The sequence below is a fragment of the Salmo trutta genome, chromosome 38 (genome assembly GCF_901001165.1).
Source record: "Salmo trutta chromosome 38, fSalTru1.1, whole genome shotgun sequence".
In the NCBI taxonomy this organism is placed as follows: domain Eukaryota; kingdom Metazoa; phylum Chordata; class Actinopteri; order Salmoniformes; family Salmonidae; genus Salmo; species Salmo trutta.
In genome coordinates this window covers 21,859,806-21,988,661 of record NC_042994.1, presented here as the reverse complement: position 1 = coordinate 21,988,661, position 128,856 = coordinate 21,859,806, and the positions used below count along the sequence as shown (strand labels likewise).

General features: G+C 43.2%; 5 protein-coding genes and 2 long non-coding RNA genes across 10 annotated transcripts; 3 read left to right on the top strand and 4 right to left on the bottom strand.

Annotated features, from left to right (window-relative positions):
* Positions 1 to 14,534: 14,534 nt before the first annotated feature.
* LOC115178770 (mitochondrial dicarboxylate carrier-like) lies at positions 14,535 to 44,202 on the bottom strand. The gene is made up of 11 exons (XM_029740074.1): positions 43,924 to 44,202; positions 34,334 to 34,453; positions 30,172 to 30,286; positions 28,723 to 28,771; positions 28,160 to 28,201; positions 27,470 to 27,513; positions 27,165 to 27,235; positions 25,451 to 25,543; positions 25,144 to 25,221; positions 24,042 to 24,098; positions 14,535 to 17,432 (listed from the first exon to the last, which is right to left on the bottom strand). The coding sequence occupies exons 1-11, from the start codon at positions 44,011 to 44,013 to the stop codon at positions 17,331 to 17,333; spliced, it is 861 nt and encodes a 286-aa protein (XP_029595934.1). The 5' UTR covers positions 44,014 to 44,202; the 3' UTR covers positions 14,535 to 17,330.
* Positions 44,203 to 44,499: 297 nt separating this feature from the next.
* On the top strand, positions 44,500 to 62,333 carry LOC115178413 (uncharacterized). The gene is made up of 5 exons (XR_003872619.1): positions 44,500 to 45,035; positions 54,437 to 54,541; positions 58,452 to 58,549; positions 59,462 to 59,602; positions 60,793 to 62,333. It is a non-coding gene; the product is annotated as an uncharacterized LOC115178413 (long non-coding RNA).
* LOC115178412 (claudin-9) lies at positions 51,279 to 52,546 on the bottom strand. Its single transcript, XM_029739589.1, has one exon. The coding sequence runs from the start codon at positions 52,449 to 52,451 to the stop codon at positions 51,798 to 51,800; it is 654 nt and encodes a 217-aa protein (XP_029595449.1). The 5' UTR covers positions 52,452 to 52,546; the 3' UTR covers positions 51,279 to 51,797.
* A 13,445-nt stretch (positions 62,334 to 75,778) lies between the features above and the next one.
* On the top strand, positions 75,779 to 77,573 carry LOC115178410 (golgin subfamily A member 6-like protein 6; the record flags this gene model as incomplete). Its single annotated transcript, XM_029739588.1, has 2 exons — positions 75,779 to 75,959; positions 76,420 to 77,573. Coding segments are annotated over exons 1-2 (1,176 nt in total), but the record flags the coding sequence as incomplete, so codon positions are not given.
* Positions 77,574 to 79,794: 2,221 nt separating this feature from the next.
* Positions 79,795 to 91,876, bottom strand: LOC115178409 (uncharacterized). Of its 3 annotated transcripts, none has more exons than XR_003872618.1 (4): positions 91,524 to 91,876; positions 82,287 to 82,376; positions 81,290 to 81,363; positions 79,795 to 80,127 (listed from the first exon to the last, which is right to left on the bottom strand). It is a non-coding gene; the product is annotated as an uncharacterized LOC115178409 (long non-coding RNA). The 3 variants fall into 3 exon arrangements; XR_003872617.1 differs by lacking the exon at positions 91,524 to 91,876 and adding an exon at positions 82,591 to 82,773; XR_003872616.1 differs by lacking the exon at positions 91,524 to 91,876 and having other exon boundaries at positions 82,287 to 82,758.
* On the top strand, positions 86,434 to 100,352 carry LOC115178408 (serine/threonine-protein kinase dst4). 2 transcript variants are annotated; one of them, XM_029739587.1, is made up of 11 exons: positions 86,434 to 86,767; positions 86,969 to 87,040; positions 87,210 to 87,349; positions 92,621 to 92,784; positions 97,415 to 97,745; positions 97,942 to 98,090; positions 98,164 to 98,225; positions 98,358 to 98,513; positions 98,724 to 98,806; positions 98,982 to 99,102; positions 99,234 to 100,352. In XM_029739587.1, the coding sequence occupies exons 4-11, from the start codon at positions 92,621 to 92,623 to the stop codon at positions 100,166 to 100,168; spliced, it is 2,001 nt and encodes a 666-aa protein (XP_029595447.1). In that variant the 5' UTR covers positions 86,434 to 86,767; positions 86,969 to 87,040; positions 87,210 to 87,349; the 3' UTR covers positions 100,169 to 100,352. The 2 variants fall into 2 exon arrangements, with proteins under 2 accessions (XP_029595447.1, XP_029595446.1); XM_029739586.1 differs by lacking the exons at positions 86,434 to 86,767; positions 86,969 to 87,040; positions 87,210 to 87,349 and adding an exon at positions 90,907 to 91,302.
* A 3,666-nt stretch (positions 100,353 to 104,018) lies between these two features.
* On the bottom strand, positions 104,019 to 108,633 carry LOC115178017 (GTPase IMAP family member 4-like). Its single transcript, XM_029739025.1, has 4 exons — positions 108,495 to 108,633; positions 108,234 to 108,305; positions 106,240 to 106,932; positions 104,019 to 104,023 (listed from the first exon to the last, which is right to left on the bottom strand). Exons 1-4 carry the CDS (start codon positions 108,502 to 108,504, stop codon positions 104,019 to 104,021), a joined length of 780 nt encoding a protein of 259 aa, XP_029594885.1. The 5' UTR covers positions 108,505 to 108,633.
* Between the last annotated feature and the right edge of the window lie 20,223 nt (positions 108,634 to 128,856).

Below are 128,856 nucleotides of genomic sequence, written 5' to 3'. Positions count from 1 at the left end.
GTTGACATGTTGAACACTTATGATTGGTTTACATGTTGAATATACCCTAATGATTGAATGACATGTTGAATATACCCTAATGATTGGTTGACATGTTGGATGAACCCTAATGATTGGCTGCTGTGTTGAAAAACCCTTATGATTGGTTGACATGTTGAATAAACCCTAATGATTGGTTGACATGTTGGATGAACCCTAATGATTGGTTGACATGTTGAATAAACCCTAATGATTGGCTGCTGTGTTGAATAAACCTGTATGATTGGCTGACGTGTTAACTAAACCTGTATGATTGGCTGACGTGTAGAATAAACTCTAATGATCACGTCCTAACTGGTTAGAGAGAGAATGAATCAAACCGAGTCAAACCGATTAGATAGAGTGGGACATAGCCAGGTCATGACCGTGTTGAGTCCTCTGATTAGATAGAGTGGGACATAGCCAAGTCATGACCGTGTTGAGTCCTCTGTTTAGATAGAGTGGGACATAGCCAGGTCATGACCGTGTTGAGTCCTCTGTTTAGATAGAGTGGGACATAGCCAAGTCATGACCGTGTTGAGTCCTCTGATTAGATAGAGTGGGACATAGCCAGGTCATGACCGTGTTGAGTCCTCTGATTAGATAGAGTGGGACATAGCCAAGTCATGACCGTGTTGAGTCCTCTGTTTAGATAGAGTGGGACATAGCCAAGTCATGACCGTGTTGTGTCCTCTGGTTAGATAGAGTGGGACATAGCCAGGTCATGACCGTGTTGTGTCCTCTGGTTAGATAGAGTGGGACATAGCCAAGTCATGACCGTGTTGAGTCCTCTGATTAGATAGAGTGGGACATAGCCAGGTCATGACCGTGTTGAGTCCTCTGTTTAGATAGAGTGGGACATAGCCAAGTCATGACCGTGTTGAGTCCTCTGTTTAGATAGAGTGGGACATAGCCAAGTCATGACCGTGTTGAGTCCTCTGATTAGATAGAGTGGGACATAGCCAGGTCATGACCGTGTTGTGTCCTCTGGTTAGATAGAGTGGGACATAGCCAAGTCATGACCGTGTTGAGTCCTCTGATTAGATAGAGTGGGACATAGCCAGGTCATGACCGTGTTGAGTACTCTGTTTAGATAGAGTGGGACATAGCCAGGTCATGACCGTGTTGAGTCCTCTGTTTAGATAGAGTGGGACATAGCCAAGTCATGACCGTGTTGAGTCCTCTGATTAGATAGAGTGGGACATAGCCAAGTCATGACCGTGTTAAGTCCTCTGGTTAGATAGAGTGGGACATAGCCAGGTCATGACCGTGTTGAGTCCTCTGATTAGATAGAGTGGGACATAGCCAAGTCATGACCGTGTTGAGTCCTCTGTTTAGATAGAGTGGGACATAGCCAAGTCATGACCGTGTTGAGTCCTCTGATTAGATAGAGTGGGACATAGCCAGGTCATGACCGTGTTGTGTCCTCTGGTTAGATAGAGTGGGACATAGCCAAGTCATGACCGTGTTGAGTCCTCTGATTAGATAGAGTGGGACATAGCCAGGTCATGACCGTGTTGAGTCCTCTGATTAGATAGAGTGGGACATAGCCAGGTCATGACCGTGTTGAGTCCTCTGGTTAGATAGAGTGGGACATAGCCAAGTCATGACCGTGTTGAGTCCTCTGATTAGATAGAGTGGGACATAGCCAGGTCATGACCGTGTTGAGTCCTCTGATTAGATAGAGTGGGACATAGCCAGGTCATGACCGTGTTGAGTCCTCTGATTAGATAGAGTGGGACATAGCCAGGTCATGACCGTGTTGAGTCCTCTGTTTAGATAGAGTGGGACATAGCCAAGTCATGACCGTGTTGAGTCCTCTGATTAGATAGAGTGGGACATAGCCAGGTCATGACCGTGTTGAGTACTCTGTTTAGATAGAGTGGGACATAGCCAAGTAATGACCGTGTTGTGTCCTCTGATTAGATAGAGTGGGACATAGCCAAGTCATGACCGTGTTGAGTCCTCTGTTTAGATAGAGTGGGACATAGCCAGGTCATGACCGTGTTGAGTCCTCTGTTTAGATAGAGTGGGACATAGCCAAGTCATGACCGTGTTGAGTCCTCTGATTAGATAGAGTGGGACATAGCCAGGTCATGACCGTGTTTTTCAGGGACAAAATTATCTGTAACGTGTATTAAAACAAGTTCGGGGGTGGGGGGGGCGCACTGTTACCATCTAATAGGGAGATGTCTTCCATACCGTCCACTAGGGGGGAGTGAGCAGCTGTTAGCGTCTGATAGGGAGATGTCTTCAATACCGTCCACTAGGGGGGAAGAGCCTCTGTTAGTGTCTGATAGGGAGATGTCTTCAATACCGTCCACTAGGGGGGAAGAGCCTCTGTTAGTGTCTGATAGGGAGATGTGTTCAATACTGTCCACAAGGGGGGAAGAGCCTCTGTTAGTGTCTGATAGGGAGATGTCTTCAATACCGTCCACTTGGGGGGAAGAGCCTCTGTTAGCGTCTGATAGGCTCGCGGCTTGTTAATAACCATGTGCTCCAGCTGTGAGGATTGCTAGTTCAGTCCCAGTGCCAGGCACTCGTTTACATTTTTCCAGTTTGAACCCTACCCAGACCTTAACCAGTCTGAATGAATGCCTTACTTTAACTGACAAACTTAATGGACTAACGTCGAATACTGTTGGGATTGTTACACACAGAGACAGACAGGCGCGCACACACACTGTTAAAGCAGTGTAGCCAGTCACAGTGAGTTATAGTACAGCCTGCACCCTTCACTGCAGACATGGAATTCCACCCTGTGTGTTTACTTCCTGTTACCACAGAGAGATATCGCCACACAAACACACCGGTCGTGTGTGTAGAGTTTGGTGGGCTGATCAGTTTGTGATGGAGAGGGTTAACAGGGTGGGTGTGTGATAGAGAGGGTTAACACCGTGGGTGTGTGATAGAGAGGGTTAACAGGGTGGGTGTGTGATAGAGAGGGTTAACAGGGTGGGTGAATGATAGAGAGGGTTAACACGGTGGGTGTGTGATAGAGAGGGTTAACAGGGTGGGTGTGTGATAGAGAGGGTTAACAGGGTGGGTGTGTGATAGAGAGGGTTAACACGGTGGGTGTGTGATAGAGAGGGTTAACACGGTGGGTGTGTGATAGAGTGGGTTAACAGGGTGGGTGAATGATAGAGAGGGTTAACACGGTGGGTGTGTGATAGAGAGGGTTAACAGGGTGGGTGTGTGATAGAGAGGGTTAACAGGGTGGGTGTGTGATAGAGAGGGTTAACAGGGTGGGTGTGTGATAGAGAGGGTTAACAGGGTGGGTGTGTGATAGAGAGGGTTAACACGGTGGGTGTGTGATAGAGAAGGTTAACACCGTGGGTGTGTGATAGAGAGGGTTAACAGGGTGGGTGTGTGATAGAGAGGGTTAACAGGGTGGGTGTGTGATAGAGAGGGTTGACATGGTGGGTGTGTGATAGAGAGGGTTAACAGGGTGGGTGTGTGATAGAGAGGGTTAACAGGGTGGGTGTGTGATAGAGAGGGTTAACAGGGTGGGTGTGTGATAGAGAGGGTTAACAGGGTGGGTGTGTGATAGAGAGGGTTAACAGGGTGGGTGTGTGATAGAGAGGGTTAACAGGGTGGGTGTGTGATAGAGAGGGTTAACACGGTGGGTGTGTGATAGAGAGGGTTAACAGGGTGGGTGTGTGATAGAGAGGGTTAACACGGTGGGTGTGTGATAGAGAGGGTTAACAGGGTGGGTGTGTGATAGAGAGGGTTAACAGGGTGGTTGTGTGATAGAGAGGGCTGTCTAGCTGATACTGAGTAGCTGGGTGGCCTCTGGGATTCTCTCTCTCGCTCTCCATCTCTCTCTCTCTCCTCATTCTCTCTCTGTATAATGTTTCTGATCAGTCCCATTTCTCTCTGACACAATCCTTCTCCTTGGTGACAAATAACTCTTCTCCTCCTCGCCATCTCCTCGTCCTTGAGCTCTCCATCCCTTTCCTATTTACCCATTCATCCCCTGTTTTCTCTAACAGAACACAAGATAAATATATGGATAGATGGGTAGAAAGATGGATGGATGGGCATTGTTTGAGCCCATTCAATGACGTAGAACAACACAGTGAGTGAGAGAGACTTTTACATTTTAGTCATTTAGCAAACGCTCTTATCCAGAGTAACTGTCACAGAAGTTGTCATGGAGAGAAGACCAAGGCGCAGCGGGTATGTGGATACTCATGGTTTTAATTTCAAAAGAGTAAAGTATTCACTGACAAAACAATAAAGACGACAACAGCAACAGTTTTACAGGCTATACAAACGCAGTGCAAAAACAACTACCCACAACCCCAAAGAAAAACACACACACCTATATAGGACTCCCAATCAAAGGCAACTCAACACACCTGCCTTCAATTGGAAGTCCCAATCAACAACACAAACATTCACACACACATAACTGCCACATCCTGACCCCAAAACTAATACAATAGCTCCATCTGCTGGTCAGGATGTGACAGTAACCTAACGTAGCAGGCATTAAAGAAAGGCCTGAAACCTGATCCCCTAAATACTAGTCTTGACAAGAAGAAAATAAACTGTATATATATATATATACCTCAGGGGGAGTGTTGTCTTGTTAATGTAGTTCTATTATATATACCTCAGGGGGAGTGTTGTCTTGTTAATGTAGTTCTATTATATATACCTCAGGGGGAGTGTTGTCTTGTTAATGTAGTTCTATTATATATACCTCAGGGGGAGTGTTGTCTTGTTAATGTAGTTCTATTATATATACCTCATTGGGAGTGTTGTCTTGTTAATGTAGTTCTATTATATATACCTCAGGGGGAGTGTTGTCTTGTTAATGTAGTTCTATTATATATACCTCAGGGGGAGTGTTGTCTTGTTAATGTAGTTCTATTATATATACCTCAGGGGGAGTGTTGTCTTGTTAATGTAGTTCTATTATATATACCTCAGGGGGAGTGTTGTCTTGTTAATGTAGTTCTATTATATATACCTCAGGGGGAGTGTTGTCTTGTTAATGTAGTTCTATTATATATACCTCAGGGGGAGTGTTGTCTTGTTAATGTAGTTCTATTATATATACCTCAGGGGGAGTGTTGTCTTGTTAATGTAGTTCTATTATATATACCTCAGGGGGAGTGTTGTCTTGTTAATGTAGTTCTATTATATATACCTCAGGGGGAGTGTTGTCTTGTTAATGTAGTTCTATTATATATACCTCATTGGGAGTGTTGTCTTGTTAATGTAGTTCTATTATATATACCTCAGTGGGAGTGTTGTCTTGTTAATGTAGTTCTATTATATATACCTCAGTGGGAGTGTTGTCTTGTTAATGTAGTTCTATTATATATACCTCATTGGGAGTGTTGTCTTGTTAATGTAGTTCTATTATATATACCTCAGGGGGAGTGTTGTCTTGTTAATGTAGTTCTATTATATATACCTCAGGGGGAGTGTTGTCTTGTTAATGTAGTTCTATTATATATACCTCAGGGGGAGTGTTGTCTTGTTAATGTAGTTCTATTATATATACCTCAGGGGGAGTGTTGTCTTGTTAAAAATGGAAGTCAAATCAAAGCATCTCTTTCCATTTCCCCTGACAACCGGAACATCTGGTTGTTAGGGACTGGGCAGAGGCTTATCCAGAGCCATTTACAGTTCAACCACATGTCCTAGTCAGTACATTTTAGAATGACAAGTGCAAGTGCAAAGAAGGCAAGGATGTTTTGTTTTTGGGGGGGGGGGGGGGGTGCTGTGGGATTGATCAGGTGAGGTGAGGAGAGGGATTATTTAAGATACTCTTTAAACTGGTGGGGTTTCAGGTGTTTTCTGAAGATGGGCAGGGTCTCTGCTGTTCAAGCTTCAGGGGGAAGCTGGTTCCACCAATGGGGTGCCAGGACAGAGAAGAGCTTGGACTGGGTGGGAAACCAGCACTAATTTCCCTCTCTGACAAAAAAAACCTATGTTAAAGAGTGTTATACTGTATTGGGTCTTTTTACTAAAGAAATGACAATTTTGTAGTCTTTGACATATGGCTCGTTTTAATGAGGATATTTAGTAGTCCTGAAAGTTATTAGGAACAATCTTCTTACAATTTAATTATAACTGAGACACAAATTAGTGTTGTTTATCATTTTTGTCTCCTGGAGATGATTCATAATGTTTTGGCACAAAGATAAATTATTTATAAAAAAAAAATGATATGAAAAGATTTATATTCGATTGGCATGAGCGCAAGGTCTGTCAGTGGCCATCTGTACTGATGGAATATTTATCACAGAGAAAGGAGAGGCGATTTGAAGTCTCAGAATGTCATTACAAAAGCATTTTCCTAAGAGTTTTTTTTTATCCAGATGTTTTATGTTTGACACGCAGGCACGCACACACACACACACACACACAGACACGCACACACAGACACGCACACACACAGGCAGGCACGTCCGTACACACTCAACTTCTCAAGGACTCAGACCGAGTAAACTTATTATGGAATATCTCAGTGACTGTAAAGGGATTGATCGAGATGGGCCGCAGCCAAGGGACCTACATTATCACACAAACACACCACACAACACACACACACACCCACACTTCTAGGTAAATGCCCACTAGTTAATTTGAGCTGTAATTTCTAACAGTGGGTTTCCTCCCCTCCTTTTCACCTCTTTCCACTGGATCTCCTCTGACCTTTTCCTGAATAACACTCCTACTGCTTTCCTGTTAGGTCTAACCTTTCCCTTCTGTCTGTCTGTCTGTCTGTCTGTCTGTCTGTCTGTCTGTCTGTCTGTCTGTCTGTCTGTCTGTCTGTCTGTCTGTCTGTCTGTCTGTCTGTCTGTCTGTCTGTCTCTGTCTGTCTGTCTGTCTGTCTGTCTGTCTGTCTGTCTGTCTGTCTGTCTGTCTGTCTGTCTGTACTATACTGCTTTCCTATTAGGTTTAACCTTTAATTTATGTCTGTCTGTACTGTACTGCTTACTGCTCTGATGTTGTCCAGAAATGTAACAGTGATGTGAATTTAGTTTTATATTTCTGTGTATTGTTGTGAATTGTTAGATATTACTGCACTGTTGGAGCTAGAAACACAAGCATTTCTCTACACCCGCAATAACATCTGCTAAATATGTGTATGTGACCAATAACATCTGCTAAATATGTGCATGTGACCAATAACATTTGATTTGATATGAATGGATTCCAGGAGAATCTGACACCTACGTGCACAGTGTAGGTGTTTCATTGAAAGGACGACGTGATGGAGAGGTGGGTGAATGGAGGTATAGAGAGATGAAGGTTGTTAGGTGTCTCTTTATTGTTGACTCTGACAGTGCAGAGTGTATGTGACCCTGAACATTGTTTCTGTAGCTAGAAGTACACTCAGCTCTCAACACTCCCGTTGGTTTGTTGTCATGTCTTTATAGAAACTTGACTTTATTCTAACGTGTTGGCGTCAGAGAGAGAGAGAGAGAGAGGAAGGAACGAGAGAGGGAAAGAAAAGAGAGAGAGTGCAATAGAGAGGAAGGAGAGAGGAGAGAGAGAGAGAGAGAGAGAGGGAGAGGAGAGAGAGAGGAGATGAGAGAGAGAGCAATAGAGAGGAGAGAGAGAGAAAGAGTGTGAAAGACAAAGAAAACGAAAAGAGAAATATAGAGGAAGGAAGGCGAGATTGGTATGAGGTGGAGAGAGAGAGAGAGAGCGAAGAGAAGACAGCGAGAGGAGGGTGAGAGAGAGAAAAAGAGAGGAGGGTGAGAGAGAAGACAGCGAGAGGAGGGTGAGAGAGAAGACAGCGAGAGGAGGGTGAGAGAGAAGACAGCGAGAGGAGGGTGAGAGAGAAGACAGCGAGAGGAGGGTGAGAGAGAGAAAAAGAGAGAGAAGGTGAAAGACAGAAGTAAAGCGGAAGGAAATAGAGATGTTGATTGACACAAGCAGTCAGACCTTGTTATATGTGAGGTGTTGATAGAAAGCAAGGCATGCATCCTAAATGGTACCCTCTTAACCATAGAGAGAACTACTACTAGTGCCCTAAATGGTACCCTCTTAACCATAGAGAGAACTACTACTAGTGCCCTAAATGGTACCCTCTTCCCCATAGAGAGTACTACTACTAGTGCCCTAAATGGTACCCTCTTCCCCACAGAGAGTACTACTACTAGTGCCCTAAATGGTACCCTCTTAACCATAGAGAGAACTACTACTAGTGCCCTAAATGGTACCCTCTTCCCCACAGAGAGAACTACTACTAGTGCCCTAAATGGTACCCTCTTAACCATAGAGAGTACTACTACTAGTGCCCTAAATGGTACCCTCTTCCCCACAGAGAGAACTACTACTAGTGCCCTAAATGGTACCCTCTTAACCATAGAGAGTACTACTACTAGTGCCCTAAATGGTACCCTCTTAACCATAGAGAGAACTACTACTAGTGCCCTAAATGGTACCCTCTTAACCATAGAGAGAACTACTACTAGTGCCCTAAATGGTACCCTCTTAACCATAGAGAGTACTACTACTAGTGCCCTAAATGGTACCCTCTTAACCATAGAGAGTACTACTACTAGTGACCTAAATGGTACCCTCTTCCCCATAGAGAGAACTACTACTAGTGCCCTAAATGGTACCCTCTTAACCATAGAGAGAACTACTACTAGTGCCCTAAATGGTACCCTCTTAACCATAGAGAGTACTACTACTAGTGCCCTAAATGGTACCCTCTTAACCATAGAGAGTACTACTACTAGTGCCCTAAATGGTACCCTCTTAACCATAGAGAGTACTACTACTAGTGCCCTAAATGGTACCCTCTTCCCCACAGAGAGAACTACTACTAGTGACCTAAATGGTACCCTCTTCCCCATAGAGAGTACTACTACTAGTGCCCTAAATGGTACCCTCTTCCCCACAGAGAGAACTACTACTAGTGCCCTAAATGGTACCCTCTTAACCATAGAGAGTACTACTACTAGTGACCTAAATGGTACCCTCTTAACCATAGAGAGAACTACTACTAGTGCCCTAAATGGTACCCTCTTCCCCATAGAGAGTACTACTACTAGTGACCTAAATGGTACCCTCTTCCCCACAGAGAGAACTACTACTAGTGCCCTAAATGGTACCCTCTTCCCCATAGAGAGAACTACTACTAGTGCCCTAAATGGTACCCTCTTAACCATAGAGAGAACTACTACTAGTGCCCTAAATGGTACCCTCTTCCCCATAGAGAGAACTACTACTAGTGCCCTAAATGGTACCCTCTTAACCATAGAGAGTACTACTACTAGTGCCCTAAATGGTACCCTCTTCCCCACAGAGAGAACTACTACTAGTGACCTAAATGGTACCCTCTTCCCCATAGAGAGTACTACTACTAGTGCCCTAAATGGTACCCTCTTCCCCACAGAGAGAACTACTACTAGTGCCCTAAATGGTACCCTCTTAACCATAGAGAGTACTACTACTAGTGACCTAAATGGTACCCTCTTAACCATAGAGAGAACTACTACTAGTGCCCTAAATGGTACCCTCTTCCCCATAGAGAGTACTACTACTAGTGACCTAAATGGTACCCTCTTCCCCACAGAGAGAACTACTACTAGTGCCCTAAATGGTACCCTCTTCCCCATAGAGAGAACTACTACTAGTGCCCTAAATGGTACCCTCTTAACCATAGAGAGAACTACTACTAGTGCCCTAAATGGTACCCTCTTCCCCATAGAGAGAACTACTACTAGTGCCCTAAATGGTACCCTCTTAACCATAGAGAGAACTACTACTAGTGCCCTAAATGGTACCCTCTTCCCCATAGAGAGAACTACTACTAGTGACCTAAATGGTACCCTCTTAACCATAGAGAGTACTACTACTAGTGACCTAAATGGTACCCTCTTCCCCATAGAGAGAACTACTACTAGTGCCCTAAATGGTACCCTCTTAACCATAGAGAGTACTACTACTAGTGACCTAAATGGTACCCTCTTCCCCATAGAGAGTACTACTACTAGTGCCCTAAATGGTACCCTCTTAACCATAGAGAGAACTACTACTAGTGCCCTAAATGGTACCCTCTTAACCATAGAGAGTACTACTACTAGTGCCCTAAATGGTACCCTCTTAACCATAGAGAGAACTACTACTAGTGCCCTAAATGGTACCCTCTTAACCATAGAGAGAACTACTACTAGTGCCCTAAATGGTACCCTCTTAACCATAGAGAGTACTACTACTAGTGCCCTAAATGGTACCCTCTTAACCATAGAGAGTACTACTACTAGTGTCCTAAATGGTACCCTCTTAACCATAGAGAGAACTACTACTAGTGCCCTAAATGGTACCCTCTTAACCATAGAGAGTACTACTACTAGTGCCCTAAATGGTACCCTCTTAACCATAGAGAGAACTACTACTAGTGCCCTAAATGGTACCCTCTTAACCATAGAGAGTACTACTACTAGTGCCCTAAATGGTACCCTCTTCCCCATAGAGAGTACTACTACTAGTGACCTAAATGGTACCCTCTTAACCATAGAGAGAACTACTACTAGTGCCCTAAATGGTACCCTCTTAACCATAGAGAGATCTACTACTAGTGCCCTAAATGGTACCCTCTTAACCATAGAGAGAACTACTACTAGTGCCCTAAATGGTACCCTCTTCCCCATAGAGAGAACTACTACTAGTGCCCTAAATGGTACCCTCTTCCCCACAGAGAGAACTACTACTAGTGACCTAAATGGTACCCTCTTCCCCACAGAGAGAACTACTACTAGTGCCCTAAATGGTACCCTCTTAACCATAGAGAGAACTACTACTAGTGCCCTAAATGGTACCCTCTTCCCCATAGAGAGAACTACTACTAGTGCCCTAAATGGTACCCTCTTCCCCACAGAGAGTACTACTACTAGTGACCTAAATGGTACCCTCTTCCCCATAGAGAGAACTACTACTAGTGCCCTAAATGGTACCCTCTTAACCATAGAGAGAACTACTACTAGTGCCCTAAATGGTACCCTCTTCCCCACAGAGAGAACTACTACTAGTGACCTAAATGGTACCCTCTTAACCATAGAGAGTACTACTACTAGTGCCCTAAATGGTACCCTCTTAACCATAGAGAGTACTACTACTAGTGACCTAAATGGTACCCTCTTAACCATAGAGAGAACTACTACTAGTGCCCTAAAGAGGGAACATTGTGTGATTTAGGGTCCTCATAGAGAGTACTACTAGTGCCCTAAAGAGGGAACATTGTGTGATTTAGGGTCCTCATAGAGAGTACTACTAGTGCCCTAAAGAGGGAACATTGTGTGATTTAGCATCCACCCATATGTCCTTGATTTAGTGTGCTGACTTTCACCACAGTTCTAATGAATACAGTCCCATCAGAGAGAGGTGTGCGTAAGTGTGTGTGTGTGTGTGTGTGTGTGTGTGTGTGCCTGTGTGTGTGTCTGCCTGTGTGTGTGTGTGTGTGTAAGTGTGTAAGTGTGTGTGCGTGGGAGTGTGTGTGTATGAGTTTAAATGTGTTTGTTTGTGTGTATGAGTTTAAATGTGTTTGTTTGTGTGTGTGTGTGTGTGTGGGGGGGGGGGGGGGTGTATAAGTGTGTGTGTGTGTGTGTGTGTGTGTGTGTGTGTGTGTGTGTGTGTGTGTGTAACAGCCCACCACCACACTCTAAAGTTGCTGTGATTTGTGTGTTTCTCTAAAAGCAGTGGTATTTCACTTCCTTTCAGCTAGAGGACCATTTGTTGTTCCTGCTGAAAGATTCTGAATGGTTTCGTCTCCCTATTCAATCTTTAGAGGAGACAACATCATCAAGGCACTTAGAGGACGTCACTCAGAAGTCCAGAAGTAAATGTCCGTGACTGTGGCGGCTGTAAGTCCAGAAGTAAATGTCTGTGACTGTGGCGGCTGTAAGTCCAGAAGTAAATGTCTGTGACGGTGGCGGCTGTAAGTCCAGAAGTAAATGTCTGTGACGGTGGCGGCTGTAAGTCCAGAAGTAAATGTCTGTGACGGTGGCGGCTGTAAGTCCAGAAGTAAATGTCTGTGACTGTGGCGGCTGTAAGTCCAGAAGTAAATGTCTGTGACGGTGGCGGCTGTAAGTCCAGAAGTAAATGTCTGTGACTGTAGTGGCTGTATGTAACTTCGGTAGAAAATAGTATGTTTGAATAAGGTAAACACAGGGACAGAACAGTCATTCAACATTCTTCTTATGTCCCAACATTCACACAACGTTCACTCAACATTCCAGCAACATTGACTCAACGTTATCCCTGTTGAGAGGCAGCTTTGATGGACAGGTGTGCAGTAGTCCTCTGGGAAAGTAGGTATCAGGCGTCTCAGACTGCTGATCTACGATCAGTTTGGCCTTTTAGATCACAATATAGCAGGTTACATGGACAGGGGGGACCTGATCCTGGATCAGTACTCCTGCTCTGAGACTCCATGATACGTTCCCCTGACCTCTCACCTCCTGGGTGAGGGAGGACAGTCTGTTGCTCAAGGGCCCAATGGTAGGGGAATGTCTTGTGATCCCAGCAGCGCTTCAGTTGCCAGATCAATCTCTCCCTGTTTCAAGCATCCGTCCAATTCACTGATTTCCTCCGTCTTTCTTATTTGAGAATGGAGAGATTTACACATTATAGTCTTTTTTTGTCTTTCACTCCTTCTATTCATCACACCTCCCTCTCTTTCTCCCTCCTCTTTCCCTCTCCCTCCCTCTTTCTCCCTCCTCTTTCCCCCCTCCCTCACTCTATTTCTCTCTCTTCTTTCCCCCTCCCTCCCTCTCTCTTTTTCCCAGTCATCTCTTCACAATAGATGGGTACGGGGCTTGTAAAGACCTCTCCTCCCTAAGTCCATTCACCCTGTCACAGCTGTATGGTTTAGTGTCAACCCACACTGAGAAGGGAGATTCCTCACAGTCACTTGCATGTTCATATTCAAATCCACTACAAACACACCCACACACACTTACACACCCACACACACACCTACACACCCACACAGACTAACACACCCACACACACCCACTCACATACACACCCACACACACACCTACACACCCACTTACACACCCACACACACACCTACACACCCACACAGACTAACACACCCACACACACCCACTCACATACACACCCACACACACACACACACACACACACACCCACACTAACAGACCCACACACACACACTAACAGACCCACACATGCTAACACACACTAACAGACCCACACACACCCACACACACTAACAGACCCACACATGCTAACACACACTAACAGACCCACACACACCCACACACACTAACAGACCCACACACACCCACACACACTAGCACACCCACACACACTAACACATCCACACCCACTAACACACACTAACAGACCCACACACATTAACACACCCACACACAATAACACACCCACACACACTGTGGGACATGACCTTAGAACCTCTACCTGGACATGACCTTAGAGCCTCAGGGTCAGGACAGAGACATGTTTACCTGGACATGACCTTAGAGCCTCAGGGTCAGGACAGATACATGTTTACCTGGACATGGCCTTAGAACCTCTACCTGGACATGACCTTAGAACCTCAGGGTCAGGACAGAGACACGGTGTTCCCATCCGTCAGAACTGCTGAATCACACCTCTCAGCACTAGACTGAATCACTCCTCTCAGCACTAGACTGAATCACTCCTCTCAACACTAGACTGAATCACTCCTCTCAGCACTAGACTGAATCACTCCTCTCAGCACTAGACTGAATCACTCCTCTCAGCACTAGACTGAATCACTCCTCTCAGCACTAGACTGAATCACTCCTCTCAGCACTAGACTGAATCACACCTCTCAGCACTAGACTGAATCACTCCTCTCAGCACTAGACTGAATCACTCCTCTCAGCACTAGACTGAATCACTCCTCTCAGCACTAGACTGAATCACTCCTCTCAGCACTAGACTGAATCACTCCTCTCAGCACAATTTGGTGTTGGCAGACCAATCAAAACAGCCAGAATTCAAAAAAAGAGAGGGGACAAATGTTTTTAATTTCAGGCAAGATGGCAGTTGTTTATGTGGTGAAAAAAGCTAAACATTTAAATATTCATATTTTCTGAATGATACTAACAGTTTTAAAATGTGTTTAATGAGCTAAAAGCCAGCGAAACAGATCTTGAAAGTTTAGTTGGGTCCTGTCGTCACAAAAAAGCAAACTGCCGACGTCAAACACACATCTTCGGTTGTGAAAGCGAGGACGGCCGACATTTTAGTCAGAGTTGCTAAGTAGCCTACCTCGGCCGTCAGTTTCTCTTGTGTGTTTCTGGTTCAACGTCTTTCTGATATCTTGAAGAGAACCACATTTCATAGCTCCTCACCAGGCGATGAGTGAAGACTGAGCTTCAGATCTGAAGAGCGCTGCTCACCACGACCAATAGGGGGAGACAGAGTATCAATAATCAGACAGACCTTGGACAACAAGTCAGCAAGGAGATCCATTACGTTCACCCCCAAGCCCACACACACTCCACACTCACAGAGAGTGACAGTTACTATTTATTAGTATTTTAATTCAAAAAACAATCTACACAATACAGACCCATACATGTACAGCCGCACAGAGCTGGGTTCTACAATCTCATTTCCATTCCTAGAGGTTGTGTGTGTGTGTGTGTGTACAAGGGGTGGTTCCCAATACCACTCTTTAATAGTGGCCCATCAAATAGTCAAACAATTAACTGAAACACACACTCACACAATCTCACAAGTAGCATGTATGAATGAATCCTCTCTCATTCACACAGAGATGTGTCTGTTAATAACCAGTCACTCATTCATAATGACCAGTCTCCCAAACACACACAGTACCATGCTGCCCCCTGGAGGCTACAGGGGAAAAGGCATCCTGACTCACTGGAACGCACTGTGGGTGTCGTCCCCCCCAACCCTAACCCTAACCCTATTACATACAGACAACTGCCTAAAGTTACCTGTAGGGTTCGTCTGTTTGTGTGTGTGTGTGTGTTTAATAAAGTGTCTTAAAGCCAGCAGTTTCATCCAGGTCCCAGTAAACAGTATCTCTCTCTAACTCACAGTATCTCTAAATGATCTCCTATAGGGCCCTATGGGGCCTGGTCAAAGGTAGTGTATAACCTGTTCACTATACGTCTCTTATCTCTGTCCAGTTATATCTCGTGGTCACGTTGCCCTTAGAGGGAATTTCTACTGTTGTCCCTAACCACAGATCTAGGATCAGATGACCCAGCACCAATAATAACTTTAACTGGCAGGGGGATTCAACTAACGTCTGACCCAGAATCAGTGCCTAGGGCCAACTTCTGTTTAGTACCTCTGTCTGTAAGCATGTGATGGCTTTATAGCCATGGTTTTCTGGCATTATAACCTGTTATGCAGCATCCCTTATAGGCAGGAATAGGACCGTCATCCAATGCCACTCCCAAAATGTCTCTGAGTTGATGGAATAATAACAGTAATAACACTAACCTGTTACAGTAATAAGCATCGCTTGTGAACAGGAATAGCACTGACCTGTTACAGTAATAAGCATCCCTTATGAACAGGAATAGCACTGACCTGTTTCAGTACATGACCATTTTAGTCATTTAGTGATGCTCTTATCCAGAGCCATTAGTGTTAAGTGTCTTCCTCGCTCGAGGGCTCAACAACAGATGTATTACCTAGTCAGCTCGGAGATTCGACACGCCAACCTTTCGGGTTACTGGCCCAACGCTCTTAACCGCGAGGCTACCCCCCCCCCCCCCGATGTGACAGTGTCTGACATGGTAGAGGAGTTCCAGTTAGAACGACAATGTTGTAGTGATCCACAGTCACACCAGTAATACATTACTACAACTAGTACACTGTTAGTAATACATACTCCTACAACTAGTACACTGTTAGTAATACATACTCCTACAACTAGTACACTGCTAGTAATACATACTACTACAACTAGTACACTGCTAGTAATACATACTACTACACTGCTAGTAATACATACTACTACAACTACTACACTGCTAGTAATACATACTACTATAACTAGTACACTGCTAGTAATACATACTACTACAACTAGTACACTGCTAGTAATACATACTACTACAACTAGTACACTGCTAGTAATACATACTACTACAACTAGTACACTGCTAGTAATACATACTACTATAACTAGTACACTGCTAGTAATACATACTACTACAACTAGTACACTGCTAGTAATACATACTACTACAACTAGTACACTGCTAGTAATACATACTACTACAACTAGTACACTGCTAGTAATACATACTACTACAACTAGTACACTGCTAGTAATACATACTACTACAACTAGTACACTGCTAGTAATACATACTACTACAACTAGTACACTGCTAGTAATACATACTACAACAACTAGTACACTGCTAGTAATACATACTACTACAACTAGTACACTGCTAGTAATACACACTACTATAACTAGTACACTGTTAGTAATACATACTACTATAACTAGTACACTGCTAGTAATACATACTACTATAACTAGTACACTGCTAGTAATACATACTACTATAACTAGTACACTGCTAGTAATACATACTGCTATAACTAGTACACTGCTAGTAATACACACTACTATAACTAGTACACTGTTAGTAATACATACTACTATAACTAGTACACTGCTAGTAATACACACTACTATAACTAGTACACTGCTAGTAATACATGAGGACTGGTGTGGTGTGGAATGGAACTGATTTGGGTGATACATACATGATGATGATGATGATGATGGTGGAAGGCTACAGTATAAACACATTAACACTGTCTAGGTAGTGAACTCAGGTGACACTATGTCCCCTACATAGTGCACTACTTCTGACCAGAGCTTCATGTTAAGTGCACTACGGATTAAGGGTAGTAAGTAATGTGCTACATAGGGAATAGCGTGTGATTTGAGGCGCAGCCCCCATTGAGAATGGCACAATTGATGATGGCAGACGCATGAAGATGATGTCACAGCAGGGTTTGACTGGCGTTGCTATGACAACTCTTCCTGTGGACAAGGCTGTGATGGTGCAGGTGTAGGCAGTTCCTTCAAAGTCTTTTCCACTGGTGATTGGTTGATTTCCAGAGCAGGTGAAAGAGGGCCGGGTAGGATAGTATAGCAGACATTCCATCCCTACATCCACCTCTCTGTGTGATTGGACAGCGCAGGGCGATGGGGGGGGGTGTGGCACCGTGGCAGTGACAGGGGATTGGTTAGAGGGTAAAGGGGATGGGGGGGTTAGAGGGTAAAGGTCGTAGGTCACGGAGCGTGCTCAGGAGATGACGACGATGCCGAAGTTGTTCTTGAGCTGCTCTAGGAAGATGAAGGTGAGCACCGTGTGAGGAATCAGACGGATCCCTGCAGGAACAAGACCCTGCAACGCCATTGGACAGTTAGTTAGCATTGTGACACGTCATTGGACAGTCAGTCAAGACCTAGTCAACATTGTTACATGTGATTGAACATTGGGCACTTCGTCAAGACCCTGACACGGGATTGGACAGTTGGTCTACATGCTGACGTGATTGGACAGTAGGTTAAGACCTTGCAATGCAATTGGGCAGTTAATTAACTTTCTTGCAACTGCATTGGACAATTAGTCAAGACCTTTACACAGGGATGGACAGTTGATTACAACCTTGTAATCCCATTGGACAGGCTTGGACCATATGTTTAGGCCCTGACACTGGATTGGACAGTCAGCCAATACCCTTCCATCTGATTTGGTAAATGACTCAAGACCCTAATGTGTAAATGGCCAGAGAAGACCTTTACCCAGGATTCTCCTTAGACATGGATACAGTAATGACAGACCTTTACCCAGGCTTCACCTTAGCCTTAATATATATACGTTAAGGTAAGACCCAGCCTTAATATATATACGTTAAGGTAAGACCCAGCCTTCATATATACGTTAAGGTAAGACCCAGCCTTCATATATATACGTTAAGGTAAGACCCAGCCTTCATATATATATACGTTAAGGTAAGACCCAGCCGTCATATATATACGTTAAGGTAAGACCCAGCCTTCATATATATACGTTAAGGTAAGACCCAGCCTTCATATATATACGTTAAGGTAAGACCTAGCCTTCATATATACGTTAAGGTAAGACCCAGCCTTCATATATATACGTTAAGGTAAGACTCAGCCTTCATATATACGTTAAGGTAAGACCCAGCCTTCATATATACGTTAAGGTAAGACCCAGCCTTCATATATACGTTAAGGTAAGACCCAGCCTTCATATATACGTTAAGGTAAGACCCAGCCTTCATATATACGTTAAGGTAAGACCCAGCCTTCATACACTGCTCAAAGAAATAAAGGGAACACTTAAACAACACAATGTAACTCCAAGTCAATCACACTTCTGTGAAATCAAACTGTCCACTTAGGAAGCAACACTGATTGACAATAAATTTCACATGCTGTTGTGTAAATGGAATAGACAACAGGTGGAAATTATAGGCAATTAGCAAGACACCCGCAATAAAGGAGTGGTTCTGCAGGTGGTGACCACAGACCACTTCTCAGTTCCTATGCTTCCTGGCTGATGTTTTGGTCACATTTGAATGCTGGTGGTGCTTTCACTCTAGTGGTAGCATGAGACGGAGTCTACAACCCACACAAGTGGCTCAGGTAGTGCAGCTCATCCAGGATGGCACATCAATGCGAGCTGTGGCAAGAAGGTTTGCTGTGTCTGTCAGCGTAGTGTCCAGAGCATGGAGGCGCTACCAGGAGACAGGCCAGTACATCAGGAGACGTGGAGGAGGCCAACAACCCAGCAGCAGGACCGCTACCTCCGCCTTTGTGCAAGGAGGAGCAGGAGGAGCACTGCCAGAGCCCTGCAAAATGACCTCCAGCAGGCCAAAATGTGCATGTGTCTGCTCAAACGGTCAGAAACAGACTCCATGAGGGTGGTATGAGGACGTTTGGCATTTGCCAGAGAACACCAAGATTGGCAAATTCGCCACTGGCACCCTGTGCTCTTCACAGATGAAAGCAAGTTCACACTGAGCACGTGACAGACGTGACAGAGTCTGGAGATGCAATGGAGAACGTTCTGCTGCCTGCAACATCCTCCAGCATGACCGGTTTGGCGGTGGGTCAGTCATGGTGTGGGGTGGCCTTGTATCCTTTTCCCTCTCGCTCTCATCCAACACTTCTCACTCTGCCCCGACTCGGATGGTATTGCGCCGTCCCAACCTTCGCTCTCTCTCTCCCGCTACTCTCTCCTCTTCCATCCTATCATCTCTTCCCTCTGCTCAAACCTTCTCCAACCTATCTCCTGATTCTGCCTCCTCAACCCTCCTCTCCTCCCTTTCTGCATCCTTCGATTTTCTCTGTCCCCTATCCTCTCTGTCCTCCACTCCTGCGCCGTGGCTCGACGACTCACTGCGAGCTCACAGAACAGGGCTCCGGGCAGCCGAGCGGAAATGGAGGAAAACTCGCCTCCCTGCGGACCTGGCATCCTTTCACGCCCTCCTCTCTACATTTTCCTCTTCTGTCTCTGCTGCTAAAGCCACTTTCTACCACTCTAAATTCCAAGCATCTGCCTCTAACCCTAGGAAGCTCTTTGCTACCTTCTCCTCCCTCCTGAATCCTCCTCCCCCCCCTCTCTCTCTGCGGATGACTTCGGCAACCATTTTGAAAAGAAGGCTGATGACATCCGATCCTCGTTTGCTAAGCCAAACGACACCGCTGGTCCTGCTCACACTGCCCTACCCTGTGCTTTGACCTCTTTCTCCCCTCTCTCTCCAGATGAAATCTCGCGTCTCGTGACGGCCGGCCGCCCAACAACCTGCCCACTTGACCCTATCCCCTCCTCTCTTCTCCAGACCATTTCCGGAGACCTTCTCCCCTACCTCACCTCGCTCATCAACTCATCCTTGACCGCTGGCTACGTCCCTTCCGTCTTCAAGAGAGCGAGAGTTGCACCCCTTCTGAAAAAACCTACACTCGATCCCTCCGATATCAACAACTACAGACCAGTATCCCTTCTTTCTTTTCTCTCCAAAACTCTTGAACGTGCCGTCCTTGGCCAGCTCTCCTGCTATCTCTCTCAGAATGACCTTCTTGATCCTAATCAGTCAGGTTTCAAGACTGGGCATTCAACTGAGACTGCTCTTCTCTGTGTCACAGAGGCTCTCCGCACTGCTAAAGCTAACTCTCTCTCCTCTGCTCTCATCCTTCTAGACCTATCTGCTGCCTTTGATACTGTGAACCATCAGATCCTCCTCTCCACCCTCTCCGAGCTGGGGATCTCCGGCGCGGCCCACGCTTGGATTGCGTCCTACCTGACAGGTCGCTCCTACCAGGTGGCGTGGCGAGAATCTGTCTCCGCACCACGTGCTCTCACCACTGGTGTCCCCCAGGGCTCTGTTCTAGGCCCTCTCCTATTCTCACTATACACCAAGTCACTTGGCTCGGTCATATCCTCACATGGTCTCTCCTATCATTGCTACGCAGACGACACACAATTAATCTTCTCCTTTCCCCCTTCTGATAACCAGGTGGCGAATCGCATCTCTGCATGTCTGGCAGACATATCAGTGTGGATGACGGCTCACCACCTCAAGCTGAACCTCGGCAAGACGGAGCTGCTCTTCCTCCCGGGGAAGGACTGCCCGTTCCATGATCTCACCATCACGGTTGACAACTCCCTTGTGTCCTCCTCCCAGAGTGCTAAGAACCTTGGCGTGACCCTGGACAACACCCTGTCGTTCTCCACTAACATCAAGGCGGTGACCCGATCCTGTAGGTTCATGCTCTACAACATTCGCAGAGTACGACCCTGCCTCACACAGGAAGCGGCGCAGGTCCTAGTCCAGGCACTTGTCATCTCCCGTCTGGATTACTGCAACTCGCTGTTGGCTGGGCTCCCTGCCTGTGCCATTAAACCCCTACAACTCATCCAGAACGCCGCAGCCCGTCTGGTGTTCAACCTTCCCAAGTTCTCTCACGTCACCCCGCTCCTCCGCTCTCTCCACTGGCTTCCAGTTGAAGCTCACATCCGCTACAAGTCCATGGTGCTTGCCTACGGAGCTGTGAGGGGAACGGCACCTCCGTACCTTCAGGCTCTGATCAGGCCCTACACCCAAACAAGGGCACTGCGTTCATCCACCTCTGGCCTGCTCGCCTCCCTACCTCTGAGGAAGCACAGTTCCCGCTCAGCCCAGTCAAAACTGTTCGCTGCTCTGGCACCCCAATGGTGGAACAAGCTCCCTCACGACGCCAGGACAGCGGAGTCAATCACCACCTTCCGGAGACACCTGAAACCCCACCTCTTTAAGGAATACCTGGGATAGGATAAAGTAATCCTTCTAACCCCCCCCCCCATAAAATATTTAGATGCACTATTGTAAAGTGGTTGTTCCACTGGATATCATAAGGTGAATGCACCAATTTGTAAGTCGCTCTGGATAAGAGCGTCTGCTAAATGACTTAAATGTAAATGTAATGTGGCATTTCTTTGGGGGGCCGCACAGCCCTCCATGTGCTCGCCAGAGGTAGCCTGACTGCCATTAGGTACCGAGATGAGATCCTCAGACCCCTTATGAGACCATATGCTGGTGCGGTTGGCCCTGGGTTCCTCCTAATGCAAGACAATGCTAGACCTCATGTGGCTGGAGTGTGTCAGCAGTTCCTGCAAGAGGAAGGCATTGATGCTATGGACTGGCCCGCCCGTTCCCCAGACCTGAATCCAATTGAGCACATCTGGGACATCATGTCTCGCTCCATCCACCAACGCCACGTTGCACCACAGACTGTCCAGGAGTTGGCGGATGCTTTAGTCCAGGTCTGGGAGGAGATCCCTCAGGAGACCATCCGCCACCTCATCAGGAACATGCCCAGGTGTTGTAGGGAGGTCATACAGGCACGTGGAGGCCACACACACACACCACTGAGCCTCATTTTGACTTGTTTTAAGGACATCACATCAAAGTTGGATCAGCCTGTAATGTGGTTTTCCACTTTAATTTTGAGTGTGACTCCAAATCCAGACCTCCATGGGTTGATAAATTGGATTTCCCTTGATTATTTTTGTGTGATTTTGTTGTCAGCACATTCAACTATGTAAAGAAAAAAGTATTTAATAAGATTTTCATTCATTCAGATCTAGGATGTGTTATTTTAGTGTTCCCTTTATTTTTTTGAGCAGTGTATATACGTTAAGGTAAGACCCAGCCTTCATATATATACGTTAAGGTAAGACCCAGCCTTCATATATATACGTTAAGGTAAGACCCAGCCTTCATATATATACGTTAAGGTAAGACCCAGCCTTCATATATATACGTTAAGGTAAGAACCAGCCTTAATATATATACGTTAAGGTAAGACCCAGCCTTCATATATATACGTTAAGGTAAGACCCAGCCTTCATATATATACATTAAGGTAAGACCCAGCCTTCATATATATACGTTAAGGTAAGACCCAGCCTTCATATATATACGTTAAGGTAAGACCCAGCCTTCATATATATACGTTAAGGTAAGACCCAGACTTCATATATATACGTTAAGGTAAGACCCAGCCTTCATAAATATACGTTAAGGTAAGACCCAGCCTTCATATATACGTTAAGGTAAGACCCAGCCTTCATATATATACGTTAAGGTAAGACCCAGCCTTCATAAATATACGTTAAGGTAAGACCCAGCCTTCATAAATATACGTTAAGGTAAGACCCAGCCTTCATATATATACGTTAATGTAAGACCCAGCCGTCATATATATACGTTAAGGTAAGACCCAGCCTTCATATATACGTTAAGGTAAGACCCAGCCTTCATATATATACGTTAAGGTAAGACCCAGCCTTCATAAATATACGTTAAGGTAAGACCCAGCCTTCATATATACGTTAAGGTAAGACCCAGCCTTCATATATATACGTTAAGGTAAGACCCAGCCTTCATATATATACGTTAAGGTAAGCCCAGCCTTCATATATATACGTTAAGGTAAGACCCAGCCTTCATATATATACGTTAAGGTAAGACCCAGCCTTCATATATATACGTTAAGGTAAGACTCAGCCTTCATATATATACGTTAAGGTAAGACCCAGCCTTCATATATACGTTAAGGTAAGACCCAGCCTTCATATATATACGTTAAGGTAAGACCCAGCCTTCATATATACGTTAAGGTAAGACCCAGCCTTCATATATATACGTTAAGGTAAGACCCAGCCTTCATATATATACGTTAAGGTAAGACCCAGCCTTCATATATATACGTTAAGGTAAGACCCAGCCTTCATACATATACGTTAAGGTAAGACCCAGCCTTCATACATATACGTTAAGGTAAGACCCAGCCTTCATATATACGTTAAGGTAAGACCCAGCCTTCATATATATACGTTAAGGTAAGACCCAGCCTTCATATATATACGTTAAGGTAAGACCCAGCCTTCATAAATATACGTTAAGGTAAGACCCAGCCTTCATATATATACGTTAAGGTAAGACCCAGCCTTCATATATACGTTAAGGTAAGACCCAGCCTTCATATATATACGTTAAGGTAAGACCCAGCCTTCATATATATACGTTAAGGTAAGACCCAGCCTTCATATATATACGTTAAGGTAAGACCCAGCCTTCATATATACGTTAAGGTAAGACCCAGCCTTCATACATATACGTTAAGGTAAGACCCAGCCTTCATAAATATACGTTAAGGTAAGACCCAGCCTTCATATATACGTTAAGGTAAGACCCAGCCTTCATATATATACGTTAAGGTAAGACCCAGCCTTCATATATATACGTTAAGGTAAGACCCAGCCTTCATATATATACGTTAAGGTAAGACCCAGCCTTCATATATATACGTTAAGGTAAGACCCAGGATTGCAATATCAGATAGAAACTCTTGTCTCTGTCAGAAAGACAGTCACACAGAGTGAAGGTTATTAGGCTGGCCTGCTAGGTGGGTTTCTGGGACTGCCAGTGTGTCTCACCTTGTAGAAGGCCATGGGTCCCTCTTTAGCCGTCACTCTCAGACAGTGTATCACACCCTGAAACACACACAGTTACATGGTGAGAGTGAGTGAGTGAGTGAGTGAGTGAGTGAGTGAGTGAGTTGGATGAAGGGAAGAAAAGAGGGTTTAGAGAGGGATAGATGGAGAGATGAAAGAGAGAGGGATAGATGGAGAGATGAAAGAGAGAGGGATGGATGGAGAGATGAAAGAGAGAGGGATGGATGGAGAGATGAAAGAGAGAGGGATGGATGGAGAGATGAAAGAGAGAGGGATAGATGGAGAGATGAAAGAGAGAGGGATAGATGGAGAGATGAAAGAGAGAGGGATGGATGGAGATGAAAGAGAGAGGGATGGATGGAGAGATGAAAGAGGGATAGATGGAGAGATGAAAGAGAGGGATAGATGGAGAGATGAAAGAGAGAGGGATGGATGGATGGAGAGATGAAAGAGAGAGGGATGGATGGATGGAGAGATGAAAGAGAGAGGGATGGATGGAGAGATGAAAAAGAGAGGGATAGATGGAGAGATGAAAGAGAGAGGGATGGATGGAGATGAAAGAGAGGGATGGATGGAGAGATGAAAGAGAGAGGGATGGATGGAGAGATGAAAGAGAGAGGGATGGATGGAGAGATGAAAGAGAGAGGGATGGATGGAGAGATGAAAAAGAGAGGGATAGATGGAGAGATGAAAGAGAGAGGGATGGATGGAGATGAAAGAGAGGGATGGATGGAGAGATGAAAGAGAGAGGGATGGATGGAGAGATGAAAAAGAGAGGGATAGATGGAGAGATGAAAGAGAGAGGGATGGATGGAGAGATGAAAGAGAGAGGGATGGATGGAGAGATGAAAGAGGGATAGATGGAGAGATGAAAGAGAGAGGGATGGATGGAGAGATGAAAGAGGGATAGATGGAGAGATGAAAGAGAGAGGGATAGATGGAGAGATGAAAGAGAGGGATGGATGGAGAGATGAAAGAGAGAGGGATGGATGGAGAGATGAAAGAGAGAGGGATAGATGGAGAGATGAAAGAGAGAGGGATAGATGGAGAGATGAAAGAGAGAGAGATGGATAGAGTATCTTACTGAGTATTCTCCTTTAGAGTTCATCAACCTGGTCTTCATCACATCTAGAGGCTGACACAGGAACGTAGCACAGCCTCCCTACAGACAGACAGACAGACAGACAGACAGACAGACAGACAGACAGACAGACAGACAGACAGACAGACAGACAGACAGACAGACAGACAGACAGACAGACAGACAGACAGAATTTGTTTTCTTTGAGTTATCAACGAACAATGTCATTGTTATCATATCACATTCTTCTGGTTCCTTATCCAACCAGCACTCTGCACTATTTTAACCAATAAGAAGCCCGGTTACTCACAGCGATGAAGCTGGACAGAAAGTGTGTGAGGATGTTATCTCCCATGAAGCCTGAAGACAGCACCAGCTGTTTAGCCTGGTCATAACATGCCAACTACAGAGAGAGGAGGGGGGACAGTGAGAGAGAGAAAGATAGAGATAGACAGGGAGATGGAGAGAGAGAGGAGGGTGAGATGGAGAGAGAGAGGAGGGTGAGATGGAGAGAGAGAGGAGAGAGAGGAGGATGAAATGGAGAGAGAGAGAGGGGGGTGAGATAGAGAGAGAGAGGAGGGTGAGATAGAGAGAGAGAGGGGGGTGAGATAGAGAGAGAGAGGGGGGTGAGATAGAGAGAGGGGGGTGAGATGGAGAGAGAGAGAGAGAGGAGGGTGAGATGGAGAGAGGAAGGTGAGATGGAAAGAGGAAGGTGAGATGGAGAGAGGAAGGTGAGATGGAGAGAGAGGAGGGTGAGATGGAGAGAGGAAGGTGAGATGGAGAGAGGAAGGTGAGATGGAAAGAGGAAGGTGAGATGGAGAGAGAGAGGAGGGTGAGATGGAGAGAGGAAGGTGAGATGGAGAGAGGAAGGTGAGATGGAGAGAGGAAGGTGAGATGGAGAGAGGAAGGTGAGATGGAGAGAGAGGAAGGTGAGATGGAGAGAGGAAGGTGAGATGGAGAGAGAGGAAGGTGAGATGAGAGAGGAAGGTGAGATGGAGAGAGGAAGGTGAGATGGAGAGAGAGGAAGGTGAGATGAGAGAGGAAGGTGAGATGGAGAGAGGAAGGTGAGATGGAGAGAGGAGGGTGAGATGGAGAGAGGAAGGTGAGATGGAGAGAGGAAGGTGAGATGGAGAGAGGAAGGTGAGATGGAGAGAGGAGGGTGAGATGGAAAGAGGAAGGTGAGATGGAGAGAGGAGGGTGAGATGGAAAGAGGAGGGTGAGATGGAAAGAGGAAGGTGAGATGGAGAGAGAGAGGAGAGATGGAGAGAGAGAGAGGAGGGTGAGATGGAGAGAGAGAGGAGAGATGGAGAGAGAGAGGAGAGATGGAGAGAGGGGAGGGTGAGATGGAGATGGAGAGGAAGGTGAGATGGAGAGAGAGAGGAGAGATGGAGAGAGAGAGGAGAGATGGAGAGAGAGAGAGAGAGGAGGGTGAGATGGAGAGAGAGAGAGGAGAGATGGAGAGAGAGAGAGAGAGGAGGGTGAGATGGAGAGAGAGAGGAGAGATGGAGAGAGAGAGAGAGAGGAGGGTGAGATGGAGAGAGAGAGGAGAGATGGAGAGAGAGAGAGAGGAGGGTGAGATGGAGAGAGAGAGGAGAGATGGAGAGAGAGAGGAGAGATGGAGAGAGAGAGGAGAGATGGAGAGAGAGAGGAGGGTGAGATGGAGAGAGAGAGAGGAGAGATGGAGAGAGAGAGAGGAGGGTGAGATGGAGAGAGAGAGGAGAGATGGGTGAGATGGAGAGAGAGAGAGGAGAGAGAGAGAGAGAGAGAGGTGAGATGGAGAGAGAGAGGAGAGATGGAGAGAGAGAGAGAGGAGAGAGAGAGGTGAGATGGAGAGGAGAGAGGAGAGGAGGGAGAGATGGAGAGATGGAGAGAGAGAGAGAGGAGAGGGGGGAGGAGGGTTACACATCAATAGATAAAGAGAAGACCTAAAGACAACCAACTAGTGTCTCTCTCCTAATCTATACAATCTACTGCTATACGTAACGCTAATAAACTTCATTTCCCAGGGTGCCGTGCGGTCGTACCTGTCCCACGGTGACCAGAGCTCCTCTGCTGGAGGCCATGGTGGCTCCTGAGAACAACTTCCTCACCCCCTCTACACACAGGTCAGAGGGGAGGTGTCAGGGGTCACACAGAGAGGGGGGGGGGGGGGTAATGAGCAGGGAACAGCAGAATACAAACTGTAGCAATTTTTTTTAACAAAAGCTTTCTATCGTTCTATGTTTTATAAAATGTTTTGCATTGGAGTGACAGTGTGTGGCTTCCTCTCTAAACTCATAACTGGTCTCTTGTCATTTCATCTTTTTGAGTACAAATCACACATTCCTACCTTCTCTGAAGACCCTGAACAGACCGTCCACAGCATGTTTGTAGCTGAGAGAGAGAGAGACAGAGTTAGACAGAGAGAGAGACAGAGAGAGAGAGAGAGAGACACAGAGTTAGACAGAGAGAGAGACACAGAGAGAGAGAGTTAGACAGAGAGGTAGACAGAGAGAGAGAGAGAGAGAGAGAGAGAGAGTTAGACAGAGAGAGACACAGAGACAGAGAGTTAGACAGAGAGAGACACAGAGACAGAGAGTTAGAGAGAGACACAGAGAGTTAGACAGAGACAGAGAGACAGCGAGTTAGACAGAGAGAGAGAGAGAGAGACAGAGAGTTAGACAGAGAAAGAGACAAAGAGAGAGAGTTAGACAGAGAGAGAGACAGAGAGAGAGAGAGACACAGAGTTAGACAGAGAGAGAGAGAGAGAGAGAGACACAGAGTTAGACAGAGAGAGAGACAGAGAGAGAGAGAGACACAGAGTTAGACAGAGAGAGAGACAGAGAGAGAGAGAGACACAGAGTTAGACAGAGAGAGAGAGAGAGACACACAGAGTTAGACAGAGAGAGAGAGACACACAGAGTTAGACAGAGAGAGACACAGAGACAGAGAGTTAGACAGAGACAGAGAGAGAGACAGAGAGTTAGACATTGTCAGATCAACAACATATCATGTATTCTGAATGGTCAGAAACACTCACTTTCTCCTCAGTTCTGGAGGAAGTTTAACATCATTCTGCATCCTGAGGAGAAAAACTAGTCTATTAGTTAAAACATCACAATAATATACACCATACAACCTAACCATTAAACTAGTCTATTAGTTAAAACATCACAATAATATACACCATACAACCTAACCATTAAACTAGTCTATTAGTTAAAACATCACAATAATATACACCATACAACCTAACCATTAAACTAGTCTATTAGTTAAAACATCACAATAATATACACCATACAACCTAACCATTAAACTAGTCTATTAGTTAAAACATCACAATAATATACACCATACAACCTAACCATTAAACTAGTATATTAGTTAAAACATCACAATAATATACACCATACAACCTAACCATTAAACTAGTCTATTAGTTAAAACATCACAATAATATACACCATACAACCTAACCATTAAACTAGTCTATTAGTTAAAACATCACAATAATATACATCATACAACCAAAATATAACTATTGAATAACTATCATAAAACGCAAGAGAGTTGTGTGTGTTAACAAGGTGTGTCTCTCACCTGACGTTCACCATGTCTGCAGGAGTGCCAATGAACCCGCCAGTAAAACCTAGAAGCATGACAGAGATTAGTGTGTGTGTGTGTCTGTGTCTGTGTGTGTGTGTGTGTGTGTGTGTGTGTGTGTGTGTGTGTGTGTCTGTGTGTGTGTGTGTGTGTGTGTGTGTGTGTGTGTGTGTGGAAGTGTTTAACCAGAAGTCCAAATGAGAATAATAAAATAACAAATATTTGACCAACTGGGGACATTTTGTTAGTCCCCACAAGGTCAAATGCCATTTCTAGGAGTTTGGGGTCGAAGGTTAGAATTAGTGTTAGAATTAAGTTCGGGTTAGGAGGGTTAGTTCGGGTTAGTTAGGGTTAGTTAGGGTTAGTTAGGGTTAGTTAGGGTTAGTTCGGGTTAGGAGGGTTAGTTTTAGGGTTAAAGTTACAGGCTGACTACTCCGCTCGCGTCGTGTGCGTGAGCGTTGCAAAATAAATTTAGAAATCTAGCCTTCCCTGTAGCTCAGTTGGTAGAGCGTGGTGTTTGCAACGCCAGGGTTGTGGGTTCGATTCCCACGGGGGGCCAGCACAGAAAAAAAATGTATGAAATTGTATGAAATGTATGCATTCACTACTGTAAGTCGCTCTGGATAAGAGCGTCTGCTAAATGACTAAAATGTAAATGTATATTATTCAATTATTGCACCCATACTGCTCGCGCGCACCAACGAGCTCTGCGTCGCCAAGCGATAAAATACAAGTCAGTTCTATTGGTGATGCAGATCATGCTGCAAGTCCTGCCTCTCCCATCTCCTCATTGGTTTATAGAAGCAGGTACCCACGTGCCATCTCCTCATTGGTTTATACCCACATGGGTGACTGAAAGACGAACGAGGTCAGTGGAGGTAATGCACCTAATTTATGAAAGTTGCCAATCGCAATATAAAGTCAAGAGAAGAAAAAGCCAGGAAGGAGGAGAGATGACTAGAAACAATTCGGTTGACCGGTTTATGTGTGGATTAATTGGTGGAGTAGAGGACCTTGTGCATTTCAGGTAAAATAACAACTCTATCATTATATCCCAGGACAAATTAGCTAGCACGTGCAAGCTAGCTAGCTAAATTGCCATAAATGTTTAATGCTTTTCGACCTGTCCCCAAATTAATGTAATTGGTTCAGAGTTTGTTTTGATATTTTAACATGCGTGTTGTGATCGCGTTTGGTGTGGGGGGACAAAATAAATGTATGCACGATGGCGCCCGCGCGCAGCCGGTTTGGGTTCCGTGTTAGGGGTAAGCCTAAGGAAAATAGGATTTTGAATGGGACTGAATTGTCTGTCCCCACAAGGTTGGCTGTACAAGACCGTGTGTGTGAACATTACCCTTAGACTGTGACAGCGTGTGTGTGTGTGTGTGTTCAGCATACATGCGTGTTTGAGCAAGCCTGTGTCTGTGTGTCTGTGTGTGTCCCTACCTCCGAAGGCCCCCAGCAGCACCTTCTGGTAGAAAGGCATGGGCCCCTGGTTACTGCTGCTTAACATGTCTCTGACTGTCTCATAGATAGCAAACCTAGTTAGAGAATAGGACATCTAGAGAGAGGAGGGAGGGAGGGAGGGAGGGAGGGAGGGAGGGAGGGAGGGAGGGAGGGAGGGAGGGAGGGAGGGAGGGAGGGAGGGAGGGAGAGAGGGAATAGTAGAGGGCAGAAGAGAGAGAAAAAGTACAACAAATTGAAAAAAGAGCTGACATTCTAGTTGTGTCATAGCTTCAACCCACCACTAGCCGAAACCCATCTGTCACAAACAGGAAACAGCTCCTCTCCCGAGTGAGATGTCAATAGAGGCGTTAACAGGACGTTTCAACACCCCAACCAGGTTGCCCTAGGTACAGATCTAGGATCAGCTTCCCCTCCCTCAATTCCAACCTTAACCATTAGTGTGGAAAATGCTAAACAGACCAAAGATCAGTGTCTATGGCCAACTTCACCCTACACCAGCTTCCTCACGGTGTGTTACCATGGTAACCAACTGACATTCTTAATTCTGGTCTATCTTCATATAGAGAATTTCCTCTGATGCAATACTGCCAGAGGGGTTACTAACTTACACCAATGAAACAAACTGGATCCAGGTGAGGCATTGTGTGCATCCAAAATGGCACCCTACTCCCTATATAGGCCACTGCTTTTAACCAGAGCACCGATTATCAGACCATTTTCAACACAAACATTATCCTCTTAATGTGTGGATAAAACATGTATTTCTGCTAATACTCTTAATGTGTTGATAAAACGTGTATTTCTGCTAATACTCTTAATGTGTTGATAAAACGTGTATTTCTGCTAATACTCTTAATGTGAATGGATAAAACATGTATTTCTGCTAATACTCTTACTGTGAATGGATAAAACATGTATTTCTGCTAATACTCTTAATGTGTTGATAAAACGTGTATTTCTGCTAATACTCTTAATGTGAATGGATAAAACGTGTATTTCTGCTAATACTCTTAATGTGTTGATAAAACGTGTATTTCTGCTAATACTCTTAATGTGTTGATAAAACGTGTATTTCTGCTAATACTCTTAATGTGTTGATAAAACGTGTATTTCTGCTAATACTCTTAATGTGAATGGATAAAACATGTATTTCTGCTAATACTCTTACTGTGAATGGATAAAACATGTATTTCTGCTAATACTCTTAATGTGTTGATAAAACGTGTATTTCTGCTAATACTCTTAATGTGTTGATAAAACGTGTATTTCTGCTAATACTTGATAGGACAAAAGCCAGAGTCTAGCATTTTCAATTGCTGATGGAGAGAAAAGCCTACTGGAATAGAATACTGATCCTTCTGCCTGGAACACTCAGGTTCTATATACCTATCTCTGGAATAGAATACTGATCCTTCTGCCTGGAACACTCAGGTTCTATATACCTATCTCTGGAATAGAATACTGATCCTTCTGCCTGGAACACTCAGGTTCTATATACCTATCTCTGGAATAGAATACTGATCCTTCTGCCTGGAACACTCAGGTTCTATATACCTATCTCTGGAATAGAATACTGATCCTTCTGCCTGGAACACTCAGGTTCTATATACCTATCTCTGGAATAGAATACTGATCCTTCTGCCTGGAACACTCAGGTTCTATATACCTATCTCTGGAATAGAATACTGATCCTTCTGCCTGGAACACTCAGGTTCTATATACCTATCTCTGGAATAGAATACTGATCCTTCTGCCTGGAACACTCAGGTTCTATATACCTATCTCTGGAATAGAATACTGATCCTTCTGTCTGGAACACTCAGGTTCTATATACCTATCTCTGGAATAGAATACTGATCCTTATGCCTGGAACACTCAGGTTCTATATACCTATCTCTGGAATAGAATACTGATCCTTCTGCCTGGAACACTCAGGTTCTATATACCTATCTCTGGAATAGAATACTGATCCTTCTGCCTGGAACACTCAGGTTCTATATACCTATCTCTGGAATATAATACTGATCCTTCTGCCTGGAACACTCAGGTTCTATATACCTATCTCTGGAATAGAATACTGATCCTTCTGCCTGGAACACTCAGGTTCTATATACCTATCTCTGGAATAGAATACTGATCCTTCTGCCTGGAACACTCAGGTTCTATATACCTATCTCTGGAATATAATACTGATCCTTCTGCCTGGAACACTCAGGTTCTATATACCCATCTCTGGAATATAATACTGATCCTTCTGCCTGGAACACTCAGGTTCTATATACCTATCTCTGGAATAGAATACTGATCCTTCTGCCTGGAACACTCAGGTTCTATATACCTATCTCTGGAATAGAATACTGATCCTTCTGCCTGGAACACTCAGGTTCTATATACCCATCTCTGGAATATAATACTGATCCTTCTGCCTGGAACACTCAGGTTCTATATACCTATCTCTGGAATAGAATACTGATCCTTCTGCCTGGAACACTCAGGTTCTATATACCTATCTCTGGAATAGAATACTGATCCTTCTGCCTGGAACACTCAGGTTCTATATACCTATCTCTGGAATAGAATACTGATCCTTCTGCCTGGAACACTCAGGTTCTATATACCTATCTCTGGAATAGAATACTGATCCTTCTGCCTGGAACACTCAGGTTCTATATACCTATCTCTGGAATAGAATACTGATCCTTCTGCCTGGAACACTCAGGTTCCTTCTACCCATCTGTGGAACAGAGTCCATACAGCACTAATGGAACTATCATTACAGGATTACACTCTCTCTCCTTCTCCCCCACCCACTCTCTCTCTCTCTACCACACATCCTCTCCTTCTCCCCCACCCACTCTCTCTCTCTCTACCACACACCCTCTCCTTCTCCCCCACCCACTCTCTCTCTCTCTACCACACATCCTCTCCTTCTCCCCCACCCACCCTCTCTGTCTCTACCACACACCCTCTCCTTCTCCCCCACCCACTCTCTCCCTCTCTACCACACACCCTCTCCTTCTCCCCCACCCACTCTCCCTCTCTACCACACACCCTCTCCTTCTCCCCCACCCACTCTCCCTCTCTACCACACACCCTCTCCTTCTCCCCCACCCACTCTCTTTGTCTCTACCACACACCCTCTCCTTCTCCCCCACCCACTCTCTCCCTCTCTACCACACACCCTCTCTTTCTCCCCCACCCACTCTCTTTGTCTCTACCACACACCCTCTCCTTCTCCCCCACCCACTCTCTCTCTCTCTGTCTCTCCCACACACCCTCTCCTTCTCCCCCCCACTCTCTCTCTCTCTACCACACACCCTCTCCTTCTCCCCCACCCTCTCTTTGTCTCTACCACACACCCTCTCCTTCTCCCCCACCCACTCTCTCTGTCTCTACCGCACACCCTCTCCTTCTCCCCCACCCTCTCTGTCTCTACCACACACCCTCTCCTTCTCCCCCACCCACTCTCTCTCTCTCTACCACACACCCTCTCCTTCTCCCCCACCCACTCTCTCTCTCTCTACCACACACCCTCTCCTTCTCCCCCACCCACTCTCTCTCTCTACCACACACCCTCTCCTTCTCCCCCACCCACCCTCTCTGTCTCTACCACACACCCTCTCCTTCTCCCCCACCCTCTCTTTGTCTCTACCACACACCCTCTCCTTCTCCCCCACCCACCCTCTCTGTCTCTACCACACACCCTCTCCTTCTCCCCCACCCTCTCTGTCTCTACCACACATCCTCTCCTTCTCCCCCACCCACCCTCTCTCTCTCTCCCACACACCCTCTCCTTCTCCCCCACCCACTCTCCCTCTCTCTGTCTCTCCCACACACCCTCTCTTCCTCCCCACCCACTCTCTCTGTCTCTACCACACACCCTCTCCTTCTCCCCCCCACTCTCTCTCTCTCTACCACACACCCTCTCCTTCTCCCCCACCCACACTCTCTCTCTACCACACACCCTCTCCTTCTCCCCCACCCACTCTCTCTCTCTCTCTCTACCACACACCCTCTCCTTCTCCCCCACCCACTCTCTCTGTCTCTACCGCACACCCTCTCCTTCTCCCCCTCCCCCCCACACACCCTCTCCTTCTCCCCCCCTCCACCACACACCCTCTCCTTCTCTCCATCCTCCTACCTGTCTGCAGAGTGATGCGCTGAGTCCGTTGTACAGAGCCAGAGCTCCATCGTTCTTCACTACCTGCATGGCCATGCTCACCATCCCCATCTTCCCCTTCTGCTGGGTCTGCAGGTGGACCTACACACACACACACACACACACACACACACACACACACAATTTCATCATCATCATCATCATTACAAATACGATCAATATACTGTATCTTCATCATCATTACCATTATCACAGTCAGTCATCAGTGTGTATACTTTTTAGTGACTATGGAACTCTCTCTCAGACAGACAGACAGACAGACAGACAGACAGACAGACAGACAGACAGACAGACAGACAGACAGACAGACAGACAGACAGACAGACAGACACTAGCGTGACAGACAGACGCACGCTGAGTGTTTATAGCTCAGCTGACCTGGTTGTAACTGTGGCGATCTGTGAGATGGTACACGATGGCAGGAACGGGCGTGTCACTGTGACTTATGGTAGAGATAAATCTAGACACACACCGCCGTGCACACACACACACACACACACACACACACACACACACACACACAGAGGAGCTGTCCTTGAGGTCTATTATAGTTACTGTCTATAGAGATAGTTTTACCATGTAGTAGTTACTGTCTACAGAGATAGTAGTTACTGTCTACAGAGATAGTAGTTTCATATAATAGTTACTGTCTATAGAGATGGTAGTATAATGTAATAGTTACTGTCTATAGAGATAGTAGTATAATGTAATAGTTACTGTCTATAGAGATAGTAGTATAATGTAATAGTTACTGTCTATAGAGGTAGTAGTTGTGAGTCAGTGGAGATAGTAGTATAATGTAGTAGTTGTGAGTCAGTGGAGATAGTAGTATAATGTAGTAGTTGTGAGTCAGTGGAGATAGTAGTATAATGTAGTAGTTGTGAGTCAGTGGAGATAGTAGTATAATGTAGTATAATGTAGTAGTTGTGAGTCAGTGGAGATAGTAGTATAATGTAGTAGTTGTGAGTCAGTGGAGATAGTAGTATAATGTAGTAGTTGTGAGTCAGTGGAGATAGTAGTATAATGTAGTAGTTGTGAGTCAGTGGAGATAGTAGTATAATGTAGTAGTTGTGAGTCAGTGGAGATAGTAGTATAATGTAGTAGTTGTGAGTCAGTGGAGATAGTAGTATAATGTAGTAGTTGTGAGTCAGTGGAGATAGTAGTATAATGTAGTAGTTGTGAGTCAGTGGAGATAGTAGTATAATGTAGTAGTTGTGAGTCAGTGGAGATAGTAGTATAATGTAGTAGTTGTGAGTCAGTGGAGATAGTAGTATAATGTAGTAGTTGTGAGTCAGTGGAGATAGTAGTATAGTGTAGTAGTTGTGAGTCAGTGGAGATAGTAGTATAGTGTAGTAGTTGTGAGTCAGTGGAGATAGTAGTATAATGTAGTAGTTGTGAGTCAGTGGAGATAGTAGTATAGTGTAGTAGTTGTGAGTCAGTGGAGATAGTAGTATAATGTAGTAGTTGTGAGTCAGTGGAGATAGTAGTATAATGTAGTAGTTGTGAGTCAGTGGAGATAGTAGTATAATGTAGTAGTTGTGAGTCAGTGGAGATAGTAGTATAATGTAGTAGTTGTGAGTCAGTGGAGATAGTAGTATAATGTAGTAGTTGTGAGTCCGTGGAGATAGTAGTATAATGTAGTAGTTGTGAGTCAGTGGAGATAGTAGTATAATGTAGTAGTTGTGAGTCCGTGGAGATAGTAGTATAATGTAGTAGTTGTGAGTCAGTGGAGATAGTAGTATAATGTAGTAGTTGTGAGTCAGTGGAGATAGTAGTATAATGTAGTAGTTGTGAGTCAGTGGAGATAGTAGTATAGTGTAGTAGTTGTGAGTCAGTGGAGATAGTAGTATAATGTAGTAGTTGTGAGTCAGTGGAGATAGTAGAATAATGTAGTAGTTGTGAGTCAGTGGAGATAGTAGTATAATGTAGTAGTTGTGAGTCAGTGGAGATAGTAGTATAATGTAGTAGTTGTGAGTCAGTGGAGATAGTAGTATAATGTAGTAGTTGTGAGTCAGTGGAGATAGTAGTATAATGTAGTAGTTGTGAGTCAGTGGAGATAGTAGTATAATGTAGTAGTTGTGAGTCAGTGGAGATAGTAGTATAATGTAGTAGTATAATGTAGTAGTTGTGAGTCAGTGGAGATAGCTGTAGATATGGTTGTGACAGTTATAGTGGTAGCAGTAGTCGGAATGTCACAATTACTGACATTCTCGTGTGTGTACAGGGAACAGGTTTTTTGTAGGTAATTCTCAGACTTCCTTTGAACTCACTCTCCCTCCCTCCTTCCTTATGTCTCTCTCTGACAGTGTAATGTATTGCTCTTCTCAGAGGGCTTTTTATCGACTGGGCTCTGCTCCAAGTGTGGCCTCCATCCGGCCAATCACGTCTCTCGCTCCCACCGGCTTATCAGAACTGTTTGAGCTCAAAGGCCGCCGAGGCCTTCAACTATGGAACACAAACAATCTCTCTTTCTCGCTCTGTCGCTTTCTCTCTCCCACCGTCCATCGCTCTCTCATTCTCTATTTCATTATTTTTCATTCCCTCTTGCTAACTGTAAATAACAGTCTCCCTCCCCCTCTCCCTCTCACCCTGGTGTGAGTAGATAATAATTCACACCCTGAGTACAGATACAGATAGCTGGTTGCTGCAGGACCTGGCTGGTACTCAATAACCTCTCCAGTCAGGACACAGTGCAATGAGTGAACGAATGACTGAACCAACAAATAAAACAAAAGCGCACGAATGACCGAAGGAATGAACAAACGAAATAACTAATTCATTAAATAACTAACAAATAAGTGAGTGAGTTCGCTGACTATCTTCTCTGATGACTAGAGAAGACAGTCAGAATATAGTAAGTATCTTCTCTAATGACACTGAAAGTCAAAACTGCAGAGCTGGGGCCTTTTCCAAAAAGAACAAGTTAGCATTTAACCTCTGACCTCCAGCTAGTCCTGAGTCACATCACCAACACACCGTTCCACTGTTACAGTCATGACTCAACAGCTTCTAATACTGATAGGAAGACAATGCCATAACTTAGATGTGGGTGCTAAGTTGTTTCAAGTTAAACACACACACATGAATGAGCATGTACAAACATGCGGAAACACACGCAAGTGCGCGCGCACACACACACGAGATCCAGATCCTCCCCTCAAGTAGCAGAGAGAGGTAGGGTGTTACTAGGGCAACAGACTTCATGCCAGACTAAACAGGCGTAGTAACAACAGTATGTTGTTGGAACTAGGTCAGAGAGGAGAGGCATGGCCAGCTTCAGGACAAGAGGAGACGCTAGGCCAGGCTAGCTTCAGGAGAAGAGGAGACGCTAGGCCAGGCTAGCTTCTGGACAAGAGGAGACGCTAGGCCAGGCTAGCTTCTGGACAAGAGGAGACGCTAGGCCAGGCTAGCTTCTGGACAAGAGGAGACGCTAGGCCAGGCTAGCTTTAGGACAAGAGGAGACGCTAGGCCAGGCTAGCTTCTGGACAAGAGGAGACGTTAGGCCAGGCTAGCTTCTGGACAAGAGGAGACGTTAGGCCAGGCTAGCTTCAGGACAAGAGGAGACGCTAGGCCAGGCTAGCTTCTGGACAAGAGGAGACGCTAGGCCAGGCATGGCTAGCTTCAGGACAAGAGGAGACGCTAGGCCAGGCACGGCTAACTTCAGGAGAAGAGGAGACGCTAGGCCAGGCTAGCTTCTGGACAAGAGGAGACGCTAGGCCAGGCTAGCTTCTGGACAAGAGGAGACGCTAGGCAAGGCATGGCTAGCTTTAGGACAAGAGGAGACGCTAGGCCAGGCTAGCTTCTGGACAAGAGGAGACGCTAGGCCAGGCATGGCTAGCTTTAGGACAAGAGGAGACGCTAGGCCAGGATAGCTTCTGGACAAGAGGAGACGCTAGGCCAGGCATGGCTAGCTTTAGGACAAGAGGAGACGCTAGGCCAGGCTAGCTTCTGGACAAGAGGAGACGCTAGGCCAGGCATGGCTAGCTTTAGGACAAGAGGAGACGCTAGGCCAGGCTAGCTTCTGGACAAGAGGAGACGTTAGGCCAGGCTAGCTTCAGGACAAGAGGAGACGCTAGGCCAGGCATGGCTAACTTCAGGACAAGAGGAGACACTAGGCCAGGCTAGCTTCTGGACAAGAGGAGACGCTAGGCCAGGCATGGCTAGCTTCAGGACAAGAGGAGACGCTAGGCCAGGCTAGCTTCAGGAGAACAAACTGCTGCTGATTCTGAACGTTCTGATGGGCCTCCGCAGTACACACACGTAGCTTACAGTTGTTCATCCTTCTCACCTCCATCAGAGACGACAGGGAAGGAACCACCATTTACCTACCTCCAGGCTGCTATACATAGAATGACAAACCAAATAAATAGCCTAGCGTTTTTCATGGAATATTTGTGGTAATTAAATAGAATTTATTTAGAATATCAGAATTAATTTTCCAGAAATAGTTTGAGGTCTGTGTATTCTCAAATTGAAAAAAAGTGAGGGAGTGCCGCTCTCCAGCACTCTGACAGCACTACAACCCAGGATGCTAGGATAGGCATGGCTAACTTCAGGACAAGAGGAGACACTTGGCCAGGCATGGCTAGCTTCAGGACAAGAGGAGACGCTAGGCCAGGCATGGCTAGCTTCAGGACAAGAGGAGACGCTAGGCCAGGCACGGCTAACTTCAGGAGAAGAGGAGACGCTAGGCCAGGCTAGCTTCTGGACAAGAGGAGACGCTAGGCCAGGCTAGCTTCTGGACAAGAGGAGACGCTAGGCAAGGCATGGCTAGCTTTAGGACAAGAGGAGACGCTAGGCCAGGCTAGCTTCTGGACAAGAGGAGACGCTAGGCCAGGCATGGCTAGCTTTAGGACAAGAGGAGACGCTAGGCCAGGATAGCTTCTGGACAAGAGGAGACGCTAGGCCAGGCATGGCTAGCTTTAGGACAAGAGGAGACGCTAGGCCAGGCTAGCTTCTGGACAAGAGGAGACGCTAGGCCAGGCATGGCTAGCTTTAGGACAAGAGGAGACGCTAGGCCAGGCTAGCTTCTGGACAAGAGGAGACGTTAGGCCAGGCTAGCTTCAGGACAAGAGGAGACGCTAGGCCAGGCATGGCTAACTTCAGGACAAGAGGAGACACTAGGCCAGGCTAGCTTCTGGACAAGAGGAGACGCTAGGCCAGGCTAGCTTCTGGACAAGAGGAGACGCTAGGCCAGGCATGGCTAGCTTCAGGACAAGAGGAGACGCTAGGCCAGGCATGGCTAGCTTCAGGAGAAGAGGAGACGCTAGGCCAGGCTAGCTTCAGGAGAACAAACTGCTGCTGATTCTGAACGTTCTGATGGGCCTCCGCAGTACACACACGTAGCTTACAGTTGTTCATCCTTCTCACCTCCATCAGAGACGACAGGGAAGGAACCACCATTTACCTACCTCTAGGCTGCTATACATAGAATGACAAACCAAATAAATAGCCTAGCGTTTTTCATGGAATATTTGTGGTAATTAAATAGAATTTATTTAGAATATCAGAATTAATTTTCCAGAAATAGTTTGAGGTCTGTGTATTCTCAAATTGAAAAAAAGTGAGGGAGTGCCGCTCTCCAGCACTCTGACAGCACTACAACCCAGGATGCTAGGATAGGCATGGCTAACTTCAGGACAAGAGGAGACACTTGGCCAGGCATGGCTAGCTTCAGGAGAAGAGGAGACGCTAGGCCAGGCATGGCTAGCTTCAGGAGAAGAGGAGAAGCTAGGCCGGGCATGGCTAACTTCAGGAGAAGAGGAGAAGCTAGGCCGGGCATGGCTAACTTCAGGAGAAGAGGAGAAGCTAGGCCGGGCATGGCTAACTTCAGGACAAGAGGAGACACTAGGCCAGGCTAACTTCAGGAGAAGAGGAGATGCTAGGCCAGGCATGGCTAGCTTCAGGAGAAGAGGAGACGCTAGGCCAGGCTAGCTTCAGGAGAAGAGGAGACGCTAGGCCAGGCATGGCTAACTTCAGGAGAAGAGGAGACACTAGGCCAGGCATGGCTAACTTCAGGAGAAGAGGAGACACTAGGCCAGGCATGGCTAGCTTCAGGAGAAGAGGAGATGCTAGGCCGGGCATGGCTAGCTTCAGGAGAAGAGGAGACGCTAGGCCAGGCATGGCTAGCTTCAGGAGAAGAGGAGACGCTAGGCCGGGCATGGCTAGCTTCAGGACAAGAGGAGACGCTAGGCCAGGCATGGCTAACTTCAGGAGAAGAGGAGACGCTAGGCCAGGCATGGCTAGCTTCAGGACAAGAGGAGAAGCTAGGCCAGGCATGGCAAGCTTCAGGAGAAGAGGAGACGCTAGGCCAGGCTAGCTTCAGGAGAAGAGGAGATGCTAGGCCGGGCATGGCTAGCTTCAGGAGAAGAGGAGACGCTAGGCCAGGCATGGCTAGCTTCAGGACAAGAGGAGACGCTAGGCCAGGCATGGCTAGCTTCAGGACAAGAGGAGAAGCTAGGCTAGGCATGGCTAACTTCAGGAGAAGAGGAGACACTAGGCCAGGCATGGCTAGCTTCAGGAGAAGAGGAGACACTAGGCCAGGCATGGCTAGCTTCAGGAGAAGAGGAGACACTAGGCCAGGCACGGCCAGCTTCAGAGGACCAACGCTTCATCCACATCTTGTTTGTCTTGTTCTGGCAGGTTTGTCAACTCTTAAGATCTCCCTGAGGATTATGCATCTCTCTCTCTGCACCAGCCTACAGGATAGACCAGGATGGATGGATCCACATCTATTCTACACATCCAGATGACCCTGGCCTGTACATTCTCCATGACAACAGTAGATGACCCTGGCCTGTACATTCTCCATGACAACAGTAGATGACCCTGGCCTGTACATTCTCCATGACAACAGTAGATGACCCTGGCCTGTACATTCTCCATGACAACAGTAGATGACCCTGGCCTGTACATTCTCCATGACAACAGTAGATGACCCTGGCCTGTACATTCTCCATGACAACAGTAGATGACCCTGGCCTGTACATTCTCCATGACAACAGTAGATGACCCTGGCCTGTACATTCTCCATGACAACAGTAGATGACCCTGGCTTGTACATTCTCCATGACAACAGTAGATGACCCTGGCTTGTACATTCTCCATGACAACAGTAGATGACCCTGGTCTGTACATTCTCCATGACAACAGTAGATGACCCTGGTCTGTACATTCTCCATGACAACAGTAGATGACCCTGGTCTGTACATTCTCCATGACAACAGTAGATGACCCTGGCCTGTACATTCTCCATGACAACAGTAGATGACCCTGGTCTGTACATTCTCCATGACAACAGTAGAGCATGTGGTTACTACTACTGTGAGTTATCCGTAATATGAGACGGCTATAACGCTACAGTTCAACTAGGTCTAAACCTGTTTACTCTGCACCGTAGCGGCGCAGTTAGCCGGTCAGTGACTTAACGAGGCCGATCACTGCTTCCCTGTGTCCCAAACGGCACCCTATCCCCCATAGGACACAGAGGGCTCTGGCCAAAAATAGTGCACTAATAACTGCTTTCACTCTGACATAAAACACGCTTACCGGTACACGGCCTACCTTAACTGTACTGTACTATATTGTCAGTGTTAATTATGCTATGTGTATGTGTTTGTGTATGGGTGTGTGTGCTGTATGGGTGTGTGTGCTGTATGGGTGTGTGGGACTCTCCAACAAAGTAATTATACACCTTTAGACTTTTCTAAGTAGGCGAGTTGAGACAGGCTGTCTAGGCTACACGATCAACTCTACACACACCTCTGTCCAACACTATCAACTCTACACACACCTCTGTCCAACACTGGCTCCTCCCACTACCCTCTGTCCAACACTATCAACTCTACACACACCTCTGTCCAACACTAGCTCCTCCCACTACCCTCTGTCCAACACTAGCTCCTCCCACTACCCTCTGTTCAACACTGGCTCCTCCCACTACCCTCTGTCCAACACTGGCTCCTCCCACTACCCTCTGTCCAACACTGGCTCCTCCCACTACCCTCTGTCCAACACTAGCTCCTCCCACTACCCTCTGTCCAACACTGGCTCCTCCCACTACCCTCTGTCCAACACTGGCTCCTCCCACTACCCTCTGTCCAACACTAGCTCCTCCCACTACCCTCTGTCCAACACTAGCTCCTCCCACTACCCTCTGTCCAACACTAGCTCCTCCCACTACCCTCTGTCCAACACTGGCTCCTCCCACTACCCTCTGTCCAACACTGGCTCCTCCAACTACCCTCTGTTCAACACTGGCTCCTCCCACTACCCTCTGTCCAACACTGGCTCCTCCCACTACCCTCTGTTTAACACTGGCTCCTCCCACTACCCTCTGTCCAACACTAGCTCCTCCCACTACCCTCTGTTCAACACTGGCTCCTCCCACTACCCTCTGTCCAACACTGGTTCCTCCCACTACCCTCTGTCCAACACTGGCTCCTCCCACTACCCTCTGTCCAACACTGGCTCCTCCAACTACCCTCTGTTCAACACTGGCTCCTCCCACTACCCTCTGTCCAACACTGGCTCCTCCCACTACCCTCTGTTTAACACTGGCTCCTCCCACTACCCTCTGTCCAACACTGGTTCCTTCCACTACCCTCTGTCCAACACTGGCTCCTCCCACTACCCTCTGTCCAACACTGGCTCCTCCCACTACCCATACAGATAAAGCGATCAAAGGGAAAGCATCTGGAGCAGGGTTTGAACCAGCAACCCTGCAGTTACAGACCTCTTAGTACACTCAAACACAGAGACGCTACACACAGGAAGCCCTAGAGTTAACAGCTGCTTTAAGACGGCTAGTTAGTCCTGTCATTTCATACCATGTCTATATAATTATGTTGCCTGTTACACTACAGGACCACAGCCATACTGTGCTGGCTCTGGTATTGTGGATTTTTCTTCACTTTCCAGGACGGTTCCACAAACTATGCTGGATGCATTAACAGGCCAGTACAGTTCAGCTTGGACCTGCAGTGTTAATCAGGCTTGTTAATTAAGCCTACACACGCTATACCGCACACAGGCCTACTGTAGGGTTAGGATATGTCATTCTGTGTGTGCTATTCTTGACTTCAAGATGACCCTGGTCTGTACATGCTCAATGACAACAGTAGAGCATGTGGTTACTACTACTGTGAGTTATCCGTAATATGAGACGGCTATAACGCTACAGTTCGACTAGGTCTAAACCTGTTTACTCTGCACCGTAGCGGCGCGGTTAGCCGGTCAGTGAACCGGAGAGCTCCCGCGGGACACAGACTACACACACACACACACGTCACTAGGCTAGACGAGAGCGAGAGAGAGAACGATTCTACAACTTTCATTTTCTGTACTATTTTCTCTAATCATCAGCAGGGCGCTGTGTTCAGTTTGGATAGATCCCAGTAGCCCGTTTAGTCTTTTATAACATAGGATGAAATTAGGACAGATGTTGTCCCTACTTTCCCAGGTAAACAGCTGGCTGACTAGCGGGCCTGCAGCCTCCGTAGGTCGGCTATAATCCTGCTAGGGGGTTACAGGGTTCTCTCTCCAGCACTTACTTTGATGAGGTCCAGAGGATGGGTGCAACAGGCAGCCCCGCAGGAGGCGAGCCCCCCGAAATACCACCGCGACATCCGTTTATCGGTCATATTCCCCCCCTGTCTTTATATAGTCCTACTGCTCTTCACTGAGTCCAATTCGATCCAGTCCAACAACGCAGCTGGCCAGAGCCAAGCTCCCTTTCCGCCTCGACACGCAAGCAGGTCGGCGCAGCAGTCTGTGCTTTCTGGTCCTCTCTCTCTCTCTCTCTCTCTCTCTCTCTCTCTCTCTCTCTCTCTCTCCTCTCTCTCTCTCTCTCTCTCTCTCTCTCTCTCTGTCTCTCTCTCTCTCTGTCTCTCTCTCTCTCTCTCTCTGTCTCTCTCTCTCTCTCTCTCTCTCTCTCTCTCTCTCTCTCTCTCTCTCTCTCTCTCTCTCTCTCTCTCTCTCTCTCTCTCTCCGCGGGTCGAATGGAGGATAACTAGGAGAATAATTAGCCGACGCCACCGACGGACTTTGAGTTCCGGTGCACGCATACACACGCAAACCACATCGTGTGTGTGTGTGTGTGTGTGTGTGTAGGCAATTTTACAGAACGCGTGATAGGAAATGGATCGACAGAGAGAGAAGAGGGGAGTCGCAGTGAGTGTACGCGCAGCCAATTGCTACCCGGGGCTGAGGAACTGCCTCCTCGGGCTCTAGCTAGCCAGACGGTCGCCGCTCGACTATTTCTTTTCTGCAGGTTGTTTTTGCAAACGTCAAAAGTGAAAAAGTCACCGGTTTCTCTAGTCTACAGAGAGGATAACGGTTGTTAAAGTCCCCTCGTTCTTAAAGAGACAGGACACCCTCAAGTCGTCAGCTACCCAACCAGACACAGTGTACAAGTACTCTGTCGCTTTAAGGGAAACCTTCTCCAACATTCTCCAGAGAGGAAACGTTCTTTTTCAACGGAGTCAAGCGGCGATACATTGTATCCGTGGTAACGAATGGTTAGATGAAACCATTTGAAACTGGTTACAAAGTATCTATTCTGCTGTTATTGTTTCCCGCACTCTCTGGCATTGCTTTTGACCCGAGAGCTGTTCGTGTCATCCGTCACAGATGCAATAACATCCGCATTGACTGTAGCCAAAATGTAACCCATTAAACGTGTCTTTTTCAATGCAGTCGTCACTTGGCAGCCTGTTGGCGAGCGCTAGACAATACCTAGAGCCATTTCTCAGAAGGCTACTAAAACAACACATAACCATGTTAAAGTTCAACTTGACATCTTATGTCAAACACTTTAACGTGTTTAAGAGCCACCGTTGTTCCAAAATGCCTCCATGTAATGCTGACCTCGCGCCAGCTCGCCTCGCATGCCCCAGGACAAATACTCATCAGAACATTGTTAAAGAGTCACACAGAAGGCCACATGCCCTGTGTTTAAATATACACTTTCTATTAGTTGTTATTGTGTGTGGCATAGAGGTGGTGGTGCAAGTTGACCCAATATGTGTGTGCGCACGCTCCTGACTTGGTTGGAATCTCTTTGCGCACTGTAACATTCCTGTCTGGTGCAAAGAGTTCTTTTCAAGCGCTGGAACTTTGGTCACTGGTCCAAATTAACATGCTCGCCCTTACACACAGATACTTGTATTGAGGTCACAACAAGCATATAGCATTTGATAGGCTAGTCCAGGTTCATTGAATTTAACATTGCTTAATTAACTGTGTCTGACCTTTTCAACCAAAAATGTAATGTCCATGTCTTGTGCTCATAAGGAGACTAGTTAACTTGTCTCTTCTTTGCTTCCCTGAACATAGAACAAATCACTACGGAATGTGACCCTTAAAATCCCCATGCTGTTTCAGTAACAATGGAGATGCTTGTCCAGTAGGTTCATGCTCTACAACATTCGCAGAGTACGACCCTGCCTCACACAGGAAGCGGCGCAGGTCCTAATCCAGGCACTTGTCATCTCCCGTCTGGATTACTGCAACTCGCTGTTGGCTGGGTTCCCTGCCTGTGCCATTAAACCCCTACAACTCATCCAGAACGCCGCAGCCCGTCTGGTGTTCAACCTTCCCAAGTTCTCTCACGTCACCCCGCTCCTCCGCTCTCTCCACTGGCTTCCAGTTGAAGCTCGCATCCGCTACAAGTCCATGCTGCTTGCCTACGGAGCTGTGAGGGGAACGGCACCTCCGTACCTTCAGGCTCTGATCAGGCCCTACACCCAAACAAGGGCACTGCGTTCATCCACCTCTGGCCTGCTGGCCCCCTACCTCTGCGGAAGCACAGTTCCCCTCAGCCCTGTCAAAACTGTTCGCTGCTCTGGCACCCCAATGGTGGAACAAGCTCCCTCACGACGCCAGGACAGCGGAGTCAATCATCACCTTCCGTAGACACCTGAAACCCCACCTCTTTAAGGAATACCTGGGATAGGATATAGTAATCCTTCTAACCCCCCCCTCCAAAAAAAAGATATAGATGTACTATTGTAAAGTGGTTGTTCCACTGGATATCATAAGGTGAATGCACCAATTTGTAAGTCGCTCTGGATAAGAGCGTCTGCTAAATGACATAAATGTAAATGTAAATGTAGGGGATGCATCTCAATAGTCTGGCTTGGCTTCCTAACCTTTTCTGTCTCCATTCCTTCATCTGCATAGAACATGAGATAACTTGACAAATGCCCATTAGCCATCCTTCACATTGCTATCTGTATGCTATCCTATCTTGTATTTTGAGATCAGCACAAAGGCAAGCGGAGAGACAAGGAGAGTCAGCCACTAGACTATTGAGATACACCCGCTCTCGCTGCGAAAGAGGACTTTGTTCCTGTGAAAAAATACACATCTACTGCCCCCTTGTGGAAATATAGGGGAACTGTAGCTTGGTTTAGGCCGAGATAAATATTGTCACAGAAATAGTCAGTGTAAAAGCGCAATTGTCTTTGCCATTCTATGAGTTGATTGCTAATAGTAGTTCCACAACATGGCTATTGTTCATTTCTCAGATATACCACATTTTGGGCTCCCGAGTGGCGCAGCGGTCTAAGGCACTTCATCTGAGTGCTTGAGGTGTCACTACAGACACCCTGGTTTGATTCCAGGCTATATCACAACCGGCCATGATTGGGAGTACCATAGGGCGGCGCACAATTGGCCCAGCGTCGTCCATCATTGTCAATAAGAATTTGTTCTTAACTGACTTGCCTAGTTAAATAAAAGGTTACATTGGTAGTGGATGGGGTTATGTTTTTTTAAAGTGCTTTGAGACCCAGAGGAAAGCACCAGACCTTTAAAAAAATATATATATATATTCAAGCTTTATTTAAGTAGGCAAGTCAGTTAAGAACACATTCTTATTTACAATGACGGCCTACCAAAAGGGAAAAGGCTTCCTGCGGGGATGGGGGCTGAGATTAAAAATAAAAATATAGGACAAAACACACATCACAACAAGACACCACAACACTATATAAAGAGAGACCTAAGACAACAACATAGCATGGCAGCAACACATGACAACACAGCATGGTAGCAACACAACATTACAACAACATGGTAGCAACACAACATGGCATCAACACAACATGGCAGCAGCACAACATGGTAGGAGCATAAAACATGGTACAAATATTATTTGGCACAGACAACAGCACAAAGGCAAGACGGTAGAGACAACAATACATCACGCGAAGCAGCCACAACTGTCAGTAAGAGTGTCCATGATTGATTCCTTGAATGAAGAGATGGAGGTTGGGGTAGAAGCTGTTTAGAAGCCTCTTGGTCCTAGACTTGGTGCTCCGGTACTGCTTGCCGTTCGGTAGCAGAGTGAACAGTCTATGACTAGGGTGGCTGGAGTCTTTGACAATTTTTAGGGCCTTCCTCTGACACCGCCTGGTATAGAGGTCCTGGATGGCAGGATGCTTGGCCCCGATGATGTACTGGGCCGTTCGCACTTCCCTCTGTAGTGCCTTGTGGTCTGAGGCCGAGCAGTTGCCATACCAGGCAGTGATGCAACCCGTCAGGATGCTCTCAATGGTGCAGCTGTAAAACCTTTTGAGGATCTTAGGACCCATGCCAAATCTTTTCAGTCTCCTGAGGGGGAACAGGTTTTGTAGTGCCCTCTTCATTACTGTCTTGGTGTGCTTGGACCATGTTAGTTTGTTGGTGATGTGTACGCCAAGGAACTTGAAGCTCTCAACCTGCTCCACTACAGCCCCGTCGATGAGAATGGGGACGTGCTCGGTCCTCCTTTTCCTGTAGTCCACAATCATCTCCTTTGTCTTGATCACGTTGAGGGAGAGGTTGTTGTCCTTGTACCACACAGTCAGGTCTCTGACCTCCTCCCTATAGGCTGTCTCATCGTTGTCGGTGATCAGGCCGACTACTGTTGTGTCATCAGCAAACTTAATGATGGTGTTGGAGTTGTGCCTGGACGTGCAGTCGTGGGTGAACAGGGAGTACAGGAGGGGACTGAGCACGCACCCCTGGGGAGCTCCAGTGTTGAGGATCAGCATGGTGGATGTGTTGTTACCTACCCTTACCACCTGGGGGCGGCCCATCAGGAAGTCCAGGTTCCAGTTGCAGAGGGAGCTGTTTAGTCCCAGGGTCCTTAGCTTAGTGATGAGCTTTGAGCTATGAGCTATGGTGTTGAACGCTGAGCTGCAGTCAATGAATAGCATTTTCACACAGGTGTTCCTTTTGTCCAGGTGGGAAAGGGCAGTGTGGCGTGCAATAGAGATTGCTATTGCATTTGAGCCATGACCAGCCTTTCAAAGCATTTCATGGCTACAGACGTGAGTGCTACGGATCGGTAGTCATTTAGGCAGGTTACCTTAGTGTTCTTGGGCACTGGAACTATGGTGGTCTGCTTGAAACATGTTGGTCTTACAGACCAACATGAGAGGTTGAAAATGTCAGTGAAGACACTTGCCATTTGGTCAGCGCATGCTCAGAGTACAGGTCCTGGTTATCCGTCTGGCCCATCAGCCTTGTGAATGTTGACCTGTTTAAAGAACTTACTCACATCGGTTGCAGAGAGCGTGATCACACAGTCGTCTGGAACAGCTGATGCTCTCATGCATGTTTCAGTGTTACTTGCCTCGAAGCGAGCATATAAGTTATTTAGCTCATCTGGTATGCTCGTGTCACTGGGCAGCTCTCGGCTGTGCTTCCCTTTGTAGTCTGTAATAGTTTGCAAGCCCTGCCACATCCGACGAGCGTCAGAGCCGGTGTATTACGATTCGATCTTATTCCTGTATTGATAAGCAAAGGCCTGTTTGATGGTTCGTCGGAGGGCATAGCGGGATTTCTTATAAGCTTCCAGTTTAGAGTACCACTCCTTGAAAGCGGCAGCTCTACCCTTTAGCTCAGTGCGATTGTTGCCTGTAATCCATGGCTTCTGGTTGGGGTATGTACGTACAGTCACTGTGGGGACAACGTCCTCAATGCACTTATTGATAAAGCCAGTGACTGATGTGGTGTACTCCTTAATGCCATCGGAAGAATCCCAGGAACATATTCCAGTCTGTGCTAGCAAAACATTCCTGTAGTTTAGCATCTGCTTCATCTGACCACTTTTTTATAGACCGAGTCATTGGTGCTTCCTGTTTTAACTTTTGCTTGTAAGCAGGAATCAGGAGGATAGAGTTATGGTCAGATTTGCCAAATGGAGGTTGAGGGAGAGCTTTGTACGCGTTTCTGTGTGTGGAGTAAAGGTGGTCTAGATTTTTTTGCCCTCTGGTTGCACATTTAACATGTTGATAGAAATGAGGTAAAACTGATTTAAGTTTCCCTGCATTAAAGTCACCTGCCACTAGGAACGGCACCTCTGGATGAGCATTTTCCTGTTTGCTTATGGGGGAATACAGCTCATTGAGTGTGGTTTTAGTGCCAGCCTCGGTCTGTTGTGGTATGTAGACAGCTACGACAAATACAGAAGAAAACTTTCTCGGTAGATAGTGTGGTCTACAACTTATCATGAGATACTCTACCTCAGGCGAGCAAAACCTTGAGACTTCCTTAGATATCGTGCACCAGCTGTTGTTTACATAAATGCATAGGTCCCAGCCCCATGTCTTACCAGAGGCTGCTGTTCTGTCCTGCTGATAGAGTGTATAACCCGCCAGCTGTATGTTCTTAATTTCATCATACAGCCACGACTCAGTGAAACATAAGATATTACAGTTTTTAATGTCCCGTTGGTAGAATATATTAGTACATGCTTTCAGTTTGTCCCAATTATTTTCCAACGATTGAACGTTAGCTAGCAGAACGGAAGGTAAGGGTAGATTAGCCACTCGTCACTTAATCCTTGCAAGGCATCCTGATCTTTTTCCGCGAAAACCTACATTTCCTTTTCCAGCGAATCACGGGGATTGGGCCTGGTCGGGTGTCTGTAGTATATCCCTCGCGTCGACTCATTGAAGAAGAACTCCTCATCCAGTTTGAGGTAAGTAGTCCCCGTTCTGATGTCCAGAAGGTCTTTTCGGTCATAAGAGACAATAGCAGCAACAAAAAGACAAACAAAATAGCATGATTGGTTAAGAGCCGATAAGATGGCAGCCCTCCCAATCGCTAAATAGTTTTTGAAAGATTTAAGATAGTATTTTAACGCAGGTCTGGAAAGCCCTGTAGTAACAGAGTCCATTGTTGTTGTATGGAAGTATCATAGAAATAGAATCTCTAGAAAGGTCTTGGAACCTCTATCCCTGGAACTTTCATTGACTTGAATGGGGAGAGCCCGGTCTATAGATTCTGTTTCTATGCTGTCGTACATGTTCACGTGACTGGGTTAATATGGTGGGGGGGGACTCGTGTCCTGGCACATGTTATACAGATGGTCTTTGTCTGTGTCCTGTGCTCTGCCTTTGTGCTACTGTATAACCACTCTGTATACAACACACAAATACACACACACACACACACACACTGCCTACATGTGGGCTCTCCAAAACATACACGCACATGCACACACACACACTGCCCACACAAGGAGTCTGGCATACACACAAACACATGTCAGACATAAGCACACAGAGAGAGAGAGAGAAAGAAAGAGAGAGAGAGAGAGAGAGAGAGAGAGAGAGAGAGGGGGCAGAGTGGAATCTGAGCGATGCCAGTTATGTCACATTAATAAACACTTAGTTATTAACACATCCCACAATGCATTTCACCTCCCACACTGACACAAGTGCATCACACATTGTCCTTCTACTCTGGCAAACAACTTGTAAATATATGAGTGCAGTAGCTAAACAAACAACTTGTAAATATGAGTGTAGTAGCTAAACAAACAACTTGTAAATATATGAGTGTAGTAGCTAAACAAACAACTTGTAAATATATGAGTGCAGTAGCTAAAACAAATAACTTGTAAATATATGAGTGTAGTAGCAATTACAAACATGTTGTAAAACACTTTATTATTTCATTTATAAATTACACTCACCAAGAAGAAGTTAACACAGAAAACTCAAATCAGAATGAAAACAACTAGAAGATGATGTCATAATGAAAACAACTAGAAGATGATGTCATAATGAAAACAACTAGAAGATGATGTCATAATGAAAACAACTAGAAGATGATGTCATAATGAAAACAACTAGAAGATGATGTCATAGCAAAATAACAAAGCTGTCTACAAGTGGTCTTAAGCAATAGAGAATAATCATGCACATTTTCTGAAATGTAATCATAAGCATTTTCTTATTTACATTTTGACATGTCTCTCCTTCACTGAGAAATTAGTGACGGGGTTGTTTTCATTAGGGCGTAATGTTGCAAAATGTTTTACAATGGACAATGAAAATGAACATTTCTTATTGGACACGTTCAGGTAGTCCCTCCCTGTTTCAGTCCATTTTCTCTCAACGTAATGAACACAACCCTGGTGTGGCACGGTTCAGACATACTCCTTCTCCTCTACCACCACAGGCAGTGGGTTACTCCTCCCACCTCCCCCAAAAGTAGGTGTTGCCTTAACCCCTGGAGGGGAGGAGCCTGCGTTCAGCAGAGCCCCTCCCACCACCAGCAGGATTCCCGCCCCCCAGCCTAGATACAAGGCGGGGCCTAACTCTCTCTTCAGCGGCGCGGCGACATTTGGATCGTAAAAATCCCTGACCACGGCGTGGGCCGTCCAGCAGATGGGTATCAGGTAGAGCAGCCCAGAGAAGAAGAACAGAGCCCCAGCCACGCGGGCTAGCCTAGCCTTGGACAAGTAGGCTCCTTCCCCTAGACACTTGGTGCACTTAGCCCCAGCCACGCCAAGCAGGAGTGCGAAGAGGCAGAGGAGGAGGGAGAGCACGGAGAGGGTACGGGATACCTGGGCGGAGATGGGGAGGGCCAGGGTAGAGTCGTAAGTCTTACACTGGATCTGTCCCGTACTCTGGGACAAACACGTCATCCATAGCCCCTCCCAGAGAACCTGGGCGATCACGATCTCTCCGCCCGCGAAGGCGGAGACTCGCCACAAGGGGGCGGCGCAGACGAGAGCCCCGCCCACCCAGCCCATCACAGCTAACAGGAGGCCAAGTAGCTGTAGACCTGTGGACGCCATGGCGAAGTGAAAAAGTCCCAAACAGTTCTGTTCAAGAACTTTGCTTACAACTGAGCCTGGTCTGAGCCTGGTCTGAGCCTGGTCTGGGCCTGGTCTGAGCCTGGTCTGGGCCTGGTCTGAGCCTGGTCTGCGCCTGGTCTGAGCCTGGTCTGGGCCTGGTCTGAGCCTGGTCTGAGCCTGGTCTGGGACTGGTCTGGGCCTGGTCTGAGCCTGGTCTGGGACTGGTCTGGGACTGGTCTGAGCCTGGTCTGAGCCTGGTCTGAGCCTGGTCTGGGCCTGGTCTGAGCCTGGTCTGAGCCTGGTCTGGGACTGGTGTGTTTTCCCTGGTTTTCACTATATGATGAGTGTTGTCAAGATGGTTTCAAATCTCCTCTCTTATCCAAAACAATGATTACAGGTGACAGAGGTTCCCCTTGATAAAGTGTTCTTGTACGTCCCGGGATTGTTGCAGGAATGTATCTGTCTCTTTCCTATTGGTTGAATATCGAGTAGTTCTGTGTCTTATGGTAGAAACAGTGATGGTCAACATAAACCCCTCCTCTTCCACATCCTCAGACGGGTCAACAGCAACAACAATATTCCTGCCAGGACATGATGAAGGAATACATTGTAAATACTCTCAACCTATGTTTATGTTAATGTATACACACATAATAACATGTCCCAACATATTCAAATGATAACATGTCCCAACATATTAGCCTGATAACATGCGGTAACATGTTATTATATAACATGTCCCAACATATTAGCCTGATAACATGCGGTAACATGTTATTATATAACATGTCCCAACATATTAGCCTGATAACATGCGGTAACATGTTATTATATAACATGTCCCAACATATTAGCCTGATAACATGCGGTAACATGTTATTATATAACATGTCCCAACATATTAGCCTGATAACATGTCCCAACATATTAGCCTGATAACATGTCCCAACATATTAGCCTGATAACATGCGGTAACATGTTATTATATAACATAAAAAACAGTAACTTGTGACTTTTACACACTTCAGAAAGCAACAAAATCAACACAGTCCTTCTGAACTGATAAAACAGTCACAGAGATAATCAGGATAATACTTACTATTCCAAACCCCAGAGGACTCTGCTGCTCTGCACCAGTGGACAGTATGAAGAGTCCTGTCCTGTCCTGTGTAACACTGTGGAGTAGTAGAGGTCTGTGATGGTGTGATCATTCCTCTGTCATACACACAGACTGACCAGACTGTTTCACTGGAGCACTGCTTAACACAGAGGAGTGGGAGGAGAGCAGCACTCAGCTGGGCTGGGCACGATGTCTCACACACGCACACGCACGCACGCACACACACACACACTCACGAACACACGCTAGCATGCAAACACATACACAGCTGAGTGTAGGAGGTGAGCAGCACCCGGCTGGCCACTATGTCACACACAGGCACACACACGGTGGTAAGCTCACACACACGGTGGTAAGCTCACACACACATCCATACACCCACACACACGGACACACACTAGCATGCACACACATATGGGCACACACACATGCGTAACAGATTAGCAACACAATGCAGCGTTATGTCCCACAGACTGACAAGTTTTCTACAAGGGTCAAGTGTTTGTGTGTTTTTCATTAACTATATGAAACTATCATTCTACATATGTTTATTCTATGTATTACTGTCTGATTCAGTTCATGTCTTCCATCATGTCTTCCATCATGTATTTCAGCAGTTAAAGTGTTAACATTCTAGATTCAGTTCATGTCTTCCATCATGTATTTCAGCAGTTAAAGTGTTAACATTCTAGATTCAGTTCATGTCTTCCATCATGTATTTCAGCAGCTAAAGTGTTAACATTCTAGATTCAGTTCATGTCTTCCATCATGTATTTCAGCAGCTAAAGTGTTAACATTCTAGATTCAGTTCATGTCTTACATCATGTATTTCAGCAGTTAAAGTGTTAATATTCTGTTGTTGCAGGAGTGGTAACAACTTTGAACCGTAGGTTTTATTGATGTTATTACGTCCCGGAAAAATCTTGATAACACCTTGGACTACAGTCTTGTCACAGATCACCTGAAACAGGTACTTAAAATCTGAAACTTTAAAAGTTAGTGTCTTTAAACCGATTTTATGTGAAATTTTACAAAGAAAAACCTTAGAGATAGGAGAGATGCATAAGCTATTGCTTATAAATGATTTCCAAATGTATCTCTGCTGAAAAGATAAGCGTAGGATCCGTGAGGCGAGGTAATGTTTTAAACTCTAACGTTTTTAAAATGGATTGTTAACCCCCCAAAAATGCTTTGTCGAATGTTTTAATAACTCTAAAGTGATTAAAATTTCAGTTGAGTCCATGTTCAATGCAATATACTGTCTAGATCCTGCTGCTCTCAGGAGAAATCAGATGGCCTCAATTAAAATGAATGTTAAAGACCAGCATCAGCTGATGAGAAAGCATACATTGGCGCCCATTTCAAATAATTTAAATGCTCTTAGTGTACGAGTCATAAACGTTGCTCTTCCAGTGTAGCGGATTGAAAATGTCTGATGTTTGATTTTGAGGGGATCTATTGCTGGGATGTGTGTAGACTACATGTGTTGGTTCACCTGATAGAGTCTAGGATGTGTGTAGACTACATGTGTTGGTTCACCTGATAGAGTCTAGGATGTGTGTAGACTACATGTGTTGGTTCACCTGATAGAGTCTAGGATGTGTGTAGACTACATGTGTTGGTTCACCTGATAGAGTCTAGGATGTGTGTAGTCTACATGTGATGGTTCACCTGATAGAGTCTAGGATGTGTGTAGACTACATGTGATGGTTGTTCATACAACAGACCACAGGAAACTTTTTGTTCAGAGGTTAATTTGTTTAATAAGGATTGCAAGCCGGATTGCAACCCGGAGTACATACTTACAGTAATTTGCAAGTAACACACTCAGTTCAAAAGAGGGTGTTTTCCCTTTTTATCCCCTACTGAGGATCACCCCGCCCAGGGTGATGTCCCAACTTGTTATGGATAGGGGGTAGTATTTTCACGGCCGGATAAAACACGTACCCGATTTAATCTGGTTATTACTCCTGCCCAGAAACTAGAATATTCATATAATTAGTAGCTTTGGATAGAAAACACTCCAAAGTTTCTAGAACTGTTTGAATGGTGTCTGTGAGTATAACAGAACTCAAATGGCAGGCCAAAACCTGAGAGGATTCTGTACAGGAAGTACCCTGTCTGACCATTTCTTGGCCTTCTTTGTCATCTCTATCCAAAACAAAGGATCTCTGCTGTAACGTGACATTTTCTAAGGCTCCCGTAGGCTCTCAGAAGGCGCCAGAACATTGAATGATGACTTTGCAGCCCATGGCTGAAAAACAGTAGCGCATTTGGTAAGTGGTCGATCTGAGAACAATGAGACGGGTGCGCGGGTGCACGTGAAGATTCCATTTTAGATTATCAGTCTTTGAACGAAAACAACGACTCCCGGTCTGAATATTATCGCTATTTTACGAGAAAAATTGCATAAAAATTTATTTTAAACAGCGTTTGACATGCTTCGAAGTACGGTAATGGAATATTTAGATTTTTTTTGTCACGATACGCGTCCGCGCGTCACCCTTCGTTACCCTTTGGATAGTGTCTTGAACGCACGAACAAAACGCCGCTATTTGGATATAACTATGGATTATTTGGAACCAAACCAATATTTGTTGTTGAAGTAGAAGTCCTGGGAGTGCATTCTGACGAAGAACAGCAAAGGTAATCCAATTTTTCTTATAGTAAATCTGATTTTGGTGAGTACCAAACTTGGTGGGTGTCAAAATAGCTAGCCCGTGATGTCGAGCTATCTACTCAGAATATTGCAAAATGTGCTTTCACCGAAAAGCTATTTTAAAATCGGACACCGTGATTGCATAAAGGAGTTCTGTATCTATAATTCTTAAAATAATTGTTATGTTTTTTGTGAACGTTTATCGTGAGTAATTTAGTAAATTCACCGGAAGTGTTCGGTGGAAATGCTAGTTCTGAACGTCACATGCTAATGTAAAAAGCTGGTTTTTGATATAAATATGAACTTGATTGAACAAAACATGCATGTATTGTATAACATAATGTCCTAGGAGTGTCATCTGATGAAGATCATCAAAGGTTAGTGCTGCATTTAGCTGTGGTTTTGTTTTTTGCGACATTATATGCTAGCTTGAAAAATGGGTGTGTGATTATTTCTGTCTGTGTACTCTCCTGACATAATCTAATGTTTTGCTTTCGTGGTAAAGCCTTTTTGAAATCGGACAGTGTGGTTAGATAAAGGAGAGTCTTGTCTTTAAAATGCTGTAAAATAGTCATATGTTTGAAAAATTGAAGTTTTCGGATTTTCGAGGAGTTTGTATTTCGCGCCACGCCCAATCATTGGATATTGGAGCGGTGTTCCGCTAGCGGAACGTCTAGATGTAAGAGGTTGAATACCATATAAGCTCATAATTAATAGTTGTTAACAGAAAGATGTCTCTGCAAGGCGGAGTTCAGCTCATTGTTATTTGCAGTTAGTTTCTCAATCCTTCTTCCTCCTATTGCAGAATTAAGACTGGAACATAGTATCAACAGGAACTGAAAGTACAGTTTCAACACACAGACATTTGACTTTTGTTCAGTTGACCTCTTCATGCACGTACACAGTCTCTACCACTGATTCTTCATCTCAAGCTAAAGCGAAGCATCAATCATTGTACTTTTGTATTTACAGGTGTTCCTATAATGTACAGATATTATAAAAATCCATTCATGGTTCACCTGATAGAGTCTAGGATGTGTGTAGACTACATGTGATGGTTCACCTGATAGAGTCTAGGATGTGTGTAGTCTACATGTGTTGGTTCACCTGATAGAGTCTAGGATGTGTGTAGACTACATGTGTTGGTTCACCTGATAGAGTCTAGGATGTGTGTAGACTACATGTGATGGTTCACCTGATAGAGTCTAGGATGTGTGTAGACTACATGTGATGGTTCACCTGATAGAGTCTAGGATGTGTGTAGACTACATGTGTTGGTTCACCTGATAGAGTCTAGGATGTGTGTAGACTACATGTGATGGTTCACCTGATAGAGTATAGGATGTGTGTAGACTACATGTGTTGGTTCACCTGATAGAGTCTAGGATGTGTGTAGACTACATGTGTTGGTTCACCTGATAGAGTCTAGGATGTGTGTAGACTACATGTGTTGGTTCACCTGATAGAGTCTAGGATGTGTGTAGACTACATGTGTTGGTTCACCTGATAGAGTCTAGGATGTGTGTAGACTACATGTGTTGGTTCACCTGATAGAGTCTAGGATGTGTGTAGACTACATGTGTTGGTTCACCTGATAGAGTCTAGGATGTGTGTAGTCTACATGTGTTGGTTCACCTGATAGAGTCTAGGATGTGTGTAGACTACATGTGTTGGTTCACCTGATAGAGTCTAGGATGTGTGTAGACTACATGTGATAGTTCACCTGATAGAGTCTAGGATGTGTGTAATCAAATCAAACTATTTGTCACATATGCTGAATACAACAGTGTAGATTTTACCATGAAATGCTTACTTACAAGCCCTTAACCAACAGTGCAGTTCAAGAAGAGTTAAGAAAATATTTAACAAATTAACTAAAGTAAAAAATAATAAAAAGTAACACAATAACATAACAATAACGAGGCAATATACAGGGGGTAACAGTACCGATCAGTGTGCGGTGGTACAGGTTAGTTGAGGTAATCTGTACATGTAGGTGGGGGTGAAGTGACTATGCATAGATAATAACAGCGAGTACAGCAGCAGTGTAAAATACAAATGGAGGGGGTGGGGGGGGTCAATGTAATAGTCCGGTGGCCATTTGATTAATTGTTCAGTAGTCTTATGGCTTGAGGGTAGAAGCTGTTAAGAAGCCTTTTGGTCCTGGACTTGTGGACGACATGTGTTGGTTCACCTGACAATTTGTGATTTGCTCTTTCAGCAATATTTTATTCATAACTTCCTCAGTGTGGTGTGATAACATCACATGTTGTGAAAGTCTCCTTATCCCCGGCTGAGTTGAGATGGAAGTGAGTCTGAGTAAGTTCTGAACTATTCTTGATTTCCTTACTTCGTAAAACTAAACATTGATAAATCATAAAATATCCTATTGTAGTGCATGTTGACACTCACCTGTGCTTTCCTGTTTATTTCAATAACTGTAGTAGCCATTTTCAGCCCAACACTTTCTTGGTTGATTATATCATTAAAATACACATTCATAAATATATTTCTATATTTCTTAACTTTATTGTTTTACTTTTAGATTTGTGTGTATTGTTGTGAATTGTTAGATATTACTGCACTGTTGGAGTTAGGAACACCTGCAATAACATCTGCTAAATATGTGTATGTGACCATTACAATGTGATTTTATTTGATTTTAAACATAATAATGAATAACTTACGAATAATTAAGTAACATTATAAACTGTGTGGTTCGAGCCCTGAATGCTGATTGGCTGAAAGCCGTGATATATCAGACCGTATACCACGGGTGTGACAAAACATACATTTTTACTACTCTAATTACGTTGGTAACCAGTTTATAATAGCAATAAGGCACCTCAGGGGTTTGTGGTATATGTTCGATATACCACGGCTAACTCTGCGTTGCATCGTGCATAAGAACAGCCATTAGCTGTGGTATATTGGCCATATACCACACCCCCTTGGGCCTTATTGCTTACATAACCCATGAAATATAAAACTGCTGTATCGATTCTGGTCTTAACGAGTAATGATCACATGATAATGGGTAGTTGTTTGGAATTGACAGTGATTTGTAGATAGTGTGTCTATGTACCAGTGATTTGTAGATAGTGTGTCTATGTACCGGTGATTTGTAGATAGTGTGTCTATGTACCAGTGCCTTGCTGAGGCCAGACTCCAATGTGGAGAATGTTACATAACAGAACAAAAGTCCAATGACTACATTTCCCAACCCATCAGCCAGTCTCACTAGGGAGAAGCCAGACGAGTATCAGCAAAGGACCATGGGAGATAGAGTCCAGAGCCAAATGCAGGCACGCTACAAAAATGAACTGGTCACAGCTGCACAGAGCACTGCTGTTTTCCAGAATCCTACAGTGGGTAAGTGACTCAACATGAAACAACATACTACATTCTATATTGTCCACTGTATATCTGTTAGATATGGTTTAGCGCTTTTAAGTTACAATATGTAACATTTTGGATGACCTGACCAAATTCACATAGAAATGTGAGTTATAGATATTTCATTCTCATTGAAAGCAAGTCTAAGAAACGGTATGTTCTATGTGTGCTGTTTCTATGCTTCCCGTTCTTAAATGTTGTTTTTGCGTCTTTTACTTTCGGTTTTGTACACCAGCTTCAAACAGCTGAAAATAAAATAAATGATGGCTGTGGAAAAACGTTTTAGATGGTGCAGTGATTCTCTAAACAATGGCTGCTTGTTTTGTCGCATAAACTGAAATTAGGATGACTATTATAATTTTAGCATCCAGGAAATGGCAAAGCGTTTTCTGCACATTGCATTTTTAATGGTTTAGTTAGTATTTAGTCAGGGTAATCTGATCCTAGGACAGCCATTAGGACCTGTATTAAAGCTGTACTGTAGTTCCACCTTACTCTTTAATGGTTTGGTTAGTATTTAGTCAGGGTAATCTGATCCTAGGACAGCCATTAGGACCTGTATTAAAGCTATACTGTAGTTCCACCTTACTCTTTAATGGTTTGGTTAGTATTTAGTCAGGGTAATCTGATCCTAGGACAGCCATTAGGACCAGTTTTAAAGCTGTTCTGTAGTTCCACCTTACTCTTTGAAAGGCTCTGTGGACATTTCCACACCTTGATTGCACCTATCCAATCCTGTAAGGGCCTACTTACAGCCCCAAAACACAAATCTGACCACAGATCAGTGTCTGGGGGCTACTTCATCTTTCTCCAACCTATCCAATCCTGTCAGGCCCCCTTTGTAGGACTAAAACACCAAGGCTGACCTCAGATCAGTGTCTAGGCTACTTCTTTCTCCGTAAATAGTAATATCTCATTTTCAGTCTTTTAGTGAAAGCACGCCATCTAACGGTGATTTGTGAAATACGTTGAATAAATAATCTGCGCCATTTACTTAATTATACTTATTCACCCTAGTTATAACACAGTAAAATACAGTACAGTACAATACAATTAGGAATTTATGAGGTTCTTTTCATTAACTTTCCTCAAAGATCATAGATCTCTTCCACCTTGGTGACTGTTTCCCCCTGTGAGTAAAGAGGGGTGTGTCTTTCTCTTGGCAGTGCGGTCCAATGAGGTGGAGGAGAGGGAGCGCTACAGATACCAGTGGAGGAAGGAGGACAGGCAGAGAATCGTCAGTGACAGATTGGAGCTCATCGTTGCCATAGTGACGGGGTTGTTGATGGGGGTTCTGACAGGTGGTTTTGGGGGTGTTGTCATGGGAGGGTGGACAGGGGCGGTGATATGGTTTACAACAGGACTGGTCAGGAACAGGTGGAGCCCCTGACTTACTGGGAGGCACCATGTGTAGGTTATGGATCTACTTTATAAAGACATTTGGAGGATAAAACAATTTTAATGTGTATAGATGGAAGATTTTTGGTGATGGATGATGTTTCTTTGATGCAATTATAAAACTTTAATTATTAATAATTTGGAAGTGAATAAAAGCCCAATATAGAGAGAAAAGAAACAGAGAATATATTGATTATTTTTAAAGAGAGATAAAACCTGCATATTCATCACCAGTGCTAACCTACTTCAGTTAAGACAGTCCTGATATGGGTCTGAACCTGTTATTCATGAAGGGATTAAAAGAGAGATTCATCCAGAAATATCTTTCCCTGATTTCATCTGACCAAGTATTCAGATATTGTGTGACAGTAGTAATGGCCAGGCCAATGAAAGACCTTCATCCTACCCTGTAAAATACTTCAAAATATCAGCAACAAGAACTAATGACTAGATCACCAAATATAAATGATCAATTAATAGTTTACGTAAACAAACATAGTGATCTTACTAGAACCCCGATCCAGTGACTGTCAACCCAACACAGTTGGCTAAGATCACAGCCCGTATCCAGAATGCATCTCAGAGTAAGAGAACTGATCTAGGATCTGTCCATATAATCATTATGATCTAAAAGTCCAATCTGATGCTAGATCAGCACTCCTACGGGCCCTGGTCACTACCAATCTCAACGATGTTGTTATTGTTGTCGGCTCAATCTGTCATGGAATCATTAAACCCTGCTCTCATATCTGTCATGGAATCAGTAAACCCTGCTCTCAATCTGTCATGGAATCAGTAAACCCTGCTCTCATATCTGTCATGGAATCAGTAAACCCTGCTCTAATATCTGTCATGGAATCAGTAAACCCTGCTCTCAATCTGTCATGGAATCAGTAAACCCTGCTCTAATATCTGTCATGGAATCAGTAAACCCTGCTCTCAATCTGTCATGGAATCAGTAAACCCTGCTCTAATATCTGTCATGGAATCAGTAAACCCTGCTCTAATATCTGTCATGGAATCAGTAAACCCTGCTCTAATATCTGTCATGGAATCAGTAAACCCTGCTCTCAATCTGTCATGGAATCAGTAAACCCTGCTCTAATATCTGTCATGGAATCAGTAAACCCTGCTCTAATATCTGTCATGGAATCAGTAAACCCTGCTCTCAATCTGTCATGGAATCAGTAAACCCTGCTCTCAATCTGTCATGGAATCAGTAAACCCTGCTCTCATATCTGTCATGGAATCAGTAAACCTTGCTCTAATATCTGTCATGGAATCAGTAAACCCTGCTCTCAATCTGTCATGGAATCAGTAAACCCTGCTCTAATATCTGTCATGGAATCAGTAAACCCTGCTCTCAATCTGTCATGGAATCAGTAAACCCTGCTCTCATGTTATCACAAATATGTGGCCTAGATTTGGTCATTTAAATTACATTTTTGATTGCTCTTCTGCTGTTCTTACATGTAAGTCATTTAGCAGACCCTCTTATCCAGAGTGAACCACAGGAGCAAATAGAGTTAAGTGCCGAAGAGCATTTTGACAGATGTTTCAGCTTGTCGGCTCAGGGATTCAAACCGGAGACCTCTGTGTTATTGGCCCAACATTCTTAACCGCTAGTTTACCTGCCCTGAAAGAGGCCTCCACTAAAGTATTAGAACTGACTGTATAAAATGTAATTGCATTTTACAGGCATGGCAGATGATGTTGAAAATACATTTCCAATAGTCTGTTATCAGTAGTGATGAAGCTTGTTCAGTTATAAGAGTTGGATGGTGCCCCCTGTTGTATGTTGATGGGATTACATGAACTTTGAACCAGTCCCCAACCTTCCTTCTATTAAACTGTTTTACTTTCAAACATTGTATCCTCCAGTGTTATTTCATAATGAGTTCCGCCATATTGTTTATTTGAACACACTCTGTTGACTACAATCATCTTCAACACCAAATGTGTTTTAATGTAGTTCATGTCCTCAACCCTATTGTGTTGATAGTTTTTTTCAATTGTTTAAGCACAATTTTGAAAACAGGGCTCGGTTTGTCAAAACACTACACACAATTAGCACAACCCTACACCAAAGTAGCACAACACTTCAGATCATTTGCTAAATGGAAAACTTTTGTCAAAACTATACACTACTTCATAAAAGCAATATTTTGTTCCCAAACGAAACACATTTCATATGACTTCAATCTTTTTGAACCAGTTACACACTGCTGTTGCTAACCTAAAACACTTTTAGCAAGTCTAATTGTCTGTAAATGAAGTACACAGAGAAAGTGCAACTATACAAACACTACACAAGACCAATGCTGCAGACTGAGGAAAATATCATTGATTTCTCTCCATATAGCCACATCAGTCAACATGTCAACATGGAGAATCACAACAAAACATGTCCCAGTTTTCATGCTACTACAGTAGTGTGCATAACACTGTTAGCTCAGCAAACAGACAAACGTAAAATACTGTATCCAGAACAGGTTACAATTACAGTAAATAACAACATAAAAAATAATCTGAAAAAAACTGACAATATTATGCAGAAAATACTACAGTAAACATACTATACATTATCTCTTCACCTAGTTGGATCTGGCCAGAGAATTTCATCAAAATCACAAGCAACATCCTCATTCCAAGATGGCGTAGCAGTTCAGACGTCCTTTACCCTCCTCTTGTCGTGTCCCGTGTATATATATATATTTACATATTTTTTCTTTGCATATCTTTTTACATTTTTTCTTCTAAAAACTCAACCTCAAAGCACTCTCCTGCAACCCGCCTCACCAATTTAAAAAAAAAATGAAAGTATTATTTACCTCAAGTCTGAAATCCACAACAGAAGCTAGCCAGAGGTTAGCCATTTTCACTGGCTAACGTTGGAGTTCAGCTAGCCACGGTTAGCGGTCATCAGATATCCATTAGCTCGAAAAGCTATCGCCAGTCTTTGTACAGTGCGACTCAGACCAGAGCATACCGGTCCTATTCTCTCTCCTTTCCCCGGATTTCTACCGCAGGCTCTGGACATTTACACCTGGATCTTGCAGCTAACTAGCTGCTACCTGAGTGACTACTGGCAACGTCGGTCCCGGAATTAACACACATTATTCCGGAGCTAGCCAGCTGAAGAGTTCCGTCAGCCACTCCTGGGCTAGCCAGCTGAAGTGTCTCCTGGGCTACAATCACCTATCCGGACCCGTTTTACTGCCGATGCGGAGCCCCATCTGGCCTTCACGACTGGACCACCGACGTTATCTGCCCGAGGGAGTTATCCAACTGGCCCCTCCGTCGCGACGTAACCTGATCGCCCATTCTGCTGCCCGCTAATCGTTAGCTGTCTTATCGGCTGCGATCTGAATAGGTCTATCGGACACTTTTCTTGGGCCACTATAACTAACTATTTTGCCAACTTGGACTGGTCCCCCCTTCCACATGGAACCCCACTAATCCACAGACGGAAACGCACGAGGTGGCTAAAAACAGACCTCCCTCCATCTTCCACCAGCTTGCTACCTATGGCCCGGCTAGCTGTCTGAATCTCACTGGACCCTTTGATCACTCGGCTAAGCATGCCTCTCCTTAATGTCAATATACCTTGTCCATTGCTGTTCTGGTTAGTGTTTATTGGCTTATTTCACTGTAGAGCCTCTAGCCCTGCTCATTATACCTTATCCAACCTCTCAGTTCCTCCACCCACACATGCTATGACATCTTCTGGTTTCAATGATGTTTCTAGAGACAATATCTCTCTCATCATCACTAAATGCCTAGGTTTACCTCCTCTGTATTCACATCCCACCATACCTTTGTCTGTACATTATACCTTGAAGCTATTTTATCGCCCCCAGATACCTGCTCCTTTTTCTCTCTATTCTGGACGTCACAGACGACCAATTCTTATAGCTTTTAGCCGTACCCTCATACTTATTCTTCTCTGCTCCTCTGGGGATGTAGAGGTGAATCCAGGCCCTGCAGTGCCTGGCTCCACACCTACTCCCCAGGCGCTCTCTTTTGATGACTTCTGTAACCGTAATAACCTTGGTTTCATGCATGTTAACATTAGAAGCCTCCTCCCTAAGTTTGCTTTATTCACTGCATTAGCACACTCTGCCAACCCGGATGTCCTAGCTGTGTCTGAATCTTGGCTTAGGAAGTCCACCAAAAACTCTGAAATCTTCATCCCTAACTACGTTTTCAGCCAAGATAGAACGACCAAAGGGGGCGGTGTTGCAATCTACTGCAGAGATAGCCTGCAGAGTTCTGTCCTGCTATCCAGGTCTGTACCCAAACAATTTGAACTTCTACTTTTAAAAATCCACCTCTCTAAAAACAAGTCTCTCACCGTTGCCGCCTGCTATAGACCACCCTCTGCCCCCAGCTGTGCTCTGGACACCATATGTGAACTGATTGCCCCCCATCTATCTTCAGAGCTCGTGCTACTAGGTGACCTAAACTGGGACATGCTTAACACCCTAGCCATCCTACAATCCAAGCTTGATGCCCTCAATCTCACACAAATTATTAATGAACCCACCAGGTACAACTCCAAAGCCGCAAACACTGGCACCCTCATAGATATCATCCTAACCAACGTGCCCTCTAAATACACCTCTGCTGTTTTCAACCAAGATCTCAGCAATCACTGCCTCATTGCCTGCACCCGTAATGGGTCAGTGGTCAAACGACCTCCACTCATCACTGTCAAACGCTCCCTGAAACATTTCAACGAGCAAGCCTTTCTTATCGACCTGGCCCTGGTATCCTGGAAGGATATTGACCTCATCCCGTCAGTAGAGGATGCCTGGTTATTTTTTTTAAATGCCTTCCTCACCATCTTAAATAAGCATGCCCCTTTCAAGAAATTTAGAACCAGGAACAGATATAACCCTTGGTTCTCCCCAGACCTGACTGCCCTTAACCAACACAAACATATCCTGTGGCGTTCTGCATTAGCATCGAACTGCCCCTGCGATATGCAACTTTTCAGGGAAGTTAGAAACCAATACACACAGGCAGTTAGAAACGCAAGGCTAGCTTTTTGAAACATAAATTTGCTTCCTGCAACTCAAACTCTAAAAAGTTCTGGGACATTGTAAAGTCGATGGAGAATAAGAACACCTCCAGTGCAGTACTGCCCATTGCACTGAGGATAGGAAACTCTGTCACCACCGATAAGCCCACAATAATTGAGAATTTCAATAAGCATTTTTCTACGGCTGGCCATGCTTTCCACCTAACTACCCCTACTGCATTCAACAGCACTGCACCCCCCACAGCTACACGCCCAAGCCTCCCCCATTTCTCCTTCTCCCAAATCCATTCAGCTGATGTTCTGAAAGAGCTGCAAAATCTGGACCCCTACAAATCAGCTGGGCTTGACAATCTGGACCCTTTCTTTCTAAAATTATCTGCCGAAATTATTGCAACCCCTATTACTAGCCTGTTCAACCTCTCTTTCGTGTTGTCTGAGATTCCCATAGATTGGAAAGCAGCTGCTGTCATCCCCCTCTTCAAAGGAGGTGACACTCTTGACCCAAATTGCTACAGACCTATATCCATCCTACCCTGCCTTTCTAAGGTCTTCGAAAGCCAAGTCAACAAACAGATTACCGACCATTTCGAATCCCACCGCACCCTCCCCGCTATGCAATCTGGTTTCAGAGCTGGTCATGGGTGCACCTCAGACACGCTCAAGGTCCTAAACGACATCGTAACCGCCATCGATAAGAAACAATACTGTGCTACCATATTCATTGACCTGGCCAAAGCTTTTGACTCTGTTAATCACCACATCCTCATCGGCAGACTCAGTAGCCTTGGTTTCTCAAACGATTGCGTCGCCTGGTTCACCAACTACTTCTCTGATAGAGTTCAGTGTGTCAAATTGGAGGGCCTGCTGTCCGGACCTCTGGCAGTCTCTATGGGGGTACCACAGGGTTCACTTCTTGGGCCAACTCTTTTCTCTGTATACATCAATGATGTCGCTCTTGCTGCTGGTGAATCTCTGATCCACCTCTACGCAGACGACACCATTCTGTATACTTCTGGCCCTTCTTTGGACACTGTGTTAACAACCCTCCAGACAAGCTTCAATGCCATACAACTCTCCTTCCGTGGTCTCCAACTGCTCCTAAATACAAGTAAAACTAAATGCATGCTCTTCAACCGATCGCTGCCTGCACCTGCCCGCCTGTCCAGCATCACTTCTCTGGACGGTTCTGACTTAGAATTTGTGGACAACTACAAATACCTAGGTGTCTGGTTAGACTGTAAACTCTCCTTCCAGACTCACATCAATCATCTCCAATCCAAAGTTAAATCTAGAATTGGCTTCCTATTTCGCAACAAAGCATCCTTCACTCATGCTGCCAAACTTACCCTCGTAAAACTGACCATCCTACCAATCCTCGACTTCGGCGATGTCATTTACAAAATAGCCTCCAATACCCTACTCAACAAGCTGGATGCAGTCTATCACAGTGCCATCTGTTTTGTCACCAAAGCCCCATATACTACCCACCACTGCGACCTGTACGCTCTCGTTGGCTGGCCTTCACTTCATAATCGTCGCCAAATACATTGGCTCCAGGTCATCTACAAGACCCTGCTAGGTAAAGTCCCCCCTTATCTCCGCTCACTGGTCACCATAGCAGCACCCACCTGTAGCACGCGCTCCAGCAGGTATATCTCTCTGGTCACCTCTAAAGCCAACTCCTCCTTTAGTCATCTCTCCTTCCAGTTCTCTGCTGCCAATGACTGGAACGAACTACAAAAATCTCTGAAACTGGAAACACTTATCTCTCTCACTAGCTTTAAGCACCAGCTATCAGAGCAGCTCCCAGATCACTTCACCTGTACATAGCCCATCTATAATTTAGCCCAAACTACTACCTCTTCCCCTACTTTATTTATTTATTTTATTTATTTTGCTCCTTTGCACCATATTATTTATATTTTAACTTTGAACTTTCTTCAAATAACAAATCTACCATTCCAGTGTTTTACTTTATTTACTCTGCCACCATGGCCTTTTTTTGCCTTTACCTCCATTATCTCACATCATTTGCTCACATTGTATATAGTCTTATTTTTTTCTACTGTATCATTGATTGTATGTTGTTTTACTCCATGTGTAACTCTGTGTTTTTGTATGTTGTCGAACTGCTTTGCTTTATCTTGGCCAGGTCGCAATTGTAAATGAGAACTTGTTCTCAACTAGCCTACCTGGTTAAATAAAGGTGAAAAAAAATAAAAATAAAAAATAAATAAAATTAGCAAGACAACGCGGGAAGAACCGTCTTGAATGTCAAATCCATTCTTGCACAGCTGCGGCGTGGACTTGGTCACAGGCGTCCTCCATGGCCTGAATGAGGGGTACCTGAGCCTGGGGCTGGAGATCGTAAACCTTCCACCACCATGCAGAGAAAAACTCTTCCATAGGGTTTAGAAACGGAGAGTATGGTGGAAGGTATAGTACTGTCAACGGTGGATGGTGTTGAAACCAGTTCTGGACCAAAGCAGAGCGGTGGAATGACACATTGTCCCAGATGACAGTGTATTGCATCTGGTGCATTTCATTACCTGCTGTGACGATGTGGTGCAATCGGTCCAAAAATGTGAGAATGTGAGGTGTGTTGTAAGGGCCCATTTTGGCATGACGGAGGAGAACCCCATGCTGTGAAATGGCAGCGCAAAGGGTGACGTTACCCCCACGTTGCCCTGGGACATTGATTATAGCCCTGTGGCCAATTATATTTATGCCTCTCCTTCTTGCTTTTGTGAGGTTGAACCGTGCCTCATCAATATATATGAATTCATGCAGGATTTCCTCAGCATCCATCTGCAAAACTCCCGGAAATACAGTGAAAGACAAGATTGTGTAGTTCAGGATAGGTCTAGTATACAGTCAATGTAAAAAAGTCATGTGTGCAGTATGCAACATCACAGTGCTAAAGTGAACAATACAAACCTCCACATACTCATGCCGCAGCCGTTTGACCCTCTCTGTATTCCGTTCAAAAGGCACTCGATAAAGTTGTTTCATTTGAACCTGATGTCTTTTCAGGATGCGTGCCAGTGTTGACTGAGAGACCTGATGGACATTATTGAAAATGGCATGGTCACCAATAATGTTGGCTTGTAGTTCTCTGAGCCTGATAGCATTATTGGTCAAAAACATGTTTATTATCTCTCTTGTTCTTGCGTGGGGGGTTAGAAGGATTACTTTATCCTATCCCAGGTATTCCTTAAAGAGGTGGGGTTTCAGGTGTCTCCGGAAGGTGATGATTGACTCCGCTGTCCTGGCGTCATGAGGGAGCTTGTTCCACCATTGGGGTGCCAGAGCAAACCTTAAACTTAAGCATGGGTTAACACATGTGCCAGCCATTTTGCAACTAAAACAAGAGTTTCTATTGGACAAATTCAAGTAGGTCCCTCCCCATTTCGTTCAGTTTCTATTTAGGAATCGGCGTAATGAATATCCCCCTGGTGTTGGTTTGGGGTGTGTCTACAGATATGCTGTATTCTTAACTTGACTTAATTTATTAATAATTCCACCATCTTTAGGCGATAGGAAACCATGAATAAGGTCCAGTGAACCTGTCGGTTCCATCTCCTTGCTTTTCTCTGATAGAAATAACACCCGCGCATGTATTATCTATATTATCTATATTATCTATATTATCTATGCACTGTCATTTATAAATTGTTAAGAACTATTAATAAGAGCTGGTAAGAAGTAAGAAAATGTATGCATGTAAGTCGCTTTGGATAAGAGCATCTAATAAATTAGTAAAATGTTGTAAAAAAAATATGTACAATGTAAGCTAGGTAAATGAGTAGGTTCTAATCTGTTTGGAGAAGGGGATTGTAAATACAAACAGAAATTGTTTTAGATGAATTTTCCTTCTGCTTGCTGGAGACAAATGTGAAACCAGTCATGGAAAAAAACAGAAAATTCATGGCTACCAACAAGTGCCCCTTTCCCACAGTAAAGTATGGAATGCTGTGACCTTACGGAATGCTGTGACCTTACAGAATGCTGTGACCTTACGGAATGCTGTGACCTTACGGAATGCTGTGACCTTGTCACGGTTGTCGTCGGTGAAGGAGGACCAAAACGCAGCAGGTATGTGTATGCTCATCTTGATGATTATTTATTTTCAAAAATGAACATACAAAAATAACAAAACGAAATACGATCGACAAAAACAGTCTGGCTAGGCATAAGGCTCAACACAGAACAATCACCCACAAATAACAAAACACAAACACACCCTAATATATGGGACTCTCAATCAAAGGCAGATAGACAACACCTGCCTTCAACTGAGAGTCCCAACCCCAATTAACACAACATAGAAACACACTCACCAGACTACACATAGAAATACATAAACATAGACCATCAACCAAAAACCCGGAAATACTAAATCAAACACCCTTTAAACAAACACACCACCCTGAACCACATAAAACAAATACCCTCTGCCACGTCCTGACCAAACTACAATACTAATTAACCCTTATACTGGCCAGGACGTGACAGACCTTATGGAATGTTGTGACCTTATGGAATGTTGTGACCTTATGGAATGTTGTGACCTTATGGAATGCTGTGACCTTATGGAATGTTGTGACCTTATGGAATGCTGTGACCTTATAGAATGTTGTGACCTTATGGAATGCTGTGATCTTATGGAATGCTGTGACCTTATGGAATGTTGTGACCTTATGGAATGCTGTGATCTTATGGAATGCTGTGACCTTATGGAATGCTGTGACCTTATGCATCATTTTAACTGTGTGTCCTTTTAACTTGCAGTGATGAAACTTGGAGATTCACGACAAATAGGTAGTCTACTGCAGCCTGGAGCATGTGCCCACTGGTTGAATCAACGTCGTTTGCACGTCATTTCAAGCAAAAATATCTATGTGATGACATTTAATCAACGTGGATAACCAAAAAGTCATCAACGTGAGGGCATTTTTTTCACCCAACTTTTAACTTAAATTCAATGACATGTTGGCATTTGCTGTTGATTTTACGTTTAATTCACGGTTAGTTGACAACTCAACCAAATGTAAATCAAAGCTAGACGGTGAACTGACGTCTGTGCCCAGTGGGTGATGACGATGCAAAGCATTTACAGTTTTTTACAATCACTTTGGCACTAATTTCCGAACCTTGATGTCATTTTTCAAAACTCTAGACACAAAACTCACAACCAATGATCAAAATGCAAATTTTTCAAAACTCGAACACTTTTTCCAATTGCTTGGATACAATACACATAAAGCTAAGATCATTTGTTCATTGAACTAAAATCACCTGTTCAAAATGACACAACTTAACATCAAAGTATTACCATTTCAAAATGCAATTCACACATTACATCTGAGATGACTGTCTATTCATTCCATTACAATGATCTAACTATCAATTGATACAACTGATCAAAATGATAAGTAACTGTTGCATTACTCTTAATGCATAGTTTTATGGAAACTGACAAACAATATTCCTTGTTGAGATCATGAAAGTTTCAGGACAACGAGATCCATTGACACCAATTACCGTGGAACATGAACCAATTGGACTGCATTATCTATGGATGTAATATTGGCCCTCGCTTCATACTCGTCGCCAAACCCACTGGCTTCAGGTCATCTACAAGTCTGTGCTAGGTAAGTCTCTGCCTTATCTCAGCTCACTGGTCACCATGGCAACACCCATACGTAGCACGCGCTCCAGCAAGTATATCTCACTGGTCACCCCCAAAGCCAATTCCTCCTTTGGCCGTCTCTCCTTCCAGTTCTCTGCTGCCAATGACTGGAACGAACTGCAAAAATCTCTGAAGCTGGAGACTCTTACCTCCCTCACTAGCTTTAAGCACCAGCTGTCAGAGCAGCTCACAGATCACTGCACCTGTACATAGCCCATCTGTAAACAGCCCATCTATCTACCTACCTCATCCCCATACTGTATTTATTTATTTATCTTGCTCCTTTGCACCCCAGTATCTCTACTTGCACAATCATCTACTGCACATTCTACCATTCCAGTGTTTAATTGCTATATTGTAATTACTTCGCCACCATGGCCTATTTATTACCTTACCTCCCTTATCTCACCTCATTTGCACACACTGTATATAGAGTTTTCTACTGTATTATTGACTGTATGTTTGTTTACTCCATCTGTAACTCTGTGTTGTTGTATGTGTCAAACTGCTTTGCTTTATCTTGGCCAGGTCGCAGTTGCAAATGAGAACTTGTTCTCAACTAGCCTACCTGGTTAAATAAAGGTGAAATAAAAATAAAATATCAGACACTGTTTCTATGGTCCCATGTACCACTTTTCCAGACCATGTTTTCAGATTTGACATTACTGTACACTCACAGGCCACTTTATTAGGTACACCTATCTTGTACTGGGTAGGAACCCCTTTTGCCTCCACAAGAGCCTGAATTATTCATGGTGTTGTACGTTAAGAGATGCCCTTCTGCACACCACTGTTTTAAACAGCTGTTATTTGAGCATTTGTGGCCTTTCTGTTAACTGGAATGAGTCTGGACATTCTCCTCTGACCCCTCTCATTAACAAGGTGTCTTTGCCCACAGAACTGCCGCTCACTGAATGTGTTTTGTTTATCGCACCATTCTCTGTAAACTCTAGAGACTGTAGTGCGTAAAAATCCAAGGAAGGCAGCTGTTTCTGAGATGCAGGAACCACCATGTGTGGCATCAACAATCATACCACGGTCAAATTTTCTTAGATTACGCATCTTGCCCGTTCTAATGTTTGGTCGAACAACAACTAAAGCTCTCTACAATATATACTCTATATATTGAGTTGCAGGCAGCCACATGATTTCGAATGTAACCTTCATTGATGAGCTAAATCAGGTCTGTAGAGCTGATGGCGTGACCTATGTCATTGTGTGGGATAATGTCAGGTTCCACCATGCTCAGAATGGTGCAAGCATGGTTTCAGGCCCATCCACAATTTACCACCCTGTACTTACCCCCATACTCTCCTTTCCTTAACCCGATTGAGGATTTTTTCTTCACATGGAGGTGGAAGGTATATGATAGGCGCCCTCACGAACAAGCCACCCTTCTCCAGGCCATGGATGATGCATGCAATGACATCACGGCAGACCAGTGTCAGGCCTGGATTCGCCCGAAGATTCTTCCCAAGATGTTTGGCTAATGAAAACATCCATTGTGATGTGGATGAGAACCTGTGGCCAAATCCACAAGACAGGGTTGAGGGAAATATAGAAGTACAGTAATCAAACTTTGTTTTGATTTTTATAGTAAGCCAGGTGAGAAACACTGCAGTTGACGTTTTACTGTAGTTTTTTTCTTTTTTTGTATCTAATTATTTTTGCTTTGATTCAAAGAAACCAATGTTGTGATTTTATCGTATTTCATCAATAACTTTCTGATTTTGTTCAATGATTCCACTGTGTCTGTAGTATTCTCTCTACTAGTCCTTTTACAGTGATGTATTTACGTGTAGTAGCATAATGAAACATGTATCACATATTTTGTATTACAATATTTAATGATTGTATGAACAACTTCTGTCACGCCCTGACCAGGTGAACTCTGCTATTTTGGTCAGGGTGTGGCATTTCTATGCTTTATTTTCTATGTTTTGGTTATAGCCTTTCTTTGTGTTTTATTTCTATGTTGGGCTCGGGGGTGATTTCCCAATCAGACAGCTGTCGCTTGTGAAGTCTGATTGGGAATCACATTTAAGTTCCTTTTCCCCCACGATGTTTGTGGGTTGTTGTCTCCTTATTTGAGCACGTAACGTATTGGCAGTGCTTACTTGAGTTTGTGTACATGTTTAATTCTAGTGTGTTAAATAAACATGTATTCGCTCCCAGCTGCGTTTTGGTCCGCTTCCTCGTCTCCCGACGACAAACGTTACAACTTCACCGTGAAACTATCGGTATCTTGTGTGTGGATCATCTAAATGAATGTTCCTATGGAATTTCATGATACATGAGTTATTTGAACCAATGATTCTGCAAGTGCAAGGTTTCTTTAAAGATATGAATGCACAATGCAATGTTTTGAACATTGGACAGCCTGTGTTAGAAGTAATGACCGTTTTGAGTTTTATGTCTAGAGTTTTAAAAAATGACCACAAGGTTTTGAACTTAGTGCCAAAGTGATTGTTAAAAACTGTAACCTTTGGGCAGTCACAAAATGTTTTAATGATATAACTTTCCCTGTTTCCTACTATCTCCATCATACACTACTGTACCAATGTCATCATGGGTTGAAGAACTGAATATGTCAATTGTATTGATAGCTTTCTTTCATTGATTGATTGTGTGTGTGTGTGTGTGTGTGTGGATGGGTGTGTGGGTCTGGGTGTATGGGGGTGTGTGTGTGTGTGTGTGTGTGTGTGTATATATGTGTGTGTATGTATATGTGTGTCTTTCATTGAGCTCCATTCTAAACTCATTCTCCAAAACACGTCAAAAAGGGATACATTTACTAAGTCTGAATCGGCTCCATGATGCAATTATGAGTTTGACTATTCAAGAATAAATGGCTTTATTCTAAAGCTAATATTTTTTGTTGTTGAGGTGCCAACCCCAGACTCCTCTTTTAACCCCAGATTAACACTAAGGTCACCACAAAGTACAGATGATTGATCAGGGCCATCACTGTTGGTTTTTTTTCACGAAGGCTCAACACCCACTGAATATGGCCAGTGTCAGTAAACGTTCGCAAAAAAAGCATAATTAAATTGTTTCCAGAAGCACAGTTGCAGTCACCAACGCTCTGGATAACATAAAAACAGCCTAACCAGCTCTGCTAGGGTGAGTAAAATGGTCAGAGTCAGCTGTTCTTTCATTTGTGTCTGGAAGTAGCAAGGAAGCTAGCCAACGTTAGCCAGTTAGCTTGGGTGCTTGACTGCTGTTGTTAGGTCAGAATGCTCAAATCATCCCTACTCCTCGGCCAGAGCGTCCGGCGTGCGCTCTGAACGCTCCGAGAGCGTAACACTCTGAATTTACGAAGGGACAATCTGACAACGCTCTGAGTTTACGCCCAGAAAACACTCTGGCACTCCAGATAAAATTTACGAACACACCCGTAGAATAAACCAGCCTTTAGTCTTGAAATCTTTGGTTGTTTAGTACATGGCCTCACATGTGAATCCTTAAAGAGATGGCTGGGGTTAAAGTTTAATAGGGTGTGAACACTTCTGAATGGGTGTAGTCAAAGAGGAGTTTTCCAGTATGTGCACCAAAACATTCAAGGGCCATTTTCTCAAAAGTGATTTTACAAGTTGATCAACTTTCAAAGCAGGATTACTTTCCCATTGTCCCTCAAATGCAGTGTATGATATACCATTTTGTAGCTCTGAGTCTCTACCTTTATCCAATGTAAAAAACATCATTTCAAATGTTTCTACATAAGACCAAATCGAGCCGGTCGGTCAAATATCGCTACATTTCTTTGTTTTATGTACCAATCCCAGATTGCTCCTTTAACCCCAGATTAACACTAAAGTCACCACAAAGCACAGATGATTCATCAGGGCCATCACTGCTGTGTGCTGACTTTACCCAATTAGACACTGGCATGGCAGGAATGTACGTAACCCTAGACTCTGCCCTTCTTCAGGTACAGGTCGCTATAGCTACAGGTAAAACACCTCATCTGCATAACTCCTCTTCTTTTCTAGTCTGTGATTTCCCAGAATCGCTGTTGTGCTGTCATAGAGAGGGAAGGAGAGATGAGAGAGAGATGTGAGACACCTTTGTGTATAATACATTTGTTACCCCAGCAGTCCAAGACTGGCAATAATCAGATTCTACAGTGGAACTTTCTGGACTTTTTTTAGCTATTCTCATCTGACCACAAGACAAGATGGCGGCAACATGCAACAAAGGTAAGTGTTTGGTGTTAGTGTGCAGTTCATTTAAATGTTGCCTGTGAATAAACAAAAAAAAACTATATTGAGGTTATGTTTTCCAATTGACCTGTTTATACCTGTCACATTGACCTGTTTATACCTGTCACATTGACCTGTTTATACCTGTCACATTGACCTGTTTATACCTGTCACATTGACCTGTTTATACCTGTCACATTGACCTGTTTATACCTGTCTCATTGACCTGTTTATACCTGTCACATTGACCTGTTTATACCTGTCACATTGACCTGTTTATACCTGTCACATTGACCTGTTTATACCTGTCACATTGACCTGTTTATACCTGTCACATTGACCTGTTTATACCTGTCACATTGACCTGTTTATACCTGTCACATTGCCTTACAGTATTGTGTGTCTACTGATCAATCAGGAGGTTTGATGACATAACATGCTTTATGTCCTTGAACAGACTCTGGTCCCACTACAGATTCCACCAACATGAGGATAGTTCTGCTGGGTACGCCTGGAGCAGGGAAGAGTGCAACAGGAAACACCATCCTGGGGAGAGAGGTGTTTAGAGAGGAGACTGGATCAGGGAAGTGTGTGTTGGGGAAAAGAGAGGTGGAGGGGAGGAGCATCACTGTGATTGACACTCCTGGGATTTACAACACAACACTGACTAAAGAACAACTGAATGAGGAAATGGAAAAGTGCATCTCTCTCTCTTCTCCAGGCCCCAACGTGTTCCTTCTGGTTATCAGGCTGGAGAGATTCACACAGGAAGACAGGAATGCTTTGTCATGGATCCAGGAAAACTTTGGCGAGGAGGCCTTGAGTTACACCATGGTGTTATTCACCGGAAGAGAAAAAGTAACCAGGAAGCAATGGGAGGACTTTGAGAGGACTGAAACAACTAAACAACCAATCAGTGTATGTGGAGGAGGGTATTATGCTCTCAACAGTAAGCCAGAGGTCCACACCACTCAGGTCACAGAGCTGCTGAGGAAGATAGAAGAGATGGTGGAGAGGGATGGAGGAGAGTACTACCTAGAGGAGAGGTGCCAGGAGGCTCAGAGAAAGATCAGAGAGGAGCAGGAGAGGGAGAAGAGAAAGGTGGAGATAAATGAGAGGAAGGGGAAATTAGAGAGGAGAGAGGAAGAGGTGAGGAGGATGGAGGAGGTGTTGAGGAAGTCACTGGAGGAGGTAAAGAGGATAGAAGAAGATTTGATGGAGAGACAGAAAGAGTTACAAGAAAAGAGAGAGGAGTTTAAGAAAGTGGAGAAGAGAACAAGACAAGAGGAGGAGGATAAATTGATAGAAAAGGAGCAGCAGAAGAGAGAAGAGAATCTTCAAAAGGTAAAGGAAGAGGCAAGGAAGCAAGAGAACAAAGTAAATGAAATAGAGGAAGACTTGAAGCTAGCACAGGAACATGTGAGGAAGATCGCAGGAGAGGTGAACGAGATAGAGGAAGTGATGAAGAGAGAAGAGCAGAGGAGGAGTGAGCAGAATACACAGGAGAAGAAGAAAATAGTGGAAGTGATGAAGAGAGAGATAGACAAAAGGAAGAGAGAGGAGCAGAAGAGAGAGGAGGAGAAGAAAATAGAAGAAGAGAGGAAGAGAGAGGAGCAGAAGAGAGAGGAGGAGAAGAAAATAGAAGAAGAGAGGAAGAGAGAGGAGCAGAAGAGAGAGGAGGAGGAGAAAATAGAAGAAGAGAGGAAGAGAGAGGAGCAGAAGAGAGAGGAGGAGGAGAAAATAGAAGGAGAGGAAGAGAGAGGAGGAGAAGAGAGAGGAGCAGAGGAGAGAGGAGGAGAAGAAAATAGAAGAAGAGAGGAAGAGAGAGGAGCAGAAGAGAGGAGGAGAAGAAAATAGAAGAAGAGAGGAAGAGAGAGGAGCAGAAGAGAGAGGAGGAGAAGAAAATAGGAGAGGAAGAGAGAGGAGGAGAAGAGAGAGGAGCAGAGGAGAGAGGAGGAGAAGAGAGAGGAGCAGAGGAGAGAGGAGGGGAAGAAAATAGAAGAGAGGAAGAGAGAGGAGGAGAAGAGAGAGGAGAAGAAAATAGAAGAAGAGAGGAAGAGAGAGGAGCAGAAGAGAGAGGAGGAGGAGAAAATAGAAGAGAGGAAGAGAGAGGAGGAGAAGAGAGAGGAGGAGAAGGAACTCTTGTTATTAGCAACTGTTACAGGTGGGATAGCATTACTAGCTGCAGTGTGTTTTTGGGCCAAACAATAGGAGATTGAAGAAGGTGTTTGATTGAATGGTGAATGCTGATTGAGTGTTTCATCTCCTGACCACATTACTGACACCTACTAATGAAATATTATTGTTCCCATCAAAAAGTTATGTATGTAGAATTATATTCAAGTTCAGATCGTATGTAAATATGATTGACATGTAAAGGTATTGGTATTTAAGGTGATATGAGGGTGAAATGTAGCTTAGCCATTAAGAGTGTTGGGCCAGTAACCATAAGGTATTGCTGGTTGGAATCCCCGAGCCGACAAGGTCGATATGCCCTTGATCAAGGCACTTAACCCTAAAAGCTGCTGTAAGTTGCTTTGGAAAAGAGCATCTGTTAAAGGACTGAACTGTAATATGATATTCATTTATGTCAGATTGACAATTTCATGTTCTACCAAAACTTTTGTTCACCTTGTTTGACCTGGAATCCTCTCTGTGTGTGACACATGACACAAAATATATTTCTTTAAAACAAGGTATATGGTACTGCATCTCCTGGGTCATTGATATTGGATATCACCTCAAAATAAATAAACAGCATATTTGTTTTATAATTTTAACAAAACCAGCCCAGAAACATCTGACATGTAGGTAGCAAACTTGAAGACCAAACAAGTGTTTCTCCTGGCATGCTGCTGTCATACCTAACAATTACTCTACAGATAAATACCACAAGATTAATAATAAGGCAGAGCTAGGGATTTTCCAAAACTGTGTGTGTGTGTGTGTGTGTGTGTGTGTGTGTGTGTGTGTGTATGTGTGTCAAGCCGGCAGCTCAATAATGTGAGAGTTGTTGGCCACCTCTGCTATGTCATCATCATAAAACCAGTTCATCCAGCAACATGCAAACCACACCTCTATAGTTCCTCCTATTCTTTTCTGATCTCTGATGTCCCAGAATCATTTACATGTTCTAATACAGAGGATAGTGGTTTTAAATTAAACCAGTCTACTATTTGAAACATGGTTTACTTTGAGAATTTATCTACGTACAGATATAGGATCTTAATTTGAACACTCTTTTGTTGCAAACTTGTAGCGTATTTTTAAATAGAGTTTTAAAAAGGCTTCTGAAGTTTGTAATTTCAACTTAGAAACTTCAGACTCTCTTTCTACCATTTTATTTTGATCTTCTCTTAATTTCCTCCTCCTCTTTCCTCTCCTCCTCCTCTGATCTTCCTCTGAGCCTCCTGATACACCTCCTTGGTGTAATAGTGTCCATTCTGCTTCACCATCTCCTCTATCTTCCTCAGCTGGGGCCTCATCTATAAACCGTGGGCACATACAAAATAGACCCTAAAATGTGCACGCGCCAGTTTTCACGCAAAAGTTATAATTTGTAATATCTGAACTTGACGTGAGAATGTGCTTTCCTCCCGGAAAACTTTACACCATGTATATGCACAGTTTCTAGTGGTTGAAGTATTTCATTGGAAGAAGGAAAAAGTAGCCAAGTAGCCTGGTAGCTTAGTGCCTTACTCAAGGGCACATCGGCAGATTTTTCACCTAGTCGGGTTGGGGATTCAAACCAGCGACCTTTCAGTTACTGGCCCAACAATCTCAACAGCTAGGTTACCTGCAGCCCCTTTTCAATTAGCAATGGACACATATATTTTGGAAAAGTATTTTATTGCTATTTATAACAAATGTACATAACGTACAAATCAGTCATTCATTCAATAGTTTTGTGTGACTGACCAAGAAGTGTTTGCTAATTGTAGGAGTCATACTTCAGTATCCCTCTATACTTCCTGTTTCTTCAAGTTCAGAACCACCATGATAGAAGCAACAACAAAAACAGGGACAAAGACATAAACCTTCCATAGATGCTGTTGAACTAACTGGTCTGTGGCCACCTTCAGTTTCACTCCAACAACGATTCCAATGATCAACGTCAAGAATCCAACAGTAACCACCATCAGCGCACAATCTGGCTTATCAGCAGCTGTGACACATACACACACTGATTATTAATCATTTAGAATCTGCTGCATTTTACAGCATTCAGCAGATCTGTCATTTAATGATACTTGAAAGAATAAAAACAAAACAAGTGGTTATATTTTACTTTGGCATCCCTGTCAGTTTTATGTTCCCTATTCTGTTACACTACAATAGTACAGTATCTCTACTGAACTGTCCTCTTCTCTATGATAGGGAAGCTGTTACACTACAATAGTAGAGTATCTCTACTGAACTGTCCTCTTCTCTATGATAGGGAAGCTGTTACACTACAATAGTAGAGTATCTCTACTGAACTGTCCTCTTCTCTATGATAGGGAAGCTGTTACACTACAATAGTACAGTATCACTACTGAACTGTCCTCTTCTCTATGATAGGGAAGCTGTTACACTACAATAGTACAGTATCACTACTGAACTGTCCTCTTCTCTATGATAGGGAAGCTGTTACACTACAATAGTAGAGTATCTCTACTGAACTGTCCTCTTCTCTATGACAGGGAATCTGTTACACTACAATAGTACAGTATCACTACTGAACTGTCCTCTTCTCTATGATAGGGAAGCTGTTACACTACAATAGTAGAGTATCTCTACTGAACTGTCCTCTTCTCTATGACAGGGAATCTGTTACACTACAATAGTAGAGTATCTCTACTGAACTGTCCTCTTCTCTATGACAGGGAATCTGTTACACTACAATAGTACAGTATCACTACTGAACTGTCCTCTTCTCTATGATAGGGAAGCTGTTACACTACAATAGTAGAGTATCTCTACTGAACTGTCCTCTTCTCTATGACAGGGAATCTGTTACACTACAATAGTAGAGTATCTCTACTGAACTGTCCTCTTCTCTATGACAGGGAATCTGTTACACTACAATAGTACAGTATCACTACTGAACTGTCCTCTTCTCTATGATAGGGAAGCTGTTACACTACAATAGTAGAGTATCTCTACTGAACTGTCCTCTTCTCTATGACAGGGAATCTGTTACACTACAATAGTACAGTATCACTACTGAACTGTCCTCTTCTCTATGATAGGGAAGCTGTTACACTACAATAGTAGAGTATCTCTACTGAACTGTCCTCTTCCATATGAAAGGGAAGTTTGGGTTTTAATCGCGGTAAAACACTCACCTGAAGACATCATGTTGATGTACTTTTCCTCTGTTGTTTATCCCGAACTCAATTCAACTCAATGAAGAGGATGTCTACAATAAAGCATTGAAATTAGACAATGAAGTGATGTTATTTACTGGTTAAACATAGAACATAGAACAGAATAAACATAGAACTTAGAACACAAAGAAGAATAAACACAGAACACAAGAGAATTAACATAGAACATAGAACAGAATAAACATAGAACAGAAGAGAATTAACATAGAACAGAATAAACATAGAACATGTAACATATAAACATAGAACACAATAACAGATTAAACAGAACAGACTGTTTCACAATAAACAACGAGTCTATTGATTCACCCTTGCTTCAATCTAAGTAACATAATAAAACATCCCCATCATGGAAAAGTGTGCAGCGTTTTCTTTTCTGTTTTCCACTGCTTCTCAATCTACCAAATCCGCCTATATCGGACTTCTGCATCTGCGGTGGAGGAAGGTGGCCGAGATACAGCGCTGTTTTTCAGACCATGCGGCATGCAAAAATCAGTCTTCTCACTAAAACGGCTGTAGAGTCCGAACGGTTTGGCCTACAAACGATGTTCTTCGTTTTGCTCTACGACCTCCACACGTGTTATCAGACTCGCCTGAAGTCAGTACCGCCGATGAACCAACTTCTGTCTGTAGCGTCTGAACGGTTTGGGATACAAACTAATATGACCCCACTATGGAAAGGGGAGATTCTCACAAGCACAATGGTATGTGACGGGACTCATCTAAAGTAACTAGTACCATTTAAAAAAAATGAATGGAGGTATGTAGGTAGTTTTGTGGTAGTTATGTTGGTAGTATTTATGTGTCCATATCTCCTAGATATAGGAAAGTCCCCCAGTGTTTTCCTCATTTACAAAGCAGTACTTGGGACGTTAGCGTGTATCCTTTCATACACATTGTTCAGGTATCCTTGATTCAAATCGAATTTCATCAAACTAAACCATTCAACACCTACCTGTTACTTTGTCCCGTCTGTCTTTGCTGCCTCAGTTAATGTTGTAGTTGATGATATTGTGGTGGTAATTTAAGTTACATTTTCCCTGAACTGAAACCAAGTTGAGAGGAACCACACCCATAGTTAACTACAGCTTAGTGACAGATACAAACCATTACTACCACAGGATAATAACACAAACAGTACAGCAATGACTACACCCTCAACAATCTGGAAGTGCCTTTCAGTCACAATTCTTGTTCTAAAATTAAAGAATGTCCAATAGAACGTTATTTTCACTTTGTTGCTTTTCTCATGTACTCACTATCTCCTCTTGAATTTGTTTAGAGATCTGTAGTCACATGGTATATTAATATCATTCTGTTAGATCTGTAGTCACATGGTCTATTAATATCATTCTGTTAGAGAGATCTGTAGTCACATGGTATATTAATATCATTCTGTTAGAGAGATCTGTAGTCACATTGTCTATTAATATCATTCTGTTAGAGAGACCTGTAGTCACATGGTATATTAATATAATTCTGTTAGATCTGTATTCACATGGTATATTAATATCATTCTGTTAGAGAGACCTGTAGTCACATGGTATATTAATATCATTCTGTTAGAGAGACCTGTAGTCACATGGTATATTAATATCATTCTGTTAGAGAGATCTGTAGTCACATGGTCTATTAATATCATTCTGTTAGAGAGATCTGTAGTCACATGGTATATTAATATCATTCTGTTAGAGAGATCTGTAGTCACATGGTATATTAATATCATTCTGTTAGAGAGACCTGTAGTCACATGGTATATTAATATAATTCTGTTAGATCTGTATTCACATGGTATATTAATATCATTCTGTTAGAGAGACCTGTAGTCACATGGTATATTAATATCATTCTGTTAGAGAGATCTGTAGTCACATGGTATATTAATATAATTCTGTTAGATCTGTATTCACATGGTATATTAATATCATTCTGTTAGAGACCTGTAGTCACATGGTGTATTAATATCATTCTGTTAGAGATCTGTAGTCACATGGTGTATTAATATCATTCTGTTAGATCTGTAGTCACATGGTATATTAATATCATTCTGTTAGAGAGACCTGTAGTCACATGGTATATTAATATAATTCTGTTAGAGAGACCTGTAGTCACATGGTATATTAACATCATTCTGTTAGAGAGATCTGTAGTCACATTGTCTATTAATATCATTCTGTTAGAGAGATCTGTAGTCACATTGTCTATTAATATCATTCTGTTAGATCTGTAGTCACATGGTATATTAATATAATTCTGTTAGATCTGTATTCACATGGTATATTAATATCATTCTGTTAGAGAGACCTGTAGTCACATGGTCTATTAATATCATTCTGTTAGATCTGTAGTCACATGGTATATTAATATAATTCTGTTAGATCTGTATTCACATGGTATATTAATATCATTCTGTTAGAGAGATCTGCAGTCACATGGTATATTAATATAGTTCTGTTAGATCTGTAGTCACATGGTATATTAATATCATTCTGTTAGAGAGATCTGCAGTCACATGGTATATTAATATCATTATGTTAGAGAGACCTGTAGTCACATGGTCTATTAATATCATTCTGTTAGAGATCTGTAGTCACATGGTATATTAACATCATTCTGTTAGAGAGATCTGTAGTCACATGGTATATTAATTCATTCTGGTAGAGAGATCTGTAGTCACATGGTATATTAATATCATTCTGTTAGAGAGATCTGTAGTCACATGGTATATTAACATCATTCTGTTAGATCTGTAGTTACATGGTATATTAATATCATTATGTTAGAGAGATCTGTAGTCACATGGTATATTAATATCATTCTGTTAGAGAGATCTGTAGTCACATGGTATATTAACATCATTCTGTTAGATCTGTAGTCACATGGTATATTAATATCATTATGTTAGAGAGATCTGTAGTCACATGGTATATTAATGTCATTTTGTTAGAGACATCTGTAGTCACATGGTATATTAACATCATTCTGAGAGACCTGTAGTCACATGGTATATTAATATAATTCTGTTAGAGAGATATGTAGTCACATGGTATATTAACATCATTCTGTTAGAGAGATCTGTAGTCACATGGTATATTAATATCATTCTGTTAGACCTGTAGTCACATGGTATATTAATATAATTTTGTTAGAGAGATCTGTAGTCACATGGTATATTAATATCATTCTGAGAGATTTGTAGTCACATGGTATATTAATTCATTCTGTTAGAGAGATCTGTCGTCACATTGTATAATAATATCATTCTGTTAGAGAGATCTGTAGTCACATGGTATATTAACATCATTCTGTTAGAGAGACCTGTCGTCACATGGTATATTAATATCATTCTGTTAGAGAGATCTGTAGTCACATTGTATATTAATATCATTCTGTTAGACCTGTAGTCACATGGTATATGAATATCATTCTGTTAGACCTGTAGTCACATGGTATAAAAATATCATTCTGTTAGACCTGTAGTCACATGGTAAATGAACATCATTCTGTTAGAGAGACCTGTACTCACATGGTCTATTATTAATATCATTATATTAGAGAGATCTGTAGTCACATGGTATATTAATATCATTCTGTTAGAGATCTGTAGTCACATGGTATATTAATATCATTCTGTTAGAGAGATCTGTAGTCACATGGTATATTAATATCATTCTGGAGCATTAGAGGGGCGTGTCCTTACAGGTGTTTAACTGGTGTTGTCTCGACAACTGGCACAGGTAATACAACGTTTAGATTGTTTGAGGTAAGAGACCCAGAAGGGAGGGAGGGTGACCTCACATACTTACTACGGCACCAGTCTAAGATGTGTGTAGTCTACATGTGTTGGTTCACCTGATAGAGTCTAGGATGTGTGTAGACTACATGTGATGGTTCACCTGATAGAGTCTAGAAGGTGTGTAGTCTACATGTGATGGTTCACCTGATAGAGTCTAGGATGTGTGTAGACTACATGTGATGGTTCACCTGATAGAGTCTAGAAGGTGTGTAGTCTACATTTGTTGGTTCACCTGATAGAGTCTAGGATGTGTGTAGACTACATGTGTTGGTTCACCTGATAGAGTCTAGGATGTGTGTAGTCTACATGTGATGGTTCACCTGATAGAGTCTAGGATGTGTGTAGACTACATGTGTTGGTTCACCTGATAGAGTCTAGGATGTGTGTAGACTACATGTGTTGGTTCACCTGATAGAGTCTAGGATGTGTGTAGACTACATGTGATGGTTCACCTGATAGAGTCTAGGATGTGTGTAGACTACATGTGATGGTTCACCTGATAGAGTCTAGGATGTGTGTAGACTACATGTGATGGTTCACCTGATAGAGTCTAGGATGTGTGTAGACTACATGTGTTGGTTCACCTGATAGAGTCTAGGATGTGTGTAGACTACATGTGATGGTTCACCTGATAGAGTCTAGGATGTGTGTAGACTACATGTGTTGGTTCACCTGATAGAGTCTAGGATGTGTGTAGACTACATGTGATGGTTCACCTGATAGAGTCTAGGATGTGTGTAGACTACATGTGATGGTTCACCTGATAGAGTCTAGGATGTGTGTAGTCTACATGTGATGGTTCACCTGATAGAGTCTAGGATGTGTGTAGACTACATGTGTTGGTTCACCTGATAGAGTCTAGAATGTGTGTAGACTACATGTGATGGTTCACCTGATAGAGTCTAGGATGTGTGTAGACTACATGTGATGGTTCACCTGATAGAGTCTAGGATGTGTGTAGACTACATGTGTTGGTTCACCTGATAGAGTCTAGGATGTGTGTAGTCTACATGTGATGGTTCACCTGATAGAGTCTAGGATGTGTGTAGACTACATGTGATGGTTCACCTGATAGAGTCTAGGATGTGTGTAGACTACATGTGATGGTTCACCTGATAGAGTCTAGGATGTGTGTAGACTACATGTGATGGTTCACCTGATAGAGTCTAGGATGTGTGTAGACTACATGTGTTGGTTCACCTGATAGAGTCTAGGATGTGTGTAGTCTACATGTGATGGTTCACCTGATAGAGTCTAGGATGTGTGTAGACTACATGTGATGGTTCACCTGATAGAGTATAGGATGTGTGTAGACTACATGTGATGGTTCACCTGATAGAGTCTAGGATGTGTGTAGACTACATGTGATGGTTCACCTGATAGAGTCTAGGATGTGTGTAGACTACATGTGATGGTTCACCTGATAGAGTCTAGGATGTGTGTAGACTACATGTGATGGTTCACCTGATAGAGTCTAGGATGTGTGTAGACTACATGTGATGGTTCACCTGATAGAGTCTAGGATGTGTGTAGACTACATGTGATGGTTCACCTGATAGAGTCTAGGATGTGTGTAGACTACATGTGTTGGTTCACCTGATAGAGAGAAGGACTGGAGCACACAGCAATAGGAATATTAGGTGAGTGTTTAGTTGACTTGCTGCATGGCTTGCTGATTTACACACACACACACACACACACACACACACACACACACACACACACACACACACACACACACACACACACACACACACACACACACACACACACACAAACCCTAAAACATCACAGTTTGTGATTTCCTCATTCAGTGATATTGTTTTCCATAACTTCCTCAGTGTGGTGTGATAACGTTACTTGTTGTGAGTGTCTCCTTATCCCCGGCTGAGCTGAGATGGATGTGCGTCAGAGTAAGTTCTGAACTTTCCTTGACTTCCTTATTTCCAAATATTAAAAAATACTAAAGATTGAGAAATCACTAAATATCCTGTTGTAGTGCTTTGCTCAGGTTAAACTCCAATGTGTAGAATGTTACATAACAGAACAAAACTCCAATGACTACATTCCCCACCTCACCAGCCAGTTCCACTGGGGGAGAACCCAGGAGGATCAGCAAAGGATCATGGGAGAAAGAGTCCAGAGCCAACTGCTGACTTCCTACAAAGAGGAGCTGGTCAGAGCTGCACAGAGTACTCCTGTGTTTCAGAGACCTACAGTGGGTGAGTGACTCATCATAAAGCAACATACCACATTCCATATTGGCCCCTATATATCTGATATGATTTAGATCTTTAATGGTTTGGTTAGTATTTAGTCAGGGTAATCTGATCCTAGGACAGCTATTAGGACCTGTATTAAAGCTGTACTGTAGTTCCACCTTACTCTTTAATGGTTTGGTTAGTATTTAGTCAGGGTAATCTGATCCTAGGACAGCTATTAGGACCTGTATTAAAGCTGTACTGTAGTTCCACCTTACTCTTTAATGGTTTGGTTAGTATTTAGTCAGGGTAATCTGATCCTAGGACAGCCATTAGGACCTGTATTAAAGCTGTACTGTAGTTCCACCTTACTCTTTTAAAGGATACAGTATATAGACATTTCCCCACCTTGATTGCCCCTATCAATTTCTGCCAGGCCCCCTTCATAGGTCAAAAACACAAAACTGACCTATTCTGATGTATATAGATGGAAGGACTTTGGTGATGGATCATTTTCTTGATGCAATTATGCAACTTTAATTATTAATAATTTGGAAGTGAATAAAAGCCCAATAAAGAGAGAAAAGAAACAGAGAATATAGTGATTATTTTTAAAGAGAGATAAAACCCGCATATTCATCACCAGTGCTAACCTACTTCAGTTAAGACAGTCCTGATATGGGTCTGAACCTGTTAGTCATGAAGGGATTAAAAGTGAGATTCATCCAGAAATATATTTTCCTGATTTCATCTGACCAAGTATTCAGATATTGTGTGACAGTAGTTATGGCCAGGCCAATGATAAGCCTCTATCCTACCCTGTAAAACCATAAAAAATAACAACATTTTATCTTTATTTAACTAGGCAAGTCAGTTCAGAACAAATTCTTATTTTCAATGACGGCCTAGTGGGTTAACTGCCTTGTTCAGGGGCAGAACGACAGATTTGTACCTTGTCAGCTTGGGGTTTCGAACTTGCAACCTTTCGGTCACTAGCCCAACACTCTAACCACTAGGCTACCCTGCCGCCCTAGTGAGGTGCCGGAACAAAAAAATGACCCGAGGGGCTCTGAGGTACCGGAACAGATCATAAAAAAGTGTCTTTATAATAAAGCATTGCATGCACATCATTGCATTTGCATAGTGGCATAGAGCATTAGAGTAGAGGCATAGAGCATTAGAGTAGAGGGATAGAGCATTAGAGTAGAGACACAGAACAGTAGAGTGAGGCATAGAGCTGTAGAATGAGGCATAGAGCTGTAGAGTGAGGCATAGAGCATTAGAGTAGAGACACAGAGCAGTAGAGTAGAGACACAGAGCAGTAGAGTAGAGACACAGAGCAGTAGAGTAGAGACACAGAGCAGTAGAGTAGAGGCATAGAGCATTAGAGTAGAGCGGCATAGAGCATTAGAGTAGAGCGGCATAGAGCATTAGAGTAGAGTGGCATAGAGCATTAGAGTAGAGAGGCATAGAGCATTAGAGTAGAGAGGCATAGAGCATTAGAGTAGAGAGGCATAGAGCATTAGAGTAGAGACATAGAGCAGTAGAGTAGAGACATAGAGCAGTAGAGTAGAGACATAGAGCATTAGAGTAGAGGCATAGAGCATTAAAGTAGAGACATAGAGCATTAGAGTAGAGGCATAGAGCAGTAGAGTAGAGAGGCATAGAGCAGTAGAGTAGAGGCATAGAGCAGTAGAGTAGAGACATAGAGCATTAGAGTAGAGAGGCATAGAGCAGTAGAGTAGAGACATAGAGCAGTAGAGTAGAGACATAGAGCAGTAGAGTAGAGACATAGAGCAGTAGAGTAGAGAGGCATAGAGCATTAGAGTAGAGAGGCATAGAGCATTAGAGTAGAGAGGCATAGAGCATTAGAGTAGAGAGGCATAGAGCATTAAAGTAGAGACATAGAGCATTAAAGTAGAGACATAGAGCATTAGAGTAGAGACATAGAGCAGTAGAGTAGAGACATAGAGCATTAAAGTAGAGACATAGAGCATTAGAGTAGAGAGGCATAGAGCATTAGAGTAGAGGCATAGAGCAGTAGAGTAGAGGCATAGAGCAGTAGAGTAGAGACATAGAGCATTAGAGTAGAGAGGCATAGAGCAGTAGAGTAGAGACATAGAGCAGTAGAGTAGAGACATAGAGCAGTAGAGTAGAGACATAGAGCAGTAGAGTAGAGAGGCATAGAGCAGTAGAGTAGAGACATAGAGCAGTAGAGTAGAGACATAGAGCAGTAGAGTAGAGACATAGAGCAGTAGAGTAGAGACACTTACAGAAGTTGCACTCATGGTGTTTTTTTAACTTGGGTCTGGGAAGAAATGCCTTTTATAAACACATTTCATGCAATTCTACCTCATTTTATATAACTGGAGACTAGCAGAATATTTCAAATTCTGCACAAATGATCTAAATGACAGGCTACTTTGACACTGACAAACTGAGGTCAATAAAGTAAACTAAGTAAAGTAATCCATCAATAGTCTAGGTCTAGGTGTGACATACTGTACAATATGAGGAGGAAATGATAGTCCTAGAAAACAGTGGAGGCTGCTGAGGGGAGGATGGCTCATAATAATGGCTGGAACGGAGCAAATGGAATGGCATCAAACACCTGGAAACAATGTGTTTGATATATTTGATACCATTCCACTGATTCTGCTCCAGCCATTAACACAAGCCGTCCTCCCCAATTTAAGGTGCCACCAACCTCCTGAGCTAGAAAAGCTTTCACTGACTCACCCAATGATGCACAGCTCACTCATTGGCGATGGCCAATACGCTCTTGCCAAAAGCCTCGCTCTTTTGTATTACTTTGTAAAACAATGTTTGCTCATTAGGCCTACTTGGAAGTTTATACAATATTTTGTTAGCCTACAGTCAGATTAGAGTCTTCTGTTTTAAGCAGGAGACATTTGCTTTCCAACCTGTGTTTTCCTGCGATTGTAGCCTATTTGAAATATTGGGAAAGGTTTGTTCTGGCTGCATGCTGTTCACTGACAGATTTTCTGCACGTTCCACGGTTAGGTCTATATGCCTTATGATTGGGCTACACAAACATAAAGAAGCTATTGTTCCTCTGTGGCTAAGTTATAGACCTACTCCTGGTGTAGTATTCAGAATAATTGAATTTCTTTCTGAACAGACAGCAGTAATTTTATAACTTCGGCAAATGTATTTCCATTAATCAGGGGTGCCTTCCCGCGGTATGATTCTATTAGTGTATAAATGATGAAGTGCAACCGTTAAGAGATGAGAGTTGCGTGTCTATTAGAGCAGAGAGAGGGAGCGATATCATAGATCTCTCTCTTACCGCAGCAGCGGCTACGCGTTGGTCTCAAAAACATAAGTCTATAATATTGCGCAAACCATAAAACCGGGCCGGCTCAATGAATGAATTTTAAGAATATCAGGTGGGGACTGAAAATCTACGTTTTACAATTACGTTTTTTTAGGGGGCAGGAGAGTTAGGTAATGAGGAGACAACTCAAATTAACTCTGGTTGCTTTTATTATAATGTTTTACATTACAAACAGTGATGTTATTTCTCATGTAGATGTACCGGATCCGGCTCAAATTAAGCACTGCGCATGTCTAGATCAACCAAATATACACGATCAAAGAATAACTTATGTACACAAAAATAGTGAGCCATAACTGGGGCACGAACCCAGGGACTGTCAACCCAACACCTAAAGGATAATATCAGGTCACTACAAATCTCAACAATGTTGTTATTGTTGTTGCCTTTGTGTAACATAATCAGTAAATCCCGCATGAATTATATTTCACCAGAAATGACGTGATAGCAAATGGCATAAGAGTGGAAATCCCCTCTACTCCCAGATAAAGAGCAGCCAGACTCTTTTCCTATAAACTATCCGTGAGTAATTCATGCTTCGCTAAACTGAACCAAGAAGCCTTAATCGATTTTCACACGATTGGCCAACAGTTTCAATAAATCACACCAAATGCAGGTACGTGGTTGTTTCATAATGATCGCTAATAACATTTTCTATTGAATAACATTTACATTATTTAGGTCGAAGAAACTGTCAGATGCTGAAATGTAACTTCCGTATCTTTATTTTGTACGCTAAAAATGAGTCTAAAAGTTTGCATTGTCAAAGACATGAAAACGCGATCACATTAAGATAAATATTAAAACGTGTAAGTGTTTCCGGGTGAATTTACTTACCATTTGCCGGTTTTCAAAGTATTTGACAAAGACCATACAGTATGAAGCTATTCAAAAACGGATGGCGTACTTTAGTCTAACGCAAACTGCGCATGTGCGGGCCGTCAACTCAAAGGCACTCATTCGATATAAAGTTTTTTACGAAAATGAAAACGTGTCAGTTTTTACTTTCAAAGGTTGGAGTAATACCATGTTCAACTACTTAAAACATTGGCTCCAATCTAGGTTGTGCCTTTAGATTTCGAGAAAGTTGACAATTTCGGAAGAATCTTTCACTTCTCTAATTGACTTCTGAAACCACAAAACCCGGCCTGGTCTGTTTGGCGTGTATCGCAATCTTTCCCGGAAGTCTTAGTCTTGCACCTCTGGGTTTCGAAACTCTGTATTTGACTGCCAAGAAAGCGCGAAGCCGAAAAGTTACATCCGTTTATTTAGAACTACAAACATGAACTACAACTCCCACCAGCTGTATAATGTCTCTCTTTCGACAGTTTGCCGGTCTTATTAAACAACTTTCTTTTGCATTTTATAAATGTACATTCATTCAGAACCCCCCCACCCAATATGAATGTAATTTTATATAAGCTCTGGCATGTGTCAGTAATGTCTGACCAATGGAACATGACCATCATTTATTTAAAATGCAGTTAAATAAATGATGGTCATGTTCCATTGGTCAGACATTACTGACACATGCCAGATCTTACAATGGCTGGATAGCTATTTTATATATCAGCTAACTACATCATATGTTATAGCAATCTGATGCCCAACGGCACAGTTGATGATATGCCACTCAACCATTGGTTGATGAATGCAACCGCTGTGCAGGGGAAAATGACCTTTAGGACATGATACTGAAGTATAGCGAAATGTTAATTTCACAGGTTATTGACATGCGAATCCCAACACAGAGTTTAATTGTTTAGTGTAATATATATATAAAAACTAATTTGGCCAAATAACTGAGTTGCGATAGTCTGTTATCTACTTTTTGTGTCAACTCCATATCTTGACTGTAAATGTCTTCATGCTATTTTGATAAGTCTGAGTTAAAGTATTTAACATCAGTGTTTTTAAATATTTTTTTATGAAAGATGGCGCTGCCGCTACCCAGCAGCCCGGCACTGGACTTGATCGGTAATGACAGCCTGCAGGACTGGGAAGTGATTGGTGGAGGGGGATTTGGACAGATCCACAAGGCCAGGCATATAAAGTGGAGGTTTGATGTGGCCATCAAGTTGCTGCATTATGATGATGGGTAAATATGACCATTCCACAGCCGTGCATAAGACAACATGTTAATTCTGTTTGCTCCGGTGCATTCACAATCCCTAAATAAGGGCCCTGGTCAATATGAAAGAAAACTAATTGAACTGCATTACATTTAAAACATAATATATACTACTGTTCAAAAGTTTGGGGTCACTTAGAAATGTCCTTGTTTTTGAAAGAACAGCACATTTTTTGTCCATTAAGATAACATCAATTTGATCAGAAATACAGTGTAGACATTGTTAATGTTGCAAATGAGTATTGTAGCTGGAAACGGCAGATTTATTTTTATTTTTATGGAATATGTACATAGGCGTACAGAGGCCCATTATCAGCAACCATCACTCCTGTGTTCAAATAGCACGTTGTGTTAGCTAATCCAAGTTAATCATTTTAAAAGGCTAATTGATCATTAGAAAACCCTTTTGCAATTATGTTAGCACCGCTGAAAACTGTTGTTCTGATTAAAAAAGCAATAAAACTGGCCTTTTTTAGACTAGCTGAGTATCTGGAGCATCAGCATTTGTGGGTTCGATTAGTCATTTACAATATTAACAATGTCTACACTGTATTTCTGATCAATTTGATGTTATTTTAATTTACCAAAATGTGCTTTTCTTTCAAAAACAAGGACATTTCTAAGTGACCCCAAACTTTTGGACAGTAGTGTATATGTTTTAATGATGTCAACCATTTTGATTAAAGGTGCAATCTGTAATTTATTTCTGGTTTAAAGTGCTGCCCCTACAGTCTTTGTTAAATAGTTTTGTTGTTGTTGTTGCTCTTAGGTCAAATGTATTTACGTCAAGGTACCACTAGGGGAAGTAAAGGTTTCTTTAAGGTTCTAGTCCATGTGTCAAACTCATTCCACAGAGGGTTGAGTGTCTGCGGGTTTTCACTCCTCCCTTGTACTTGATTTATGAATTAAGGTCACTAATTAGTAAAGCACTCCCCACACCTGGTTGTCTAGGTCTTAATTGAAAGGAAAAAACAAAAACCTGCAGACACTAGGCCCTCCGTGGAATGAGTTTGACACCCCTGCTCTAGTTCATGAGCCAGGGGGGTCGGACCGGCTCACTTGGGGTGGCGATGTCTCATAGAGATTTTTGTTGAAGGTCTTCGTTGAAGTTTGAAAATGTGTGATAGCAGTGTAGCAATGGGAGCTTTTCTCTGTGTTATCACTCTTTTATTCATCCATCCATCCCATCCATTTTTCCCATCGGGATTTTATCCTATGACAAACAATGCCAGTATACAAGAAGTTACTGATCACGTATTCCGTCATCATTGGAAAGCTAAGATTCACAGCTATTCGTCAGACACATTTTCGGAATGTTTAGGTCAACAGAAATGTTAGCTTAGACCTCTAGGGTACACATCAGAATTACCTGTATAAATTGCTTTAACAAGAAAACAAGAAAACAAGTAGTTCTAAAATATCATGAAATTACCTTTCAACTTATATGTAATATAACCATCTTTGAAAATACCAGCTACAACCATTAAAACATTGCTGAAATTGTACCATTGACATTCCACGAAGAGAGGAAGCTATGTTTTTGCATTGTATCTTTGGTGATAGAGGCACCACATTTCACACACACAGCTAGAACAGGGTTTAAAAAACATTTGTAGATACAGGGCTGAAGGGTCAGTCTAGAATATGTGGAAGGGGTGAACCTACACTCTTAGAAATAAGGTTACGGTTAGGGTACAGTATTTTTCCCTGGGGTACAAAAAGATATCAGGGACTCTGTTTTACGTAATCATGGCTCTCTCCGGATATACTGTCCCCGTCCATTCAGCCAGCGGGGTTCTCCGTCCATCACATGGACAGGAAGAAAGAACCCTCTGGGGAAAAAGAAAACGAGGTGTTTGTTTCATGATTAAGTCACCGTAGTAACGTACAAGAAGTCAAGTCCTTTTGTTCTCTCGATCTGAAATACCTCACCATCAAACGGCGCCTGTATTACCTCCCAACCTTCTTCGGTCATCGTCACTGCTGTGTAACCCCCCCCCCCCCCCCCCCCCCCCCCCCACACACACACACACACAGACACCCCACTGTGACGGCTCTCAATTAACTACATTGAACTTTGTGCAAACTGGAAACCGCATATCCTGAGGCCTTTTTTATTGTATCTGGGGACTTTAATAAAGGAAATCTGACAAATGCTGCCAAAGTTTTATAAATACCTCCTCTGCTACTCTTGGATCTTGACTATTGCTACTCCCCCTTCCAGGAAGGCGACAAGGCCCTTCCATGCCCTCCCTTCAGCAAATCAAATTTTGCTCCTCCCTTCCAATAGGCAGAAACTTAAACAGTAAGTACCCGTGGTAAAGACTGTTCAATGATGGTCTGACCATTCAGAATCTATGCTAAGAATGTTGTCCATCAACTACAGCTCATCCTTCAACACCATTGTGCCCTCCAAGCTCATCACTAAACTCGGGACTCTGGGTCCGAACCCCGTCCTGTGAAACTGGGTCCTGGAAGTAAGTAACAACACTTCTGCCACACTGATCCTCAACATGGGGACCCCACAAGTGTGCATGCTCAGCCCCTTCCTGTACTCCCTGTTCACCCATGACTGTGTGGCCAAGTACGACTCCAACTCAATCATCGAGTTTGCTGACATCACGACAGTGGTAGGCCTGATAACCACCAATGAGGACACAGCCTACAGGGAAGAGGTGAGTGTCCTGGCAGAGAGGTGCCAGGAAAATAACCTTTCCCTAAACTTCATCCAAAGGAAAGAGCTGATCATGGACTTCAGGAGACAACAGAGATCATCCACATCGACAGGGCCACAGTAGAGATGATGAAAAGCTTAAAATTCCTCGGCGTGCACATCACTGACACCCTGCTGTGTGACTTAAAATCTATAATGCTGTGTGACTTAAAATCTATAATGCAATGTGACTCAAAATCTATAATGCTGTGTGACTTAAAAACAGTGATTCCTGATTTTTCTGTGCTTTTCTATAACTGTCATCTATGTAAATGATGCAGACGGCTTATGAAAAATGAGTTTGTAAATCCTTAAGAGTCTATTGACTCACCCGTGGAGCCTTTTTCTAACATGGCCGCCTAACAACTCAGTGTGGTTTTATTTGATCACCCACATGAAATACTAGGGTAAACTGGTCCCGTGTAGCTCAGTGAAATACTAGGGTAAACTGGTCCCGTGTAGCTCAGTGAAATACTAGGGTAAACTGGTCCTGTGTAGCTCAGTGAAATACTAGGGTAAACTGGTCCCGTGTAGCTCAGTGAAATACTAGGGTAAACTGGTCCCGTGTAGCTCAGTGAAATACTAGGGTAAACTGGTCCCGTGTAGCTCAGTGAAATACTAGGGTAAACTGGTCCCGTGTAGCTCAGTCCATTTTAGGGTTCTAGATAGCACATTTTTTCTAAGAGTATAAACACTGTAGTGAAAGAAAATGTAGTATATACCATAGTAATTCATGTGGTGTTTTTGCTAATTGTAGTATACTGTAGTATTTATTATTTATTTTTTTATTTTTTTGCGGATATTACCGTAGCTTTTACTAAAGTGTTTTAGTTGTTGTTGTTTGTTTTACATAGAAGTGCAGGCTTTCTACTTGAGGAAACCGACTGGTGCAATATTAAAGTAGCACATGTTCCATAAACTGTAGAACTGGAGTCTGAACGGATAATTCAGAGCTTCTGCTCTTTTCTTTAACCTTTTATGAAAACAGTTAATAATATAACATTGTATGTCATTTGAATAAGCTCACACCCATGACTATTCACTTGTACATATCCATTTAAAAATGTTTGAAGGTAAAATATTCAGAAGTCATCAATTCATACAGCTTTTAAGACACCTTGTTACCACAATTCTGTGAATAATGTGACATCATAATGTGACATCATAATGTGACAATCATAATGTGACATCATAATGTGACATCATAATGTGACATCATAATGTGACATCTTTATATATCTGGGTCATGTGGTTGTGTGTTCTACATCACTATGGACATTTTAAGACATTCTTGGGCGTACTACAATTATATTTCATACAGGTGTGGTCATGCAAAATTAATCCAATAAGACCCCATTGAGTTGTTTGGCGGCCATATTGGAATAAGTCTTCTGTCGGGTTAAGTCCTGTGATGGCCCTGTATCTACAAATGTTTTTTAAAACCCTGTTGTTCTAGCTGTGTGTGTGAAATGTGGTGCATCTATCAACAAAGTGTACAATCCAAAAACATAGCTGATTTTTAAACAATAGTTGTATCTGATCCTTTCAAAGTGGGTTATGTTATATATCATTTGAAAGGTAATTTAATGACCTTTCAGTACCACTTGTCAAACAAAGTTAAAATGTATCAGTTTCCTTTTTAAAGAAATTTATACAGGTCATTCTAATATGTAACCTAAAGATATGAAAATATGTCTGATGAGAAATATGTCTGATGAGAAAATGAGTCTGATGGATAGCTGTGACTGTAATCTTTCAAATGGAATATGATTAAAGGGTATACAGTATGTGATCAATAACTTGTTGGTCTGGCTCATGGACTATAATCCCTGTCTTTATCCCACCACCCCACCCCGACCCTCCCACACTCACACCTCATTCCAGCTCTAGCACTTTCCTGCTTAAGGAGGTAAAAAATATGCAGAAGGGAGGGAGCCCCCATGTGGTGAGGATTCTGGGGGTGTACCAGGGGTGCCCTCCATCTCCAGGTAGAGGCCTCTCCACCCAGCTGGGTATTGTGATGGAGTTAATGAAGATAGGCTCACTGGCCACCCTCCAGGCCAGCCTCTCTGGCCCCCCACCCTGGCCCCTAGCCTTCCGCCTGGCCCACCAGATCGCTCTGGGAATTAACTTCCTTCACAACCTCCCTCAGCCACTTCTTCATCGCGACCTAAAGCCCAATAACGTGCTGCTGGATGACAACCTTAATGCAAAGGCAAGTCCCAAGATCCTGAGTCTCTACTAGTGGTGAGATACGTCTGAACTATATGCAGTCGTCACTACCCACTGGCAGTATACACATTTACTGAACATTACTATTTCTGTTTAGTCTATGTGAAGCCCATCTCTCTCTCTCTCACTCTCTCTCTCACACGTTCACTCTCTTTCTTGCTGTCTCTCTCTCTCTCTAGCTTACAGATTTTGGCCTTGCTGAAGTCTCCCATAGTGTTTTGAAGACGTCCAGAGAGGAGCCTGGGAAGGAAGGAGGCACTCTAAGCTACATGCCCCCTGAGGCTTTTGAATCATCGTATGAACCAACTCGAGCCACTGACATCTACAGGTACACCACAGAGAGACAGCACTCAGAAAGTACCACGGACATTTGATAACTCTCTCTATTTCCTCTGTCTCAGTTACGGCATACTGCTGTGGTCCATCTTCACTGGAAAAGAGCCCTATTATGCAGATAACCCTCGTAAGTGGTAGTGTCACTGTTAAGCACACACACATTAACACACACGTCTTCCTCTCCATCTCTCATCCAGCTCACCCGTCACTACTCACTATTATTTAGACTTTCTTGTTCTCTTATTTCGCTCTCCTGTAGATCTCCAGTCCAGTATGGTGAGGTTCCGGGTCCCCATGGGCGACAGGCCTCCTCTGGAGGCAGTGGACAGGGACCAGGCTGGTGGGCTGGGGGAGATGGTGGACCTCATGGTGAATTGCTGGGACCAACAGCCTTCGAATAGACCCCATTTCCTGGGTGAGACTACAGGAAGGTTGTTTATACTTTGCCCTGTCACTTGATGAGTAACAGGTGTCATTAATCATGATAATTAACCTTTTTGTATACCTTGGTATGTTGTTTGGTTGTTCGTATTGGAACCCAGGACCAAATACTGATTAGACATTTATGTCAGCGGTCTGTCACAAGAGACTATTTGGTTGTTAACTCTTTTTGCTTATTATTCAGATTGCCTCACTGTGACAGAGAGAACATATGAGAGGCACAAGCAATCAATAAACGACGTTGTCCATCAAGTGCTCCTTAAACTGGTACTGTACAAGACACTCTGATTCAAAGCCTCCAGTTCTATATGTGTAACATTCACATATAGCAACATAACTGAACAACTCCTCATTTTAGCTCCACCTTCTCTCTCTCTCTCTCTCTCTCTCTCTCTCTCTCTCTCTCTCTCTCTCTCTCTCTCTCTCTCTCTCTCTCTCTCAGGAGGAGGAGAGGATGAGGAGACAGGAGGAGGAGAGGGTAAGGAGACAGGAGGAAGAGGAGAGAGAGAGACAGGAGGATGAGAGGATGAAGAGACAGGAGGAGGAGGAGAGAGAGAGACAGAGTAAGCACATTTTTTGTTGTTATAATCATCAACATGACTATGTACTGTAAATTACATTATTTGATTAATTTACTTGATAATTTATTCAGCATATAATGGTGCCTCTATGTTCTTTTTTTTTTAATTCACAGAAACTAATCTAGCTCATCTGAGGATAGTTCTGGTGGGGAAGACTGGAGCAGGGAAGAGCGCAACAGGAAATACCATCCTGGGTGGGGAGGGGTTTAAAGAAGACTCCTCCCCTGAGTCTGTGACTGTTCAGTGTGAGAAACAGAGTGGAGAGGTGGATGGAAGGAAGATTGATGTGATTGACACGCCAGGACTCTTTGACACATCAGTGACAATAGAGAAAATGAAATGTGAACTAGAACGTTGCTTCTATATGTCAGTCCCAGGACCCCATGTGTTCCTGCTGGTGATCAGACTGGGGAGGTTCACACCCGAAGAGCAGAACACTGTGAAGTGGATCCAGGAGAACTTTGGAGAAGAAGCCTCAAAGTACACCATGGTGCTGTTCACTGGAGGAGACCAGCTGAGAAAAAAATCTGTTGAGCAGTTTGTAGGAGAAAGTGTTAACCTCCAGAATCTCATCAGCAAATGTGGAGGTGGATATCACTCTGTCATCAATGACAGTGACAGTAGCGCCAACCCTGACCAAGTCCCAGAGCTGCTGAAGAAGATAGAGGAGATGGTGATGAAGAATGGAGGACAACACTACACCAATGAGATGTACCAGGAGGTCCAGAGGAAGATCGAAGAGGAGGAGGAGAGGAAGAGAGAGGAGGAGAGGAAGAAAAAAGAGGAAGAAATGAAGAAACAAGAGGAGGCGATCAGGAAACGGGAAGAGGAGGTGAGGAGAGAGGAGGAAATGAAGAGAGAGGAGGAGTTGAGGAGGATAGAAGAGGAGAGACAGGAGGAGAGGAGGAAGATGGAAGAGGAGAGACAGGAGGAGAGGAGGAAGATGGAAGAGGAGAGGAGGAAGATGGAAGAGGAGAGGAGGAAGATGGAAGAGGAGAGGAGGAAGAGGAGCAGGAGAAATTGGTTCGAGCGGGTTTTAAACCTTTAACCTTGTTGTGGCCAGCACCATGCTCTAACCCACTGAGCGGAACTGTGTGTACTTTCATCTTTATACAAACATTAACCAGACTTTTAACGTCATAACATGACATAATCATACCAATCTTCAACTTTCCTTTCACATTAAATCCCTATTATTCAATAAATATAAAAACATGCTGATTATTACTTAACTGGGTCGTTGATTGTAGTCTTTACTATCTGTAGGAAGGTAATTCACTCTGGATGAAAAAATATGCTGTCTGTTTTCTATGACTGTATATGGCTCAGCAAATGATAAACGTACCCTAACCCTCCTTTGAGTTTCAGTCACCAGCAGCATCTCCCACCTAAATTCATGTTTTTTCTGGTCGTTAGTGTCCACTGTCCAGCAATGTTATTTAAGCAATAACACACAAGGGGGCGGCAGGTAGCCTAGTGGTTAGAGTGTAGAGGTGGCAGGTAGCCTAGTGGTTAGAGTGTAGAGGTGGCAGGTAGCCTAGTGGTTAGAGTGTAGAGGTGGCAGGTAGCCTAGTGGTTAGAGTGTAGAGGTGGCAGGTAGCCTAGTGGTTAGAGCGTTGGGCCATTAACCGAAAGGTTGCTAGATTAAATCCCCAAGCTGACAAGGTAAACATCTGTCGTTCTGCTCCTGAACAAGACAGTTAACCCACTGTTCCTAGGCCGTCATTGTAAATAACAATTTGTTCTTAACTGACTTGCCTAGTTAAATTAAGGTTAGAAAAAATATCTATATACTACGGCTAAGGGCTGTTCTTAGGCACAATGCAGCGCCATATACCACAAACCCCTGAGGTGCCTTATTGCTATTATAAACTGGTTACCAACGTAATTAGAGCAGTAAAAATACATTTTTTGTCATACCTATGGAATATGGTCGGATATACCACGGCTGTCAGCCAATCAGTGTTCACGGCTCCAACCGCCCAGTTTATAATAAAGGATTCTGGAAAATATGCTGTCTGTTTCTATGACTGTGTCATAACTCTCCTGTGACGATCTGAAGGATCAGGTTACAGTGGGTCCTCTCTACAGCGTGCTCTCTCTCTCGTAGAGGGGGAGAGTGGGAAGTCGGCTGTTTTATGGTCGGTCATAAAATACGCTGCCCCTATGCTCTGTAGTGTTCGAGATGGGAATGTAAACTGTGGAACACAGAGAGACCCTTGGACATCAAACGTTTGATTAATGAAACAATATTTCTAGTTTTGAGAATGGGGGTGTGGTCCGTGGACACTTAAGGGACAGTCATGACGAGTGTGTTTTATTTGGTGATTTCATGAAGGACAGGAAACACACATTACTGTATCTCTGTTTGTGTACACTTTTCAATTACAAGGTTTACATCTACATTTTGTGAAACGTATGTGATTAAACATGGAACTATTTGTGAAAAGATGTAATGTGATGTTAACCTTCTAAATGATTAAATATGGGTTTTCATATAAAGTTAACCAAGTCAGTGGCCACGCCAACGTGAGCATAGACATTACGTCGGCGTCATGGACCGCCCTTTTCTCAGAAGTGTATAAAACCCACTCCTGACAACATTTACATTAGACCAGACAGCGTGCAGTGGTTGCTACACGGCTGACAAATGGTTTAAAACTACAAGACCAGAAAATATGGAGCTGACGCTACATGTTGAAATGGTTAAGAACTACAACTCTATTGGCCCAGGAGACCAGACAGTGTGTAGTGTTGGCTACACGGCTGGAAATGGTTAAACTCAGAGACTAGCGATGACTACAGAATAAGAGCAAATGCTAGACGTAGAATTACTAGTCTGCTGGAAATTACGTAAGTCTAGTACAAGAATACCGACAACCGTGGAAGCATCTGTTCTATGCAGCGACCATCTGTACACCTGACGTATCCATTACAACCTACACTATCCAGAGCCACTGAGGAAGCTACAACCACAAAAGACATTGTGACTTCTGGGGAAGTTAACCAGAGACTCTGATGAACTGACTCTCCAGCAGACGGACCGGATTCCAACAGAGAAGACAACAACGACATACGGGCGTAAATATATACATTGCAATTATTCTCGAATGAGCGGCCGTTCATGTGCAAACGATTAGCATTTCAATTAATTAATTATCAACTGAGTATAGTGAAGTCATTTAGTCTTTCCCGCTCTTTTATCTGTCCCCACCCCTTTCCTTTGTCTACCAAACCGTCATACCGGTTTAGCCCACTAGGGACTTATCAATGTATTGTGTTAGTAACCAATATCTACTGTTTGTTTGTTATGTATTTCTGTGATTATTTTCTTAGTTTGTAAATAAATAATTAAGCCAATTTGTATATCGCTGATTCATCATTTATGCCAGGGTTCGTGCAGATATCCAAGGGTTTGTGACGTTCAGTAATGAGAACTGATGAGGTAATAATAATACATTAATACAAGACTCGATAAGATATGAAAATATCTGAAGAGTCGAGACTCTATAAACATTTCCCGTGGTGCCCCGACTTCCTGGTTAATTAAAGTTTACATGATTAGTTTCATAATTAGCACATAATATTAATTACACATAGAGAATTGATTTGATAAAAAAAGCAGTCTTCACATTTAATGATAGTCACAAACACGACAACTTTTTTTATGGCTCAGCTAATGTTAAAAAGTACCCTAACCCTCCTTTGAGCTTCAGTCACCAGCACCATCTCCCACCTAAACGAACGTTTTTTTGTTCATTAGTGTCCACTGTCCACCAATGTTATTAAAGAATGGTTCCCACCTTCTGGTTGATTTCCTGGTTTCATGGCTACTTGAGCTTGTCTCATCCTGTTTGTTTGCCAACATCAGACTTGTTTTGTTTGTATTTACATGTTGACGTAAAAACAAATGAAATCATCCATCTTTCTAGTGAGTTTTCCCCTCTGGTATTTTATTGAGACTCAGAGAACTACAGATGTACTAGAGATTCAGGACAGTTATACCCTTTTATACAACGGGTGGATCTAATCCTGAATGCTGATTGGTTAAAACCGCATTTCAGTTGGTGTCTATTCCACAAGTAACCAGCTCTGAATACTGTCTGGGATTTAAGGAATGATGATGCAGGAACGTCACAGACAGCCTTTGAGTTTGAATTCATCTCACACACAAACTTAAGGTAGATTTGATTTGATTAATTGTATTATTAAGCGTCTTCAGAATGCCCAGCCCACATTGGTTTATAAGACACTGTATTCATCATTCCTAATTGCATTTACAGTGTTACTAATCTTGAAAATCCAGAACTAAAATATTGCCTGCTTTTATTTATTTATCCCTTATTTTATCAGGCAAGTTGAATGAGAACACATTCTCATTTACAGCAACAACCTGTGGAATAGTTACAGGGATGAATGAGCCAATTGGAAGCTGGGGGCCATGATGGTATGAGGGCCAGATTGGGAATTTAGCCAGGACACCAGGGTTAACACCCCTACTCTTACAATAAGTGCCATGGGATTTAATGACCACAGACAGTCAGGACCCCCTTTTTAACGTCCCATCCAAAAGACAGCACCCTACACAGGGAAATGTCCCCAATCACTGCTGTGAGGATTGGAATTTTTATAAATTTTTTCACACCAGAGGAAAGAGTGCCTCCTCCTGGCCTTCCAACACCACTTCCAGCAGGAGCTAGTCTCCCATCCATAGACTGACCAGGACCAACCCTGCTTGGCATCAGAAGCAAGCCAGCTGTGTGATGCAGGGTGGTTTGCTGCTGGCTAAATGGATGGAGTTCTGGAGAGAGAGGTATGAGAAAAGATAGAAGAAATAGACCTGTGAGCTCCAATGGGATTTCAGATTTCCCCCCAAAAAGATCCACTTTTCACTACGTTCAGGCTGTATAATAGGGAAACAATACGTGATTATACAGATATACTAAACACAATATTTCACATTGTATATTGTGGTAGAAAGGGCAATAGAGGAGAAAATGTATCTCTCTGAGGCGATATACTTCACTTTACTGACTTCATTGTCCCCGTGGGGAAACGTTGCAGTATCACCCACACGTTTAAAGTGCCGTTTAAATATAGTAGACAACAATTTGACAATACATCATTCACAACAGTTCCACAGTTACATCGTCTTTCCTCTTCCATTTCACCACAATACCAACCTGTTTCAATGTATTAGTCCATTCCATTCCTCTCTGCTTTATAGCTTATGTGTTCATTCCTCCTGCTGTCCTCATAGCAGGCTATATATGTTGTGATATCCATTCATTCCTCCTGCTGTCCTCATAGCAGGCTATATATGTTGTGATATCCATTCATTCCTCCTGCTCTCCTCATAGCAGCCTATATATGTTGTGATATCCATTCATTCATCCTGCTGTCCTCATAGCAGCCTATATATGTTGTGATATCCATTCATTCCTCCTGCTGTACTCATAGCATAGTGATATCCGATATCCCCTCTCTCCACTGGGATTCTCTGCCTCAAACCCCTGCCGTCCCTAGGAGGAGTGCGTCACTTGAGTGGGTTGAGTCACTGACGTGATCTTCCTGTCCGGGTTGGCGCCCCCCTTTGGGTTGTGCTGTTGGGGAGATCTTCATGGGCTATACTCTGCCTTGTCTCCGGATGGTATGTTGGTGGTTGAAGATATCCCTCTAGTGGTGTTGGGGCTGTGTATTGGCAAAGTGGGTGGGGTTATATCCTGCCTGTTTGGCCCTGTCCGGGGGTATCGTCGGACGGGGCCACAGTGTCTCCCGACCCCTCCTGTCTCAGCCTCCAGTATTTATGCTGCAATAGTTCATCGGGGGCTAGGGTCAGTCTGTTATATCTGGAGTATTTCTCCTGTCTTATCCGGTGTGAATTTAAGTATGCTCTCTCTAATTCTCTCTCTATTTTTCCTCTTTCTTTCTTTCTTTCTTTCTTTCTCTCTTTCTCTCTCTCTCTCTCTCTCTCTCTCTCTCTCGGAGGACCTGAGCCCTAGGACCATACCTCAGGACTACCTGGCCTGATGACTCCTTGCTGTCCCCAGTCCACCTGATCATGCTGCTGCTCCAGTTTGAACTGTTCTGCCTGTGCCTATGGAACCCTGACCTGTTCACTGGAAGAGCTACCTGTCCCAGACCTGCTGTTTTCAACTCTCTAGAGACAGCAGGAGCGGTAGAGATACTCTGAATGATCGGCTATGAAAAGCCAACTGACATTTACTCCTGAGGTGCTGACCTGTTCCACCCTCTACAACCACTGTGATTATTATTTGACCCTGCTGGTCATCTATGAACATTTGAACATCTAAAATATATCAGAGAAATGTAATAAAAACATTAGTCATCAGTCAGACTCTTTACCTCTCTTTTATTAAGTGTTCATAAATGTTATCCCTGAACACATGATTAAATAAATAGATCACTGGACACCCAGAGAAATAATCAAGGGAATAGATTTAAGACAATTTTTATAGCAGTTTCCAAATATAAGGTAACAAGTGTGAAAAAGGCCTATCTATCTATCTATCTATCTATCTATCTATCTATCTATCTATCTATCTATCTATCTATCTATCTATCTATCTATCTATCTATAAAACCATCTATCAATCAATCATTCAATCTATGTTCCTGTTGTTTGGTCTTGTTTGACTGCGTTTACACAGGCAGCCAAATTCTGATCTTTACAGAGGCAGACAAATTCTAATCTGTACACAGGCAGACAAATTCTGATATTTTGCCCAGTTATTGACAAGAGATCGGATTGGTCAAAAGACCAATTAGTGGCAAAAGATCAGAATTGTGTTGCCTGCGTAAAAACAGCCTTAATGATGTATACAGTATGTGATTGTTATACAGCTACGGAGACAGGTGTTTTAGCTCCACACCTTCCATTCTTTAGGCAGATAGCCGTTATTCCACTGGCTACTCCCAGCACCAGTAAGAGTGGAGCTAGAGCCAGGGCCACTGTGGTATCAGCAGCAGTTGCTATGATCACCCCTACTACTACACACACTACTGTTACTGCTAGAGCGATGTGGAGATTCCTCTTTTTATCTACCTTCTCCCTTTTCTCTTCCTCCTTTTCTTTCTCTATCTCTACCTTTACCTCTTCTTTTAATTTTCTTTCCTCCTCCTCCTTCCTTCTTTTCTCCTCCTCCCTCCTCCTCTCCTCCGCCTCTCTGATCTTCGTCTGAGCCTTCTGGTACATCTCGTTGGTGTAGTGCTCTCCTCCGTTCAGCTCCACCATCTCTTTGATCTTCTCCAGCAGCTCTGGGACCTGAGCGGGGTCGTCTTTGGCGTCGTTGTTGAACGAGTGATACCCGCCGCCTAAAGTGATGGAGAGTCTCCGTAGCTCTTTACACATCTTCAGAGAATCTGTCACCTGTTTCCCCTTCAGCTGGTCTTTACAGGTGAACAGTAAGATGGTGTACATGGAGGCGTCCTCTCCAAAGTTCTCCTGGATCCACCTCACTGCGTTCCTCTCCTCCTCTGTGAACCTCACCCCCAGCCTGATCACCAGCAGGAAGGCGTGGGGGCCCGGGACGGACATGTTAACGCACTCCTCTATTTTCTCTTTCACTTCTTCGTCCGACCTGGCTGTGTCGAAGAGGCCTGGTGTGTCAACCACATGAACCGTCGTCCCGTTGACCTCTCCACTCTGTCTCTCACACTGTCCGGTCACTGATGCAGGGGAAGAGTCGACTTTAAATACATTCTTCCCCAGGATGGTGTTTCCTGTTGCGCTCTTCCCTGCTCCAGTCTTCCCTAGCAGCACAATCCTCAGGTCAGCGGTCAAACCAGACCCTGTAGAAACCATACAGATAAAGTCAATGTAGCTCCCAGTAACCATCAAAACAACAACAAAACATTTAAAGTAATTCAACTATCACACTGTAAAATAGAGATAATGTATGTTGATTCATTAAATTCATTCAATGATTGATTCAATGTTTATTTGAACCATAACCATCCTGCTCAAAGTTACTAGTAGAGTTAGTATTATAAGTTACTAGTAGAGTCAGTATTATAAGTTACTAGTAGAGTCAGTATTATACGTTACTAGTAGAGTTAGAATTATAAGTTACTAGTAGAGTCAGTATTATACGTTACTAGTAGAGTTAGAATTATAAGTTACTAGTAGAGTCAGTATTATACGTTACTAGTAGAGTTAGAATTATAAGTTACTAGTAGAGTCAGTATTATAAGTTACTAGTAGAGTCAGTATTATAAGTTACTAGTAGAGTTAGAATTATAAGTTACTAGTAGAGTTAGTATTATTGTCACGGTTGTCTCCGGTAATGGAGGACCAAAACGCAGCAGGGACATGTATACTCATCTTCTTTATTGACGGGAAAAGAAGGAAAAACCAAAACAAACACGTATACAAAAATAACAAAACGATGAACGACAAAATAACAGCCTTGAAGGCAACACAGCAATCCAAGGACAATCTCCCACAAATGCACCGACAAACACACCCAACTAATATAGGACTTCCAATCAAAGGCAACACCAAACAGCTGCCTTCAATTGGAAGTCCACCCCAATTAACCCAACATAGAAACACACTCACTAGACTACACATAGAAATACATAAACAGACCACAACTCAAAACCCTGAAATAATAAATCAAACGCCCTCCTAACTAACACACCACCATGAACCACATAAAACAAATACCCTCTGCCACGTCCTGACCAAACTACAATAACAATTAACCCTTATCCTGGCCAGGACGTGACAATTATAAGTTACTAGTAGAGTTAGTATTATAAGTTACTAGTAGAGTTAGTATTATAAGTTACTAGTAGAGTTAGTATTATAAGTTACTAGTAGAGTTAGTATTATAAGTTACTAGTAGAGTTAGTATTATAAGTTACTAGTTGAGTTAGTATTATAAGTTGCCCAGCTCTAATGTGAGGTGTGTCATGATTTGACTAAACCATTAGAGACCATAACATCACAGTCCAAACAGAGTACATACCATCATGATTTGACTAAACCATTAGAGACCATAACCTCACAGTCCAAACAGAGTACATACCATCATGATTTGACTAAACCATTAGAGACCATAACCTCACAGTCCAAACAGAGTACATACCATCATGTTTTGTTGAGCCACACCCATCAGACTCAGGCAGCCGTTTCAGCTCCATCTCTCTGAGTGATATAGCTGGTAGGGTAACATAACAAGTATATTTCAGTTAAATGTAAAACAGTCTTGTATTAGCTGAACTACAGAATCATTGTGATAGCTACACGTGTTCCAGGTTGAACAGTTCATTCTGCTACATCCTTCTCAAACAGTAAATGTATATGATATTTCATTATATAAGATATTAAACCAAATATTGAGTTTTACCTTCAGCCATGGTTCTGTCCGTCTTTGCCAATATATTGTCAAATGTCACCAGCTCTTTCAGCTCCCCTGCCTGCGTTGAACCAGCTCTTTCAGCTCCCCTGCCTGCGTTGAACCAGCTCTTTCAGCTCCCCTGCCTGCGTTGAACTAGCGGTCTGAGTACTGAAGTTTTCTCACAAACAAAGAAAGGAATATCCTGTGCATTTGGCAGAATGGAGGGGAGGTTCCTGCTTCCCTAGATTGTCTACAGTTCTGACAAACATGGCCTGTGTCCCAAACGGCACCCTATTCCCTTCATTGTCTGCTACTGTAGAGCAGGGCCCTGGTCAAAAGTAGTGCACTATATAGGAAACAGAGTGCCGTTTGGGATGAACACGTGGACTGTTTCTCGAAACATCCCCTACCCTCTGCATCCCTTAGCCCCAATCCCCCAGGGACTGGAGTAGATCTGAAAGGCTTGGGTAGGTATCAGCAGTATGGTGGAAGTTCGACCTAACCTATCAGAAGGCAAGGTAGAGTCACTACCATGTTGCTTATTCCTGTCCAACTCCTCCAGATCTACAGGAAGTATTTAGGCTGTAGTAATGAGGCTAGGGGTTGGTTGTACAGGGCCAGGTTGTAGGGGGCAGGCAGGGGCCAGGCTAGGGGTTGGTTGTAAGGGGCCAGGCTCTAGGGGCCAGGCTAAGGGGCCATGCCAAGGCCAGGCTAGGGGCCAGGCTGTAGAGGGCAGGCAGTGGCCAGGCTAGGGGTTGGTTGTAAGGGGCCAGGCTCTAGGGGCCAGGCTAAGGGGCCATGCCAAGGCCAGGCTAGGGGCCAGGCTGTAGGGGGCAGGCAGTGGCCAGGCTAGGGGTTGGTTGTAAGGGGCCAGGCTCTAGGGGCCAGGCTAAGGGGCCATGCCAAGGCCAGGCTAGGGGCCAGGCTGTAGGGGGCAGGCAGTGGCCAGGCTAGGGGTTGGTTGTAAGGGGCCAGGCTCTAGGGGCCAGGCTTAGGGGCCATGCCAAGGCCAGGCTAGGGGCCAGGCTGTAGGGGGCAGGCAGTGGCCAGGCTAGGGGTTGGTTGAATCTGGACTGGGCCTGGAGACCCAAAAGGGTGGGTAGTGACAATGTAGGCCAAGTTTTGAAGAATGAATAAAAGAATGAAAGAATGAATTCATTTTATTTTACAGATTTTCCATGTACAACAAATCATATAGGTGTAGGATCTTAATTTAATCATTGTTTTGTTGCTGAGAATTTTCCTGCTATGTGATTAACATAAATTAACTGAAAACCCACACTCAGGGGCGAAAATCTGATATCAACTTTGGGGGGACAATTACATGAAATTTTCTCAAGAGCAATTCCTGAGGGGGACACCAAAAGTAGTGCTGTAACACATAGCCTACATTGTAATATGGTAAATGTATATTGAGGAACCAAAGAAATAAGGTGTTTGCCGTACTCCTAACTACCGGTACCCAAAACTACACAACTAATCACAACAGCAATACCATTGCCTTTAACAAATCTTAGTTCAGTCACCAGTTTAAGTTGAGAGTGGGGGTATCCATGGCATTTTCCAATTATGTTCCTATTTTACAAGTCAAAAACATTGAGAACCTTTCATAATGTTGCCAAAGACTCAACAAACTTACCTGAGACTCCCTGTCTCTGCCAGTCTGTCCCTGCATATCTGTCCCCAACTCTGCTGTCTGTGTGCCATCTGTTGCCTGCTCTGCCTAATGACATCATTGTGAAACATTTCCATTAGAATTTCATTTCTTTCTTATGAACATTTTATCAACTAGTCTTTGAGATATTAGGCTACTAGGGTTCTTACTTTGCGTTTTGGTGTACTGAAAAATACTCTGATGTCCGTCTTTTATTTTTCTGCCATTTTCTACCTGGCTGGCTGGCTACACACACACACAGTGTGTAGGTTATTTACAGTAGGAGATGGGCTTCTATCATCTTATCTTTTATCATTCTATTTGGGCTTCGATCTAAAAGGTAGCTAGCAAATGTGAAACGGATTAAAATGACAAGAGTTGACAGCTGTATGAATTCACCATTTACACAACATATGCTGCAACCTTTTGTAATTTTAATAGTTTGTTTCATATTGGCTGGCTTCCAACAATAGCTGAATTTGCAAAGCTAGCGAGCACCAATTCAGTTTCAGTGGTGTTTGATATAATCTTTGCTACCCGGGTTAAATAAAGGTGAAATAAAATAAATTAATAAAAGTTCACTTGCGACAATTTAGCTTTTGCAACGAGACAATTAAATATATTTAAGACAATGGTAGAAGAGAGTGTAGTTCTGTTCAGTTTGGATTTCAGTTTATCGCTAACCTTATCACAGGGACTTTGAAGCACTAACTTCTGCGTGCTGATCTTGGAATACATTGACGATAGCAAAGATTCCATCTTTGACGACGCCACATAAATGGAATAGGTACTATCTAGCTTAATAGTTTATATTTGCGCACTAGCTCTGCATATTCAGCTAGTGTGTGTGTGCGCGATTGACTGGATGAACCTCACGGCAGTTACGTGCAAACTAAGGAACTGGCAGTGGATCAAACCATTGTGAGGCAAAGGGCGGGGGGGGTCGCAATCTTTTGAAACTTAAAAACGTGCTATTAAGTGTCTATAATCAGCACAATTGCTTTCATTGCGTATTATTAATATTATTTAAATTACATAGTTATGTTTCAGTGATATATTGGGGGGGACAAATCATATTTTTCCCAGGATGGGGGGGTCGTGTCCCCCCCGTCCCCCCCGGGATTTCCGCCCCTGCCCACACTAACACATGGTTATATTAACACAACTGCACAGTACTACAGTACTTTTGTCCAGCTAATAGCCTAACCCCCGATCAAGCAACATTATGGACAAAACTTTTAAATCCTGTTGCCGCAGTGTTATTTTGCTACAACAATATTGGTCAAATTAAGATTTGACATCTGTGCATAAAAAATGATGATTCAAACTTCTCTGACTTTCTGGTGTAGGTGTTGCTGAAACTGTAAGGGAAGTAGCTATACATGTTATTCTACAACTCTCTCTCTCTCTCTCTCTCTCTCTCTCTCTCCCAGCCTCACACAACAACTGTAACAAAATGTACAACTACATTTTAAAAACTGAAATATAATTACTGCACGTTGACTAGAAACGTATTCAGAACTAAATTAGTGTGGTAAAACATGAGTATACATACTCACCCTATAGATGCACCATGTCCCGTCCTCTAGTAACGATTCTGTACACAATAATACACATCATAGAGATATAAAGAACTATTAGCAATGTGCACTTCCTGTACGGCAGACAGTTGATTCCTACATTAACTATTAGCAATGTGCACTTCCTGTACGGCAGACAGTTGATAACTACATGAACTATTAGCAATGTGCACTTCCTGTACGGCAGACAGTTGATTCCTACATTAACTATTAGCAATGTGCACTTCCTGTATGGCGGACTGTTGTTTCCTACATGAACTATTAGCAATGTGCTCATCCTGTACGGCAGACAGTTGATTCCTACATTAACAATTAGCAATGTGCACTTGCTGTATGGCAGACAGTTGATTCCTACATTAACTATTAGCAATATGCACTTCCTGTACGGCAGACAGTTGATTCCTACATTAACTATTAGCAATGTGCACTTCCTGTATGGCGGACTGTTGTTTCCTACATGAACTATTAGCAATGTGCTCATCCTGTACGGCAGACAGTTGATTCCTACATTAACAATTAGCAATGTGCACTTGCTGTATGGCAGACAGTTGATTCCTACATTAACTATTAGCAATATGCACTTCCTGTACGGCAGACAGTTGATTCCTACATTAACTATTAGCAATGTGCACTTGCTGTATGGCAGACAGTTGATTCCTACATTAACTTTTAGCAATGTGCACTTCCTGTACGGCAGACAGTTGATTCCTACATTAACTATTAGCAATGTGCACTTCCTGTAAGGCAGACAGTTGATTCCTACATTAACTATTAGCAATGTGCACTTCCTGTATGGCAGGCAGTTGATGTCTACATTTTCCTAAATTCATTCCACTTTATTTCCATTTGAGAACTTAACCCCCTAAGGTCAATGCCCCACGCAAATATAATTAGCATAATACCAAAATCCCCATAAAAATCTCCCAATTTAAGCTAGACATACGTTCTTGTGTTGCTTTCGATGCGCGTCTAAATCCACTGCATTCTCCTATGTCACGTTTAAGGCTAGAGGTGCTTTTATAAGATCTAGAAAACAGTGGTTAGAAAAGAACAGCAGGTATTTATTTAATTTGTAAAAGAGAAGAGGTGAACTGAACATGGTTAGGAGACTCAACATTGATGAGAAGAGGTGAACTGAACATGGTTAGGAGACTCAACATTGATGAGAAGAGGTGAACTGAACATGGTTAGGAGACTCAACATTGATGAGAAGAGGTGAACTGAATCTGGTTAGGAGACTCAACATTAATGCCATAGTCACTGTGGATAATAAATCAATATCACACTTCACTGCAAACTTTTAGAAGAATTGATACTAATTTCACTCTTGCCTGATTTAATTCAAATCAATTATTTCGCTCCATTCTTGATGGCAATTCTGTTGATGAGGATTTCAATAAAGTTTGCTGCGAAGATTTGACAACAAAGGAGATCAGATATGATCACAGAGTTAAAAAATATCACACCCCCTGGTACTGATGGGCAAACCTCTAATTCTTACTTGCCACATATAAGAAAGCTATAGAAAAATGAGAGCTTCCGGCGTCATTAAAATAAGGTGTTATAACTCTTACCCCTAAACCACATTCTTTCTTGATAACTGATGCCCAATTACACTCTTAAAAAAAGATAAGATACTAGCTTCCATTCTAGCAAAATGCTTAAAATCTGGTCCGTGTAGTTTTATTAATGAGTGCCAATCTGGATTTTTGAAAGAGCGTCATATCTAAAAAAAAATGATCAGGCTGGTCTTGGACTTGATGGAATATAACGATTAATTAGATGACAACCCTGTTATTCTATTATTAGATTTCAAAAAAGCATTTGATACTGTTAGTCATCATGAGTACATTTTTTGAACATTGCACTCTTTCAAATTTGTCTTTTTTTAATCAATATGATTAAAACACTTTATAATGGTGGCAATAAACTTTCCCATGGATCCTCACCTACAGTTGAAGTGGGAAGTTTACATACAATTAGGTTGGAGTTATTAAAACTAGTTTTTCATCCACTCCACAAATTTCTTGTTAACAAACTAGTTTTGGCAAGTCGGTTAGGACATCTAATTTTTCAAACAATTGTTTACAGACAGATTATTTGACTTATAATTCACTGTATCACAATTCCAGTGGGTCAGAAGGTTACATGCACTACGTTGACTGTGCCTTTAAACAGCTTGGAAAATTCCAGAAAATGATGTCATGGCTTTAGAAGCTTCTGACAGGCTAGATTTTAATTTACCGGATATTTGAGACATGTTTCGGACATCCATATGCATTCAGATCTAACCTGGCGCAAACAATTAACGAGATCTAACCTGGCGCAGCCAGCACCATCAATTAACGACATCTAACGGGGCGCAGCCACGCCATCAATTAACGAGATCTAACATGGCGCAGCCAGCACTATCAATTAACGAGATCTAACCTGGCGCAGTCAGCCCAATAAATTAAGGAGATCTAACCTGGCGCAGCCAGCGCCATCAATTAACAAGATCTAACCTGGCACAGCCAGCGCAAACAATTAACGAGATCTAACCTGATGCAGCCAGCGCCATCAATTAACGAGATCTAACCTGGCGCAGCCAGTGCCATCAATTAACGAAATCTAACCTGGGGCAGCCAGCGCCATCAATTAACGAGATCTAACCTGATGCAGCCAGCGCCATCAATTAACGAGATCTAACCTGGCGCAGCCAGCGCAAACAATTAACGAGATCTAACCTGATGCAGCCAGCGCCATCAATTAACGAGATCTAACCTGGCGCAGCCAGCGCCATCAATTAACGAGATCTAACCTAATGCAGCCAGCGCCAACAATTAACGAGATCAAACCTGGCGCAGCCAGTGCCATCAATTAACGAAATCTAACCTGGGGCAGGCAGTGCCATCAACTAACGAGATCTAACCTGATGCAGCCAGCGCCAACAATTAACGAGATCAAACCTGGCGCAGCCAGCACCATCAATTAACAAGATCTAACCTGATGCAGCCAGTGCCATCAATTAACGAGATCTAACCTGATGCAGCCAGTGCCATCAATTAACGAGATCTAACCTGGCGCAGCCAGCACCATCAATTAACGAGATCTAACCGGGCGCAGCCAGCACCATCAATTAACGAGATATAACCGGGCGCAGCCAGCCCAATAAATTAACGAGATCTGCAGCCAGTGCCATCAATTATTAACAAGATCTAACCTGATGCAGCCAGCGCCATCAATTAACAAGGGGTTTGTTGCCCAAATGAGCCACATTTACGTGTCCTTAAAACAACCTATAACAAATCACAAAAACACTATTCCTTGTGTTACAATATGCAGCATATGCAAATTTGTATAGCCAATTCTTTTGTATTTATTTTTTAAGTCGATATATTGGATAGATATTTTGACAGGCTTGTTTAGTTAGGCATATGTTTCTACTTATAATAACCAACATTTCGGCAGTGATGTGTACTCATGGATGCCAAAAAAAGACTAAAATGTAAAGACAGGCTTCCAAAAATATTTGACCAATAAAAGAACAGCAATTATAAAATAATTATTATTTCATTTACATACTTTTCCGTCAATTTGCAAGTGGCTGAATCTCAACAGAGAAATCATCTGAGCGAGGGAAACGCCCCTCTGTCTCAGTATGTTTAGCCCATGTGTCTGAAGTCGTCTGGACCAAAATAGAATATATAACATGTTGCCGCCGTAGCATTTGATTGATGCCAGCAAGCATTTGGCCTCTCTTGATAAAAACATTATAAAATAATTTACTCATCCGCGTTGAGCTGAGCTGCTGTGGGTTGTCATGGTGCAGCAAAACGGCCCCAAGGGAGGCTCGTTTGGATACACCAATCAAATCACATCCTAAGAAAAATGTAATCCAGAAAAACGTGTCTGTTTCTGGTCTGCTTGTGTTGATGTCCTGCAGTAGCTAGCTGGCTAAATTGGCCCTTTCCTAAGCCATGGATGGAGTTGGTGATTTGTACTTGTAGTTTTTACATAATTCTCTATACAGGTCAATGATTATGACAGCATTCTGATCTAAATTAATATGTTGTACCGTTGGCCTAAAAAGATTGAAGTTCTATCTTAGCCTAGATGTAGCCTAGTAGGCTCACTTTAATTAGCTAGCTAACTTAGCTGGTTCATTGTTGCCAATGTGAGGAATTTAGTGTAGCAAGCATTTTAGCTAGGTAGCCTATGACAACAAAAATTAAAAGTGTACTCTATGACAGAGTCATAGACCGTTTAGCCAACATGAAAGAGAGGAGGATGGCATTGGCGTTCAACTAGTCTACAAGTAGGGTGAGTGAACATGTTTTGTTTTACTTGTGCACACAGACAGAAATCAGTACCATGGGAAGCCACATGATATTTAGCAACATTGATTGGACTAAATTGTTTTCTGTGTATTAAACTATGCAGATATAGCTTTCTTGATTTGATGATATTTAAATGTATAAGTTAAAATGGTGCTGGAATAGCGGAGGCAGTGCTGCTGTTGTCTTTGTGCTGACTTGAGGTAACTGTTTGAATGTTAAATGACGAGACAGAGGCATTGATGCGAGTAACCAGTCTTGTTCAGTATATTGCAATACATCCGGGTATTTCAAGCACACCGATCAAAACACTGGAGTTGCAGTAATTAACATTTACCAACAGATGGCATCACTGTGCCATCTTACACCCATAACTTCCCTTTTATAAAATAGGACAGGAGCTGTCAATTCACTAACAAAACAAACCTAGTAATAATTTCCAACATGAACAGTTTTTTTTTTTTTTTTTTCAGGTAACAACTTAACACATTTTGATACTCTCTTCACTTTTATCTCTGTCTGGCAACAATCCCTAATGGGAAACCTACAGATTAAGTATTTTTGGTGGCTGGGACAGGCGCCCACAGCGTGAAAAGACAGGGAGCTTGTCTGCGAGGACTGCGGGTTCCCGCACAGGCGTGTCACCTGACTGTCTAAGGGGAGTATTGATGGGTGAGGGAGCGGCCGACCTGTGATCCCCTGGCTCTTCGCCCAGTGCCTCAGGCCCCATGTGACTTGCTGGGGTTCTGTCTTTTGTCATGCGACCCCTTTGACCATCAGGTTTCTGAGTAGGTGCTGGCTCAGCAATCCGAAGGTCAACCTTGTTACGACGGTACAGTGATCCATTCACTTCGACCAAGTAGGAGCGTGGTGCCACTTTCTGTACACAGGATCCGAGTCTCCAGAGGCCAGTCCGGTCCCCTGGTAGTGGCTTCATCCGCACCGTTTCACCCACCCTGAGCTCAGGTAAGTCTTTTGCTGATTTGTTATAGATGAACTTAGAGACCTGTCTTCTGTGACGTAGCTTCACCAGCACGTCTGTCACCACACATGGCTCCAGGAGAGTGCTGGCTACTGGCAGAGCTGCTTTTAAGCGCCGTGCCATGAGGCGCTGGGCCGGGCTGCTATCCATGCCCTCTGTCGGGGTATTGCGCCACTGCAGGATTGCTTTCCAGGCATCTTTGCCCTCTCGCAGAGCTTTTTTTGCAGAGGTTCTTTGCAATTTTGACTGCGGACTCCGCCTTCCCATTAGCTTTTGGGTGTCGTGGTGATGAAGTGACGTGCTCGAATTCCCAATCTGCAGCAAATTTTCGGAACTCAACCCCGGAGAATTGGGGTCCATTGTCTGAAATTACCCTATCTGGCTGGCCATAGCGGGCAAACTGAGCCTTGCAGCGTTTGATCGTTGTCTCTGCTGAGAGGTCGGGGAGGAGGTCAATCTCCCAGAAGTCTGAGTAATGATCGACTACCAGCAGAAAGTTTTTGCCACTGTGCTGGAAGAGATCTAGACTTACTATCTGCCAGGGGCGCATTGGTAGCTCGTGGGACATCATCGTCTCTCTCTGTTGCTCAATGGCATATTCATTGCAGATTGTGCATTTACTGACATAGTCTTTGATTTCACTCTGCATTCCTGGCCAATACAGTGTGTCACATGCTTGTCTGTAACAGGCCTCACCTCCTATGTGACTTGAGTGCACGCGCACCAACATCTCAAGGTGCACAGACCGGGGAATAAAGACTCTCTGACCCTTGAATATTACTCCGTTTTGAACACTGAGCTCCTCTTTGACTGGCCAATATTCTCTGACGGCTAAAGCAGTTTCTTCCTTGCAGTCGGGCCAGCCCATCAGAATCACAGACCTCAATGCCTGGAGTTGCTCGTCCCTGTCTGTGTGCTGTCTGATTTGTATAAGGCGCTGGTCTGTGACATTGAGGTAGTCAGCCTGGTTGATGTGTTCAACATTCACTTGCTCTGTTTGTAAGCTGCACACTGCGTGTCGTTCATGCATGGAGCGTGTGTGAGTGCCTGATGCAGTAGCCCTGCTGAGCGTGTCACTCACATACATCTCTGGCCTGGCTTATACACCACCTTGAGGTTGTAGTTTTGTAGGGCCAGTAGCATGCTCTGCAGTCGTTTCGGGGCATTCAGGCAATAGCAATAAGGGGCTTGTGATCTGTCTCTGCGGTAATATTGTCGCGCCCGTACAGGTAGTGGTGGAAGCGTTGGCATGCAAACACAATGCTGAGGCACTCCTTTTCTATCTGGGCATAGTTCTACTCTGTTCGGGTGAGTGCCCTAGAGGCGAATGCCACAGGCTTGCCCTCCTGTATGAGGCAACAGCCAAGTCCATACTGGCTTGAGTCACTCTGAATCGTGACAGGTTTTGACACATCGTAGTATCGCAGTACAGGTGTCTGGGTGACCAGTTGTTTTATTTCCCTCACCGCTGCGTCATGTTTTGGGAGCCAATGCCAGATGGTGTCCTTGTCCATGAGCCTCCTTAGTGGCTCACACACTTCAGAGAGCCGCGGTAGGAATTTGGCCAGGTAGGTGACGAATCCGACAAAGCGCTGCACTCAGATGGGTGGGGCATTTCCAAGACAGCCTTCACTTTTTCAGGATCCACCTTCAATCCGGTGGAGGACAAGATGTGCCCATGAAAGCGAACCTCTGGCACTTTAAACTGAAGCTTTTTTATGCTTAGCCTTAGCTTGACCTGTCTACATCTGACCATCAGGGCCAGCAGCTTGGCGTCATGGTCACATTCTGCCTCCTCATCACTGTCCCCACAGTCGACTACGAGGATGTCATCTGCTATGGGTTCCACGCCACTGAGTCCCATCAACAACTCGTGCTGTTTCCGCTGATACACCTCTGGAGCCACGGAGACACCAAACAGGAGCTTCAACCACCTCTTCCTGCCCCAGGGTGTCCAAAAGGTGCTGGGGTAGCTGCTGGGCTCGTCGAGCTTGCACTGCAGGAAGGCATCTCCGGCGTCCACGAGCGTGAAGACTCTGGCCTTTGGGAGCTTGTAAAGAACATTCTCCAACGTGGGCATAATGTAATGTGAGCGTCGCAGAGCCCGGTTGAGGTGTTTAGGATCAATGCATATCCGTAGCTTGTCTGGTTTCTTGAAGATGACCATATTACTTATCCAGTCTGTAGGCTCGGTGACGGATATCATGTGGTCATCTGCTTCGTATTTGTCAAGCTGAGCCTTTGTAGCTGCTTTTATGGCGACTGGTACATTGCAGGGTGCACACTGGACAGGCTGGATTGCTGCGTCCAACTCAAAGTGGACTTCGCCGGGAAATGACTCGACCGGTGCGTCGAAGACATCATGGTACTTGCTTAGGAGTGTCTCCTTGCTCAGGGGCCCAGCCTGGTCAATAATGTTAAGATCAGCTGGGATGGTGAAGTTAATAAGCCTAAGGCGCTCGCATGTAGAACCTGACAGTAATGGCTGTTGACTAGCCTCAATGATTTCAAACTCAAGGGTGTGTTTCTGGCCACGTAAAACACACTCTGTCACAAACAGGCCTAAAGAGCTCATGAACTGGCCTGAATACAGTTTCAGCTTGGTGCTACTCTGTGTGAGTTTGTCTCTGGGCGCGAGCCTCCTTTTATCTTTAAGGCTCATAACGTTACATGTGGCCCCTGAATCTAGCTGGCATTGCTGTGGTTTATTATTAAGTAGCAGAGTGACAAACCACTTTTGTCCTTTTGCCCTCACTGCCCCTATGCACTCGCTAGCATATACATCCTCTGTGCTGTTGTTCCCTTCATCTGTGTTTGTTTCAATGGAGTGCACTTTACCCTCCTTTCTCTTGCTTTTCATGCAGACCCTTGCGAAGTGATTAGCTGTACCACATGATTTGCATATTTTTCCATAGGCTGGGCAGTGTTCTTTTCCTCGTCCATGAGAAATGCCACAATATCGGCATGTATTGGGGTTGTCTACTGCAGAGTTGGCTGTAGTATTAGCATTAGCAGTGGCAAAGGGGAATTTCCTTACTGGCTGCCTGAATGTAGCATTGACATTGTCCATATCTTGCCTTTTTAGCTCCTTGGACCTTATCCGTTTATCAGTAAGCTCTGCTGCATGGCATGTCTCCACTGCCAAGACCAGCGTCAGGTCACGTTCTCTCAGCAAACGTCTGCGGGTGCCCTCATCAGTTATGCCAAGCACTATCTTATCAGTTCATCTCTTAAAGCACCATGTCACATGTAGCTGCCTTTTCCCTTAGCCTAGTGACAAAGCTGTCAATGGACTCCCCGTCCTCCTGTTTGCAACAACCGAAAACATAAGATATCGTAGATAACGTTCTTTGCTGGCTTAAAGTAATGTTCAAGAGCATCAAGAATAGCTGTAGCGTTACCTTGCTGAGCTGCTGTTAGGTTCAGGTTCTGTTTGTATACGTGTCGGCATTCAGTTCCCATTATAGTCCTCAGTGGCAGCCACTACCTCATCGTCCTTTTCCTGAAGTCCCGTTGCTAGTGCATAGTCCTCCCATTCACCTCTAAACGTATCCCAGTTTGTGCTCCAATCTCCGCTGAGCTTCATAACGGCGGGAGGGGGAATGTTCGCTGCCATGTCTAACCGGTGCTAACAACACTGAAGCTAACTAGCAAACTCACTCTAGCTAAGGACAATTCCGGCGTCCGGCGAAGTTTTACTCAAATAAGCATTTTTTGGGGGGTAAACCAGAACAGGTGACTCTAATTTGTGGAAAGCATGGTTAGTTATCCGACTCCGACACCATGTTTGAATGTTAAATGACGAGACAGAGGCATTGATGCGAGTAACCAGTCTTGTTCAGTATATTGCAATACATCCGGGTATTTCAAGCACACCGGTAAAAACACTGGAGTTGCAGTAATTAACATTTACCAACAGATGGCATCACTGTGCCATCTTACACCCATAACAGTAACTTCAGGGTTCTAAATCAAATCAAATCAAAGTGTATTTGTCACGTGCGCCGAATACAACAGGTGTAGACCTTACAGTGAAATGCTTACTTACAGGCTCTAACCAATAGTGCAAAAAAAAGGTATTAGGTGAACAATAGGTAAGTAAAGAAATGAAACAACAGTAAAAAGACAGGCTATATACAGTAGCGAGGCTATAAAAGTAGCGAGGCTACATACAGACACCGGTTAGTGTGGCGGATGAATCAGAATGTATCCCTTTGGACTCTGGTGTTGGAAGCCTGACTTCTTCCCTCAGCTGGGGCTCAGTCACTTAGGGCCCAGAGAGGGGAGAGGTCAGGCTTGGTGCTATGCAGAATATCAGAAAGGGAAGAGGACAGGATGGAACATTGTCTTCATATGTGAATGTAACTGTTAAACCATGTGAAGGGATGGCGTGATTAATGGGGAACCAATTACTTGTCTCCACAATGTCTGTGCGCAAGTCACTCCCTCCTTTGGCGGTAATGGGAAGGTGTATGGCAGTGTCTGGAATCATTGTATGTCCCCTCTGATGCACTTATCTTGGGATAGTGTATGACCTAGAGACTCACTCCCCTCAGTGAGCTTGTCCAGGAGTGGAGTCAAGAGGGGGTTTACTTGAGATGGGAGTATCTAGAGTTGTCAATTGATTTATGCCATTGGATGAGATGGGGTTTTTGTGCTATGAAGTACCAGGAACTAGATTAGAACCTCGTCTTAGGGACCAAACTGAACGATAATTTACAGCGAATGCTATCTGGCTAAGGGATACTCCTTTCTCAATGATAAAGTTCCTTTGTGAACTGTTCCTAAGATCTGTGGTTCATCATGTAGGTTGAGAGGGGTGTATCTTGGCTATAAAAGATCTTTGTACTTTTGTGTTGTCACTTTCAATGGTTCATTAGAGATAGCGCATCATTGAAAGTCAAGTGTTTTTGCAAAACTCTTATTATTAATGATGTAGTTTAAGTATAACTCTGACTGGTGTGTGAAGTTTGTAACTCTCCTCATTTGGTAGTGCAGAAATTAGCCACCACATTAGTCAGGCTGATTGAGGTAGTATGTACATGTAGATATGGTTAAAGTGACTATGCATGTGTGATGATCAGAGAGTAGCAGTAGCATAAAAGAGGGGGTTGGCGGGTGGTGGGTGGGACACAATACAGACAGCCCGGTTAGCCAATGTGCAGGAGCACTGGTTGGTCGGCCCAATTGAGGTAGTATTTTTTTCAGTAGTGGTTTAGTAAACTGTAGAAAACATGAACTTGCTGGACCATGCTGTACTGTTGAGGTCGACCGATTAATTGGAATGGCTGATTAATTAGGGCCGATTTCAAGTTTTTATAACAATCGGTAATCGGCATCTTTGGACACCGATTATGGCCGATTACGTTGCACTCCACGAGGAGACTGCATGGCAGGCTGACTACCTGTTATGCGAGTGCAGCAAGGAGCCTAGGTAAGGTGCTAGCTAGTGTCATGACTGTCCTGATCAGGTCAGACAATACTAAAGTACCCATTAGAACATCCAATAGTCAAAGGTATATGAAATACAGAGAAGTATTTTATTTATCTGTTATTTTACCAGGTAAGTTGACTGAGAATACATTCTCATTTGCAGCAACAACCTGGGGGAATAGTTACTGGGATGAATGAGCCAATTGGAAACTGGGATTATTAGGTGACCGTGATGTTTTGAGGGCCAGATTGGGATTTTAACCAGGACACGAAGGTTAACACCCCTACTCTTATGATAAGTGCAATGGGATCTTTAATGACCTCAGAGAGTCAGGACACCCAGTTTAACATCCCATCCAAAAGACAGCACCCTACACAGGGCAAAATATTCTGCATTTTTTAGACCAGAGGAAAGAGTGCCTCCAACTGGCCCTCCAACACCACTTCCAGCAGCATCTGGTCTCCCATCCAGGGACTGGCCAGGACCAACCCTGCTTAGCTTCAGAAGCAAGACAGTAGTGGGATGCAGGGTGATATGCTGCTGGCTAAATAGTCCTATAATAACTACAACCTAAAACTTCTCACCTGGGAATATTGAAGACTCATGTTAAAAGGAACCACCAGCTTTCATATGTTCTGAGCAAGGAACTTAAATGTTAGCTTTCTTACATGGCACATATTGCACTTTTACTTTCTTCTCCAACACTTTGTTTTTGCATTATTTAAACCAAATTGAACATGTTTCATTATTTATTTGAGACTGAATTGATTTTATTGATGTATTATATTAAGTTAAAATAAGTGTTCATTCAGTATTGTTGTAATTGTAATTATTACATTATATATATATATAAAAATGGGCCAATTAATCGTTATCGACTTTTTTTGGTCCTTCAATAATCGCTACCGGCGTTGAAAAATCATAATCGGTCAACCTCTCGTACACTGTAAGACCTTTCTGTAATTTTAACAGTAAAACACTGTAGAATGAACAGTAAAATAACTTAAATGTGTTTTACAGCGTTAATGCAGTAGATTGCACTGCATCATGGGTAAAATGCTGAAAAATACTGTTGTTAACTGTAAATGTAAGCCTCCTGTAAAAATTACTCTAACTTACTATATTTCTTTACAGTCTTACCCGAACACTGCTGTAGTTGGTGGCGCCAAACGGTCTGTGGTGTGTGTGTGAGAGAGAGAGAGAGAAAGAGAGCTGTATCTCAAGGTTGAAACCAAGACTGTTCTCAGGGCAGCTCTGCCGGTTTTGACTAGCAGAAGATACTTTTCGTAGCAGGTTACGAGAATTAACGCAGCAAGTTAGGATAATTAGGTAAAGGTTAGGGAAAGCTAAAATACTAACAATGTCCCCGACGCGACTCGAATCTATCTACAACCAGGCCTGCCCTGAGAACAGACTTGATTTCCACGAATGCGATGCTCCTTCGCCAAACGGTCTGTGAGGAAGACTCATGAGAAAATAAGCTTTCTGTTCTACTCTAGCTATTTTATTTTTGTGGAAAAGCCTAAATATTTTTGAGCAGCTGATAAGTTTGTAGTAATTCCATATACTATATTCTTCTATATACCTACTGCAGGTTTTCTTAACTAAGCTACTAACTAGCTAGCTAACGTTAGCTTGTTTGGATTGTGTTAGCTAACAGTAGCGAAGTTGAAATGTCAGTCTGTTGCATTGATCTTTCTTGTTGATATTTCAGGTTTCTCTGTTGTTTCCACTCAGCGTTCTTCTTAAACCAGTGTAGGCATGGAAGGTCTTCAAGATGCAATTAAAAACCAATTGCCTGAGTTGGAGACTGAGACGTTGAGATCTTTGTCAGAGCATCTGAGGGCAAATGTTGGAGTGGAGAATATTAAAGACCTTGAATATGTTCAACCGGAGGACATAAAAGACCATTTGATGCCAATATAGTGCCGGGAATTGCTTCAGTCCTTCAACCAAAGAGGTGAGATCGTGATTGATGAATGTAACATATGTATGTAATTGTTATGAAAAAAGGTGCTAACTAGAACGGTAAATGGTTATTTGGCTGTCCCCATAGGAGAACCCTTTGAAGATCCCTTTTTGATTCCAGGTAACTTTACATGTATAACCCTTTTTGATTCCAGGTAAAACTCTTCTGGGTTCCATTTAGAACCCTTTCCACCAAGGGTTCTACCTGGAAACAAAAAGGGTTCTCCTATGGGGACAGGCAAAGAACCCTTTCCACCAAGGGTTCTAAACTGGAAACAAAAAGGGTTCTCCTATGGGGACAGGCAAAGAACCCTTTCCACCAAGGGTTCTAAACTGGAAACAAAAAGGGTTCTCCTATGGGGACAGGCAAAGAACCCTTTCCACCAAGGGTTCTAAACTGGAAACAAAAAGGGTTCTCCTATGGGGACAGGCAAAGAACCCTTTCCACCAAGGGTTCTAAACTGGAAACAAAAAGGGTTCTCCTATGGGGACAGGCAAAGAACCCTTTCGGAACCCTTATTCTAAGAGTGTACACACACGTTAAAAAGGTTCTGTAAATAGTTAATTTGTTTTCCCTCAAAATAAATGGTTTAGGCTTTGAAGGAGCGAGACAAATGTAATAAAAGGGACAGAAATGACAAAAATGCATAAAAGTACAAAAATATACAAATGTTTCTTTAAATTGTTTGTTTGTCTTCTTGTGCTGGTATGAAGTGCAGCACATAGTCTAACAGTTTTTTCTTTGTCATTTTTTTAAAGAAAATGAAGAATGGATATTATCTGTAACAATGGATAGGACTCTTGTCCTCCTCCAAGCACCAGTGACCTCCAGGAACAGTGGCCTTTCCTTTTCACCAAGTTATGGCTCTGCGACCACTTAAATACCCTCACTGGCATCGTGATTGACAGCCGTCTGGCTCAAGCTCTCCTGAACAAGAGTAAGAGAATTGTCAACATTTTTAAAAGCCAAAAGACCATTTTGCCATTGTTTTGTTGATGACCCACTTCAAAGATGAGGACGAATCTTTGTTCCTCTTGGCAGATGTAAGGAATAGTGTTTTTAGACTTATAAAGTTGATATGATTAATGGTGTTTATACTGTACACATGATATGAATATTTTTTATGTGTATGTTTTGTGATTTTAGGTCACTGCAACTCGGGTTGATATTGAGGTGCGAATTCCTTTGCCATTTCATATCCAACATTGTTATGCAAGTAAAGTCCAGGTCAGATAAAAAATGTTATGACAGGCATGGAAACAAACAAAATTCAAACACAATTTGGCCAGGTAGTGTTCTCCTGGCATCCGCCAAACCCAGATTCGAACTACCAGATGGTGAAGCTTGATTCAACACTCCAGAGAACATGTTTCCACTGCCACTGAGTCCAATGGCGGCGAGCTTTACACCACTCCAGCCGACACTTTGCGTATGGTGATATTAGGCTTGTGTACGGATGCTCGGCCATGGAAACCTATTTCATAAAGCTCCCGATGAACAGTTCCTGTGCTGACGTTGCTTCCAGAGGCCGTTTGGAACTCGGTAATGAGTGTTGCAACCGAGGACAGACACGCGGCTGAGCTGTTGTTGCTCCTAGACGTTTCTACTTCACAATAACAGCACTTACAGTTGACCAGGGCAGCTCTAGCAGGGCAGAAATTTGAAGAACTGACTCTTCTTGAACTGCACTGTTGGTCAAGGGCTTACAAGTAAGTACTTCACGGTAAGGTCTACACTTGTTGTATTCGGCGCATGTGACAAATAAAGTTTGATTTGATTTGTATCTGACGTCTGTTGTTTCTCATTGTACAGTATAAATCTACTCTACTGCTACACTTAAACCACTGAGTGTATTCCCAACTCCAACCTCTTAATTTCCACATCTTTATATGTCAGGGTCTTTCAGTCTTTTTAAAGACATTGAACCCTGAAAATACCCCGTTAAAACACTTGTAACGGGATCTACTACTGGAGCTGCTACCATCGCCAAAACAACTGCTGTTGCTGTCAACACGCCATCTTAAATCTGCTTCTTCTTGAGTTTATATTTCCACTCATTCTGTTTCCTGTTCTTTCCTACACCATCCCCACTAAATACACACACTACCATTTTAATATATACTATATATCCCCACTAAATACACACACTACCATTTAATATATACTATATATCCCCACTAAATACATACACTACCATTTAATATATACTATATATCCCCACTAAATACACACACTACCATTTAATATATACTATATATCCCCACTAAATACATACACTACCATTTAATATATACTATATATCCCCACTAAATACACACACTACCATTTAATATATACTATATATCCCCACTAAATACACACACTACCATTTAATATATACTATATATCCCCACTAAATACACACACTACCATTTAATATATACTATATATCCCCACTAAATACACACTACCATTTTAATATATACTATATATCCCCACTAAATACACACACTACCATTTAATATATACTATATATCCCCACTAAATACACACACTACCATTTTAATATATACTATATATCCCCACTAAATACACACTACCATTTTAATATATACTATATATCCCCACTAAATACACACACTACCATTTTAATATATACTATATATCCCCACTAAATACATACACTACCATTTACTATGTATCCCCACTAAATACATACACTACCATTTAATATATACTATATATCCCCACTAAATACACACACTACCATTTTAATATATACTATATATCCCCACTAAATACACACACTACCATTTTAATATTTACTATATATCCCCACTAAATACATACACTACCATTTAATATATACTATCTATCCCCACTAAATACATACACTACCATTTAATATATACTATATATCCCCACTAAATACACACACTACCATTTTAATATATACTATATATCCCCACTAAATACACACACTACCATTTTAATATATACTATATATCCCCACTAAATACATACACTACCATTTAATATATACTATATATCCCCAATTAAATACACACACTACCATTTAATATGTACTATATATCCCCACTAAATACACACACTACCATTTTAATATATACTATATATCCCCACTAAATACATACACTACCATTTAATATATACTATATATCCCCACTAAATACACACACTACCATTTTAATATATACTATATATCCCCACTAAATACATACACTACCATTTACTATGTATCCCCACTAAATACATACACTACCATTTAATATATACTATATATCCCCACTAAATACACACACTACCATTTTAATATATACTATATATCCCCACTAAATACACACACTACCATTTTAATATATACTATATATCCCCACTAAATACATACACTACCATTTTAATATATACTATATATCCCCACTAAATACACACACTACCATTTTAATATATACTATATATCCCCACTAAATACATACACTACCATTTGCTATGTATCCCCACTAAATACATACACTACCATTTAATATATACTATCTATCCCCACTAAATACATACACTACCATTTAATATATACTATATATCCCCACTAAATACACACACTACCATTTTAATATATACTATATATCCCCACTAAATACACACACTACCATTTTAATATATACTATATATCCCCACTAAATACATACACTACCATTTAATATATACTATGTATCCCCACTAAATACATACACTGCCATTTAATATATACTATATATCCCCACTAAATACACACACTACCATTTAATATATACTATATATCCCCACTAAATACATACACTACCATTTTAATATATACTATGTATCCCCACTAAATACACACACTACCATTTTAATATATACTATGTATCCCCACTAAATACATACACTACCATTTACTATGTATCCCCACTAAATACACACACTACCATTTAATACATACTATATATCCCCACTAAATACATACACTACCATTTACTATGTATCCCCACTAAATACATACACTACCATTTAATACATACTGTCATGACGTTGCCCTGTTGGCGGAGGTTTATGACCCCCCCCCATAAATACCTTTCCCCCTTTTTCTCTCCACTCTACAGAATGGACTCTTGGAAAGCCCTTTGGTAACATAGAGTATGGTAACATCAAAAGGTTGGGAACCTAACAATATTTCGGTAATCCAACCAGTTGAAAGTGTCCGTTGGTACTTAAAAAATGTGATGTCAGATCAGTTGTCGTCTGAGACATTATTACTGATGATAGGACAACATAAACTGTATCTTGGAAAGTCTACACATTCTAGTTATCAGATTCACATGGAATTGTTGTGCAATTTAAATGTTTAATTATGAAACTATTTGTGAAAAGATTAAATGTAATTTTAGCTTCTAAATTAAAGAATTGTTTTCATAAGTGAA

Excerpts from the sequence above, each read along its gene's own strand:
- LOC115178770 (XM_029740074.1), bottom strand. The coding sequence starts at position 44,013 with ATGACCGATAAACGGATGTCGCGGTGGTATTTCGGGGGGCTCGCCTCC. Across the intron at positions 28,202-28,722 it reads GCAGACATGGTGAACGTCAG|GATGCAGAATGATGTTAAAC; the intron begins GTGAGAGACACA and ends TTTTCTCCTCAG. Across the intron at positions 17,433-24,041 it reads GACCCATGGCCTTCTACAAG|GGTCTTGTTCCTGCAGGGAT; the intron begins GTGAGACACACT and ends ATGGCGTTGCAG.
- LOC115178408 (XM_029739586.1), top strand. Across the intron at positions 97,746-97,941 it reads ATGACAACCTTAATGCAAAG|CTTACAGATTTTGGCCTTGC; the intron begins GCAAGTCCCAAG and ends CTCTCTCTCTAG. Across the intron at positions 98,091-98,163 it reads CGAGCCACTGACATCTACAG|TTACGGCATACTGCTGTGGT; the intron begins GTACACCACAGA and ends CCTCTGTCTCAG.
- LOC115178412 (XM_029739589.1), bottom strand. The coding sequence starts at position 52,451 with ATGGCGTCCACAGGTCTACAGCTACTTGGCCTCCTGTTAGCTGTGATG.
- LOC115178017 (XM_029739025.1), bottom strand. Across the intron at positions 106,933-108,233 it reads TGGCTCAACAAAACATGATG|GGTCTGGTTTGACCGCTGAC; the intron begins GTATGTACTCTG and ends TGGTTTCTACAG.